The sequence below is a fragment of the Halichoerus grypus genome, chromosome 2, assembly GCF_964656455.1.
Source record: "Halichoerus grypus chromosome 2, mHalGry1.hap1.1, whole genome shotgun sequence".
NCBI lineage: Eukaryota > Metazoa > Chordata > Mammalia > Carnivora > Phocidae > Halichoerus > Halichoerus grypus.
Window position 1 is genome coordinate 95068338 of NC_135713.1, and position 144179 is coordinate 95212516.

At 40.4% G+C, this 144179-nt stretch overlaps 3 protein-coding genes, 1 long non-coding RNA gene and 1 other non-coding gene across 6 annotated transcripts; 2 read left to right on the top strand and 3 right to left on the bottom strand.

Moving 5' to 3' along the window:
- The first annotated feature begins 21968 nt into the window (after positions 1–21968).
- On the top strand, positions 21969–34453 carry ZBED3 (zinc finger BED-type containing 3). Of its 2 annotated transcripts, XM_036090151.2 has the most exons (4): positions 21969–22101; positions 27760–27910; positions 29342–29466; positions 30115–34453. In XM_036090151.2, the coding sequence occupies exon 4, from the start codon at positions 30129–30131 to the stop codon at positions 30834–30836; it is 708 nt and encodes a 235-aa protein (XP_035946044.2). In that variant the 5' UTR covers positions 21969–22101; positions 27760–27910; positions 29342–29466; positions 30115–30128; the 3' UTR covers positions 30837–34453. The 2 variants fall into 2 exon arrangements, with proteins under 2 accessions (XP_035946044.2, XP_035946043.2); XM_036090150.2 differs by lacking the exon at positions 27760–27910.
- AGGF1 (angiogenic factor with G-patch and FHA domains 1) lies at positions 25809–79737 on the bottom strand. The gene is made up of 15 exons (XM_036090144.2): positions 79149–79737; positions 76127–76229; positions 74502–74710; positions 73393–73557; positions 70690–70878; positions 66422–66752; positions 64362–64473; positions 63360–63411; positions 58499–58600; positions 57452–57617; positions 55981–56063; positions 49737–49864; positions 47734–47833; positions 46012–46214; positions 25809–26339 (listed from the first exon to the last, which is right to left on the bottom strand). The coding sequence occupies exons 1-14, from the start codon at positions 79356–79358 to the stop codon at positions 46014–46016; spliced, it is 2151 nt and encodes a 716-aa protein (XP_035946037.1). The 5' UTR covers positions 79359–79737; the 3' UTR covers positions 25809–26339; positions 46012–46013.
- On the top strand, positions 27516–27653 carry LOC118534363 (small nucleolar RNA SNORA47). The gene has a single exon (XR_004916638.1). It is a non-coding gene; the product is annotated as a small nucleolar RNA SNORA47 (small nucleolar RNA).
- An 11208-nt stretch (positions 79738–90945) lies between the features above and the next one.
- Positions 90946–111175, bottom strand: LOC144380971 (uncharacterized). Its single transcript, XR_013445342.1, has 3 exons — positions 111100–111175; positions 94861–95048; positions 90946–91095 (listed from the first exon to the last, which is right to left on the bottom strand). It is a non-coding gene; the product is annotated as an uncharacterized LOC144380971 (long non-coding RNA).
- Positions 111176–130313: 19138 nt separating this feature from the next.
- Positions 130314–142968, bottom strand: CRHBP (corticotropin releasing hormone binding protein). The gene is made up of 7 exons (XM_036090133.2): positions 142540–142968; positions 142090–142183; positions 141700–141857; positions 140114–140324; positions 138347–138495; positions 133966–134083; positions 130314–131094 (listed from the first exon to the last, which is right to left on the bottom strand). Exons 1-7 carry the CDS (start codon positions 142618–142620, stop codon positions 130937–130939), a joined length of 969 nt encoding a protein of 322 aa, XP_035946026.1. The 5' UTR covers positions 142621–142968; the 3' UTR covers positions 130314–130936.
- Between the last annotated feature and the right edge of the window lie 1211 nt (positions 142969–144179).

Here is a 144179-nt window from a genome sequence, read left to right on the forward strand (position 1 = left end):
GTACAGTCCATGTTTTTTTCTGTGCTCCAGACTGTGAAAAACAACAGTGTCTCAGTGTGAAAACAGAAGTAAGATGGGAGGAGATTTGGAAAAACACAATCAAGTCCACATCGCAGAGTTTCATTAGAAAAACACACTAAAAAAATTCAATTTCAAAGCAATTTTTTCTGGTTTCCCTGAACGAAGATGGAAAACAGCGAGCAGCTTGGACCGATTCAAATACAAGAGTCAAACAGTGTAGAAGTAAGGTCAGTGACGCTACACCAACTCATGGACTGTGAGATCCCACAGACAGCACTCTGGTGCCTGTGTGAAGGTCACGGACCGTATCCCACAGTCCAAGAAAAACTAACGATATGCCAACAGGAGGAGGAGAAGAACAGAGCTTAAAAAACAAAACAAGACAAACAATAACTCTGACAAGTATCAGCACCAATTTACAGTGAATTACTGAGAAACAGAAGGACACTGCTCCCTCTGGTGGGCAGCTAGACCCTTCCTCGTCACCGGCCTCGACCCCTCTGGTTAAAAAGAACCTGAACGAATAATTCCACTGGAGGGGAAGAAATCCATTTCCCAGACGGGCAGTGTGATCCCTCACTCGAGCTCTGATGGGGAAAACATTCTTCTCTTGCAGTGGCCACCTTGCCTACTTGCATAAGGTGCCTAGAATTCTAGATTCTTTGGAGTCGTGGTAAAAATCCCCCAAGAGCTGGTTGGTGGGTACATGGGGATTTGTTATTCTATTCTTTCTATTTTATGTATGTTTTAGATTTTTCTAACAAAATGTTTTGAAAAATCCTCAGGCAATTACAACTTTTAAAACATTTGTTTTAAAATGATGACAGTCTAATAATTCAATCTGTCCTCCTTTTCCTCTTACAGAGATATCTTTTTTCCCTTTTTTTTTTGAAGATACTTTTTTTTTAAAGATTTTGTTTTTTATTTGAGAGAGAGAGAGAACATGAGCACAGGGGAGGAGGAGAGGAAGAAGCAGACTCCCTGCTGAGCAGGGAGCCTGATAAGGGGCTCGATCCCAGGACCCTGAGATCAGGGCCTGAGCCAAAGGCAGACGCTTAACCAACTGAGTCACCGAGGCACCCCTTGAAGATAGTTTTTAAGCCAGAAGTTACCTTCATTAATAAACTGGTTGGGAAAATGTTGGTAATTTTTTATGTAGACCTATTAAATCATATACTAGGTTCTATATCTAATAACTAAACACAGAAATAAACTATCAGAAAGAGTTCTGACACTGAAAAGTATGTTCAAAGCCATGTTGTGAATGAAGGCCATCAGGTGAATGTCTGGCTAAAGGCAAGGATGTTAGAGTGAGAATGTTTAGCCTGGTTTGTCCTTTAGTCCACTGAGGAAAGGCTTTGTGATCATATTCCTCAGACTCACACCAAACCTAATACTAGAACCACACAGATAAAAGAGTAGTCAGAAAACTGATTAGGCAAATAGACTTTGACCTACTTCTGCTCAAGTGCATCTAGGAATGGACCTCCATTTTACTTGGGCTCAAGTAAATGCTCAGAATGGGCTGACAATGTTTTATATATGGACACTCAGAAGCAGAGCGTCCAATGTCCCGGAACTCTTGAGTACCATTTCTCATCCTGGCCCTGCCATTTACTCCAGTCGCTGCTGCCGCTAATCAGTTCCACATAGGCTTGGACTAGCTCCACACAGGAGCTGCACCTGAATCTTGCCTTGCAAGGTGATGCTTGTCTCATCAAGACCCTAACTCACCTCTACTCACTATCTCCAGGATAACTGGAGCCAAGTTTTGGCTCAAATAGGCAGGAAAATATAGCCTTGCTCCCATAGGAAGTAGTTTACTGAAGAAACTGAAGGCCCTGGCCATTGCATACAGCCAGGAACCTCGAGATGCTAACAAGAGTGGATCTTGAGGATGCTGGACCACGGTTGGTGAGCAGAGAGCAGACAAGTTACTGACAGTGGAGCACTCTTCCTTGATGTAAGCTGACCTGGCAAAAACACCTGGAGCAATTCACTGCAAGGATGGTTTCTTGAGGCTCGGGCAAAATAATGGCCTACAATAAATAAATTGCTGGAATTTGCCTGGCAAAGCTCTGAGGAAGAAATTACAAAGCTCAGGTGAATGGCAATATTAGACTTACTTTTTTTGATTATTCACTTAGGACAGATTACAAAAAGTGTTGATTAGCAATTAATAGAGGCAACATGTAATTTCAATTTCTACAAGCACTTATGTTTTCAAAAGTTTGCAGGAAACACACAGAGATGCCACTTTACGTAACTGAATTCCATCAAACTCTTTGATCTCCGTCATCATAATCAAATGACCGATACTGGCAAATAAGGCATAGCTTATTCTTGAACAGTGGTGAGTAACTTAAAAAAATGTATTGTGGTAAAATATACATATATAAAACTTACCATTTTTACTATTTTTAAGTGCCCTATTCAGTGGCATTAAGTACATTCACATGGTTGTGCCACCATTAGCACCATGATCTCCAGAAAATTTTCATCCCAAACTGAAACTCTGAACACATTAAACAATAACTCCACATTCTCCCTCCCTCCAGCCCCTAATAACCTTTACTCTACTTTCTGTCCCCAAGAACATACCTATTTTGAGTACCTCATTAATATGATTTGTGGACCCATACAGTATTTTCTTCTTTCACTTAGCATAATGTTTTCAAGGTTCATCCATATTTTAGCATGTTTCAAAATTTCATTTCTTTAAAAAGATGAATAATACTCCATTTTACATATATACTACATGTCGGTTACCCATTCATCTACTGATTGACATTTGGGTTGTTTCTACCTTTTGGCTTTTGTGAATAATGCTTCTAGGAACATTGGTATACAAGTATCTGTTTGAGTCCCTGCATTCAATTTTTTGGAGAATATAACTAAAAGTGGAATTGCTACATCATGTGATAATTCTGTTTAACTTTTTGAGGAATCACCAAACTGTTTTCCATAGCAGCTGCACCATTTTACATTTCCACCAGCAAAGCACAAGGGTTCCAATTTTTCCACATCCTCACCAATGCCTATTTTCCTTTTGAAAAAAAAAAAAATAATGGCATCCTAATAGGAGTGAAAAATTAGACATTTTTTACTTTTACCTCTTCAAATATTATTTGATCCCTTCCCTCTCTCCTTTCCTTCTGATACTTCAAATGCACAGATGGTAGACCACTAAATATTATTCCATAGCTCAGTGACGCTTTGTTTTTCCAATCTTCTCTCACTGTGCTTCAATGTGGATAGTTTCTTTTTCTGTGTCATTATGTTCACTGCTCTTTTCTTCTGTAGTGTCTAATTTGTTATTATATCCAACCAGTGTCTTAATTTTGGATATTTTATTTTTATCTCTAGAAGCTTGAATTGAGTCCTTCTTAAATCTTCCATTTCTCATCACATCATTTTCATGTTCTTTCTTAATCTTTGAGTATACTGAGCATAATTCTAATAGATGCATTAACATTCTTGTCTGCTAATTCCATAGTCTCTGTCATTTCTGAATCTGGATCTTGTGACTAATTTTTCTCTTGATTATCATTCATATTTTCCAATATGTCTATTCATTTATGTTGCATTCTAGATATTGTAAATTGTACATCGTTGGGTGCTGGACTTTGTTGTATATCTTTAAATAGTATTGGACTTTTTCTTTCGGACTTTTAATTTAAGATTAGTCTGATCCTTTTGAGGTATGTCTTAGGCTCTTCTAATGTGGTTTAGAATAGCATTTACTTGAGATACAACTCAGTCCCACTTCAAAGTGTTGCCTTTCTGGGATTTCTACTGAATTTCACGTGTATTCAGTAAGGTCTCTTTACTCTGGCTGGAGGGGATTCAAATGGTTTCCAGCCCTGTATAAACTCTGGCTATTGTTTGTCTCACAGCTGACACATAACTGGTCTTTCCTTGGAAGATGTTCTTGCCCAGACTTCTGGAATTTCACTGTATTCCTGAGTAGACTGATATTCAGACAAAGACTAAAGGGGATTCCTACAAAGATTGCTTGAGCACTTTTTTGCATAGTCACTCCTCTCAGGTATTCTGCCTTGGTCTTCTTATAGTTACTATAAATTATCTTGTTCTTCTTGAACTACAGTCTTTTATCTACTTAACTCTGTATGGTTTCCCCTTTCTCAAACACAGTCTTGGAGCTACCTGCAAGCAGCCCTGGCTTTATATACTAGATATGATATCATGGGAGACCATGAGGCAGAACCACCCAGCTAAGTTAATCCTGAATTCCTTACCAACAGAAACTGTGGCTGATAATTGTTTGTTGTAAGATACTAAGTTTTGGGGTAATCCACTATGCAGCACTAGGTAACTAACACAGTGCTTCTTCTGCAGCATGTTATATCCTCTTACCTGACTCTGAACTCCCGCCATTGCTGCACATGACAAGTTCTGCACCAGCTTTGACCAGCCGCACCCAGATTTAATCTGAAGCATCCCACCTTAGCCCATGCTGTGCACCTACAATGGGAATTCCACAAGGGGTTGGCAAGAGGCCTTCCAGTAGTCACACGATGGATAAATGCTTTCCCTTTCATCACCCGCAAGCTAGGTTCTGAGTAGATTTCCTCAGAAGATTCCAATGGGCTTGAACACCACTTGCTCAGCCGTGTCTAACTTGACCTTGTATTTTTCTTTTTACTGTACTCTTTATTATGAAAATTTTCAAACATAAAGAGAAGTTGGAAGAATTTTATGGCCAAACCCATGTATCCATTACCTAGACTGCACAATTAACATTTTACTCTCTCTTCATTATATGTCTGTTCATTTATCTACCCCTCCATCTATCAATTAATCTTATTTTTAATGCATTTCAAAGTAATTTGCAGGCAACAGTACAATTCACCTCTAAATACTTCAGCATGAATATCACTGACTAGAATTCAATATCTCTTTGGGATTTTTTTTTCTTTTAAGGCAAAATTTACATTCAATGAAATGCAACAATCTTAAGTGCACCACTAAATAATTTTTGAAAAATAAATTTGCCTGTGTAACCCAAACCCTCTGAAGATATAGATCACTCCCTCATGCCCATCTTCTGTCCATCCCCATTTAAACACACACATACCACTGTTTTGATTTTTCTTCATTGTAGATTGCCTGTTCTAGAACTTCATACAAATGGAAACATATAGTACTCTTTTGTGTAAATGGAAACATATAGTACTTCTTTCACCCAGCATATTTTAATATTTATCCATATGTTGTAGCAATAGTCTTCCTTTTTATTGCTGAGCAGTACTCCCTGGCGTGAACATAGCAGTTTGCTTATCCATTCTGTAAGTATGCTGTTTCTAGTCTTTTACTATTGTAAATAATGCTTCTATGAACGTTATTATACAAGGTTGTTTGTATCTGCATATTTGATATTTGCACTGAGTAAATATCTAGGAAAGGAATTGCTGGGCCACAGAGATGTGTGTTTCATTTTATAACAAACTGCCAGACCTCGCTAAAGCCGGTGCACCCTTTTACACTTCTACCAACAATTTATGAGAGCTCCAACTGTTCCACAGACTCGCCAACATCTGTCGCAACCAGTCTTATAATTCAGCCATTCTAGCAGACATTCAGCAGGTATCTCATTTGATTTTAATCTTAATTCCCCCAATGACTAGTGATATTGGGTGCTTTCTCATGTGCTTATCGGTCATCTGTGTATTGAGAGTGCAATCTTGTACTGGTTTTTCCATCTTCCCTGTTTCACTCCCCCATTCCTCATTCCTGGTGTCTAATATCCTTTCTCAAATAAAGTACCTGTTTATGATCCTTTGTCTCGACTTTACTTTAGGGATATCCAGGCTAAGGTATCAGAAAAAGCTGACGAGCTAAGAGGATACAGCTCCATTGTATTCCCATTCCTATGAAAATAGCAAAGGGGATGCTTCTTCATTCTGGTGAAACTTCACCGCTCATATGTTACTAGGTGGGCTTCCATGTGATGTGTGGGGGGGTATCCAGAAGAATGCACCTATGACTGGAAGTATTCTGTATTGACCAAATGCAGATAGGTTTCTATAGCTTTCACAATTAAAGAAAACTTCTGTCTTCTAACTTTCTGTTTTCATAGTTAGAATCACTAAGATGGTCATTCACACTAAGTTCAAACACAAGGGACACTGGTCTGAGAAACAGGCAAAGAAATGGCTTAGAAAACTAAATTCTTCTTCTATTCATCACTTGGGCTTTACAGGAGACCCAGGTTGGCCTTCACATGGTGGACACCACCTTTCCTCTGCACCCAGAGTACCCTGAAGTACCCCATGACTCTCCAGTATCCAGGCCCAAGAGAACAAGGCTGAGAGAGAAGACCCCCTCCACTTATTTTCTCCTTCAGCCTGCCTTATACTTACATTCTGCCCCAATAATAGAAAAAAAAAATACTAAAGTTTAACTGAGATTTCTAGACTTAAATACAGAACTATCATCCAAAAGAGTGTCTTGTACACATGCATTCAGTAACTGTTGGTTGAAAAATAATGAATGTATACGTGAACAGATGCATATTTAAATAATAGGACAAAATGGTATACGCTAAATACGCCCATATCACATAGAATGACACAAAGAGCAAGTTCCATAGACAGGTCCAAATATGGAAGAGGAAAACACATGCTCCTCCTACCCCTCAACTGGTCTGGGGGGCAATCAAACCTGCAGCCCCCCTACTCCCAACCATGCCCGAAAGACCCGCATCAGTACCAGAGGTTCTGAGGAAGCCAGACATACAGGTGACGGCAGACGCAGGTGGTGGCAGCTTGGGGACCAGTGCACTCCTACCACCCCAGCCCCCAGAGGACAGGGTGCACCTTTGGACTCTGCAGGCTGTGACCACACTGCCCAGTTCTGAGTCCATGGGGGTCATGGTCACAAAGCCACCAAAACAGAGCAGGAAGAGGCTTCACCCCTTACAGGGGACCTGGAAGCAGCCTCGGCTTGGGTGGCAATTAACAGCAGCTTGAAAAATGACTCTCAGAGTGGACAGCTGCAAGGCTCTGCCACGCAGAAGGCTCTAGAAATATGTGGCTCAGAGGGGTGGGGGTGTCAGGTGATGGTGGGGGTGAAAGGCATGGAAGTGACAACTGGAAAGTGTACCATCTTCTTGGTCCCCGAAGAAGAGGAGGCAATGGAAGAGGAAGAAGCCAGTAGGTAAAGAAATGGATATGTCCAAACTGAAATGTGCTGTAGGTGTAAAGTGTACACTGGACTTCAAACACTTAGTACAGAAAAAAAAAGAATGTAAATTATCTCAGTTTTTATATTGATTACATGTTAAAATGCTATTTTTGATATATAGTGTTAAATAAAATATGATTTAAAAATTTTTTAATGGAAGAAATCAGTAGGCAGGAATGGACATAAAAGATTTATGAAAGATGAACAATCAATCTGAACTGAGCCTTGAAGGGTAAGTAGGATTGAGCTGGGTGGGAGAAAAGGGAAGCAACCTCCGAGAGAAGACCCAGCCTGTACAGACCTGAATTCTTTCTGATGACCCTCTTCCTGGATGAAGTGAACTTTCATTGTAGCACTGAAAAGGTCAGGGACACTACAATCAAAGATTTAAGTTTAAAACCCCCTTTCACCATTGATTAGTGCTGGACAAATCAATAAATCTGAGGGGACGCCTGGGTGGCTTAGGCAGTTAAGCATCTGCCTTCGGCTCGGGTCATGATCCCAGGTCATTCTATCCCTGACTTTTGCTCAGCAGGGAGCCTGCTGCTCCCTCTGTCTGCCTCTCCCCCTGCTTGTGAGCTCGCTCTCTCTCTCTCTCTGACAAATAAATAAATAAAATCTTAAAAAAAAAAAGAAAAATTCTATCTCACATGGCTGTGAGATATGTAAATTAGATAGTATGTTAAAGAGCTTTATTATGAAGCATCTTGAAATAGATCATTCTCGCTTCTTCTCCGGTATTTCAGAATCGGCACATCTTCCCAACAATGTATTTCATAAGACCTGTGTTTCTCCTTCAATGTCCACGTGTAGTCGGAGGCCTGTGTATTTCAATATATTTTCATATGCTTGAAAATACCTCACTCCCCTTCTGAATACATATGTCTTCCACAGATAGCACACTCTTCTAGTTGACTTTGAGGAGCCATTGTAGAGAGGGTAGGGTCTCTGCAGAAGAAAATGGACATTTCCCATCCTCCTGACTTTCCTGATCAATGAGTTGCAGCACCATCCATCCAGGTGAGCGAGCTAATACCTAGGAGTTCCCCTTGTACCGCTCCCTCAATCCCCACATCCAATCTGTGAATGAGCGCTACTTATTCTGCCTGTCAAACGTCTCTCACTTCTCTGGCAGCCACCCAAGTCTAAGCTTTCAGCTTTGCCTGACCTATTGCAATAATCTCCTATCCCTGACTTGGCATTCTATCCCTGACTTTTGGCATTCTATCCCTGACTTTTGGCATTCTATCCCTGACTTTTGCCCACCTCTCTACAATCCATTCTGCATTCCACAGACAAAGTGATTTTCTCAGTATTAAGGAAAAAGCATTCAGTCGTGCACCATTCAGTCTGCTGTTAACTGTAAGGTTTTTGTAGATGCCCTTTGTTAGGTTAAGGGAGTTCTCTTTTGTTCCAAGATGGTGAAGTCATGAATGGATGTCAAATCCTGTCAAATGCTCTTGATATGGTAAATTACAGGAACTTTGTCTGTTGCCTAAGTACTGAAGGGAATTAGCTAAATGGGAGATAGAGTTGGAAGGACGGAGCAGGATGGTATTCTCTGAAATAACTGGATGTATTATGGCCTGGTAAAAGGGAAATAACAAGAGGCCATCTGGCAGTCTCTGCTGCCTCCATGATTCAAAGGCAACTGGGTACATAGCATGTATCTGAAACGACTGATTCCATCTCAGTCTGTGGTGGACAACTGGGATCCATTCTCCAACTCTCAGAGCACCATCTTGGAATGCCCCTAGAAAGTTTTGGTTAGTATTCATTCCATCTGCCTTGCTATCCTTCAACAAACAGCAATTATGACATCTCCAACATGAAATTGGGGATGCAGATTACTTATTATTTACAGGCAGTCCTTGTAATTAGCTATTAAGTGTCAAGTGCCAAACCCCAATGCAAATCTACTCATCAGAAGACAATTAATTAAACTTGACTTTCTCATTAAAACTTATAGTTTTCCTAAACTTGCATTCAGATCATGGATTCCATGTGATGAATGTCATCCTAAAATTTGTCTTATCAGTCAGAGCACTCTATTTTATCCCACAAAATGGGACAAAATATTTGCAATACATACATCTGACAGAGAACTTGTATGCAGAATACATAATGAACTAATACAATTCAACTATGAAGACAGAAATCAATTAAATATAGGCAAAATATTTGAAACAGACTTCACAAAACAAGACATATTAATGACCAATAAACACATGGGAAGACTTCAACATCAATAGCCATTAGGGAAATGCCAATTAGGGATACCTGGGTGGCTCAGTCAGTTAAGCATCTGCCTTCAGCTCAGGTCATGATCCCGGGGTCCTGGGATCGAGTCCCACATCGGGCTCTTTGCTCAGCAGGGAGCCTGCTTCTCCCTCAGCCTGCTGCTCCCCCTGCTTGTGCTCTCTCTCTCTCTTTGACAAATAAATAAATAAAATCTTAAAAAAAAAGGAAAGAAAAAAGAAAAAGAAAATGCAAATTAAAACCAAAATGGAAAAAAAAAAATGAGGTACTACTTCACACCCACTAGAATGACCAAAATGAAAGAGACAGACAATATTAAGTGTCAGTGAGGATGTGGATCCCTGGAACTCTCACACATTGCTGGAAGGAGTGTAAAACATTACTGCTACTTCCGAAAACATGTGGTAGTTTCTCACAAATTTAAACATATACTCACCATATTACTCAGTAATTCTACTTCAGGTATTTATCCAAAAGAAATTAAAATATATATCTACACAGGGATGTCTGGCTGGCTCAGTTGGAAGAGCATGTGACTCTTGACCTTGGTGTTGTGAGTTCAAGCCCCACATTGGGTGTAGAGCTCACTTAAAATAAATAAATAAATAATGTTAAAAATATATATACATATATATATATGCATATATATCCACACAAAGACTTGTACACATATGTTCATAACAGCTTTTTCAAAATATATACAATAGCCCCAAACCAGAAACAACCCAAATGACCATCAACAGGGGAACAGATAAACAAATTGTGGTATATATAACTCAGCAATAAAAAAAAAAAAAAAAAGAATCCACTGATATATGCCACATAGGTGAATCTCAAAAGCATTATGAAAAATGAAAGAAGCTTTCACATTCCATTTATATGAAATTCTAGAAAATGTAAACTCTTCTATAGTAACAAAAAACAGATCAGTGATTGCCTGGGAGTGGGAAGAAGGGAACATTTACTGAACAGGATATAAGAGAATTTGGGGGAGTTATGGAAATATTCTGTATCTGGATTTAGGTGGTGCTGACATGTTTGTATACATTTTTCAAAACCCATCAAACTACATTTAAAATGGGAGCATTTAATTGTATATAAATTGTACTGTCAAATTCATTTTAAAAAACAATAAAACACAAGCTCCTAAATGCTCAACTAGCTGCCCATTGTCACCTAATACATAGGGTTGCAAAGGGGGCATCTACTACCCTGAGGCCCCTGCAGACAAACATGTCCCTGGCTCCCAGGCCATCATATAGTCTCTTACCACGGTGGATAGGACTAGCCCCACGTGAACCCCAACACGGGGACTGGACCAAAGGTTTGAGGGCCCTCTGTGCTCCCCTCACCCTCAGATCCCACTTAGCTTTCTCAGGGGAATGAAGGGTACTTCTTCCAAGCAGGGAGCTCAGCTGGTCTCAGGAGGAAGGGGAGGAATGGTATAAGGAATAGAAGATATCCTTGTCCTGTTTACAACTCATTCAGGGACGACCATCATGGTTTATTGATGACTCACGCCAGGCTGAACATCGGGGTGAGAGTTTTCCACATGCTATCATATTCAATTCTTGTCCTAACCCTAAGCATGACTCCTTCTGTTAGGCCAGTTTAGAAAGGCAAAAGCAAAGGAAGCAGAGAAGCTAAGAAACCATTCCAAGCTTTCAGAGCTAGTATATGGCAGAGCTGAACCCAAGCAGCATGATGTCAAAGCCTGTGTTCTTAACCACCACACTGCCTTTGCTTGTGAGCTAGCTCTGCTTCCGACTGCTCGTGCCCATCCTTCCCCTCAACACCCTGCCTAAAGTGCACACAGCTAGGGGCAGGCCCAGAGGACAGGGTTCTGAACAAACAGGACCCAGGCCCAGAACATGGAGTCCTGTTCTCCTCCCTGCTGCAGCTACATCAAGAGTGCCCAAAGTTCAGAATCATATTAAGTCATTTTCTCTATAATTCAAGTACAGAAGTACTTTTGAGAGTCATACAGCATTCCAGCTATTCCTGTGTACTATAAATATGTAATTTATGGGGATAATGGAAACTCTGTGTCACATTCAAACTGAGAACTATCTGAAAGAAAGGAGAAAAATATCCCATCCTATTGAGTCATGGGGAAAAATACAGTATATCATAAGAGTAAATAAGAATGTAAAAACAGCTTCTGTTTGGAAGTGCAAATCAAATGTTAATGTGGCCTTGAGTTTATTTCAAGTATTTTTGATGAAGCATTTTCATTTTCACAACTCGTTAAGTCCCCCATATTAAACCAAAGTCAAATGATTTTAGATGCCTACTTGAAAACCCTTAAGATCAATGTATTCAACTCCCTTTGAAAAGAAGAAACAAACTGCAACTGTTCTTTGAAAACAGATTATCACGGCATATAGATCATTAGTCACTAAAGAACAAGATCCTTGAGGGTGGAGCCCCGGGTTGATTTTTCTTTGCCTGGCACAAAGCTCGGTGTGGGGTGGACACCTCATTTTTCTTGGCCCAACGCCCCTTTTTCTCAGAAGACGGAAGTCCTCTTTACTGGGAAAACTCCCTCCCCCACTGAGTCAAGTAAGAGTGGCCAAACCCATCCCCCTGACCACACAGGGGAGAAAGCCAGCCCAGCTGGGTCTCAACGTGTCCTGTCCCAAGATTCTTCATACTTCCACTAAAGAAAGAGACTGAACAGGGACCCAAGATCCCAAGAGTTGCTGGTGCTGTGTTTCTGGCTGAGAGGGGAAAGTTGGTCTGAGAGAAAGAGCTCTCAGGCCTTTCTTCTCTGAGTGGGGATGCCCCCCAGCCACCAACTGGGTACCTTCCAGGGATTTGGTTACATGTGGGATCACCCATCACAGACAAGGCACTGTGGGTCTAGAAGGTACCTGGGGTCTATTTCATTCTTCTCAGATCCAAGCTAAAATCACAAAATCAAAGCATTCTTAGCGGCCATTTATAAAAAGTAGCCATAGTTTTCAGCTTCTATTCTGCCTCAAGTACCCTGGGAGACATTTCAGGCCATTCCTATCATGTAATCCTCCCAACAAATCTACAGGGGAAGGAAGCTACTATTATCATCCCCCTTTTACAGAGACACAAACCAAACAAAACTGGATGCTGAATATTTTGAGATCTTTAGTAACTTGCCCACATTCACACCATCACTACTAGCCTTTTGCCCTTACTCTGAGGGCAGCTGTAACACTGTGTGGTCTAGACTTGAACTCCTCCTAACCATTCTTGTGTAGGCATGAATTATAAAAATAAATCTAAACTAAAAGCCTGGTACGAATGTTCTCATTTAAAAAAAAAAACAACATGGAGCTAGTAAGTGGGCAGCTGAACCCAGTGTCTAGAGCTGACCCAGCAAGCCCATCAAACTGGAAATTTCATTCACACACAGTATTGATCCTATACATGGGCACCAGGGAGGGCAGCTCAGGGCAGAACTAAGGAAGAGCCTTAGATTTTTACAGAATGTGCCTTTTTGAAAATACTTTTTTCCACTGTGGTGAATGTACATATAACTTACCATTTAAGCCTTTTATTTGTTTATTTATAGACTTTATTTATTTTAGAGAGAGAGAGAGAGCACGAGAAGGGAAGGGAGGGACGGAGAGAGAGGGAGAAGCAGACTCCCCGCTGAGCAGGGAGCCCCACGCGGGTCTCCATCCCAGGACCCTGGGATCATGACCTGAACCGAAGGCAGATGCTTAACTGACTGAGCCATCCAGGCACCCCAAGAAGAGAGATTCTTAAGCAGGCTCCCGGCTCAGGGTGGAGCGTGACATGGGGCTCCATCTCACGATCCTGAGATAATGACCTGAGCCAAAATCAAGAGTTGGTTGCTTAACCGACTGAGCCACCCAGGCGCTCCTCCATTTTAACCCTTTTAAAGTGTACGCTTCAGTGGCATTAATACACTCACATTGCTCTGCAACCGTCCCCACCATCCATCCCCAGAACCTTTTCATCTTCCTAAACTGAAACTCTATGCCCATTAAACATAACTGTCGTTTCCATCCCACCCCCACTCCAGCCCCTGGCAGCCATCCTTTTACTTTGTCTTTATGAACTTGACTACTCTGAGTACCTCATGTAAGTGGTATAGTATATGCTTTGAATTTTCAACTCCTCCAAGTACTTACTGAAACCGACTACTTGTCCAGCACTGTGCTAGGCCTTATGAAGGAATATATAAAACATGAGATCCAATTCCTGCCACGGAGATCATTATGCAGCCGACTCTTGTACAACACAGTTTGTACTGTGCAGGTCCATTTATATGTGGATTTTTTTTTTTTATCAATACAGTACTGTAAATGCACTTCTCTTCCTTGTGATTTTCTTAATATTTTTTCTCTAGCTTACTTTATTGAAAGAATATAATATATAATACACCTAACATACAAAATATGTGTCTGTTGACTGTTTATGTTATTGGTGAGGCTTCCGGTTTGCAGCAAGCTATTAGTAGTTAAGTTTTGGGGAAGTCAGAGTTATATGCAGATTCTTGACTCCGAGGGGGATGGTCAATGCCCCACCCCCTGTGCTGTTCAAGGGTGAGCTGTAGTTGAGCTGTGAAGGCAAGCCTAGATTCTAAGAAATGATGTGAATGTTCACATGCTTGATACCGACTGGAAGACAGGACCAATGTAGGGGAGAGAGATCCTTATAAGCTGGTATAGTCTAAGAAAGCTTCATAGGAGTGATGACTTGAGGAATGAGAATGAAGTTTGGTTCGGCAGAGAGGAAGATTCTGGATTAATGAAATCATTCACAAATCCAGGCAGGCTGAATCTTCCCAAGAAGTCAGAGCCAAAGCCAATGGGCCACAGCATTCTGATCCAGTGTCTCTGAGGAAAGGATGGTAAACACTAGGTCTGTGAATCAGACTTCTGGTTGTATCCCCAAGATACACATGCAATGGTTTCCTTTTCTCCTACTGCAAAAGAGACACAAAAGAAAATCAAACATTCCTTGTTGTTGTTATTCTTTATAATTATCTCAGAAAATAGCCAAACCAGCTCTTTTGTGTAAGTTTGTCTTTTTCTGTTGGCAAAAGGAGCTGGTAGGGACTTCTGAAACTTGCGTGGAGTGTCTAATAGCAGGGTCAGGTCCCGTCAACTCTGACCACCGATGGGGACACGGCCCCCTGGAGTTGTGGTGAGATAAGCCTCCAGATGCTCACTCTAGCCAGTCCCACAGGCCGTTTAAACAAGCGGTCCACAACACCACCCCAGCCCTGCCAGCACTTTGAGCAACTGGCCGAAGGAGCATCACCCGACAGATCACTTTCTGAGCATAACCCTCACTAGGGACTCTGTGTAAGAACAGGAAGGCCTGCATCGCTGCATCATATCCCTTCGTTTTTTCTTGTCTGTTCTTTCTCCCCTTTAAGATGTGGTCGTAAAGGGGCGCCTGGGTGGCTCAGTCGTTAAGCGTCTGCCTTCGGCTCAGGTCATGATCCCAGGGTCCTGGGATCGAGCCCTGCATCGGGCTCCCTGCTCGCTTCTTCTCCCTCTCCCACTCCCCCTGCTTGTCTTCCCTCTCTCGCTGTGTCTCTCTCTGTCAAATAAATAAATAAAAATCTTTAAAAAAAAAAAAAAGATGTGGTTGTAAAAAAAAAAGTAGTCCTTATTTTAGACATAAACATTCCTTACTGTGTCTCACAGCATATAGTTTTGATTCTGACTGTCCATTCAACTGTATGTAGGTTAACAGAAATTGCAAATGTGGGGCCAAATGAAGCAGCCAGAAAATGTACCATGGGCCTTTATGAGGAACTTGGCAACTCTAAGAGAAGAAAAATGTAAAATGGTAGCATGTGGGTCCTGCAAGCCTCCCACAGTCATAGGCATGGAGTAGTCCATGGTGAATGGATGCACATAAACCACAACAGAATACAGGATGGGGAACTAATGGATTCTGAAAAGGTATTGAAATTCTGAGATGAATCCTAGTACAATTCCTTCCTAATAGTTCTGAGAACTAGAAATCATTGTCTCATGCCTCCCTGAGTGTTCCCATAGGAGGGGCTGCTACCCGTGCTTTCCTCTCGTTCCAGTGACCTGGAAAAGGTCACCGTAGGGAGCACTACTTTCTAGAGGTGAGTACATGGGGGTGTTGCTGTCTGAGCAGCAGCTCAGTCTCCTCAGGTACACCAAGGCAGGTAACAGATGTCAGGGAGATAGGAGAACTACAAACCATGTTGGAGCTACTTATTACTAACCCATCGTCCATTCTCTTGTTTATTACTTTCTGCTACATATTGAACAGGTTGAATCTCAAGAAGATCTCAGTTCTGACCCACAATATTGCAATATTCTAATTGGCCTACTGGTCTCTAGTATGTTTTCTTCAAACACATTTCCCCTACTTCCCCAAAGCGGTATACTTAAAATACAAATCTCACTATTAACGCTGTTGCTTAAAACTTCCTCCAGGATAACTTCAAGCTTAGTTCACTATGTTTCAAGCAAAAAGAAATGTGTACCTATACGTAATTACAGTGAAAATGTAGAGTTTCAAAGATATTTTTAAATAATTACAGAAGTCTTCAAGCAAAAAGCCATCCAATGAAATAAGCATAAAGTCTATGTTAACATGTTTTCTAACACTGGATGATAGAAAATGATAAAGATAAAAAAATGAGGAAGTTGGGTTTGAAAAAGCCAAGAGGTAAGGATTGAAAATAGTCCACTATGTAGGAATAACTTTTGTTACAATTGTAATTACAAATATAAAATGAAGACATTATATGAAAGACACACATTCATAGTTAACAAATTAAGCCTCTTCATTTTGGCAAGCATTTCTTTCTTACTCTCCCTGCTGCCCCAGGCCTGCTTCCTGTGATCACCTCTCAGACCACCCGCATTTAGCTCTTGTCTCAGTCATTGCATTTGGGGGAGCCCCAGCTAAGAAAGTAGGTACCAGAGTGGCTCCAGAAAGTAGAAGCTCAAAAATTCTGAACCTCCAAACCTCAGGATGGGATTTTGGAACTGGATTATTTAGCCCTCTGATGGTAACAAGGACCCCACTTCTATGGGTAAGGGCGTGATGATACGCTTGGTGTGCTGTAACTGAAGGATAAAAGTTCTCAACTGTAATGGATTAAGATGAGGAACAGATGAAAGAGGAAATGCTGGTTTATTCAGTAGCTTTGGCTGATCCTATAAAATATATACATCTAGAAGCAGCTAGCCTGATACACCATTAGAACAGTCTATTAAACGTCAGCTAAGGTGTCAGTTGGGGAATGATGTCCCATGAGGTTAGGGCACTGGCCTCTAGGATAAATTGTATACATTAAATCAATGATATATGGGTCTGTGTCCCCAATAACTAGAATACATGGATTCTGAACACTATATAAGCTTCCAAGCACCACAAAACCTGGATCCAAAATTGTCTATTAATATGGGTATTGTAAGTAGCTAGGTCAAATGAAATCTTGCCACTTGCAACAACGTGGATGGAGATAGAGTATACTGCTAAATGAAATAAGTCAGAGAAAGACAAATACCATGTGATTTCACTCATACGTGGAATTTAAGAAACAAAACAAATGAACAAAGAAAAAAGAGACAAACCAAAAATAGAGTCTTAACTATAGAAAACAAACTGATGGTTACCAGAGGGGAGGTGGGTGTGGGGATGGGAGAAATAGGTGATGGGGATAAAGAGTACCGTTATCATGATGAGCACTGAGTAATGTATAGAATTGTTGAATCACTATATTGTACACGTGAAACTAATATAACACTATATGTTAACTATACAGGAATTAAGTAAGAAAATAAATAAATAATTTCTTAAATGTTGCTAGATCATACCCTTCTCCCAATCCTCAGCTCTTCAAACTACGTCCCACTTTTCTCTAGGTCGGCTAAGCTGTAGGCAGCTGCTAACCACTTCTCCCACTCCCCCACCCCCACACACACGAGTAATTCTGAGAACACTTTTCCAGCCAATCTTCCCCATCCCATTGCCCATTCCTGCAACTCTGTTCCCCAAGTTCCAGGTCTGATTTTTCTTGGCAAACTTTTCTTCCTCCCTCACTTCCTCTCCTGTCTTCCTTCCTGCCTGCCCTCTTCCCTTCAGATTCTGCCAAGAGGCATACAATTAAGAAAAAACTAAGTAATCCAGGGAATCAGGACAAAAGGAAAATAAAAGATTAGCACAAAGAAAGTTGACCATATGGAACTGGTAGGTAAGTGTTACAAGTTGAATTGTGTACCCCTCCCTGCAAAAAAAGGTGTTGACATCCTAACCCCAGGTACCTGTGAATGTGGCCTTATTTGGAAATAGGATGTTTGCAAAGGTAATCAAATTAAGAGAAGGTCATTAGGGTGGGGTTTAATCCAATATGACTGGTGCCTTTATTTTTTTTTTTTAAGATTTTATTTATTTATTTGAGAGAGAGAGAGTGCACTCGCGCCTATGAGCGGGGAGAGAGCAGGGGTGGGGGGGAGGGGCAGAGGGAGAGGGAGAAGCAGACTCTCCGCTGAGCATGGAGCCCGACATGGGCTTGATCCCAGGACCCTAGGATCATGACCTGAGCCAAAGGCAGACACTTAACCAACTGAGCCACCCAGCCGCCCCTATTTTTTATTTTATTTTTTTAAGATTTTAAGTAATCTCTACACCCAATGTGGGGCTCGAACCCACGACCCCGAGATCAAGAGTCACATGCTCCACCAACTGAGCCAGCCAGTCTCCCCCAACATGACTGGTGTCTTTACAAGAAGAGGGAAACTTAGACACAGATACACAAGGAGAAGGGCATGTGACAACAAAGGTAGAGACTGGAGTGATACAGCTGGAAACCAAGGATGGCTGGCCACCACCAGAAGCTAGGAATAGGCAAGGAAGGATTTTCCCTACAGGTTTTAGACAGACTATGGCCCTGCTGACACCTTGATTTTGGACTTACAACCTTCAGAACTGTGAGAGAATAAATTCCTATTGTTTAAGCCACTTAGTTTGTGGTAATTTGTTACAGGAGCACTAGAAAACTAATAGAGTAGGCATCCCATATATTTGACTCTTAGTCTCTTCCTAGCAGCTGAAGCAGGAAACTGTTACATGATCCACAGGGCCCACAGGATTAAAAGATCCTTATTTGTTCAGGGGATACAGAGCTTTTCATGACACTGAGAGTTCAGAGAATGGTCTCCACTGGGTCCTACAGAAAAAAACTTCGGGAATCAATTCACGACTATAGTTGATGACATCATGACACTTGCCCCAATAATAAATTTTATGCAGCTATTTCCTACAAGGTGCACATCCAGGAATCAGAAATGAAGAAGAGACATTATTACCAACTTTACAGAAATAAAAAGGACTATAAAGGAATACTAGGTACAACTGTATACCAACACATTAGATAACTTGGATGAAATGGACAAATTCCTAGAAAGATACAAACTACCAAAACTGACTCAAGAAGAAAGAGATGATCTGAGTAGACCTAAAAAATGAAAAGACTGAATTAGTAACCAAAAAACTATTCATAAAGCCCAGGCCCAGATGGCTTCACTGTGGAATTCTACCACTTATTTTTTTTTTAAGATTTTTTAAATTTAGTTTATTTGAGAGAGACACACAGAGAGAGAGAGAGCAAGCGAGCACAAGGCGGGGAGGGGCAGAGGGAGAAGCAGACTCCCCACTGAGCAGGGAGTCCAACACAGGGCTGGATCCCAGGACCCTGAAATCATGACCTGAGCCGAAGGCAGACGCTTAACCAACTGAGCCACCCAGGCGCCCCTCTATCAAACATTTAAAAAAGAATACCAATTCTTCACAAACTCTTCCCGAAAAGAGAAGAGGAAGGAATACTTTTCAACTCATTTTATAAGGCCAGTATTACTCTGACACCAAAACCAGACAAAAACGTCACAAGGAAACTACAGACCAAATGCACATATAGAACGTACCAAAAGAGTATGTTCCAAGTACACAGCTCTATAATTTTATGTCTTTGAGGTAATCTCCATAAACAGTCTTCTCATGATGGGTTTTTGGTAAGGTCAGACAGCAGATTTCAAGGCTATAATCTTTGGGAAGCATCTGGGGGGTAAATGTTCTGTGTTACCAATGAAATGCAGGTCTTTATGCTTTGCCAACTTCTAGAGCAGGGGATAGAAATGAGGTCTTCTGATGAAAACGAAATGTTATTTATTTATTGTTAAATGGTTGACGAAAGTTAGGGGAACTGCCACTACCAAAGAAAGAACTAAAGAGCATTTTTCATGCTGAAACTTGAAGAAAGAATGTGGGACAAAGAAGAGTTATTAGATATTTGAGATATATTTTATAATTTATTTAAAATTTCATTTAAGGGGCGCCTGGGAGGCTCAGTCCTTAAGCATCTGCCTTTGGCTCAGGTCATGATCTCAGGGTCCTGGGATCGAGCCCCACGTCGGGCTCCCTGCTCAGCGGGAAGCCTACTTCTCCCTCTCCCCCTGCTTGTGTTCCCTCTCTCCCTGTGTCTCTCTCTGTCAAATACATAAATAAAATCTTAAAAATAAATAAACAAATAAAATAAAATAAAATTTAATTTAAAACTACAAGAAAGAGATTTTAGCTTATAAGGAAGTTTAAGCATTGACTCAAACACAGAAAAGACAGGCTCCATTTCTCTGGACTTCAAAAATAAATCCAAAACACATCTTGCTAGGATAACAAACATGTAATTCCAGGAGTCCAAATCCTACACTTTTTCAAGTCTTGCTCAAATGTTGCCAGTTTAAAAAAAAATGTAGCTGTTTTCAAATTAGTGTGGCACTTGAAAGTTTCCTTTTACATCATTTTCCATTTTCTTCTTTGAGTTGCATTTATCTTACTATCTTACTGAACAATCTCTAGAATCTCCAGACTCCTACTCAGGTTTAGAATAGTGCTTTGCTCATAACCAGCACTTACTAAAAACTGTTCCATGAACTAATGAAAATACCATGTATCTCATTACATGGTCAGTTTAAAGCCAAACGGATTTTTAAAGTATTCAAAGTAATAAAGCCTCCTGTTAAAAGAATTGCCAGATACAATAATCTTTAAAAATCTGTTTTTGAATTAAGCAACAAATAAGAGATGACTTAACCAGATTCATTTATACTAGTTACTGTTCAATTGATGTCCACAGCAGTAAGTGTCCTTTTGAGAAGAAAAATGTGAACCTGGGGCTCCTGGGTGGCTCAGTCGTTAAGCGTCTGCCTTCGGCTCAGGTCATGATCCCAGGGTCCTGGGATCGAGCCCCGCATCAGGCTCCCTGCTCGGCAGGAAGCCTGCTTCTCCCTCTCCCACTCCCCCTGCTTGTGTTCCCTCTCTATGTCTCTCGCTGTCAAATAAAAAAATCTTTAAAAAAAAAAAAAAGAAAAAAAAAAGAAAAATGTGAACCTAATAGTTTACTTTCACTTTGCAAAATTATCCCTTTTAAGATACCCAACCGGTTTCTTCTGAAACCATTCTTGGAATGGTAGGGAGAAACTCCATTAATGGACTTTGACACTTAGACATTTTTCTAATTTATAGAAAAAATGAGGTTGAAAATAAATTACTTGAACCGAAGCATGTAAAGTGGATTATAATATTGTAATCACTAATTCCCTGTCCTCCTTTTAAAAGGATTATATAATCTCTGCCCATTGTTATACGACTTGCAAGGTTTCTTTTTTTTTTTTTTTGAGAGTACACTTTCTGGCCCCATTGACAGCAAGCTTTGCCATATGACTTGCTTTGGCCAATAAAATGTGAACAGAATTGGGGTGCTCAGAATGTGAGCTGTTTTGTTTTAAGAGCAGCATGTGCAGGTGGTGTATAAGAGCTGATCGTAACATTTCCAGAAATTTGGCAAGTCACTTGTTAAACTTGTTAAAAGTAGCTTGAAATCAGCCACGGTGGGAGTATTTACATCATGGAAATAACAAACACTACAAATCAGGACTCTTCTTCCCTAAAGTTGGTTCCAGCCCACGGTGAAGTGAGTGTATCCCCCCAAAAAAGTTGATCTTTCAACCTGGAGCCTGGAGTAAAGGAAACTAGTGGAATAGATGTAGCAGATGTAATTTGCTTGAGAAATGAATCTTTCTTATTGTAAATCACCGAGTTGTAGGCGTTGTTACCTCAACATAATCCATCGAAAGCTGATACACTAGCGTTATTAAGTTCTAGAACACCAACGAGCCCTGTCCAGACCTTGGTTCGGCGGGTTTCTTTTAACAACTTGAACCATCAGATACCTTGAACCTGAAAGGATGCAAACTGCACTCAGACTCAAGACAGGAATCCAGGTCTTGGAAGGTTAATGTATAAGTATAAAATAAAAATTACATTTTTAAAAAGCACTAAACAACTACATCATTTTTAAACCTTGGCAAACGAGGTCTGTCACTCGTGGACCTGGATGGCTAAGGAGTGACTCTCCAGCCCTTTCCCCTATAGGTCACATGTTACCCTCCCCCTTTCACCCCCAGATGCGTGAATTGAGCGCTGTGTCTTTAAGGGAGACGCGCGGAGGTTTCTGCACAGAACAAAATGTCTGCGAGGATCCTGGAGGGGACCCGCGATCCCAGACTTCTAGCCCGCCTCTTGCTCCTGCCGCGCTTTGGGGGTGATGGGGTGAGTGTGCGCCGCCACGCAGGCGGCCGCGCTCCCGGAGGCCTGGGCGGGTCGCGGCCCACCAGGGGCTGGGGGAGAAGTGGGGCGGCGAAGGGAACGGGGACCAGTCCCGGGCCTCGGGGGCCGCAGGTGAGCCAGCAACCTGCACACGCCACTGTGCGCTATTATCACAGGCTGGCTTGCGCACGGGCTGCCGGACGTGCCCTTCCTTCTCTGTGCTCAGGTTGTCCCTAGTATAAAAGATGCATGTGGCCCCGGATTCTGCCTAAAGGCACTGTTCAGCTTCTTTCAGCACCTCGTTTTTGCTCCCAGTCTCCTTTCAAAAAAGTTATTTGAGAATATCGAAAATCATCTGCTCTCCTAAGTAAAATTGCCTTTTTGCAGTCAGACTTTTAACAGTGGCAAATGGTTGCATGCCCTGTAGTGTGCTCTTTCTCTGAGACTTTCTTAATGTTTCTCATTTTGGAGAGGAGAAGCCAAATACGAGCCAAATGCTCAAACAGGAATCCCTGCCCCCATCTCCATGGTGCTCAAACAAAAGAATTTTCTGATCCTCTCTGAGTATAGAGAAGCAGTTTGCTGTAACTACTGACAGTAGCCAAATGCCGGAAGCTTACCAAACAAAATTATTTTTCCTTTCTTGAAAGAAAAAAATAACTACTATCCAAACTTCAAATTAGCCCAGACTACATGAATATGGTGTTAAACAGAAGCTATTGTAAAAAAAGCTTAATAAATTGACATAATTAGGGTAATTATTTTATGCACTTTGCGTTCATGTATTATTTGTACACTCTTTTTGGCCAAAACTGGCTTGAGGCAAAGGACAATAAAAAGTATGCAACAATGTGTAAAATGGCCAAGAGCCAAAACAAGGTAATTCTCAATTAAAAATTCTTTGTATTACAAAGGACTTCAAAGTAGGGCAGCTTTAAATTCCTGTAATTCATATTAAAGTATGCGTTTTACAAGACAAAATGAATCAACACCCTTCTTTTGAGGAACATATGTATTAAAGTCATGTAGACCTAAAATAAAGGTCCAGTTTAGGGTAGAAGCTTTTCATTTTTAAAAATGCATTAACAGAATACATCTGGCCTTTTAGCTAATGGTAGAGGTATTTAAGAGTTTGGCTTAACACATTCAGAGAACATCTCTGACTCATCATACAATTAGCTGTGGGTCCAGTACATTTTTTACAGTCCATGTGTAACATTTATCTAAATATTTTCACACTTACCCCTGTATTGCCTGAGCTAAGTATCCACACTTCACAGTTTGGAGGCATTTTTTTGCTTTTTCACTTCATCTAAGTCTTCAGCCTCGTGATTCCAGACTAATTTTTCTGATTGGCTGGATCTGTTTATAAATAGATGAATCTATGGTAGTAAACTAATATTTCAAAGAGATGGACAAGTAACAGGTGAATGAATTGTGGTTTCCTTGATATTTCAATTGTCAAGGCTAATTATTTATTATATTCTGCTTTAAGTTACTGGTGGGTGAAGTAAATGAGACTTTCTTAATGTTTCTCATTTTGGAGAGGAGAAGCCAAATAGGAGCCAAATGCTCAAACAGGAATCCCTGCCCCCATTCTCCATGGTGCTTTTAGTGTTTCCACCCAAGTCTGTGTGGATTTCACATTAGTGTGAATTTCTTACCTAAGACCCAGGCTCAAAGTCAGGTATTTGTTTACAACTCTGCCAGATTAATCCATCTGAAGTGATTAGCCTTGGCTGTGGAAGGACAAACAGAGCTATAGTTCATTTGCTATTCCCTTTTGAGAACATTGCCTCGTTCTTTGGCCTTTAGCCTGCCTAATATTTTGTATGTGTTCAAGCATAAGTATAAAATAATAAAATTAACTTCCGTGGGTATTTTATAGGATGATTCTTAATGTTACAGTCATATATGTATGTACACCCATATTTACACAAATTATTCATCTGGGTTTTGATCTCCCTTACTCTCTATATTGGTATTCAGGGAAATGATACTGAAGAGTCTGGGTTTTAATCTGATAGATTATTAGAAGACTATGACTTTGGAGAACTGCAAATAAAACTTCAAATGCAGTTTGAAATAATTAATGTGAATTTATTATCTTCCACAGACTTAAACTTACCATTCCTTCCAGATAATGGATACTCAAATGAAATTCACTATGGGAGAGTTTAGAGGTGTGGTACCAACAATACTACTCTCCCCTCTTCCATGAAATAACTAAAATCTACTCTTCTCTCAGCTTTTTCCCCTTCCCCGAAATTGGACTAAAACATTTCCACTATTAAATTAATTTCATGCTAGCTACTTTCATTTAGCATCAGGAAATATTTTTTTAAAATAGGAGCTTGGAAGCCTAGTTATAAGACTAAAGAATTGGAACTTTATGAGAGTCAGCACTAGTGGCAATGTGTTTTTTGTGAATTTGGGGCCCTGAAGGAGGTCAGGAAGGGAAGAGATGCTGAAGCAGGAGTGTCTGCTTGAACATTTGTGTTAGGGCCCCCAAGACCCACCCTTTCCTCAGTATGGACATCGCGTGATGGAATTCACCCTCATGAGTGAACAGTGCTCTGACCTTTAGCATATGTATCAGAATTATTGCTGGAAGCGTCTCTCCCCACCAGACCGTGAGCTTCTGGAGGGGATGGAATATGTGGTTCTCTTGTTGGCATCCTGGGCAGGCAGCAAGCCCTTGTCTGATCTCAGATGAGCAGGTGCACAATGAGCAATTTGAATGAGAGTGGATGGAGTGAATGGATTGTAAGCAAAATAATCACATTCACTGGCACCTTTCTGGTAATTTAAAAACTGTTTAAGAAAAAATTAAGGGAGCTCTTATTTTTCATTTTCTTCATGTTAGCTAACCATGTAGTTAATAGGTGTGCGTTTTTCTTGGTTACTTGGTAAGGAAGTAATACATATCGCAGGGCTCCAGGTAACCAGACCTCCCCATTATTTTCTACCTGAGACAGGAGCGACCTATTTTGCATGAAAGTCAATTTACGAAATGAAAATAAATTTGGTTGGGGAGGGAAGGTGGATCTGTGATTCTTTTTTGCTTTTTATATTAAAAAATCCTCAAGAGAATTTTTCCAACTTAAACTGTCTACTCTACCGAATAACAATGTCAAAGAGAGAAATAACACTGCCTTTAGCCACTAAGATCTTAATGTGGGTGTGTCTGAGCAGTAAATACTGGTAGCTTCTTTTTGTTCATGCCCTGAAGTTATATAGCACTGGAGAATCCAAAAGCGAAATCATTTGCATTATTTGATTTCAGCCACAGGTTTAGAGGCAGATAATCTTATCATTTTCCTTGACAGATGGAGAGATTGGGATTTAGTGAGCTGGGTCTAAGAAAAGTAGTCAAGTTCATTGCATTGAAGGCAGCATCCCTTGAGTGCCTGCCTGTGCCAGGGAGATGGGGCAGGTGGGCATTCCTCCCAGGTACCTCCATCTCTTATGTATACAGAATCTCCTTCTGTTCAAGCAGGGCCAGCAAACCTCCTGACGCCGAGCAACCTCACACACTGGGGTCCCTCCAGGGCCAGATGGCAGCGCTATGCCTCACGGGACTGTCCTCTCCAGTCTCCGTAGTTCAGGCTGCCTGGCCCAACATGGACTCACGGGCCTGAGGATTGTTTTAGAAAATTACTTTGTATTTACATTGTTGGGGAGCTACTCTATGAAGGCGTATACACAGATTGTGTCTTTCCATAATGTCAGCTTTATTGAATCATAAAGCAAGGTTAACATAATTGTAAAAGCAGGTTCAGAATTCCAAACTCAATGACATTTCACTGCGCGTTTACCTTGGCTTCATATACAACACACAAACCAAAGTACAATATAAAAGTCACATAACAAACAAGATAAAATAGGGTAAGTTAATGAACCCAATGCAAAGTCAGTCTACAAGCACACAGCTGAGATGAGGTCTCGACCGGTGTGGGTCCACTCAGTGCTTCCTGCTTAGTATGTTCAAGCAGGGGAGGATCTCTATTATGTTCAGAGATCAATTGGGCAGGACCTTCGGTGGCAGTTGCCTTTCTGATGCGGTCAGACGTGGAAGGGTCAGTGTCTGGAGAATATGACAGTTTGCTGCAAAAATCTTCCCTTTTTAAAGGAGTTTGATCAGTCTAGCCCTTCCAGACTTCGGATTCTACCGATCATCAGTTCTCGGTTCATCCAGGCTCTCTTGGCTTTGCTGGTCATCACTTCTGGGTGCCAACAGGCTGTGAAGAGTTTTAGTGATATTTATTCTCAGCTCATCACCCTTGTCTGCTTTCCTCATTCATGACATCACTGCTTGACGTGAGTGACTCCATCTCGCTCTCCACATTATGTGTAGATCCTGCCATATACATAGTCTACCTAAATGTATCCACAAATGTGCATGCTTTCTTAGGACCTTTTTACTCTTCCTTCTGTGTTTACCTCTTCCCTTTCTCTTTTCACACTAGCTGCCACTCATCAACCGACAGTGTATCTTCCTCATTTTTCTTCATATATATATATATATAATCTTTATATATCCTACGCAGATCTGTATATTATTTAAGAATAATGACATCATATTATACATATTTTTCTGCATTTGGCTTTTCTCCCTGAAGAGTTCCTTCAGAAATCCCTCTAGGTCTTCTAGCAGAGCTCCAATCCGTCCTTTTTAATGGCTGCACAATATTCCCAGATGTGAACACACATCATTTACCCAGCCATTCTCCAGCTGACAGGCATTCCCGTGTTTCCAGTTTTTTGCCATTTCAGATAATACTGTAATAAACATCCTAATACATATTACTTTATGTATTAGTACTTTTAGTTCTACAGAATAGATTCCCAAGAAGGGGATCCCCGATTGTATCTATTTTTAATTAACAGAAATTGCCAGACTGCTTTCCTAAAAGCTTCCACATCTCCACTAGTAATGCATGAACATACCCTTTTCTTTGCCTCCCTTCTAGCTTTGGCTGACAGACCTCTTCGTTTTTGTTAGTGTGATGGATCTAAAATGAGACCTTACTGTTACTTTAATAGCACTTCCCTGAATGTAAGTGATGTGAATCTTTCACAAATTTCTTGGCCATCTGATTTTGTTCTTAGGTCATTTGCCTACTCGTATTTCTTGCCCATTTTTTTTATTGGGTTGTTTGTCTTTTTCTTGTCAGTTTGTAAGAGCTCTTTGTGTATTAGGGTTGTGGCTGAAGTTGCTGAGGCCTCTCTCCCAAGCCAAAATAGCTGACTAGGAGGCTTCTCTCCCTCTGTACTGTAGGGATAGTTGAAACAAGCCCAGGGGTTGTTCAGCAGAACTAGGAAGGCTATGATGACCTATGGCCACAGACTGCTGGTCACTGTTTAGATACTTAGTCTGAACAGAAGACTGTATTGAGCCAGGATGTAGCTGTGTGCGGAGGACTGAGAAGGTGAGGCAGTTCAGTACTGTGCTGCCTTCCACCGGTTAAGACCTCCGAGAGTGAAGGCCTGCCAAGGCAGAGGATGTCCCTCTGCCGCCCTTGGAGGGGCAGCGCTGTGCTGGCCGACATTTACGGTGCTGCGTCCCTGGCTCAGATGAGGCAGTCCACTAAATTTAAAGGATTAACACATCAAAATCAGTGCTTCTCACTCTTGTTTCCACCCTCGCTCTTATGACAGATGGCATTCATGTATGTGGCACTCCTCTGGGCATCCCAGATTTTGAAGAAACCCAGAGACATCTTGCAGGGAGGTAAAGCATGACAGTAATTGGTCACCCTGGCACTTTTAGGGGCACATCAGTAATGATCACTCTCAGACTCTGGCACAGGTAAGACAGTCTGCAGCTTATATATAGTTTTCAACCCCCAGCTCAAGAAAGCATTATCAGAATGCAAAGCAATAGTCTTGATATTATAGAAAACCTTTAAATCTCTTTTAATTTATAAAAATACAAGAATTCATAATCCTATTCTCTCCCCTTTGTGTCTATCTAGTAATAAAAAAAGGAACTCTGTAAAGAGAGGATTCTAATATAGAAGAAATGAAATTCTAAAAAAAAAAAAAAGAAAAAATTTTAGGTAAATTTAGGTTACCAAAAACAGTTTCTAATACTAAAATCTGGTCTGTTTACTAACCATAATGTTACATAACCATAATGTTTACTAAGCATAAAAAAAAAAAATTATCCTTGAAAATTGTAACTCCCCTCCTCATCCTATTACTCCCCCTTTGGGGACTTTGGGGATTTAGTAAATCTCTTGCAGGAAATGTAGCCTTTTAATTTCCAAAGACTTTTTATACTAATTGGCTTTCATGAGAAACTATATTCAAATCAGTGCCCGTTGTATCACAAGATATGTAAATAGCTAATTCTTTTGTTAGAAGAGGACTGGTACTTGTCTTTTTTGATGATTCTGGTAAGTTTGTGACCTTTTGAAAAATATAAGTGATATGTTTAACGTGATGCCTGATCCTGACTAGAACAGCTTGGTGGGGAGAAAAATGAGATTTAGAAAACTGTAACGTATCTGTAACAAGACTCTTAGCAACTGAAATAAAAGCTTACACTAAACACTACTACTATTATAGCAACTTATTTTTCCTGTTCCCAACTGTGTCTTCTGTCATTCCCAGTTATGTTAAAAAAAAAGAGATTCTGGAACTTTATCATCTCCACAGCTGTTGGTTCAAAACCTGACAGTACGAGTGGACACTGGCTATCTCACTATGTATCTTGGCCTTGATTTTCCCCCTGAAATAAATTCTCAGAAGACCTCCAAGTCTGCCACGTGCTCTCTTATTATTTTTAAATTTTCAAAACAAATTTGTTTAGAATTACACATTTGGTCCTTTGTGAAGTTACGTCCCGAAGAATAAACTTCACCTTTTCTATCCCTTTTTGTTTGATAGGTTATTTCTGTGATAAACTGTTTTAATAGGAAAGACTTTGCAATGATAGTCACTGGGTTGTGTGTGGATCCTTTCAACCACAGATATTTGCTGGACAGAGAAGAAGCTATTACTTTTATCTCCTTCCTTAATTAAAAGCATTGACAAAGCTTTTTATCTTTTAAATATATAGAGGGGATGAGCAATACAGAAAACTTCTTTTTGTTTTATAACTGGAGCAACTATGACAGGGCGAGAAAAAAAAAGAACACTAGAATAACATGGTGCTAGCCAGTATTCTGGTATCTGTTTAGGGGGCTGTTGACTGAATTTCTTTAACTCACTGCCTGTCCTCTGAATTTACTCCTAGCACTGCTGATGGTTCTTTAGAACTCAGGATTCATGCTACCTGACAACTGACATTGGCTGGAAACTCTGAGGCAATGACAGGGACCCCCAAGGCCCACAGGACATGGCCTACCAACTAATTTAAAGGTAAAAATTCAGAAAACTGCTTTGTATATTTGTTTTCCTAAGTATGTATATTTTTAAAACATTTTAGTGTTTTTTTAGTACTGCCATTTTCCTCATAAGCACATTGTTTTTAAAGTCACAAAACAGAGACTTGTATTTTGAAAAAAAATTTCCTCACTGAAAGGTCTTTAAAAGGCTGTTTACCACGGGCACTTACACCCCTCAAGTTTAAGAAACAAATCGCTCGTTCCCAAGGCTTTCCTTTTGGCTCGTTCCAACAGTTCCCTAACACTGACAGCAGCAAACAAAATGAAGCTCTTACTCTGAGAAGAGTAACCTTTCTAAAAGAGAGCGAAGGAGACTAGTTAAAACTCACACATACAGCACTTACTTAGCTGGTGCTTCCCATTTCCTTAGTATCAGTACCTGTGAGCTGGGGACCCGTCTGATCTTGAAGAGCGCTCCTAGTTAAGGGCAGAAGGGCTGGACAGGGCTAACATTTCCTGAGGACTGAACCGTTAATAGTAGGAAAAGAAACCCAGGTACCCGCAAACGAACCGTCGGATTTTTATGTGTAACAAAAAGGCCGCCACCTCTGGCCGCCGAAGTTGTGCATGCGAGTGTGTGTCTAGTCGGGTGGCTGTCCTTACCTTCTCCCTCGGAACGCAGGCGCGGCGGAGAGAATGCGGAGTGACGAGCTCACGGCGCCCATGGACGACACCGGCGGGCCGGACGACGCGGCGGCGCGGGGTGGCCCGTGCCCCGGCCTGGCCCCGGCCCCTCCCGGCCGCCTGGGGGCGCCATACTGCGAGGCCTGGGGCTACTTTCATCTGGCCCCCGCGCGCCCGGGCCACGCCGCGGGCCAGTGGGCCACCTGCCGGCTGTGCGGGGAACAGGTGAGCCGCGGCCCGGGCTTCCACGCGGGCACCCCGGCGCTGTGGAGGCACCTCAAGAGCGCGCACCGGCGGGAGCTGGAGAAGAGCTCCGCCCGCCGCTCGCCGCCCGCCACCCCCTGCCCGGCGCAGCCGCCGCCGCCGCCCGGGCCCGCCGTGGCCGCCGAGGGCGACTGGGCGCGCCTGCTGGAGCAGATGCGCGCGCTGGCCGTGCGCTGCAGCCTGCGTGAGCGCGAGCTGGCGCGGCGCGAGGCGGCCGTGGAGCAGGGCGAGCGCGCCCTGGAGCGGAGGCGCAGGGCCCTGCAGGAGGAGGAGCGCGCGGCGGCCCAGGCGCGGCGGGAGCTGCAGGCCGAGAGGGAGGCGCTGCAGGCGCGGCTGCGGGAAGTGAGCCGCCGCGAAGGCGCCTTGGCCGCCGCCTCTGCCCCGCTGCAGACTCCGCTCAAAGAAGAGCCCGAGGGGGAGAGGGACGGCTTCATAATCACCAAGGTCCTCCTGTAGGCTGTGGCCGCTTTGCGACCCCAGTCCCTCCCATGCCAGCGCTACTCCAAGTGTGGTCCGCGGACCGGCCTCACCTGGGACCTGAATCTCAGGCCCGCCGACATCTCCAAATGTGGAGCCTTCAGAAGCGCTTCGGAGGCCTAACCAAAAATCACTAACGCTCCGTGGCCCCCCCAGGATGCCTGGGAGCACAAGCTCCAGTGGCCTCCTTTGCTGTTGGCCTTTAGGAGCAGGTTTTCTTCCCACCGCCTTTGGAATGACAGCTCGAGCAACTTCGTGAGACTAGGTCACCCGGAGTCTCGTACCGCGGTGACTTTGAAAGGACAGAAACTTCCTTGTGTACCAAAGACTATCACACTACGTGTCTGTACACCAGCCAGGGCAACCCAGGGTGGAGGGGGCTTGGAAATGAGGATAAAGCGTTTTATCCAAGAAGAGTTTTACTCCTTTCCCAATGAATAAATCTTTGGTAATTGGTTTGCCCAGCACGAAGTTCTGAAAAGGGGGCCACTTAGCTTCCACAACGGCTCTTTACCCTGTCCTCTCTAGTGCCTCATTGGCGCAGTCTGAGCGAACCCCTGTGTACTCCCCTCCCAGCTTGCAAACCATACCAAGTGCACCCTGTCCCACCCCAGCTGTTTTCTTTCCGTTTCACACCCAGTGTCAGCTGTAGTGAGTTTCCCCACTTTCCCACCTCACACTCCCTTACTAGCAAAACATGACCTACTCCCTCGTTAGGAAGGGAACTTGGTTTCCCACATCTCCACAATCCTCGCTTCTGGGCCACAGTAGAAGGAAGGCATCCCTCCCATCTGAGGCCACCTCTGTCTCTTTTTCTGTTCCCATCCATTCCTCTTCCACCGTTACTGGACCTTTGCTCCATTATTGTTTCTCCTTTCTTCTGACTTATTCCCTCCCTTCCCCAGACTACTCTTCCTCAGCAACAGGCTGCCCCCACTGAACACTATCCAAGGGGGGGCCAGTTATCCCTGCTGCCTATACTTCCTCCCATACGTCAATTCTTCACTAGTGGTCAGCTTCCCATCCTACCCTGGACCCTTAAGAGCTGAATATGATGATTTATTTTCAGCCTTTGTCTTGCTAGTACAATGAACACCCACATACACCCTCCACCTAGACTGAGCAATTGTTAATATTCTGCCTTAATTTTTTGGCCCTCTGCCCCAAACATGCATCGCATTTCATCCAGAAGTATTTCACCATATATATCTCCTAATAGCCTCTAAAATAATTCTTAATCAAAATTCCCCAATTGTCTCAGAAATGTCTTATCTTTTCTAAAACAAAACAAACCAGGGTCCAATCAAGGTTCATTCATTACTTTTTGATTATAACTTTGTCTCTTTTAGTCTAGAACAGCTCCCTTGTTATTTTTTTTTCCATGACATTTTTGAGAGTCCCAGCCATCTGTCTTATAGAATGTCCTTTATTCTGGGTTTGTCTGATTGTTTGCTTAAGCCAATTTATGCACTCATTCTTGGCTCATCTACCTCTGTGCCAGTGACTCCTGGCTAACTCCAGCCTTGAGTGTTCTTCCCAGTTCAGTCCCTCATGTCCAACCCCCTGCTGCGTGTCTCCCCCTCTACTTGTATATCCTGCCACTGCTGAGGAAAGGGCAAATCTGTTCAGTTCCACATTCCCACCCCTTACCCAAGAACTAACATTTACTGGGCTCTTAAAATGTACAGGTACATAACTGCACACTGCATGCATTACGTCACTTCATTCTCATAGCAGCTCCCTGAGGAGGTATTAATACTATGCCCATTTACAGCTAAGGAAACAGATACAGAGGCGTTAAGTAGCTTCTACAAGATCACAGCTGGTAAGTAGCGTTGAGATCCAAATCCAGTCTCTACCTCCAGGTGCGCTGTTCCTGGCTGCTGTACTGTCTCCCTTGCTAGTCACTGAGCTGACACCAAGTTTCCTCCCTCTCATTCCAGGTAATATGTCAGTGACATTAACATGCACTGAGCATTCACCATGTGCCAGAGCTGTGCTGAGCTTACAAGAATAACTGCTTACCATGCAGTAACCCCATGACATATGCCCATTTTGCAGAGGAAGAGAGAGGCTCAGGGAGCTAAGTAATGTTGAGGCAGAGTGGGATTTGAACTCATGTCACTGAATCCTAAGTTCCTGTTTCTACAAAGTGCCACATTTGTCTTCCTTCTGATGCCACCTGTCAACCTCAGGCCTCATTTATCATTCATCTAGGGTTCATCTTCCCATCCTTGTCTTCCCCAACTGTCCCCTTCCTAACACTCAACTTGACCAAAGGAACTGTTCTAAGCCAACACTGATTATATCACAATTCCTGCTCAAAGGCACCCCAAGATCACCCATCATCAATAAGCTTCGATTTTGTAGCCTGACATTCAAGTGCCCCCACCCTGCTGCCAGTCTTATCTGTCCCCTCTCCTACCTATACTATATGCTCCAGCCCAACCAGACTCCTTGTTCCTCCTGACATGTCCTCATCTTGGCTCCTCCATGCCTGTTTGCCTTCCCTCCACTTAAAAGGCCCCTTCAATCTCTGAGTATGAAGAATTCCACCCATTTTCAAAGACCAAGCTCAAATTCAACTGCTTGCATGAAGTTTTCCTTGATTACTCCTTATTTAGAGATGATTTTTTACTTCTCTGGACTCCTTGGCATTTTATAATCTCATAACACTTCGAACAGGCCATCTGGCATATGACTCTATGGGTTCTTGTCTTCCCTCTCCTGCCAGACCTGAGCCCTTGGGTTAGCCTTCTATTCCCACAGTACTTTGTATATAATAGCTGCCCAATAAATAAATTTGAGGCATTGAACTCAGTGTTTTGAAGGTTTTACAAGTTAGTTTTCCCACAGTTACTAATATAATTATTCATTTATCTTTAATTCTGAATAGAATTCATAGCAGAAAAAAATAGCTTAGAAGGAAATAGCAGTAATAATTTAAGCTGTTTAGTCAATAAAGATTTAGTAAGTATCCATTATTGCGCTGTTTGGTTTGAATCCAAATTAGTATATCACTACTAGTATGTCATTATCAGGAATGTTTTTCTTAAAATGTTTTTCATTACACAAGTAACACAAATGCAATGCCCCAATCTAGGAAGAAATCAGAACATCCCCCAAACTCCTGTCACCAATAAAACTGCTACAAACATTTTAATGTATTTTATTCTTCTGTCTTTCACAATCTTTACATTATCCTAAAAATAGTATGTTATTTCTGTAAGTACTGAAATATAACTACTTCATGTGAATGTGTAACTTGGGCTATAAGAGGAATTTGAACTTTTTAGAAGAAATCTGCAAATGTTACTCTTCTATTTCACCAACTGTTAGAACTATTAATATCAGCAAAGACTGACTTTTAGAATCGCAATTGCTTCCTCAAGAAAGATAAATAATGGGAGCACCAATAGCCTGTTTAGGGGACGGGGGAATAGTCAGCCTGACTAGTAACTTAGTGCTGGCTGTGGGAGTTAAGCAAAGAGATTTTACTTTCTGCTTTATATACTTCTGTACTGTTGTACTTTTTTTATACCAAGCATGAATTACTTTTATAATCAAAAATAAAATTTACATTCCTCAAATGAGAACTCCTGACCATGAGCATTCCACTTTCTTAGGTAAAATAAACAAAACCCAACACAAGGACTGTTGTAATCCCTACTTTCAGAGAAGCCTAGAGAGAAATGCAGCCCTTGTCCAGTCTAACACTATCATTTGACAGAAGAGAAAAATGAGCCCCAGAGTGGCTTGCCCACTATCAGGAGATAGTGGCTATGGTGGTCACCTGACTCCAACCTCAACAGATATTGTGCCTCTTTGGCCTTAAAGACTTCTGCTGGCTCATCTGTCAAAGCCCAAGGGCTGTCAGGACCAATAAGCCAAGCTGGCCTCCAGAGGACGTAGAGATGGGTTATGGGGACTGCACTGGTCTCTCTGCCTGTGACCCAGTCGACTCAGAGAGAGCTGTCATTGCTGATGGGTGACAGTGACACACCTTGCCTAGATCAGCAGGGCTTCTCTGACTTCTGTGACTGGCTTACTAATAGCGCCACCCACGTGCTGCCTTTGAGAGCAAGCACACAGTGGGAGGTGGATGGCTGGAATGGGGATGCAGAATGCCCTGAACCCAACTCCTGAACTCCTGCCATGATGTAAAGTGATCAGTCACTTCTTTAAGTTTAAATTTGGCAGAGAGGAGGGGGAAGCAAAGCAGGGCACTGACAACCAAAGTTGAAACAGCTAGAGCCCTTTATACACCTAAGCTGTCATCCATGGAGCTGGAGAGGGAAGAACTGGTTTGGGTTTTCTATTTTAAATAGCTGTCCATGTCTTTAACATCTTAGAAGGGATTCATAAAGACTGGACTTTTGTTTTGCTGCCACTCAATAGGGAATTCTAGTTCTAAAGGTTTGAACTTCTTACCTTTCTACAACCTAAATCTGCTTGTCTGCAAAATGGATGAGGTGATCATTAAGATCCTCTTTGGCTCCAACATGGTATGATTACATGAAATACAGTTTAACATCAACTGCCTTTGAGTCAATGAGTTGTTTGGTTTAATTGATTTTCTTGGGTCACTGCAAATTTAGAAGTAAATGTTGACAGTGACATGCTTATTCTCAAAAATAATAGGAGTGTATCAAAGTTCTTCCATAGTAGTGAAGTACTAACTCTATCATTCACTCCCTAGAACAGAAGATGTGTGCAGCAATTATGAGTATGCTCTGTTGTACCCACTCTTTTGTCCTCATGACACCCTGCAGGCAGGGCAAGTATAATTTTCCATATTTTACAAATGAGGCCATACACTTCAACAAGGTGAAGTGACCTGCTGAAAGACAACAGCAGATTGGAGGCTGGAACTCAATCCATGGATCCCGGTCATACCTGGGGCCAAAAAGTTGCACTTCCTCCCAAGCCTCCCTTCTGGTCCACCTCTTGACCAGTGCTATCCTGGCTGGAGTGCCTACTGACACTTGGGTTGATGTTGGCTGCTTTCCACCCACAAGCTCTGGTGTTGGGGGTAAGCCAGACTTTTAAGGAAGTGAGGTTGGCCATTGTATTAGTTTGCTATTGCATATGTAACAAATTACCACAAACCCAGTCCTAAAAACAACACAAGTTTATTATCTTACAATTCTGCAGGTCAGAAGTCTGAAATTGAACTCAGTGTCAGCAGAGCTATGTTCCTTTCTAGAGGCTCTAGATTTTTTTTTTTTTTTGCCTTTTCCAGCTTCTAGAGGCTGCCCACATTCCTTGGCTTGTGGCCCCTTCTGTCAAGGTCAGCAAGGGCCATTCTTTCTCACATTGCATCACTCTGCTACCCTCATCCACATTAAATGGACCCTTCTTATTTTATGGTCAGTTGGTTAGCAACCTAATTCTATCTGCAACTTTAATTCTTCCCTCCCAGGTAACATATTGGTAGTTTCCAGGGATTAGGATATAGACATTTGCTGGGGGGGCAAGGGTGGGGGATCTATTATCTGCTTACCACACAGCAGTATCCTGCCTGGCTTAGGTTTGGAGGTATGTGAGAAAGGCAAAGTGCTTGATGGGGAGCCCCTATTCCCCAGAAATCAATACTTTAATGGGGGTCCTAATCTCCCCCACCCCTCCTTATAAATCTGCCTAGTGCAGGGAGTGCTCACAGACTTTTCTGAGACAGATCCCTGCAAGGTGGGTGTGAAGGATGCCTCTGGGGGAAAATCAGAGGCCTCCACAGTGTAGAGAACTAAACATTTAAATATCTGTGCACTAACTAGGATCTGATTGACTAGGAAGGTGGTGATGTTTGAGTTGTCAAGCCTTTGGAGTCAGATATGAATTAAAATTTAATCTTCCCCCCAAAAAGACAATACTCAAATACTACGATTAATAAACATGTTGAAATATTTTTTTAAAAATCTAAGCTTCCAAACATGTATGTTACATGTCACCTTGGCAACCACCTTAACCTCTCTGAAACCCAGTTTCCTCATCAGTAAAATGGGGATAATATATACCTTACAGGGTTGTTACAATGATTAAGATATTTGGGTAAATTCTGACATATAGTTTAAACTCAGTAACTATGACTTCTTTCTTTCTCTCTTACTTATCTGAATAGAAGCTCAAAATCAAGCCAAAGGATCTCAGAAAGAGCAAGTTCCCTGGGATGAATGCTGAGAGCAGGTGCTCACAAGCCACATAGGTTTGCCAAGTCATTTTCCTTCATGATAGATACCTGAGTTCTCAAATGAGCCAATCCAGTCAGAACTCGTTATGACTTGTGACTATAAAGTAGTTTGACCAAAATTACAAGTAAATATATCAAACCCTATCCATCTAAGTACTTTTCCCTTCAAGTAGTTACCTTGAAAGACTAGTTATTCCAAAAATGCTTCTATGCTTAGAATGTCTCTGGAACTCCTCTTCCAGAGTAACTCTCAGAGTCTTAAAAACTTCCTTCTTAAAAGCATCCTTAAGTTGGCAAATACTCGTATTTCCAGGAAAATTCTGATTTTTGAAAAGAGCTGCCAGTTATTCAGAGCCCAGACTGGTAAATATGGTAGAACCAGATTAAACATTTCTGGTTAATAAGGTGTGATTATAATAAAGCAATAATTATTTTTGTGTGGCTCATAAATTGGCCTTGATAGTGTTATATATGAAGGTTAAGTAAAGGCAACATGGTCCTAGTAGACATTAAAGTCCACTTTAGTGGGTTTATGATGTGAATTAATTCAGATAGCACTGGGAGTCATTACATACTTAAATAGTATTAAATGTTTCTTTTTATGAAAATTTTAATTATGACATTCTCTGAAATCTGATTTCATAGTATTAAAATAAAGGCTTTAAGGAAAAGCATTAATGCTAATGAAAGCTTTATTATTTCAGTATATATTCTCCTGGGCCTTTGGTCAAGATAAGTAATGATCAGATGAAGGAGCTGGCAACCTTCCTGGCCTCTGCAGTCCACTAGTAACTGAAGGCTAAGTAACACACTCACATGTTTAAATACATTTAACAATATTTTACCAACTTCTCCCTCTCTTGCTTTTTGGACAATGAAATACCATGGCATCTGAACACAGATGAAGAAAATTAGCTTTTTGTTGAAGAATTTCTGAAAAGTCATTCTTACTCAAGCAGGAGGAAGTCATTTGCCTCCATTCACATTAACTTCCTCCAGGGACTTTCTGATTTACATGTTCTCCATCAACTCCAATTTCCAATGACATGATTCATGTTGCTTTTCCTTTCTTTCTTTCTTTTTTTTTTTTTGGTACTTCAGTGATCTGTTGTTCAGACTCAGACCCAAAAAACCCAGGGTTTGAGCTGGCAGAGTCACTACTGTGCCCAGGTAACTAGAGGAGACACATAACTGAATGAGGGGCTGCAGCCTCAGTAAGGTTTTACTCTTGTCTATACATCCAAAACCCGGAAGAAACATTTTCTGAGGGCAGAGTTTATAAGATTCTCCTAAAAATTCTGGTTTAGGGGAAGACTTGAAAACATTTGAAAAACACAAACTGCTCCTTTCCCCTCCACCCCAAGAGCTTTGGCTTTTGCAAAAACTTTGAAATGAACAGAAACTGCTTTGGATTAATACTCTGAACTATCAAGGCCTTCATGTGACTACTTGGCCTTTACATTCTACAAATACTATCTAAAAATACATGTAAGATGACAGGGAGTCTTGTCCCATTTATTACTGTATCCCGAGTGCCTAGCATGGTGCCTGGACTTTAAGTTCCTCAAGGCTATCTGCTGAATGAATGCATGCTGTTCGAAGATTTTACCATCTGAAATCTAGTCCCTTTTGCAGTTCTCCCTATAGTTCTCCTGCTCCTACAGTGTACTGAGAGCCAGGGTGGGCCTGTTGGATGTCCCTATCACCTTCTCCAGATGGCTTCATTCCATGCAGAATCCACCCCTTCTTTGAGTAGGACCTCAAAAGGGTCACCTAACAAGACCCTTCTACCCTTTCTCACTATCATCTACTAGTCTCCTGCTCATTCTGCAGTACTCGTTTAAGTGTACCTCCTATCATCACCTGAAGGAATGAAGATGATGCATCCACTTACTCACCCCACCCTTCACCTTTCCTCTGACTTCAATAATCACCATACCCACTCCAGGATGCTCCTCCTACAACTGTGCCCTTGCTATTGGTAGCATGGCATAATAACACTAATAACTGCTAATATTTGAAGGCTTATTATGCACCGGACACTGTTCAGTACCACATAGGCCTTATCTCATTTAAAATTCCCAATAGGGGCGCCTGGGTGGCTCAGTCGTTAAGCGTCTGCCTTCGGCTCGGGTCATGATCCCAGAGTGCTGGGATCGAGTCCGGCGTTGGGCTCCCTGCTCTGCGGGAGGCCTGCTTCTCCCTCTCCCTCTGCTGCTCCCCTTGCTTGTGTTCCCGCTCTCGCTGTGTCTCTCTCTCTCAAATAAATAAAATCTTAAACAAAACAAAACAAAACTTCCCAATAGCTGCATGAAGACAGTAAAGTACGAAGGTTTAAATAAATTTTTAAACATCGCTCAGCTCAGGAGGCAAATCCAAATCAGCCAGACTCCTTAGCCTGTGCTCTGTGCACTGGGATGAAAAGAATCAAGATTTAAACCCCAGCCCTGCCACTGTGCCACAGAGACTTTTTGATTTTGAGCAAAAGAAAAACCTCTCCAAACCTCAATTTTCTAATTCATAAAATACCGGCAGGAATAAAGAAGATAATGTATGTTAAGTGCTTAGCAGAGTGTCTGATATGCCACAAATGTGTGTTCCATCCATCCAACCAACACATGCTCCTAAACATTGAGCGCTGTGACAGGTACTGAAGATACAACAGTGAGTAAGACCAAAAAGATCCCTGCCTTCACAGGTCTGCACAGCTCCTGATGGGTGCTCAGTAAGTATTTGATAGATGGAAAAAGCCCTCCAGGAGGTCTGTTAGCCTCCACTCTGCCCCTCTTCAATCAGCCAGTTATTTTGCTATAAAGCAATCTACTGAGAACACTTCGCTGCTTAAAATCCTTCAGGAATTCCTCACTGTGGAAGAGAGAAAAATCCAAATTTCTTTTTTTATTATTATTTTTCTAAAGTAGGCTCCACACCCAATGTAGGGCTTGAACTCACAACCCCGAGACCAAGAGTTATATGCTCTACAGACTGAGCCAACCAGGAGCCCCAGTCCAAATTTCTGAACACAGTATTATAGCTAGGTACGTGGTTCAGTTCCCCTCCCCACCAGCTCCTCTCTAAGCAGTGAAACTCTTTCTATGACACCTATCTGGAAGCCAAATTAATGTAGACCAATTCTGGTAATAGCGTGAGAACTGGAGTCACGTTTGGCATCCTAACCCCTGCCCAGCCTCATCACTCATTCACTCATTCACACACACACACACACACACACACACACACACACACGCACACACGCTGCAGCTCCTCTAAGGCAAAGCCATAGGTTCTGTCAAACCATTTGAAAACCAAGCTTTAAGTCTGGGTGTTTCTAATTGTAGGACACAACCCATCAGTGGATTATGAAATCAATTTAGTGGTTGGAATCAGTGATTTGGAAAAAAATAAAGAGTACATTATGTGAACTAACAGCTAAGTATTGGTATATAAAACCTGTTACAGGGGTGCTCAGTCCATTAAGCGACTGACTCTTGGTTTCGGCTCAGGTCATGATCTCAGGGTCCTGGGACTGAACCCCACGTTGGGCTCCATGCTGAGCGTGGAGTCTCTTGTCCCCCTCCCTCTGCTCCTCCTCCCACTCTCTAATAATAAATAAAATCTTAAAAAAAATAAAACCTGTTATAAATGTACACACAACCCACTTATGTTCTGAGCCATGATATAAACTGTATTTCTTAACACGGATCATGGTCAAAATGGTTTGAAAGCCATTGCTTCACACCCTCTGTGTAGCCTCAGTTCCTTCCACGTTTCCTCAGTCACACAAAACCCCATCTGTATCAAGCCACTTGCAATTCCCCAAACCCACCTTGCTATTCCACTGCTTGCCTGTAAGCTATAAGCCAGTCACGGTGCTCGGCACTGGGAGTACAGTTGAGAGAAAAACCAAGGTCTTGCCCACATGGCACTTAAGAATCTAGACAGACAAATGCTACACTAATCACATTAATATCTGTGACCCAAAGTAAATAATCTAAATGGAACAAATATGGATTTCCAAGAACACTTATCAAAGGCAATCAGTCTGTCTAGGGGACAAGGGACACATCCCTGAAGAGAATCAATTAGCAGAGATCTAAATGTCAGAGTTACCTAGGTAAAAGGGTACAGGAAGAGCAATGCAGACTTAACAGAAGATCAGTGGCCCTAGAGTAAGAGAGGGTGTGGTATGTTTGAGGAACTGAAAAAAAGGCCAGCCTGGCAGCAAGCGGGGATGATGTAACACAGGACGGCAAAAGCTGGCAGTGGCTAGACCAGGTAGGGTGTTATGGGCCAGGAGTTTGTTTTCTGTCCTCAGAGTAATGGGAAGCTGTGCACAAGAGGATTTAAACAGGAGATGCTGAAAGAGGAGCTGTGAAGACACTGTGTCTGCAGTGTGGAGGATGCACGGGAGGGAGGACAGGGTGACTGCAGGGAGACCAGCTGGGAAGTTAGTAGCACAGTCCAGGTGGGTGTTGACAGAGAACTGATTTACTATATGGGAAACTGGTGGAGGGGACGGAGGGTGAGTGTATGAAATAGAGGCTGACTCCTTGATTCTAGCTTACACAACTGGATAGGTGGTGCTCCCAGCCGAGAGAACAAACTGGAAAAGACCAGGTGTGGAGAAGACTATGGATTCAGTCTTAAACATTGCATTTAAGGTGACTGAGTTGGAGATGTATCCTAGCTAAGACAACCTGAAGTCATGGGTATATAAATGGTAAATGAAATGTGGCACACAAGAGTGAGGAAAATGCCTGGGGTTGAGCCCTGAAGGCCTCTCCACTTCCAAGTGTTGTATTCTTACCTATTATAAATGTGTATGAGTACCCATAGGTAAGTGCACAATTATACCTGCTTAAAGGTCACATACAGATGGGGCGCCTGGGTGGCTCAGTTGTTAAGCGTCTGCCTTTGGCTCAGGTCATGATCCCAAGTTTCTGGGATCGAGCCCCACATCGGGCTCCCTGCTCGGCGGGAAGCCTGCTTCTCCCTCTCCTCACTCCCCCTGCTTGTGTTCCCTCTCTCGCTGTGTCTCTGTCAAATAAATAAATAAAATCTTTAAAAAAAAAAAAAAGTCACATACAGAAATAATAAAATGTGAAAGTCTGCTCACTTCTTTGGCAATTAGTATTAACAATTTGACGTGTACCCTTATATTTTTTTAAAAATGAGATCAGGCTATACATACCTTTCTACAATCTGCTTTTTCAAGTCAGTAATGTAGTGAGAATATTCTTTATCAGGGTATAGATAATTCTAACTTACGCATTTGAATGGCTTCAAAGTATTACATAGTAGGACTGCAAAACAATTTAACCAACCCCACAGAATTCCCACTGATGGATAGTTGGGTTATCTGGCACCCTGTTACCTGTCCATTCAATAAACCTTATAACTGAACTCTGATTTTGTTTCAACAGCAACATGTTCAGCCCCAGGTGATGGTTCATGATTGGCTTAAGCCAAAGTGAGACCATCCTGTTGCCCACCTTTTCAACTTCCCTTGCAACTATGGGTAGTCATGTTATCAGATTCTGGTTAATGACCCTAAGGAGAAGTTTGCTCTGAGAGCTTGTGAGTAAACTTTTATCTTCCTGGTAAAACAGAACACAAATACTGCTCTCTTTTCCCTTTCTTCCTGTTTTGGACATGAATATGACAGAGGAGTTCTAAGTCATCTGCAACTATAAGGCCATAACCCAACGCCAAAATTAGTAAAACAGAAAGGCAGAGAGCAAGCCTGGGCTCCGATACACATAGACACACACATAAACACTAACTCATTTTAAAGAACCCAAATGTACATATTTTCATTTTAAAGTCTGAAAAAGTAAAATAAAGTGTTTCAGATTAAAGATTCAGAGCAGAGATGTAAGTGATGCTCTGCAAAAATAAGAAGCATGCTTAACACAAGATGATGGGGAAACACTGCGAACACCTTTAGGTCTTGAGTCCAGAAACGCCTTACTGGCTCCCTGCCAAGCACATCCCTCTGTCCTGCAACTTGACGGGATGGCCTTTCTACACAATCTCTGACACCTCTTGCTTTCCCTTATTTGAGATTTCTATCTTCTTTTGCGTGTTCTTGGAAAATGTGCCAAATTAAGACATAATCTTTTACACAAGAAGTTGGAAGGTATCTGATTTGGGTGAGCCATTAAATTTCATAAGAATAAAAATGAAACATCAGAAATAAAAACTTTTAAAAGCTGGGGGGGTGGGGGGGCTGGGTGGTTCAGTCGATTGGGCATCTGACTTTGGCCTGGGTCATGATCTTTGGGTCCTGGGGTAGACCCCGTGTCGGGCTTCAGGCTCAGCAGGGAGTCTGCTTCTCCCTCCTCCTTTCCCTCTGCCCCTCACCCCACTTGTGCTTTCTCTCAAATCAATAAATAAAAGCTTTAAAAAAAAGTAAAAATAAAAATAAAAGCAGGGGGAAAAATCCTTTTTGAAAAATGTGCTACCTCGCTGTTTAATTCTAGAAAATAATTTGTTAGTTTACTCTAACATTTATGGTTTCTTCCATTCTCAAATTTTGTCAGCTTCTCATGTTCTGGCAAAAATGAAAGATGTTAGATTTCTCAAAATTCAGCAACCTGTAGCTCCACTTAAAATAAACCCTAGGGGCTTCTCCCTCTCCCTCATCACCACCCCCTCCCCCCCGCGCTCATGCTCTGTCTCTATTTCAAATAAATAAATAAAATCTTTAAAAAAAGGCGGGGGGGCGCCTGGGTGGCTCAGTCGGTTAAGCGTCTGCCTTCAGCTCAGGTCATGATCTCAGGATCCTGGGATCAAGCCCCACATCGGGCTCCCTGCTCAGCAGGGATTCTGCTTCTCCCTCTCCCTCCTCCACCTTGCTCATGCTCTGTCTCTCTCTCTCTCTCAAATAAATAAATAAAATCTTTAAAAAATAAAAAAATAAACCCTTAAAGACTACTACAATAAATTTATACTGTGTGAATAAATAATTTAAAATATGAGACACAAAACAATTTTATATGTAATCCAAATTGTACATAATTCACATCTTTGCTTCTAAACAAATAGAAGCTCACATCTCCGTACTACTTTTACAGTTTACAAAGTACTTTTATATACATTTTCTCATTTTCTATTCAAAAGACATGAAAGATAAATATTATTATTTCACAAATGGAAATAGACCCAGACATTATTCAGTCCTTTAACCACCAATAGTATAGCCCTGAGACTTTAGATCTGCAAAGGGTTTTAATAACGCAAATATCACACATATTTCAATTTTTATCACCATTTTCAAGTCTCCATTTTCTTAACAAAAGAAAGCAATGAAAAAAGTCTTCCACAATCTAATAATAAAAATGGGAAATATTATATACACAGTTGTATACTTTACTCAGTGAGTGAAATCTACCACAATTCTAATTTGGGCCACCTATATACAGGGAACCAGTACCAGAACCACATTTAAATGAGTAATTTTTTTCTATTTTAGAAAAAAGAATGCAGAACACTCCTGTTGCCTTCAAGTTTAATGTACATATGTAAGTGTCAGGGCGTGTAGGTGGCTATGAAGGATACAGAAAATTACTTTTTGCAGATTTGGAGTTACAGGACCTCTGATAGTCCCAGCTTAGACCTAGAGGGTCTTGACAATTTGTTTGGTCATATGTCTCATCTTTAGTAATTTATTTATTTTTCTTTCCCCACCACCCCCTTTTCTTCTTAAGTACTCTGTTCCATTCAGAGCAGAAATTCCATCAAGTAGCCTTTCTTTCTGAATTATCTTCCCCATTGTATAATTTTTTTCAGAATTTTCTTTTCCCATTTCTAAATCTTGAAGACATTTCTTTATAGTAGATGAGGGAGCTATAGCTTACATTCACTGCCAGAAAATAGCTAGTTCCAGCATAATTTCCCAGCAAAAAGCTGAGAGAAAAGTTGAACAGAAAGGAAAAGAACAGTGATAGCCGGCAGAGCAGTGACATCTGCACTCGGAAAGCTGCACTGCAGTTCTCTCCGATACTTCAAGTTATCCTGTTGTTCCTGCTCTGCCAATTTAAAGAGGAAAATTCTGGCTGGTCCTGAGTTCAAAGCAGACCTATCTGTTTAAAACATTGGTTCAAGGAATCACTCTTTTTGATGTTATAATGTTTTTATTGCATTTGAAGACATTTTCAATAAATATCTTGTGTTTGAGGCCTTGGCTAGGCAATCCTTTTGCAGTAGAAATCAGATTTCTCTGGCACAACTCCATTGCCAGCAATGGGATTTATCAAAACTATAAATACCAGCACATGGAATATTTCAATACTGTACTCAATTGCTCATATCTAAATATTTCAGCTATAAAACAAACCAAATGTAAATGCTTAATATATAGTACAAATCAACAAATTCTTCACAGAAGAAAACAATGAAAGACTAGTTTTCTATAACATATCACCTGTTCCTTAGTTCTTCAATACTATTACTTAGAATATTTTAAGAATAAAATTTATGCACCACTATCCCTGTGTTCTCAACATTTTTTATCTAAGTTCTAAAGGACATAAACAAGGATGCATATAATCAGACTTGTTTTTATAAACTTTTGATGTTTTTCTTGTTGTATATCTTATAATAATGAATATATGAAGACAAGGACAAACGTACATTTAAATCATTACTGGTTATATGAATTTTGCATAAATGGGTCTTATAAATGACAAGATAAAATAACAAAGTTTGATAAGCTCAGCCGTGCCCTGTGAACTTTAGTCTGCTCACAGCATAACCTAATTCAATTACTATTTATTAGTTTTTAAAAAAATGTTTTTTTTAAAAGCTGCAAACCACAGTTTATTACACATTTCTGAATCATGAGGGGGTAAATTGTGATACAGTTCCCTCATGCCATGGACTCTTTTGGAAGGAAAAGTTCTGCAATAAAATAAGAGTTTCCAAACTCTTTTTTAAAAAAAGCGCAAATTGTGTTCTATGACTAACCTTCACTCTATGGTCCCTTTGACCCAAGGGACGGTTCCTGGCACATCTTTTTGAGATTTAGTTTCTGGGAAGTTTTCAGCAAACCTCTCTCGTGCTTTCTCCCAGTTCTTTTTGCTCTTGTTTTGGAGAAGGTGAACATCTTCAATCGAGGATGGTTTGCCTGTCCCCAAGCCTGCATGTGTTCGCCGAAGCTGAAGCTGGATCTGTTACCAAAAGTTAAGCAGAGGACTTACTATGGAGTCTAAATACATTGAAATTTGCTGTACCCAACTTGGTATTTTAACTCTTTGATTTACAAAGATTGATGCAAAAGAAAACCTGTCAAATCTATCAAATACATGCAGGAATGCACACGATTATACATAGAACTTAAAGTCATTCTTCTACGTTGTCTTCCTTATCAGTAACTATAGCTGACTCCGTATAGAAAACAGAGTGCTCCTTAAAGAGTGGCCACCAAATTTCACCGAGATGCTGCAAAGGCTGCTGTCCCACTCTAAGCAGAAGAAAAGGCAATGGACATACTTAAACCTACTGCTACTCTAGCCTTGCCTAAGAAAGTGAAAGAGTAGATTAAACACTAAGAGTCATAAAGAGAGGGGCGCCTGGGTAGCTCAGTTGGTTTAGCAACCCACTCTTGGTTTTGGCTCAGGTCATGACCTCAGGGTTGTGGGATCGAGCCTGGCATCAGGCTCCGCGCTCACGCTCTCTCTAAAATCAATCAATCAAATCTTAAAAAAAAAAAAAAAGCCATGAAGAGAACTTGATTGTTTATTTTCATAAAATGAGGGGGAGGACTTCTGATTATTTTGAAAACTATTAAAAGCTACCAGTTACTGAGTGCCTACTGTATGTTGGGCACAATACTAGGGGCCTTATCTTCATGATACCCCTTAGAAAACAGTTCTTGTAATACCCATTTTTACATATGAAAACTGAAGTCCAAACCTGCCCTAAGTCACACAACTAGTAAGTGATAGAGCACCTATTCTAACAAAATAATTCTATTTTATAGGTTTGACTATAAAACCCATGTTCTTCTCATTGTACCTCATAAGTAAGAAAATTCACATTAAACCTCACACTCATCCATCATTTCCTTAAGTACCAGGTAATTATCAAAAAAGTTCTCTAATCATGTTACTTTGTAAGGTTTTTGTAAAAGATAATCTAAACCTCTGATGAACCATGGGGACTGCAGAATTAACCACTGCACTGTCTTCCAGACATTATTCCCTCTACTGCTTGTTACATGACCTGATTCTTAAATCTAAAACAGATATAGGATCTGCCTGTTTGTAAAGTAACACTGTGGGGGCACCTGGATGGCTCAGTCGGTTAAGCATCTGACTCTTGATTTCAGCTCAGGTTGTGACCTCAGGGTCGTGAGATCGAGCCCCCATATGGGGCTCTGCACTCGGGGAGTCTGCTTGAGATTCTCTCTCTTCCTCTCCCTCTGTCCCTCTCCCTGCTTGTGCTCTCTCTCTTAAATAAATGAATAAATCTTAAAAAAAAAAAACAACACACAAAACAATGCATATATATATATATATATATATATATATATATATATATATATATTTGGTAATTGCGAATGCCACAAAGACAGTAATCATGTCTATTTGTGCTTCATACTACACTCCTGGCACTAAGGTACACAGTAGGTACACAGTAAATACATCTGCTATAAGAATAAAGAATGAAAGAAAACACATGTCTTACCGGAATTTTCATTCCTCCACCATCCTTCCCTAGGCCCTCTCCTTTTTTCCAACCCATCTTCTCCAGCATCTTCCGACCTTTGTTGCTATCAGTAATTTCACTTTAAAGGAAATTAAGATAGTTGATTTCGAAAAGGCCATGTAGATCACATTTTAATAAACTAATAAATTAAAAGTAACTGGTACAAATACTATAGAAAACTGTTTGACCTACCTAATACAGTTAAGATACATAAATTGTCCCATATATGCTACTTAACAGAAAAGCACATACATGGTGCACACACAAAAAAATGGAGAAGAATGTTTCTGCAGCAAATTTAATAATAACTACAAATTGGAAATAATCCAGAGATCTATCAATGGTAAAATATATAAATTGTGGCATAATCATGTAAGAGATTATACAGCACTGAAAATAAAATATACCTAACAAAATAATGTTGGACAAAAAAAATATAGACACAAAATAAATACTAAATTATTCCATTTATTTAAAATTCAAAAACAAGTGAAATTAATCTGTTCCTACTGGAAGTCAGGAAAGTGGTTGCCTTTAGGGAGAAAACAGGAATAGTGATCAAGAGGGGGCACTAGGAGAGGGTAGGTTTCTGGGAGTTACTGATCATTTTCTATTTCTTGACCAAGAAATGCATACTCTATAATGTGTTAATCTTACGATATACTATTGATAGCAATACTTATATTTGTGTACTTTTCTGTATGTAAGTGTACATCAATAGAAAAATAAAAGTAAAATGAAACAAAAACTCTCATTCACTATTTGCATTTTATTCTATGATTTTATGTTCTGCTAGTTTAAGGGTATTTTGATTTTATGTTCCATCACACTGTACTTTCAGTTCTACAAAATATGTTAAATTACCTCCTCAATAACAATAAACCAAGCAATGGCAGACCAATGTATTTCATTTTTTATTTCTGCCTTCTAATTTAACTCTAATGCAATCTTCATATTTTCCAGCTATTACATCAAAAATTAAACTTTAAAAAAACTTGTCATGTTGCTTAGTATATCTAATTCATAATGCTGTATTTCATCAAAGCTGATGGATGCAAGATGCACTGTTGTTTTATGTACCATTGAGAAAACACTGCTGTCATATGTAACTAAAACTCTATCCAAGTAGTGTATCTTAGAATTAATAAAATACATTTAATCAAAGTTTATGGTTAGTTGTCAGTCTTACACAAAAGATTTAAATTCTAACTAAACTCTGAATTTATATTCTGAGAAAAAAAATGTAGTTAATATATGATTAAATGCAGAAATATGGTCATATCATATGGGCCACAAAATTACATTTTTCTTGTTATCAGTGCTACTTTACCAAAAGAAAAAAACTGAAAGAAAAATAAGTAAGAAAAATAGTATTCCAGAGTCAACAAGAACAAACGTAGGTGAGTACTGAAATAATTATAAAAAATACCAGCCCCCCCCCCCCCCAAAAAACCCAGTCCATACTAATTTCTTACTAGCCCAAACTTTTAGGTATCTAGTATATAAAAATATGTTCACTCAAGGGCTCCTGGGTGGCCCAGTTGATTAAGTGTCCGGCTCTTGATTTCAGCTCAAGTCATGATCTCAGGGTTGTGAGATCGAGCCCCGCATTGGGCTCTGCGCTGAGCATGGAGCCTGCTTGAGATTCTCTACCTCCCTTGCCCTCTGCCCCTCCCTCCCCCAACTCACATGTGCTCTCTAAAAAAAAAAAAAAAAAAGTTCACTCAAGTGGGTGGCTAGAATGTTAGCTATGTACATGTATGTCTGTATATGTATTTGTACTTTCATATATGCTAAGTAATCTTCTAGGGAATGGAATTCTATTATTGAAAGAAAATGTAAATAGAGACAATATTTCCATCTTGTTAGAACCATTCCTTTAAAGACCAATTACCAGTATACATAGTCCTATAAGTCATATTACTCTACGAATGTGATTACAATACAAAGAATGTTTCGAGCAATTAAAACTTAGTACTCACGAATGAACAGATGCAGGAGCATCATCTCTTTGGAAAGTCCCTTCACTTCCAATCTGCTCCCTCCGTTTTCCAGCTCTATCTTTGTACTTTGGATTCTTCAATGCCTTTTCATCTTCATAGTCTGTATTCTTTATAAACATGAAATATTCATTGAAAAAAACAAAACTGATACATAAAAATGTACTGTCTGTATATTTGCTTTACTTGGCAAACACGGTTCAATGTAGTCTCTATTAAAACAACAAATTAAAAGAGGCCATGATATAAATTAAGACAATCATGTAGAGTATGCTATTTTCATTCTATCTCCTTTAAAATGTTTATATTATTTCAAGTTGTAGAACATAAACTGCATATAGAAGATAATCTAAATCATATATGAATTGTAATATGCAATCGTAAGAGAATAGAGTGAAAATATAGTACATTTTGACTTAATACTGTGTACTCATATTCTCATGAACTGCCAGTATTCAAAGAAATATGTAGAACCCCTGGGTTTGGCAAAAAATCGACTTCTCCTTTTCTCTAAGGGACTGAAAGTTCCAACAGACCTAAAATAGTTTGGTGTTATTCCGTAGGAGGGAAAAATGTAGAAAGTGTTTAAAAAATGGAAAAGAGCAGGTACTCTTTTGCCGTGGCAATTATAATAGCTTTTTGCTTCAATATAGCTCCATTTATATTATTAGTCAGCCACTCAAGAAATATTTACTGAATAAAAAGTGTGGTATGCAAAGAAACTTGTAATCCCAGAAGGCAGACACATCTGATCTTCAGCATGCCACTGTCTGACTGATTCAACAATAAAAGTATGCACAAGAGGGGCCCCTGGGTGGCTCAGTCATTAAGCGTCTGCCTTCGGCTCAGGTCATGATCCCAGGGTCCTGGGATCAAGCCCCGCTTCGGGCTCCCTGCTCCGCGGGAAGCCTGCTTCTCCCTCTCCCACTCCCTCCCTGCTTGTGTTCCCTCTCTCGCTGTGTCTGTCAAATAAATAAAAAAAATCTTTAAAAAAAAAATTTTTAAAAAAGTATGCACAAGACACAGCAGTGGCACAAAAGAGGTAGTCAATTTAGCTTCAGAGAAGGCTTTTCTTTCCCTTTGTTACAACTTGTTGATCTTTATATAAATTACGATGTTCCCTGAAAGATGCTAGGAAATGCTAATACAATTCAAGGAAAGTACCACAGAAATTTTTACTTAATTCTGATTTTAAACAGAGGAGAAAAATAGAGAACCATCAACCCTAATGGGTTTTCCCCCAGAAGACAAGAGAGTTAAAACTTTTGAGAAAACATTTTATTCTTTCCTTATTATCTTCTATTTTCCTCCCAAATTAGCCCGACATTTTTTCTATTACAATTTCTTGTAGTATGAAAGTAACAACAAAAAACACAATTTTGCAGAAAAATATGTTATTCTGGCAGCATTTTTTCCCACATCCTCATGAAGTTTAAAAACCACTGGACAAATCCACTTAAGCCCTAGATTCCAGGGTCATCTGGCTGGCTCAGTCAGAGAAGCATGCAACTCTTGATCCCGGGGTCATGAGGTCAAGCTTCACATTTAGTATAGAGAGAACTTAATAAATAAATATTAAAAAAAAAAAGACCTAGATTCCATATCTAATTCTGTCATTTAACAGCTGAGTGACCCTTAGCTTAGGTTCTCAAATGTAAACGAATACTAATTACCTTCCTGGTCTACTGATAGGATTAAATGGTAATGCTTTTTTAAAATGTTATTGTGATGGGGCGCCTGGGTGGCTCAGTCGTTAGGCGTCTGCCTTCGGCTCGGGTCATGATCCCAGGGTCCTGGGATTGAGCCCCGCATCGGGCTCCTTGCTTGGCGGAAAGCCTGCTTCTCCCTCTCCCACTCCCCCTGCTTGTGTTCCCTCTCTCGCTGTGACTCTCTCTGTCAAATAAATAAATAAAAAATCTTTAAAAAAATAAAAAAATAAAATGTTATTGTGATAATTAACTATAATTAACATACAATAAATTACACATAAAGTATACAATTAGATACTTTTGCGATTTGTATACACCTATGAAACCATCACCACAATCAAGATAATAAATATATCCATCTCCCACAAAAAAGTATCCTTATCCTTTGTAATCCATCCCTACAGAGCCTCCCTCACCTCCTTTCTCTCTTATAGCCAGGCAACCACTAATCTTTCTGTCATGATATGTTAGTTTGCGCTCCTAGAATTTTATGATGTACGTATACAGTACATACGCTTGTTGTCTGGCTTCTTTCTCTCAGCATAACTGAGATTCATCCATATAGCAGCCTGTGTCAACAGCTCATGTTTTTTTATTGCTGAAGAGTATTTGACCATATAGATATACCATAATTTGTTTATCCATTCATGATAGATACATGAGTCTTTTCCCATTTCTGGTTACTAGAAGAAAAGCTGCTAATACCACAATGAAATACCACTTCACACAGATAAGAATGGGTAGTATGCAAAAGACAAGAAATAATAAGTGTTGGTGAGAATGTGGAGAAAAGGGAATCCTCGTGCACTGTTGGTTGGAACGTAAATTAATGCAACTACTGTGGAAAACAGGATGGAGGTTCCTCAAAAAATTAAAAATGGAAATACCACAGGATCCAGAAATTCCACTACTGTGTATTTGCCCAAAGAAAATGAAAACACTAATTTGAAAAGATATAAGCACCCCTACATTTACTGCAGCATTATTTACAATAGCTGTGATATGGAAGCAGCCCGTGTCCATCAAGAGATGAATGGATAAAGATGTGGCGTACACACACACACACACCCCCCCCACAAAATGGAATATTACTCAGCCATAAAAAATGAGATCATGTCCTTTGTGACAACATGGATGGACCTAGAAGTTAGTATGCTAAGTGAAATTAAGTCAAGAGAATGACAAATGCAACATAATTTCACTTATATATAGAATCTAAAAGACAAAACAAACAAAAACCAGCAACAGACTCATGAATACACAGAACAAGCTGGTGGTTGCTAAAGGGGTGGGGAAGGGGAGGATGGGCATAATAGGTGAAGGGGTTTAAGAGGTACAAATTTCCAGTCATAAGTTAAGTCCCGGAGGTGAAAAGTACAGCATAGGGAATATAGTTAATAATATTTTAATAACATTATATGGTGACAGATGGTAACTCCACTTATTGTGGTATCATGTAACAGATATAACTGTCAAATCACTATGCTTCCCATGTGAAAGTGATATAACATTGTATGTCAACTATACTTTGGTAATAAAAAATAAAAATTTTTAAAAAGGGTTTTCAAAAGAAAGAAAAAAAAATCATGAACATTTGTTTATAAGTCTTTGTATGAACACATACTTTCATTTCTCTTGGGTAAATACCTTGGAGTAGAACGTTGAATCACATGGTAGGCATACATTTAACTTTTAAGGAAACTACTATTTTCCAAAGCAATCGCACCACTTTATATTCTCACCAGCAGTATATGAGAACTCCAGCTTCTCCACATGCCTACCAACACTTGGTGTGGATAGTCTTTTTACCTGGTTTTAATTTGCAACTTCCCAGTAATAGTAGACAACTTTTCATGTGTTTAGCTGCCGCCTGTACACCTGCATTGGTCAAGTGTCTATTCAAATCTTTTGCTCATTTTTATTAATTTATTTTTTTAAGATTTTATTTATTGGGGCACCTGGATGCTTCAGTTGGTAAGTGTCTGCCTTGGGCTCAGGTCATGATCCCAGGACTCATGATCCCAGGGTCCTGGGATCGAGCCTTGCATTGGGCTCCCTGCTCAGCAGGGAGTCTGCTTCTCTCTCTCTCCCTCTGCCCCTTCTCCTTGCTCATTCTCTCTCTCTCTCAAAATCTCTTTAAGATTTTATATATTTCAGAGAGAGGAAGAGAGCGAGCAAGCACAAGCAGGTGGAGGGGCAGAGGAGAAATAGGCTCACTGCTGAGCAGGGAGCCTGATGTGGGATTCAATCCCAGGACCCTGGGATCATGACCTGAGCTGAAGGCAGACGCTTAACCGACTCAGCCACCCAGGTGCCCCTTTTTTGCTCATCTTTTTTAATTTAAAGATTTTATTTATTTACTTGAGAGAGAGAGAGAAAGCACAAGCAGGGGAGAGGGGCAGATGGAGAGGAAGAAGCAGGCTCCCCCCCAAGCAGGGAGCCCAAGGTGGGGCTCAATCCCAGGACCTTGGGATCATGACCTGAGCAGAAGGCAGACGCTTAACCAACTGAGCCACCCAGGTGCCCCTCTTTTGCTCATTTGTAAATTATTTTCTTATTAATGGGCAGAAGACATGAATAGACATGTTTTCCAAAGAAAACATCCAGATGGCTAACACACATGAAAAGATGCAACATCACTCAATATCAGGCAAATACAAATCAAAACAACAAGATACCACCTCACACCTGTCAGAATGGCTAAAATTAACACAGGAAACAACAGATGTCAGCGAGGATGTGGAGAAAGGGGAACCCCCTTACACTGTTAGTGCAAACTGGTGCAGCCACTCTGGAAAACAGTATGGAGATTCCTCAAAAAGTTAAAAATAGAACTACCTGATGATCCAGCAATTGCACTACTAGGTATTTACCCAAAGGATACAAAAATACAGATTCAAAGGGGCACATGCACTCCAATGTTTATAGCAGCATCATCAACAATAGCCAAACTATGGAAAGAGCCCAAATATCCATCAATTGGTGAATGGATAAAGAAGAGGTGCTACACACACACACACACACACACACACACACACACACACACACACACACACACACACAAAATGGAATATTACTCAGCCATCAAAAAGAATGAAATCTTGTCATTTGCAATGACGTGGATGGAATGAGAGTATTATGCTAAGCGAAATCAGTCAGCGAAATATAAGTATCATGATTTCAATCATATGTGGAATTTAAGAAGCAAAACAGATGACTATATGGGAAGGAAAAAAAGAGACGGGAAGCAAACCATATGAGACTCCTAACGATACAGAACAAAGGGAGGGTTGATGGAAGGATGGGGATGGGCTAAATAAGTGATGGGTATTAAGGAGGGCACTTGTTATGATGATCACTGGGTGTTATACATAAGTGATTAATCACTAAATTCTATTCCTGAAACTAATATTACACTGTATGTTAACTAGAATTTAAATAAAAATTTGAAAAATAAAAAATGAATAAATAAATAAAAATAAATTTTCTTATTGAGTTTTGGGATTTTGTTATATATTCCAGATACAAGATCTATGGTTTTTATCAGATAAAGGATTTGTAAATATTTTTCCGAGTCTGTGGCTTATCTTTTCATTCTCTCTCTTTTTTTTTAAGTAGACTCCATGCCCAATGTGGAGCCCAAAGAGGGGCTTGAACTCACCACCCTGAGATCAAGACCTCAGCTGAGGTCAAGAGTCAGATGCTCAACCAACTGAGCCACCCAGATGCCACATATCTTTTCATTCTTTTAATAGTGTCCTTGGAAGAACAGAAGTTTTGGAGGAAGTGCAATTTATTAATTTGCTCTTTTACAGATTGTGCTTTGGGTGTTAGGTAACTTAAAAAACCTTTCCCTAACTTTTTTTTAAAAAGGTTTGTTTCTAGAAACTTCATAGTTTAAAAAGTTTTAAATTTATATTTATGACCCATTCTGAGTTCATTTTTACACATGTTACAAGGTGTAGATCAAAGTTCTTTTGTTTGCTTTTGCATATGGCTATCCAAGTGTTTCAGCACATTTGTTGAAAAAGACCATCCTTTCTGCACCAAACTGCCTTCACACCTTTGTTGAAAATCATACACACACACACCCCCACACACACACACCCCCACATACATCTATGTATCTATCTGTGAATCTATTTCTTAATTCATTATTCTGTTCCCCTCACCTATTCATCTTCATGCCAATACTATACTGTCTTAATTACCGTGGCTTATAGGAAGTCTTAAAATCAGGCAGTACCAGTATCCCAACAATGTTCTTCAATGGTACCATCTTAATCCAAGTTTTTTAAAAACCAGAAATGGCTATTTGAATGTTGGGTATCATTATCATTTTTCTACTCCAGCCTCAGTAGTTGTTGAAGTAAACAGTAACCAAATTACATAAACCTCAAAATCATTCTAAATAACTGTATCTTTATATATAAAATGGACTATGCATATCTAAAGACATTTTTACTCAAATCCAGACGCATAAATATAATAAACGTAACAATATTTAACATCCTTACCTGCAAACCATATTTTACTCGTATTTTCTTTAATTCTTTTCTCCTTTCCAACTCTTTTTCCTCCTTACTTAGCGTTGGACCAACTAAAAGGAAAAAGTTGAGTTTGGTTTAAAAAAAAAATACTAAGTCTGACAGACTTTACACAAAATTAATATTGTTACTTAATAATAAAAAATTAATACTATTCCATCTGCATATTAACTAAAAGCTCAACTAAACATTAATATAAAGGAATCTTGGGTTGTGGTGATGTCCTTTCAGCATTTTGGTAAATAAATCTACTTGGAAAGTAAACCAAATCCCAAAGACTACAGGAATGCTACACTATAGATAACAAAAGAACACTGACCATCTTAATTTTTTGATATGATTATAACAGAATTTCAAATGCAGAAATACTGTTAATTTTCCAAAGTATTATAGGCATGTAAAAATCACTGAATCCAAGATTCACATTGCTGTGTAATGTACCATACTCATTTTCATAATCTAGTATCAGAAAACAAAAAATAAACAATGAACACATATAGTTGGTATTTGGGGGAAAAACTTGATGTAAAAAAAATTACTTCTTACTGGTTCAAAGTATCTATTTAAAATTTGAAAGCCTCTGATGAGTGGATTTAAATAAGATAGCAACCTCTTACAGTGTTATTATAGAAAATAATGGTGTATATATACAGATGATATAGCAACAGAAGCTCTAAGTAGGAAAGCAAGCATATTGGGGTGCCTGGGTGGCTCAGTTAGAATCTGCCTTCGGCTCAGGTCATGATTCCCAAGTCCTGGGATCAAGACCTACATTGGGCTCCCTGCTCAGCTGGGAGTCTGCCTCTCCCTCTCCCTCTGCCCCTCCCCCTGCTCAAGCTCGCTCTCTCTCAAATACGTAAAATCATTAAAAAAAAGAAAGAAAGCAAACATGTCAACGAATAACTTTTATTACCCCAGCCTATCATTTTATATATTATTATATGACTGAGTTTAACCATGGATGACTTTTTCATATCCATAAACAGAAGTCAAAAGGAAACCAATCTTTACTATAATTATGTCACAATTACCCTTTTGAAGGACATTTAGCTATCACTGCTGTGCCGCTTCCAAAGTCTACTAAACTCTATTAGCAAAAATAGCTAATGATTACCTTATGGGTCAGAAAGCAACCTAATGCTATAATAGCACAACTAAATTGTTGCACAGAAAAATCAACTAAAATCATAATCTACTAGCTTAAAAAAAATGAACTAAAATCATAAGCGACTAGCCTAGGTTTCAAATTTCAAATACATGTCATTTCTTAGTCTCACGTGATAATATTTATCTCACATAATATTCACTAAAATATAAATGTATCTCAATACAGTTTTATATCAATTAAATACGAAGCTGGTAGCTGATACTTTTTTAGAACACTCCAGTGAATTAAATGGAAAAGTTATCATGCCTACATATAACAATATGTTTCACATACCAAAAGATTCATCTTTCTTATCAAGACGAAGGTGAGCTCGAACCTGTCCTGGTTCACAGCCGTCACAGGTATCACTGCCAGGGTGGATGTGAAAAGACAGTACAGTCTCTCCAATTTTCACTTCATCACCATGCTCAAGTACATAAGGGTCACATTTAGTTTTAGGCTAAAGAAAAAAATTACAAAACAGAAACCCAAGAGAGTTATGTAAGATTATTTTATATCTACTGTAAGTAATGTCTGATTAAAACAAAAAAATATTTAGGATGGTTCTCAATGAGATAGACACACATATGCACACACAGCACACATTTCCACAACTTGAGGATGATACAATGTTCAACTAGTGGAGAAGATACCTGCACTGAGCAACTTCTTTTATATTATCAAAACCCGCTAATCTCATCTCCGTGCGTAATCCTAGAGAAATACCCAACCCAAACATCAAACAATCTATTACCAAAATGAATAACCATCACAGTCAAAAAGATAAAGTGTTAAGGGGCTAAGTGCATATTTCCCCTTTTTCCTCTTCTTTTCTGATAATTCAGTTTTATTTCATTTTTTATTCTTACAGACTAAAAATAAGGCCTCCCCCACTCCCTTCCATTTACTTTCTTCCATATGTTATGTGCCAAGCACCTTGCCAAATGTTGGTGATAAAAGAGTTAACTGGATAGACATAGGCCCTGTCTTCAAGGAGTATCCACTTTAGCAAAATTTCCATTAAAACAATTTTTAAAAAAACACAAAAAAAGGAGTGCCTTTTAAGTTACTGTAAGAACCTTTACTTTGAATAGCTTTAAAATGCATTTACTTCTAAAATAAAGCATAGATACATAATTAGAAGATAACACTCAAGAGTTAAGTATCCACTTATTCTATACTTTTTTCAGTCCTTTCTGTGAATCCCCTTCCATGTAATACATTTGGGCTTGAATAGTAATCTGAAACAAATTATATGTATAATAACTACAGCCTTCAGAATAAAAATTTCAGTTCATTTTTTAAAACTTATGTGCAAGTAATTAATATATATATACTCACCTGAAGAATCTGTTTTCCATTAACAATTGTACCATTTTGACTACCTTGATCCACAAGGACATAACTTTGTAAGTCATGGTCAAAATAAATTTCTGCATGAAACTTAAAAAAAAAAAATAAAGAACGAGGTAATTATAAAGAATAATATTTTTTTAAACCACAGATAATTTCTATCATAGGATGCGAGACTTAAGTCTATAATAATTTAATTTTTATTATTTTATCTTTTTTTTTTTTTTTTTAAGTAAGCTCTACTCCTAATGTGGGGCTCAAACTCATGACCCCGAGATCAGGAGCTGCACGTTCTACTGACTAAGCCAGCCAAGTGCCCCAAATTTTACTATTTTTAATACCTTTTTTCCTGAATACAAAAGTGTAACAATGCCTCTGGTAGAAATGTGAAGGCTACAGAAGAAAAAGTCACCTATAATTCCACCTACTACTGCCGTTAATAATTCAGTGTGTCTTACATTTTCTACTTTACAATATAGCTGAGATTATACTATTTAAAACATTTGAAATTATTTTTTCACCTATTAAAAGTATTGGTCTTTATCATTAAAAATCCTTAATACAAAAGGTGACTTCAAACATTCAAGATGAACTTTTCCTTTTAAAGATTCTATTTTTTTAAAATAATCTCTATACCCAACATGGGGTTCAAACTTACAACCCCCAAGATCAAGAGTCGCATGCTCTACTGACTGAGCCAGCCAGGCGCCCCCGAAGGTGAACTTCTCAGAGAAGTTTTCCAGATTTTCAATACTCAGGACTAATCATTCCCTCCTTGTACTTTGTTTACATAACAATTACACTACACAAAGTTACTGCATATGTGATAGTTGCCATATGGCTCACAATTACTGCTTGGTTGACATTTTTGCTTATCACTCAGTACATATAACAGAGAGCCTCACATATAATGGCATATACCCAGTACATGTCTATTTAATTGGATAAAGAACTGCAGACATTTAATTTATAATTTCATAAGTAATACACTGCTGGTGGGAATGTAAAACTGTGTACCTGCTTTAGAAGGGTATGGCAGTTCCTCAAAAGGTTAAACAGAGTTACCACAGGACCAGCAATTCTATATTTAGGTATATATCAAGAGTAATAAAAACATACATTCAAATACAAACTTGTACATGAATGTTCACAACAGCATTATTCTTAGTAGCCAAAAAGTGGAAACAATTCAAATGACAACCAACTGATAAACAAAATGTAGTATATCCATACACTGGCATTATTATTTGGCAATAAAAAGAAATGAAGTACTGATATATGCTACAACATGAATGAATCTTGAAGACATACTAAGTGAAAAAGCTAGGTAAAAACAACTACATGTTATAGGATTCAATTTACAGAACATGTACAGAACAGGCAAATCCACAGAAGATAAAAGTAGACTGTGGTTGCCTAGGCCTGTGGGAGTTAAAAGGAAATGAGGAGTGACTATTATGTTTCTTCTAATGGTGATGAAAATGTTCTGAAACTGTGCACCCAAGTGGCTCAGTCGGTTAAGCGTCTGCCTTCGGCTCAGGTCATGATCTCATGGTCCTGGGATCGAACCCTAAATTGGGCTCCCTGCTCAGCTGGGACCCTGTTTCTTCCCTCTCCCTCTGCCCCTCCCGCTCGTGCTCTCTCTCTCTCAAATAAATAAATAAAATCTTAAAAAAAAAAAAAAAAGGAAAATGTTCTGAAATTGACTGTGGTGATGGCTACACAACTCTATACAAAAAACCTTTGAATTACACACTTTCAATGCATAAATTGTATACAGGATATGGACTGTATCCCAATGAAGTTGTTCTTAAAAATTTTCAAAAACTGGGTGCCTGGGTGACTCAGTCACTTAAGCATCTGCCTTTGGCTCAGGTCATGATCCCAGGGTCATGGGACTGAGCCCCAACTGGACTCCCTCCTCAGCAAGGAGCCTGCTTCTCCCCCTATTTGTGCTCTGTCAAATAAATAAATAAAACCTTTGAAAAAAAGAAGAAAAAAAATTTCTCATAAACTAATTATAAAGTGTTCCAAACACACAAAAGAATACACTGAACTGGTCTACCCATGACCCAGCTTTAATAAATTTTGCCATATTTGACCCAGGTATTTATTTTTTAGATTTTAGTTTATTTCAGAGAGAGAGGGTGTGAGTGGGGGAAGGGGCAGAGGGAGAGGAGAGAGAGAATCCCCAGCAGATTCCATGCTGAGCATGGAGCCCAACACGGGGCTCGATCTCCAGACCCTGAGAACATGACCTAAGCTAAAATCAAGAGTCGGGCACTTAACGGACTGAGCCACTCAGGCCCCCTTGCCTCAGATTATTTAAAAGAAAAATTATTATTCATGGATGTGTAACTCATTCTGTCCATCCCACACCCTTTCTTTTCAACGGTTCAATATTTAATCATGATGCCTCTATTACTTTCACCCCGTATGTATGCATCCATAAACAATTCATAGTTATTTTGCTTTAAACTTGACATAATGGGAATTACACTGTATGAATATTTTCTTGAGATGTAATTCATATACAGAAAATTCACAGGTCTTACATTTACAGTTTGATAAGTTCTGACAAACATATGCTACCGTATGTATTTCTTCTATTTTGCTTCTTTGGCTTAATATTATATTGTGAGGTACATCCAGTTGTGTACAGTTTTGCCATTTTGCTGAATGGTAAAACTCACTGTACGGATTCTTCAACATATTCTGATGATGAACATCCAGTTTTTTCCCCCAAGGTTTTACTATTTTTTAAGATGTTTCTATCAACATTCTTATACATGCAACATTCCTGTAGACAATGCAAGGGTTTTTCAGGAGTATATTCTTAAGAATGAAAGTGCTAAGTCACAGTATGTGCAAATCTTAAACTTTATTAGATACTGCCATATTGTTTTCCAAAGTGGTTGTACCAATTTATATTCCCAAAAGCAAACTATAAGAATTCTTGTTGCCAAGAATATAGTCTTAACCAATATTTGGTATTGTCGGAATCTTCAGTTTTTGCAAGTATAAAAGGTATGAAATTAAATCTCATTATCGTGATTTTAATTTGCATTTCCTCAATTACTATGAAGACTGAAACCTTATATTTTTTAGCCACATGGATTTCCTCTTCTGTATATTTTCTCTTCATGTCCTTCATACATTTTTTTTCAACTGGGTTCTTTAGAATACTAACAACTATACCAAAGCATTTAAATAGTTTCAAGTCTTTTGACTTGAAACCTTATTCCAAAGAGCTGTTCTAAATTATGCTCCCAACAGGAGTGAAATTTAATAAATATGACAAATGAAAACTGACATTTTGACTTCATTTGTATTTCTTAAAATTTTTAGAAAGACTGAATGGTTTTTACATAGTAATGATATCCCCTGCATTGTGAATTGTTTATTTATAGCCTTTGCTCACTTATCTATTAGAGTCACAGTGGGGTTTGAAAAAAATGAATTTATATGAGATTTTAAAACATAAAAGATATATATTTTGTCATATTTGTCTTACTGTCCTAGTCTGCCTTTTTTTATTATTATTAAGTAAACCCTACCTCCAACATGGAACTCAAACTCACAACCTTGAGATCAAGAGTTTCATATTCTTCCGACTCAGCCAGCTAGGTGCCCCACGTAATCTGCCTTTTAAATTTGTTTAACATGACAAGAACTTCAAACTTAAAATTACTCAAAATTATGTCTTCTCTGATTTTTTCTCATTTTTTTTAAACTTAGGAGGTCTTCCCCTATCCAGTGACAGATTCCATTTTCCCCAAATATTAATATGAAGTGTCCAGGGTTTTTTATTTAAATTTTTTCATCTATCTGGATATGTGTAATATATATTGTCAAAATGATTTCATACAGTAACAAACCATTTACCCCACCAGTGAATATCTTAGTTTTAAGGAAAGAAAGAGCAGAAATGCCACTACAAAACTACCTATATTTTAGATTGAATTGCTATTTAAATCACAGAGTGGGTTTTCTTTGGAGGCAGAAGGGTCATAGTAAAGTAAAAAAGCAAGATAATTTGGTCAGAGTTAAGATTATGAAAATTTCCTCCCTTCTGAATGAGTTGAAACAAAGTAAAAATAAGTGGACTTTCAAACTATAATGGAAAACAAATTTCATCCTCAAAAGACAAAAATCACATAAAATGTATACTTTAGATCCATATTATAATCTATTAAATAGAAACAAAATGGGGATGATGAAAGGTCAGAAAAAGATAACCAGCATGGAAGAGAGGGAAAAACTACAGAAAATACAGTAAAGAAAAGGAAAAATAGCAAATATAAAGAGTATCAGTAGCAAAACCTTTTGTTTTTCTACTTGTAACTAAAGTTGCACCGCTGCTTTGTTTGTTTTAAAAACCCAAGTATTCTTTTTCCTGAAACCATCAGAGGAGCAACTAGGAAAAGCTATAAAAGCCTTGAGGGGTAGAGGACAAATAGTTCTTGAGTTGTAATATACTCTGGACTCAACAGTAACCATCTAATAAAATAGCCTGAATCCAGGTCTGATTCATTTTTGAACCACCATATCAAGAACATTTATTTCACTCAATAAATATTTGTTAAATGGGTATTACTTTAATACTTAATCTACATTTCTATTCCTGCTCCAGACTGTTAAAAATTAAACATCATTTAGTTTACTCTAATTATGATAAAGAATTATTCTCGCAAGCAGTGGAATAAACAAATCTGAATTGCTTTCATTTCCATTAATACCTGGACTATTAAACTTTCTACTAAATAAAAAAGCCCCTAAGCTTCCTGTCATAATGAGGGTTTATAAAATCATATCTAGGGCGCTATATTTGAAAAATCAAAGAACTTACCTTACTAACACCAACTTCAGGGATTCGGAGAGTATGCTCCATATCTTTTTCTCTGCAGGGTTAAGTAAAGTGTCTTTAATAATTTTTGAACCATATATAGATTAAACACAGTTAACACAGAAACGGTATTTTTTAAGATTTTTGTCGTCGTTGTTTTAAAAGAAAATGTTAAAATGCAAGTCCCTCTATCACACTTAAGTCATTTCCTTAATCCTACTCTAAATTTCCTATTTGAAAGAAGTTCCAGGATTACTTTTATTTTTTGATACATCTACCCCAGGTTAATAATAGACATCTAGGGGTGCCTGGGTGGCTCAGTCAGTTAAGAGTCCAACTCTTGGTTTCCGCTGATCATGAGATCGAGCCCCAAGTCAGGCTCTGTGCTCAGTGCAGAGTCTGCTTGAGATTCTCTCCCTCTGCCCCATACTCACATGCTGTCTCTCCCTCTCTAAATAAATAAAAATCTTTATAAAAAAAATAATAAACGTCCAGAACAGCATATCCTTTGTACTAACATCAATCATTCGAGATCTGTTGACTACATTCCAGCTTCTATTACTATATGTAAAAGGACCATACTATTCTTCAAGAATTTAAAACTAAGATTTTGTACAGAATATGAATTAAGGATGGATTTTCTTTCCCACTGGGAAGTAATGAAATTATCCTACTCATGATTAAAACCTACCTCTCTACCAAGCTGGTTATGAATTACAAAGGGGTAAAAGAAACAGAGGAAGGGGATTAAATACTGGACAAACACTGGATTTAATGAAGGAATTTAAACCAGAAACGGCAGTACAAAAAGGATGAAAATGACAAAATTTCTGTGACAGAGATAAGGGTCAACAATATTTTCTGAGTGGGAGAGGGAGGAACATGGATGTCATTCAGTGTTTGCCTATTCAACAAGTACCATGCACATTTTATAACTGGTTGAGGAATATACAATCCATTGGAGTAAGATAAATACACAAACATAGTAACATTAAACATTTTTACCTTCCAATTGTAGCAGGGTTTACAGCTGTAATGATAAAAAGTGATCCTGTCTGCAATACTGGTGATCTAATAACAATTACTCTAATACATGGGGGCCAAATTTTTTCTTCATCTGTTAAAGAAAGAAATGTGTAAGTATTAATTCAAATGCTATGGAAAAAATTTCTAGGCAGGAATAGGAAGCATCCATAAAGTAAAACGTATTGAGGGGTGCCTGGGTGGCTCAATCAGTTTAGCATCCGACTCTTGATTTTGGCTCAGGTTGTGATGTCAGGGTCATAAGATTGAGCCCCGTGTAGGACTCCACATTCAGCATGGAGTCTGCTTGTCCCTCTCCCTCTGCTCCTCCCCATACCCCCGCTCGTGTGCTTCTCTCTTGCTCAAATAAAAATCTTTAAAATAAAAAAAAAAGTACTGATCAAAAATCTTAATTATTTGAAACAACCTTCTTAAATTCTGCTATATGACATACTTGATAAGGCTTTAACACTTACCAATTTAAAGTGATCAACCTAAAGATATTCAGGGTCTATCACAATTACAATATAAACAATTCTCTTTTTTAAGGTGTTGGAATTTGAAAATATCCTAAACAGGAATTTTTATATTAACTTAGAAAAACTGAGTCCTGCTTTAAAAATAAAAGTGAGAGAAACTGCATCGAGAACAAAATAAGCTCATATAACCTAATATAAAATCCTGGGCTTTAAAAGTATGTCTTTATAACCTCAAGTTTAAAAAATATAAGATTTGGGGTGCCTGGGTGGCATAGTCAGTTGAGCACCCGACTCTTGTTTCAGCCCAGGTCGTGATCTCAGAGTTGGGAGATCAAGCCCTGCATCAGGCTCCACACTCAGTGTGGAATCTGCTCCAGATTCTCTCTCTCCCTTCTGCCCCTCTCCCTGCTCTTTCTCTAAAATAAATATATATATATATTTTTAACTTTTTTTTATTGTTTTTTATTTTTCTTTTTTATTGTTATGTTAATCCCCATACATTACATCATTAGTTTTAGATGTAGTGTTCCATGATTCATTGTTTGTGCATAACACCCAGTGCTCCATGCAGAACGTGCCCTCCTCAATACCCATCACCAGGCTAACCCATCCTCCCACCCCCCTCCCCTCTAGAACCCTCAGTTTGTTTTTCAGAGTCCATTGTCTCTCATGGTTCGTCTACCCCTCCGATTTCCCCCCCTTCATTCTTCCCCACCTGCTATCTTCTTAAATATATATTTTTTAAATATAAGATTTACCATAATACCTACGTAGCTGAATTCATGGACTACACTTTTTTTTTTTCTTAGATTTTATCTATTTATTTGACAGAGAGAGAGAGAGAGAGTACAAGCAGGGGGAGCAGCAGAGGGAAAGGGAGAAGCAAGCTCCCCACTGAGCAGGGAGCCCGCTTAACCGACTGAGCCACTCAGGCACCCCTGGACTACACTTTTTAAAGGCAACTTATTGTTTCCCCTCCTACAAAAGTAGACTACAAATATCTAACCCACCAAAATAGCCTTAGTATATACTTTAGAACATATGTAACTTGGTTTTGTTCTACTGACTAGGCCATTCAATGCAATAAAATTTTAAGGTCCAATTATTAGTCATTTATTCAAATCCTTCCCTCTAAAAATAACCATAATGGTATTGGAGACCACTTTGTTGGCAGCTCACATAATTTTCAAGAATGTCATTAAAATAATCAGTTTAGGGGCGCTTGGGTGGCTCAGTCGTTAAGCATCTGCCTTCAGCTCAGGTCACGATCCCAGGGTCCTGGGATCAAGCCCCGCATCGGGCTCCCTGCTCAGTGGGAAGCCTGCTTCTCCCTCTCCCCATTTGTGTTCCCTTTCTCGCTATGTCTCTCTCTGTCAAATAAATAAAATATAAAATATATATATATATATATATATATACACACATATAAAAAATAATCAGTTTAAAACAGTCCGTTTATTTTTTGGCAAATACAAGAGTTACTAACATTTTTAACTCTGTTGCTCTTTTACAATGACTAGACTGGGTTATTTACAGAAAATCAAACAATAGTTATTTACTTACCTTCGTCCTCACTATCTTCTGCAGTTACATTGTCTTCACTGGTAATGTCTTCATCGTAACTGTCCTCTGTCTGAGAGTCTGTAATTTCACCTTCCTCTGGCTCACTATCAGTCTCCATGACTTTCTCATCTTTAAATGACGTCGAATTATAAATGTTTTCATTAAGAGAAGATTCTGTAGTCTTTCCGCTAACTGGAACAGTAAATTTGGGGGGACTATTTTTGTAATGAATGTCTATTTTGGCCTTCTTTTTCATATTTGCAAAATCTTCTCCCTCACTGCAGCTTTTATGTTCAACACTGGATGTTTTTTGATCTTCTGAATTCAAATCCTGGAAAGACATAGGTGGGGAGGTGGGAACAAGGGGAAAATACCTTAAACATGACCATCTTCTAACGTTTAATGCTAAATGTTTCAAAGAATTAGTGAAGATATATGTACAACATTATATATGAAATACCAATAGCTATTACCTATAACCCCCTCTTCCTCTCATGTTCTCTTTCTTAATAACATTACCCATCCTCTTATCACCCAAATCAACAATCTTATAGTTATCTTTGACATCCCCTTAACTACCACATGGAATCCATTTCCAAGTGCTACAGACTGTTTACACCTTATCCCAATTCTCCTCATCTATTCCCTAACTGTCCCAGTCCAGGCCCTTATCACATATTGCTTGAACCATGCGACAGCCTAGACCACTTCTGTCCATGTCCAACAAAAATACAATGCAAGCCATATACATCTATCTATATATATATATATATATATATATATATACTTTAAAATGTCCTAGTAACCACATTAAAAAGGTAAAAGCAGGTGAAATTCCTTTTATCTATCCAGTATTTACAAAATATTATCTTTTATTATATATAAATAACATGTAATCACTATAACACTATTAATGAAATATTTTACATGGATTTTCTGTACTTCAAGACTTTCAGTCTTCAAAACTGAGTATACTGTAGTTCATACTTAACAAAACACCATAATTAGGACGAGCCTCATTTCAAGTGCTCAACAGCCATATGAGGCTAGTGGCTGGCTACTTTATTGGACAGTGCAAGCCTAGAGAATATATTTACCCTAAATTTTCTTTTTGAACTTCTAACCAATAATCAAGTCAAAACACATAAAGTACAGAATCAGCTTTAATTACAACAGTGATTTAAAGATCCAGATGTAGGACGCCTAGTGGGTCAGTCGGTTAAGCATCCAACTCTTGGTTTTGGCTCAGGTCATGATCTCATTGACTGTGGGATCGAGCCCCAAGTTGGGCTCCACACCCAGCCTCTCTCCCTTTGCCTCTCCCCTGACTTAGGCACACACACATGCGTGCTCTCTCTCTCAAATAAATAAATCTTTAAAAAAAATTTTAAAAAGATCCAGATGTACCTAATGTAGCAGAGCTACAGTTTCACTAACATTTAGTACTTTCATATAGTTGGTCTGATTATACAAAACAGTTTAAAGTATAGATGAATCTGTTACATCTCTTTTATTCTAAAATTCCAAATTAGCAGGCATAAACCTTTTATTATTTATTATACATGTATAGTGGGCATACCTTATGACAAATAAACAAATCTATTATTTTAAACTTAAAAGAATCAGTTATTTTCCTTTGGTTTGTACCATACTCTGAATTTCCTTTCTACCTAAAGCAACATGATGGAAGTGAATTCATATGGTCTTCTGTTATTTTATAAAATATGAGAGCATCTTAAACACGTATTTTTAACAGTAACATAAATTCAGTTTGGAGACCAGCTAAACACTCACAATATGATAAACTATATACACTCCCAGCAATACAAACTCATCAAAGGCAAGAACAAGGACAACAAGCTGAAAAACTATGAGAAGCTTTAAAGGCCACTGTGAATTATAGCCAAAAATTTCCCTATCTATATATACTTAAAAAAAAAAAAAAAGTTTCCAATCCTGTATATTTTATTATTATTACTGCTTATAGGAAAACATATGTGGAGTGGGAATGAGTGAAAATGTCAGAGGTGCTATTCTTAAAAACCATCTACCAGTCCAGAATGTTAGATAAATATTCATTAAGAGATAAGAATGGAGGCCTACATGTGGACATTGAGGCATATATGCATATTTCTAGTTATTTATGCCAATTTCTTTCCACCATACCCCCACTCACAAAGAGTGAGGCTCAAGAGTATCTTAATAAAAAAAAAAAAAAAAGATAAGGATGTCTTAAATGGTCTCCCATGCTTCACAGCTACCTTTAAGAATCTTCGGGGAATTCTCAAAATCCTATCAGGATTGTTTTTAAATTCCTATCCTAGAGTTCACACATTTTTGAAGAAGGATGGTAAAGAAGAGCAGTTATGGGAGCTAAAATCTCACAAAACACTTTCAAATTTCATTCTCTAGTTTGTCAGGAAAAGTCATTTAAGGACCCTCTATGTTCTTATCTATTGTTAGAAAGAAGTACTTTCAAAACCTATCCTTTCAAATAGTTCAACTACTAGCAACAGGTAGAAATCATTAAAACAGAGGTCTTGAAAGCAAACAGAAAAATCATTTTTACTATTTAGTCACATTCTCTTTTATTCCTAGGTACGTCAGTGAAAATAAGAGAAATACAAACAAATGAAATAGAGAAAGTAAATCCAAAGGAAACCTAATTCCATATGTGAACTTTAGTATTATACATGAAAAACTTTTCTCTTTGGTTAAGAGAAAAACATTAGATAAAATTTTAAGAGTGAAGTATCTAGTAGTTGCCACAATTCACAAAATGCCAATATAACAAATAAGCCTCCTTTCCTGCATATAAACCACCAACCTTATCTGTCTGGGGAATACACATAAGAGCACTGGTAACGTTTTTTATATTTTCCTTCTTTAAATTTAACCTTGTATCAGAAGCATTTTTTAAATTCCCCCATCTTTATGAATTATCATTTTAAGGCCTAAAGAATGTTTTCAATTAAACATACTATCATTTTCTTAACCAATATCTTGCAGGCCATTTGAACTCTTAATTTTTTTCTGTTCTTAAAAATATTGCTATATAACTACACAAAGGCATTTTTCTTTCTTTGGATTTTTTAAAAAGATTTTATTTATTTATTTGAGAGACGGAGACAGAGCACACACATGCACAAACATGAGCAAGGAAAGGGGCAGGAGACAGAGAATCCCAAGCTGACTCTATGCTGAGCACAGAGCCCAATATGGGGCTAGATCTCACAACCCCAAGATCATGACCTAAGCTGAAATCAAGAGTCGGACGCTCAACTGACTGAGCCACCAGACACCCCTCTTTGGATTTTTAAAAATATTACCTGAAATGAGATTTTCCACTTAAAGAATATTAACATTTTTACGGTTATTGATACAAATGGCCAATCTATTTTCCCAAAAGACACCAAGGGCACCTGGGTGTCTGAGTCGGTTGAGCCACCGACTCTTGGTTTTGGCTCAGGTCATGATCTCAGTGTTGTGGGATCAAGATCTGCATCAGGTCCCCATAATGTGGGAAGTCTGCTTGAGGATTCCCTCTTCTCCCTCTGCCTCTCCCCCTGCTCTCTCGCTCTCTCTAAAATAAATAAATCCTTAAAAAAAAAAAGACACCAATTTCCACTTCTAATAAATACATACATATCCTATATTTGCTAGCAACTGATTTAATGTTTGCTAACATAATAGGTAAGAAATTGCTTAACATGACTAAGAAGCAGAACTTTTATCTATGTCTACTTACAATCTGTGCTTTTATTGTGAATTGTGCAATAACAACTTATTTTTTTTTAGATTTTATTTATTTATTTGAGAGAGCAAGTGAGGGACAGAGAGCACAGAGGGAGAAGGAGAAGTAGACTCCCCGATGAGCAGAGAGCCTCACGCAGGGCTTGATCCCAGGACCCCAAAATCATGACCCGAGCCAAAGGCAGACCCTTAACTGACTGAGCCACCAGGCGCCCCAACATCAACTTATTGGTTGAGGGTCTGACTGTTCTTCTTCCAAATTATGTAACACATGAGTATTTTATCCACCCTAAATCTACCTCCTTCAAACTTTAAGAAATTCCTTTTATTTCTAATGACTAAAAATTTGTGAAAAAGTCCATCTGCGCCCCTTGTGAATGCTCCTTGGTTGATAGATTCTGATATCTTAATGGATATGTCTGAAATACAGTTACTAAATGATGATTTTCAGTTTCATCAAAAACTCTGACATAATTATACCATCAAGTAAATTTTTAAAATTATGAAGACATTACCTTTTCCTCATTTGTTACAGAAGAATCTGGATCCTTTCTTTTCTTCTTCAATTTTTTATCCTTACTTTGTTTTGTGCCACATGTTTGATAAGGCTGCAAATCAACTCGAGAATGAAATTGATATCGACCACTTTCCACATCACAGTAGTAATAAATCCCAGTGGAAGGATCATAATATAGTTGATTTTCCTTTCAAAGTCAAGAAAACGGTAAGTTCTAGTCAGGTACGATGAAATAAAATAAAAAAATAAACTTAATAGCAATGCCAAATATATTCAAAAATGTCAATGTTTCTTTAAGAACTCTACTATTTTCTGAAGATAATGAGTAAAGATGACAGAATGAAAAATGCTCCTAAGTTTCCAAAATACTTTACCATTCAATATTTACTCTAATTTTCCTAGTACAAAAAATGAATAATTTAAATATTAAATTGAATCTCAAGAAACTGCCAATATTTAATCATTTTCATACTTAGAGAAGCAGCAATTTCATATGGTTCAACTTAATACATTAATGAAAATGATAACAAAAAACCTTTCAGAAGTCATGAAAACTAAGGCATGCATCAGAAAAAGCTGACCACAGAAGAAGTAATTCCAGACTCATTATCCTTATGATTACACAATAATGGTTTGGTATAAACTCCCCCAACCCTCCTTTCAGTGTCATAAAACCAATACTTGCTTTTTAGTGTTCATGACTAAAAGCCCTGAAGAAAAATTCAAAAATAAAATTAAGCTCAGAGATACATTTTATATAAAGAAACTGATAAACAACTGTCTTCATTAATTAGTTCTACTGTAAGTAATTAAATAAGTAAAAGAACCATGCAAAAAATGAATTTTGGCAAATTATGGATAAAAACTGGAAAGATAAAAAATTATGTAATCATCTGTATTTATTAGATACTGGCCCATACTCTATAAACAAGATTCAATTCAACAGTGTATATTTTATTTACATTATAAATCGATGCACATCAGATATGGAAATGTCTTATGATATACTAAGGTTAAACAACTAAAACTGCCTGGAAAAGAATATTTTTCTGTGGTATTATTGCAATTTATTGTCTTTAGTTCACTTTACAGATCTCTTACAAAAATATTTAGAATTCAGGGGCTCCTGGGTGGCTCAGTCGTTAAGCGTCTGCCTTTGGCTCAGCTCATGATCCCAGGGTCCTGGGATCGAGCCCCGCATCGGGCTCCCTGCTCGGCCGGGAAGCCTGCTTCTCCCTCTCCCACTCCCCCTGCTTGTGTTCCCTCTCTCACTGTGTCTCTGTCAAATAAATAAATAAAAATCTTAAAAAAAAAAAAATTTAGAATTCAATCTTTTCCATAATTAAAAAACTGAATGGAAGCTTTCTAATCTTTATTACCAGTGATAATAAAACTTTCATAACTCAAACTTGTTTTATCTCTCATGTCTTTCAGTCTAAAACACATTTTCAAAAATTTAAGAAAAACTATTTAATTACACTAAAATGAAAACTAGTACAATAAAAAGGGCAAAACAATGAAGTCCCTACTTTACTGAAACATATAACCAACAGAATATAGCTAACCATTTACAGAAGAGATGTTAGGAGGAAAGATACAGAAAGGAAGGTAGAAGAATGATGAAGACTAACATCATATACTTGTGAACTCTGTATTTTCCTCAAAACCAAACAAGTAATAGCTAGTCTCTTTGGTAATAAGAGTTTAAACATTAAGTTCCTGGGTACTGATTAGCATGGTCAATTAGCATATTCCTGTGAAAGAAAATTCTCTCTTTATAAGGGATTTATAAAGTATACCAAGTACAAACCAACAAGCTAATGAAATCCTTTTCTAACTAAGATATTTAGTATTATCATTATATTCCCTAGATTAGTTAACAATAGTTCCAGTGACTGGAATGGTGAAAATCTGCTTCACTTTTGGGTACCACATTCTATAATTTCTGAGGACCAGATCACATTCCTAGACCACTAAGGCTGAGGTATACAGGTATGTAAGTTCCATCGTCATTGTCATCAAATCCTGAATGAAATACAATTAAGTACCAGATGTCAACAGCCATAACACTGAATTATAAATCAAGAACTTTATTTTTAGGTTCTGTCCTAGTTAGTGGTCCATTACATGTCTGATTCCACACAAATTCCCTAGTTCTCAGTCCTAACATTGATTTTTTTAAAAGTGAAATGCTTAAAAGCCACAGAACTTTTAAGCTAATAATAAACATGCTATTGAGAATTCAAAAAAAAGATTTCCTCTAGAGCTCGAATGGATTCATAAGTACTTGAAACAATTTTTAAAAACTTCACACCAAGCCTAGAATTAACAATGTCACTTCCTTAAAATTCTATGAAAAAATGTTCATTTAAATTCTTAAACACTTTACAACAATGTAGTTAACTATCTGCTTTTATTAATAAATGCTCTAACATTTTTGTGTGTTACTTTACATATAAAACATTAGGTCTTTCTTAAGTATAAGAAATACTTATACAATCACAATTAACTTATTTTATTAAAAACAGAAATGTAGCATCATAAGCTATTTTATAACTCTTTACTCATGTCAAATAGCTTTGAATCAAATAAAATTTTTCAATGCAGTTTCTTGCTTTTCTTAATTCAGCTTAGGGTTTAATACTTGGTATCAAGCAGCAAGTATACAACCATACAACATTAAACAGTCCAAGATACTTACAGAATCATAATAGAAACCAGTGCTGTGATCAAAATACAGTCCAGTGTTCTCATCATAACTAAATCCAGTCTGAGACACAGCAGCTTCTGCTGCAGCTCTCAAACTTTCAGCTAAGGAAGAACCTTCTAAGGATGTATCTTCTGCTGCTAATACAGATGCTGGCTCCTAGGTAAGATACATTCATGTCAAATAAGACAAAAACTTCCTTTTATCACTTTGAAAGTTAGCCGAATTAGAATAAATAGACAAAACAATTTTAAACAATAAGGCTTCAATTTCTGTAATGGAAAGAGATGGCTATCAATTGCAGTTTGGTTCACCTCAAAAAACAGTTACTAGTGTTTAGTTAATTCAATTTTAACCTAGTTTTGAAGACATTAAAAGTGAGTGTGTGACCATTACTCAAAAACAGATGCCTGATACCATAAGATAGTTATCTACAAAATACAGACTCTGAAATACTCTTTAAGAATAATTACAGGTTCAAAGGGAAAAAAATTTGAAAAAGAGATGGAGGAAAAAGCTATAGATAATGTGAGATATCACACACCAAGAAGTTATACTGGATCTTGGGATCCTGGAATTACTGGGATCCTGCTTCAAACAAATTAAAGAAAAAAAATTTATATGACACTCAGGCAACAGTGGCAAGATATCTGACATAAAGCAAGCATTAAAAATATTTTAATGTGGGGGCACCAGGCTGGCTTAGTCAGTGGAGCATGAGACTCTTAATCTTGGGGTTGTGAGTTTGAGCCCCATGTTGGATGGAGAGATTACTAAAAAAATAAAATCTTTAAAAAAAAAATTAGTATGAATATGATATTGTGGCTGTTGCCCAAATTTTTTGATTGAGTGAAAATACAGTGACAAATTTTCTTTTAGTTTATGTACATCATTAATTTTTAGAACAGAGTAGAAAAACAATTACACATATTAATAAATTCTAATTTTTGTTTCTTAAAAACTGTAATATTCACTATATCATTACACATAGAATGTTTATAAACCTTGTATACATTGTAATGGACTAAAGAAGTCTCTTTTTCTATATAACAACAAATGATACATTTTGGGCATCAAGAGTTTCATGTTAAGCATCTCATTACCTGTGAATCTGAATTTGAGGCAAAATGGTCCTCTTCTGCACATTTAACATGTTCTGTTATAGCAGTACCAGTGTAAGCATCATTTTCTATTTGTGACTGGTCTTCAGAATTAAAAGTAGAAGCTTCGATATCCTGATCTTGCTGAACTGAGAGTTCAGCCACTTTATTTGGAAGACTAACATCCTTATAGTATGTCTGATAATAATAATCTGTAGCAAAAGCAAATTAGGTGATATCATATTAGAAAAATGTATATAAGGAGAAGTTAATTCCAAACCACCAGCACTGAACATAAAACAGCACAGAATGCTAACATATATTTTTACAGCAGTATACAATTTAACGATTAAATGGATGGTGCAGATAAATTGACAGAAGTATATATCTTTGATTCTAATGTCATCTTCAGTACCCTCGCTATCAAAATAAAAGTTAAAAAAAGGCAGATTTGGATTTTCCATAGCAAGAATAAAAAAAGAAAACAGGTAAATAGGTTTTGTTCTGTCAAAAAAAAAAAAAAGCAGCTCTCAATCACATACTACCTGAATACTGTTGCATTATCAAATGACAATGGAAATAAAGATCAAGAGTTGTGGGGCGCCTGGGTGGCTCAGTCGTTAAGCGTCTGCCTTTGGCTCAGCTCATAATCCCAGGGTCCTGGGATTGAGCCCCGCATCAGGCTCCCTGCTCCGCGGGAAGCCTGCTTCTCCCTCTCCCACTCCCCCTGCTTGCATTCCCTCTCTCGCTGTGTCTCTCTCTGTCAAATAAATAAATAAAATCTTTAAAAAAAAAAGTCCAAGGGTTGTTTGTATTGTCATATTTCTCTCATAATGATGACTTAAAAAAAAATATATCATAGAGGGCTCAGTCGTTAAGTGTTTGCCTTCGGCTCAGGTCATGATCCCAGAGTCCTGGGATCAAGCCCCACATTGGGCTCCCTGCTCACCGGGAAGCCTGCTTCCCTGCTTCTCCCTCTCCCCCACCTCCCCGCCCCCCCCCCCACCGGCTTGTGTTCCCTCTCTCACTGTCTCTCTGTCAAATAAATGAATAAAATCTTTAAATAAATAAATAAATAAATAAAATATATCATACAAATATGTAATGTTAATACCGATGCTGTGTTTAACAATTTAGTTAAATTACATACTGAATAAAACAAGGCAAAACTTAATGGAAAGATCGTCTCTTCTGATCCCTATTTATTAAAACTCAGTTCCTCAGTTATTTTGCCTTACAATGTCACTCATGAGGTCATGGCTGTGAGTTCATCACTCCCATAAGGGCCTAAGACACTGACACTGAACACAATGCTAAATGGAATGCATCAACAAGAAAATACATGTGCCTGGTCTCAAGGAAAGCCAGACACGAGTAAATGGTTCACAGCACAGCAAACATTAATGTGCCACCAAAAACACATTAGCATTATTATATATTTATAGAATGACATTTCTATTTTCCCACCAGAAGAACATAGAAATCATCTGAAAATACCAAATCATATGAGAAGTCAACATAACAGTTCTCAGATCTAGATGTATGTCTATTTTAAATTAAAAAAAAACTCCAACTTAGCATGATGTGAATGTAACAGCACTAAGATATCTTCACTACAAGCCGAATACCTGAGACTGCCCAAGCGGGGTGGTTCTCTGTTTGAACTTCTACATCAGACTTCTTATTGTCTTCATTTCTCCCACAATGGAGTATTTTACTGAGTTCTTCTACCTAAAAGAAAACACAGCTTTAGGAAATTAAATCATTTAGCAATCTAATAATATACACACCATTCTCCTGAAATTACAATAATTATTTTTCTTGGTTGAAGTTTTAGTACCAAAGCAGCTAGTTTCCTTTTCAGAAAAATTAAAAATACTATAATTAACTTTCTTTCACCTTTCATATTTGTAGAGGGAAATGTTTTTACTCTTATACTCTCTTGCTAAACCTCAAAATATTCCCTCCAAAATGAATTTACATGAACTAAATAGGACTTTGTAAAGACGATCACTTATTTCTAACAGTAAGAATGTTTTTATACTAAAAGTTTTAATCAGTTAGCAGTTCTTCCGAAAGAATTATTTAAAAGGGCGCCTGGGTGGCTCAGTCGTTAAGCATCTGCCTTCGGCTCAGGTCATAATCCCAGGGTCCTGGGATCGAGCCCCGCATCGGGCTCCCTGCTCCGCGGGAAGCCTGCTTCTCTTTCTCCCACTCCCCCTGCTTGTGTTCCCTCTCTCGCTGTGTCTCCTGTCAAATAAATAAAATCTTAAAAAAAAAAAAAGAATTAGTTTAAAAAACCATTAATTCCCATTCATCAAATTAAATTATCTACTATCATTCAGGGTCCTCCACCTGGAATTACCTATTCACTTAAATATATTAATACTCACTTGTATGCTTTAATGCACTTTTTTTTCTTTAAACAGAAGATGGTAGTCTTAGGATTACACAACTGCAGCAGAAGGGAAGAGAGGTGACTGCCTCAGAAGGGCCTCTGTCTTCCCTGTGCCTCACTGAATGCCAGGGCCAGAGCAAAAGTGTGGAAATACCCATAAGCAGAGGAGGAGCAACACCATAAATACACTTCATTCAGAAAGGATCTGTGTGAGACAATATCTACTATAGGCATGAAACTAACTAAAAAACCATGCTTTTAAATACTTAATGACACATAAAGCTTAAAAGAAGAAAGGTGGTATAAGACTGACTACATACAGATTATCTAGGCACTTCATTAGTTATCAGCTCCTATTAGCACCAGTGCTAGAACTAGAGTGAAGCAAACAAGGCACCTAGAGCACAACATTTAAGGGAGCACTCATTCTTAGCTTCTCACAAGTACAGGGTCTGTACCAGACAATGAGTACTCCTTAAATTTTTTGCCCTGGGTTACTGATCGCCTTGCCCCAGTCCTGGCTCTAGTTACTGCCACTATTACTATAAACTTGATAATTTATTTAGTATCTGCTACATGCTAGGCACTAAACTTAGTACTCTGGATAACCTCTCATAAATTCTTCCAAACTTCTTACAGAATAGTGGCCCTAATCACCATTTTACATGAGAAACCTGAAGAGACAAAGTAATTTGCCCAAGGTTCTTCAGAGTCCAAAACCTGTTTTTCTATCAGCTCACCCTCAATTCTCAAGCCAACTTTTTACCACTCCAGGTAAAACATTATTTAGTGATTTGCAATGACAGTTAACCAACCTCTACCCACCACCAAGGGAGGCTCACTAAGAAGAGGGTAAAGAGGAGTTATTACTATCACCGGTAGGGTCAAGGCTTTTTATGCATTTCAATTTTCGTATTAGACCACTACCAAATTCACACTAATAACAAAATGCTGGCTCTTCAAAGGCTAGCAAAAAATGTTCTCTTTTAGATCTTTAGATTAAAAATTTAGAGGGGTGCCTGGGTGGATCAGTTGGTTAAGTGTCTGCCTCCGCTCAGGTCATGATGCCAGGGTCCTGGGATCGAGCCCCGCATCGGGCTCCCTGCTCAGCGGGGAGTCTGTTTCTCCCTCTGCTGCTCCCCCTGCTTGTGCTCTCTCGCTCTCTGTCAAATAAATAAATAAGATCTTTTAAAAAAAAATAAAAATTTAGAATTATAAAAGGGTTTTTTAAAAGGAATTTTAAGGGAATATTTTGCTCCCCTTTCCTCATGATAGTTTAACCATATGTGTAGTCTCCTAGCACAGTCCTTATGCATTCATTTTAAGTGTTCAAGAACTAGTTATTACACAAACACTATTTTCTATAACATCATATTAACAACCTATACAACAGACACAATGCACTACATCTCAGCAGTTATTTTCATAGATCATTTGATAACAAAGCATAACAAAGTTTGCTGATTTTTCAGTGTACAGCCTTTATGTGTAATTTTAGGAAATATACCAATATATTACAAAGGACTACACAACAGTTTACATTAATAATTACAGGGAAATAACTTGTTGGGAGAGTGTAACTGCCCAACAAATCAAGCTGGAAAAAAAATATTATGCTCCTTTTTTAAAATTACCAAAAAAAAGTGACAAATACTTATCTTTACCCCATTTTATGAACATGTAGTGTCTCTAACAAAGACAGTTTGAGCCCCCCTGCTTACACCAGAAAACTCAAGCTGGTAAATGCCCAGAAAAACAACCTGACATATGCATAGTGTTCAACATTTTGTGAAATTCTAAAACTGTTTGTTCATGCTTAATCTGATTTAACCTTCACTTGTGTGGTACTAACACTCATTTTATGGACAACTGAGCTCAGCATCAGTTCACACACCAAGTGAGTGATAAATGTCATTCTGCTTCAAGTCCAGAGCTTTAACTCAAAAGTGATGCAGAGAAAATAATATAAACGTTCCTAATGCCAAGGGAACGTCACAAGTGAGAATGAAAAGTAAGGTAATGAAGTTCACTTCCCACCAGCAGCTCGCGCACTTATCTAAATCCAGGAACCCGAACTCTTAGGCTAGCTTCAAATGTACTTGGAATTATAATACAAGTGAATTTTTATTTCTTTCAGATACTCTATAGAGCAGTTCTGGGCCCCTGCCAGGGAGCCCTTCCGAGGCTATCAGAGGCTTCGGAAGCCTCCCCTTGGGCTGGACGGGGCGCGGGGCTGGAGGCGGACCGCGCACCTGGGTGCGGAGCTCCTGGTTGTTGGTCTCTGCGCTCTGGTACAGCCGCTCCGTGTGATGCAGCAGCTTCTCGATCTCCCGCACCTGCCGCTTGCAGCTCCGCAGCTCGCGTTCCAACTTCTCCACCTTCCGCCTCAGCTGGGCCAGCTCAGGCTCAGGGGAGGGAGGTGACGACGGCGACAACGAAGGCGACGGAGCCTCGGAGGCCATGGGGTCCAGCGCAAGGCAGCCCGTGGGCGCGGAGGGACTGCGCTCACGCTGAGGCGGACGCCGGGGGGGCCAAAAGCCGTGAGAGCGCGCGGGCAACGAAAGCTGGCCTCAGACCGGCCGGGCCGGACCGGCCCCTGGCCATGACGCCTTGAAACTCCTTGCCTGTAGCCCAAAAGACTGCGGGCAGTGAGCAAGGGGACAGAGGATGCGCCCGGCCCAATCTGCTAGACTTTGAAACGGGGAAACTTTATTGGCAACTACCTTTCCCAGCCACCGAAAGACCTGGAAAAACGTTGAAGAAATGGTCGGCCCAGGGAAGCGGATGCCAGATACACTCGAAAGCTTCCTGGGCTGAACCGGAAACGAGGGCTCTGGTAGTGGGCGGGACCAAAACCTAAAGGGAAGCTACGGGTACTGGGAAGGGCCTTACGGCACATGCGCAGTCTCTCTACCTTAGCGCTAGGGTACCTGTGCGCTTGAAGAGTTGGTTTGAAAGCCTAGCCCTGGCGATAGTTTGAAGGTCGCTGCCTGTGGCCTTGGGTTTTTGCACTTGCCTGTGTCGGGGAGCAAGAATTCCTGTCTCCTCAAAGGTCCTTCTAGCTGCACGAAGAATCAAATTCACATGAGACAGATTAACAAGAGAAAAATCAAATTTAATAGGCACAGGTATAAGGAACTCCACATAGACATGGAAATTCCCAAAATAGGCACAATGAGGTATATATGTCATTCTGAACTAAAAAGGAGATAGGATGGGACGCCTGGGTGGCTCAGTCGTTAAGCATCTGCCTTCGGCTCAGGTCATGATCCCAGGGTCCTGGGATCGAGCCCCACATCGGGCTCCCTGCTCGGCGGGGAGCCTGCTTCTCCCTCCCCCACTCTCCCTGCTTGTGTTCCTTCTCTCACTGTGTCTCTCTCTGTCAAATAAATAAATAAAAATCTTAAAATAAATAAATAAATAAATAAAATAAAAAGGAGATAGGAGTCTGGGACTTCAGATGAAAGGAATGCACTTTCATAGAGCGATAAGATGGTAATTAGATGTTTGCCCTACCATTCAGATGGCTCACTCATAAAAATTTACCTGTTAATAACCCTTACTCTGGAAAAGACCCCAATTTAGATTCTTCTGTGTGGTTAAGGGAGGACAAAAGTTTCTCTTGAGCTCTCAGGGTCTAAAGTGACTTAAGCTCCAGATAATCCACAAGCCAAAGTGGCACATGGGTGCTGGGGGGGGGGGGGTCCTGTCTTGTGCCCCTTCACCTACTAGCAAAAAGTTTTCACACTTTTTGCACAGAGTTCACTTTACAGCTCTTCATTTTACAACACTTTGCAGATGAGAACACTGAAAAATAATTTGTCAAGGTTTATAGAGAGAATTCTAGACGAGGGCTAGAACATCGTTTTCTGATGCTCTGCTTTTATTTACCATTTCTGCTGATTTCGTGAGTTTAGGCCCCCAGGAAATGAAAGCAGATTCATTAGGTCTGAGTTGCAGAGAAGAGCATCCCTGGTGGGAAAATAAGCAGCTAGATTCTGTTAAAGTAGGAGAGAAAAATGCTCTGGTTCAGCGGCTTTCTTTGGTGTAACACCTGTCTGGAACTGGCATTTAAACTGATGAGGGCCTCCTGAAACATCTTTCCTTCACCAAGGTCGATTAGAATTATAGCCTGAGCTCAAAATGCTGTGCCTGAGACCTATGGAGGTCAGCGCCTATGTCTTGCCAGTCCTTTCCCAGGGTCCAGCACTGTGCCTGTCACAGAGCAGGTATCCTTAAATGTTTGCTGAACACAGCCAAACAAAAGAATCATGTTTGGTGTCCCAGTTCAGTGTGCTTTTTGTCACTTGCCCACATCTTCAGTCACAGGCAGTGAGTCCTGCAGTGGGGAATCTCCCTTTTCTCAGTCCTGCACACATACTTTAGCCCCTAAGAGTCCTTCTACAAGGCACCCGATGTCAAGGCAACAGTGATCTAGCCATGAAAGGATGTTTAGTGAGAAGACACAGCATGTCCTCCCTGATGTAAAACAGAGATGTGCTGAAAAAAAAAATTCGGATTTGCCTTAATGCATTATGGCTCTAGTCAAGAATTTATCAAAACCGTTTAAAATAAAAACTATATTTTCCACTTTCTCCACCTTTGGGGGATAAGAAATCCCATGAATACCACCTATAAGGTAACTTTAAGATAGAGTGTACTTCCTAGGTCCTGTTTTTACAGATGAGAAATTTCAAGTTTTAACCTTTAATTAGCAAATGAATAAATACTTACTAGCTACTACTTGAAGCAGTGTTTCTTTGGCTTGTCTTAAAGGTAATCCATTTAAGCCTAAATTCTGGCCTCATCATGCTATTAGTCTTTAACCTCTGTTAGTCTGGAAGAAAAGAGTGACTTTTTTTTTTTTTTTTTTTAAGAGAAAAGAGAAAGCCTTGTGTATCAGGAATTGCATTAAGGTTAGAAACAGCAGTTAGTCTACAGTGGCTTATTAAACAAATTAGGAGGTTATTCTATTAAAGAAGTCCAGAAACAAGCTTCCAGAGCTGGTTTAGTGGCTTCACCAGGTCTTCAGGACACAGGCTCCATCTGTCTCTGCTCTGCTAGCCTCAGAGCATTAGTTCCAGCCTTCAGGTCAATTCACTGTACAAGATAGCATCGGACAAGAAGACTTTCCCATGGCTGGCTCAGGAGAGCATATGACTCTTGATATTGGGGTTGCAAGTTTAAGCCCCATGTTGGGTTTAGAGAATAATTAAAAATAAAATCTTAAAAAAAGAAAAAGACTTTTCCAAAGCCCCATTTAATAAGTCTGTTTATATCTCAATACCCACCCTTGCTACAAGTGTGGCTAGGAATTGTGTGTGTGTGTGTGTGTGTGTGTGTGTGTGTGTCTTTCTAAGCTGGACACATTATTCCCAATAATAAGGGGTTCTATAAATATGGAAGAGAGGGGGAAGTGCATGGGGTGAGTAGGTGAACAGCAGTTTTTACCAGAGGTAGTTTTCAGATCAAAAGTGACTTACTGTAGTGGGCAGGGCCAGTGCCCTACAGATGCAAACTAGCTGACACTCTTCACAATTTGATTTTGATTCTGTAATATTTTTTTCTTAGTTATTACTTTGTACCTCAGATTGTAGTCACAGTTCTTAGTTCACAACATATTATCAACATTGGCCCATGAATGGCTCCTCTATCTTTTTGTTTTGGTTTGGTTTTAGTGTCACTCTATATCCCCAGTCCCCAGTCTCATTACCTCCTTTCTGCCAATGGGCACCCACTCTTACATGTCTGCTATACGTCTGTAAATATAAATTTATCCTTACATGTTTTGTATCTGTATTCATTTTACATAAATAGTATTTGGGTTTTTTAAAGATTTTATTTTATTTGACAGAGAGAGAAAGAGCGAGCACAAGCAGGGGGAGCAATAGGCAGAGGGAGAAGTACAAGCAGGCTTGCCACAGAGCAGGGAGCCCGATGTGGGACTCGATCCCAGGACCCTGGGATCATGACCCGAGCCACAGGCAGATGCTTAACCAACTGAGCCACCCAGGTGCCCTTAGTATTTGGTTTTAAATCTTAAACTGTTTCTTATTTTTTCCATGGTAAAAAGATGTTTTTAAAATTCGTATGTATTGCCATATATACATCTAAGTGCTGTATAGTATTCCAAAGTGTAAGTATACCACATTTAATTTATCCATTAGTTGTCAACATCTAAGTTATCTCCAACTGAGATATAAATTATTCTCCATTGATACCACAATGAAAACCCTTATTCATTCCACTTTATTGGCCTGTGCATTCATTTCTTTGGAATATGTAGCAAGGCATGTGATCTCTGGTTCCTAGAGCAAACATTTAATTTCACTCTATTCCACTAGGCTGCTTTCCAGAATGGCTGTATGTTCCCTTCACTAAAGAGGCAAAATCTCCCCTCCACCTTTGAATCTGGGTTTGGCCATGTGATTTGCTTTGGCCAGTTGAATGAGGTGATTTCCAGAACAGTGGACCAGTTCTAATCCTACATCCCAAGAGGCCCCAGTATTTCTGCTTGCTTTCTTGGATTTCTTCTATTGCCAGAAGAACATGCTCAGGTGTGTCTGTTGGTCTTAAATGGGGGATAAATGACACATGGAACAGATCTGTTCCAGCTGAGATAATCCAGCTAAGCCAGCCTACAGTAGAGGTCCCAGGAAACCCTCAGACTGTTGGCAATCCCAGTGGAGATCAGCCGGCTACCAACTCACCCCAGGCTTGGGAGAAATAATAAATGATGTTTATTGGAAGTTTGGGGGTATTTTGTATGTAGCAATAACTGATACTCAACCTGATCTAGAGCCACTCCAGGATCCTGTGAGTTTCAGCAGGCCAAGTACCAGGGATATTCCCATATTCTGCAACAGAGGAATATTGTCAATTAAATAAAACCTGATTTATATTCAATTTCTTTTAGAATGTCTTCAATTCTATATTTAATGAACATTCACCTGTCATAATTTATGTTGGATTCAATGGGTAGCCAACACTCTCCTATCTGACCCTACTGTTTGATGTCACACAAGAATATCTGGGGAGCCATAGCATTTCAATAGTTCTGATTTATTCCTCCATATTACTTTTTTTTTATTTTTTAAAAAAAAATTATTGTTATGCTAATCACCATACGTTACATCATTAGTTTTTGATGTAGTGTTCCATGATTCATTGTTTGTGCATAACACCCAGTGCTCCATGCAGAAGTGCCCTCTTTAATACCCATCACCAGGCTAACCCATCCTCCCACCTCCCTCCCCTCTAGAACCCTCAGTTTGTTTTTCAGAGCCCATCGTCTCTCATGGTTCGTCTCCCCCTCCAATTTCCCCCCTTCATTCTTACCCTCCTGCTATCTTCTTCTTTTTTTTTTTCTTAACATATATTGCATTATTTGTTTCAGAGGTACAGATCTGTGATTCAACAGTCTTGCACAATTCACAGCGCTCACCATAGCACATACCCTCCCCAGTGTCTATCACCCAGCCACCCCATCCCTCCCACCCCCACCACTCCAGCAACCCTCAGTTTGTCTCCTGAGATTAAGAATTCCTCATATCAGTGAGGTCAGATGATACACGTCTTTCTCTGATTGACTTATTTTGCTCAGCATAACACCCTCCAGTTCCATCCACATCGTTGCAAATGGCAAGATCTCATTCCTTTTGATGGCTGCATAATATTCCATTGAACATATATACCACATCTTCTTTATCCATTCATCTGTCGATGGACATCTTGGCTCTTTTCATAGTTTGGCTATTGTGGACATTGCTGCTATAAACATCAGGGTTCACGTACCCCTTCGGATCCCTACATTTGTATCTTTGGGGTAAATACCCAGTAGTGCAATTGCTGGGTCATAGGGTAGATCTATTTTCAGCTTTTTGAGGAACCTCCACACTGTTTTCAGAGTGGCTGCACCAGCTTGCATTTCCACCAACAGTGTAGGAGGGTTCCCCTTTCTCCACATCCCCGCCAACATCTGTTGTTTCCTGACTTGTTAATTTTAGCCATTCTGACAGGTGTGAGGTGGTATCTCATTGAGGTTTTGATTTGGATTTCCCTGATGCCAAGCAATGTTGAGCACTTTTTCATGTGTCTGTTGGCAGTTTGGATGTCTTCTTTGGAAGATGTCTTATTTGGAAAATGTCTGTTCATGTCTTCTGCCCATTTCTTGATTGGATTCTTTGTTCTTTGGGTATTGAGTTTGATAAGTTCTTTATAGATTTTGGATACTAGCCCCTTATCTGATATGTCATTTGCAAATATCTTCTCCCATTCTGTCGGTTGTCTTTTGGTTTTGTTGACTGTTTCCTTTGCTGTGCAAAAGCTTTTTATCTTGATGAAGTCCCAATAGTTCATTTTTGCCCTTGCTTCCCTTGCCTTTGGGGATGTTTCTAGGAAGAAGTTGCTGCGGCTAAGGTCGAAGAGGTTGCTGACTGTGTTCTCCTTTAGGATTTGGATGGACTCCTGTCTCACATTTAGGTCTTTCAACCATTTGGAGTCTATTTTTGTGTGTGGTATAAGGAAATGGTCCAGTTTCATTCTTCTGCATGTGGCTGTCCAATTTTCCCAACACCATTTGTTGAAGAGACTGTCTTTTTTCCATTGGACATTCTTTCCTGCTTTGTCGAAGGTTAGTTGACCATAGAGTTGAGGGTCCATTTCTGGGCTTTCTATTCTGTTCCATTGATCTATGTGTCTGTTTTTATGCCAGTACCATACTGTCTTGATGATTACAGCTTTGTAAGAGAGCTTGAAGTCCAGAATTGTGATGCCGCCAGCTTTGCTTTTCTTTTTCAACATTCCTCTGGCTATTCGGGGTCTTTTCTGGTTCCATACAAATTTTAGGATTATTTGTTCCATTTCTTTGAAAAAAGTGGATGGTATTTATAGGGATTGCATTGAATGTGTAGATTGCTCTAGGTAGCATTGACATCTTCACAATATTTGTTCTTCCAGTCCATGAGCATGGAACGTTTTTCCATTTCTTGGTGTCTTCCTCAATTTCTTTCATGAGTATTTTATAGTTTTCTGAGTACAGATCCTTTGCCTCTTTGGTTAGATTTATTCCTATGTATCTTATGGTTTTGGGTGCAACTGTAAATGGGATCGACTCCTTCATTTCTCTTTCTTCTGTCTTGTTGGTGTATAGGAATGCCACTGATTTCTGTGCATTGATTTTATATCCTGCCACTTGACTGAATTCCTGTATGAGCTCTAGCAGTTTTGGGGTGGAGTCTTTTGGGTTTTCCACATAAAGTATCATATCATCTGCAAAGAGTGAGAGTTTGACTTCTTCTTTGCCAATTTGGATGCCTTTTATTTCTTTTTGTTGTCTGATTGCTGTGGCTAGGACTTCTAATACTATGTTGAATAGCAGTGGTGATAGTGGACATCCCTGCCGCGTTCCTTAGGGGGAAAGCTCTCAGTTTTTCCCCATTGAGAATGATATTCGCTGTGGGTTTTTCATAGATGGCTTTTATGATATTGAGGTATGTACCCTCTATCGCTATACTCTGAAGAGTTTTGATCAAGAAAGGATGCTGTACTTTGTCAAATGCTTTTTCAGCATCTATTGAAAGGATCATATGATTCTTGTTCTTTCTTTTGTTAATGTATTGTATCACGTTGATTGATTTGCAGATGTTGAACCAACCTTGCAGCCCAGGGATAAATCCCACTTGGTCATGGTGAATAATCCTTTTAATGTACTGTTGGATCCTATTGACTAGTATTTTGGTGAGAATTTTTGCATCCATGTTCATCAGGGATATTGGTCTGTAATTCTCCTTTTTGATAGGGTCTTTGTCTGGTTTTGGGATCAAGGTAATGGTGGCTTCATAAAATGAGTTTGGAAGTTTTCCTTCCATTTCTATTTTTTGGAACAGTTTCAGAAGAATAGGTATTAATTCTTTAAATATTTGGTAGAATTCCCCTGGGAAGCCATCTGGCCCTGGGCTTTTGTTTTTTGGGAGATTTTTGATGACTGCTTCAATTTTCTTAGTGGTTATAGGTCTGTTCAGGTTTTCTATTTCTTCCTGGTTCAGTTTTGGCAGTTGATACGTCTCTAGGAATGCATCCATTTCTTCCAGGTTATCTAATTTGCTGGCATAGAGTTGCTCATAATATGTTCTTATAATTGTTTGTATTTCTTTGGTGTTGGTTGTGATCTCTCCTCTTTCATTCATGATTTTGTTGATTTGGGTCATTTCTCTTTTCTTTTTGATAAGTCTGGCCAGGGGTTTATCAATCTTGTTAATCCTTTCAAAGAATCAGCTCCTAGTTTCGTTGATCTGTTCTACTGTTCTTTTGGTTTCTATTTCATTGATTTCTGCTCTGATCTTTATTATTTCTCTTCTCCTACTGGGTTTAGGCTTTATTTGCTGTTCTTTCTCCAGCTCCTTTAGGTGTAGGGTTAGGTTGTGTACTTGAGACCTTTCTTGTTTCTTGAGAAAGGCTTGTATTGCTATATACTTTCCTCTTAGGACTGCCTTTGCTGCATCCCAAAGATTTTGAACAGTTGTGTTTTCATTTTCATTGGTTTCCATGAATTTTTAAAATTCTTCTTTAATTTCCTGGTTGACCCATTCATTCTTTAGTAGGATGCTCTTTAGCCTCCATGTATTTGAGTTCTTTCCGACTTTCTTCTTGTGATTGAGTTCTAGTTTCAAAGCATTGTGGTCTGAAAATAGGCAGGGAATGATCCCAATCTTTTGGTACTGGTTGAGACCTGATTTATGACCTAGGATGTGATCTATTCTGGAGAATGTTCCATGGGCACTAGAGAAGAATGTGTATTCTGTTGCTTTGGGATGGAATGTTCTGAATATGTCTGTGAAGTCCATTTGGTCCAGTGTGTCATTTAAAGTCTTTATTTCCTTGTTGATCTTTTGCTTAGATGATCTGTCCATTTCAGTGAGGGGGGTGTTAAAGTGCCCCACTATTGTTGTATTGTTGTCAATGTGTTTCTTTGCTTTTGTTATTAATTGCCTTACATAATTGGCTGCTCCCATGTTAGGGGCATAGATATTTACAATTGTTAGATCTTCTTGTTGGATAGACCCTTTAAGTAGGATATAGTGTCCTTCATCATCTCTTATTACAGTCTTTGGTTTAAAATCTAATTTATCTAATATAAGGATTGCCACCCCAGCTTTCTTTTGGTGTCCATTAGCATGGTAAATGGTTTTCCACCCCCTCACTTTCAAGCTGGGGGTGTCTTTGGGTCTAAAATGAGTCTCTTGCAGACAGCATATCAATGGGTCTTGTTTTAAAATCCAATCTGATAGCCTGTGTCTTTTGATTGGGGCATTTAACCCATTTACATTCAGAGTAACTATTGAAAGATATGAATTTAGTGCCATTGTATTGCCTGTAAGGTGACTGTTACTGTATATTGTCTGTGTTCCTTCCTGGTCTATGTTGCTTTTAGGCTCTCTCTTTGCTTAGAGGACCCCTTTCAATATTTGTTGTAGGGCTGGTTTCGTGTTTGCAAATTCCTTTAGTTTTTGTTTGTCCTGGAAGCTTTTTATCTCTCCTTCCATTTTCAATGACAGCCTAGCTGGATATAGTATTCTTGGCTGCATATTTTTCTCATTTAGTGCTCTGAATATATCATGCCAGTCCTTTCTGGCCTGCCAGGTCTCTGTGGATAGGTCTGTTGCCATTCTAATGTTTCTACCATTATAGGTTACAGATCTCTTCTCCCGAGCTGCTTTCAGGATTTTCTCTTTGTCTCTGAGACTCGTAAGTTTTACTATTAAATGTTGGGGTGTTGACCTATTTTTATTGATTTTGAGAGGGGTTCTCTGTGCTTCCTGGATTTTGATGCCTGTTTCCTTCACCAAATTAGGGAAGTTCTCTGCTACAATTTGCTCCAATATACCTTCTGCCCCTCTCTCTCTTTCTTCTTCTTCTGGGATCTCAATTATTCTAATGTTGTTTCATCTTATGGTATCGCTTATCTCTTGAATTCTGCCCTCGTGATCCAGTAGTTGTTTATCTCTCTTTTTCTCAGCTTCTTTATTTTCCATCATTTAGTCTTCTATATCACTGATTCTCTCTTCTGCCTCATTTATCCTAGCAGTTAGTACCCCCTTTTTTGATTGCACTTCATTAATAGCCTTTTTGATTTCAACTTGGTTAGATTTTAGTTCTTTTATTTCTCCAGAAAGGGTTTCTCTAATAATGTCCATGCTTTTTTCAAGCCCAGCTAGTATCTTTAAAGTGATGATTCTGAACTCTAGATCCGACATCATACTAATGTTCATATTGAGTAGGTCCCTGGCAGTCGGTACTACCTCTTGTTCTTTTTGTTGAGGTGATTTTTTCCATCTTGTCATTTTGTCCAGAGGAGAATAGATTAATGAGAGAACAAAATGCTAACAGAGTAACAATGTCCCCAGAAAATATACTCTAAACAAATCAGAAAAGACCTGAAGCCAGGGGAAAAGAAAGGGAAAGAAAGAAAAAAGAAAAAGAAAAAGATAAAAACAAACAAAAACAGAACAAAACAAAAAAAACCAGAATATGATCAAATATGATCAGGCTGGTGCATAGATCAGTGCCACACACTAGATTTTGGGTGTATTTTGGTCTGTTAGAAGAAAGTGCCTCCCAAAATTTTAAAGAAAGAAAAACTTATATATGTACAAAAATAAGGGTTGATATGATGAAGGGATGGAATATGACTGTAAAGATGAAAATTATAAAAAATTTTATAAAAGGAATTGATAAGAAGTTGTTTGAAAAAAGAAAGAAGGGGATTTAAAAAAAAAAGAAAAAAAAAGGGAGAGAATGTGATCAGGCAGGAGAGTAGAACAAAACCATACACTAGAGATTTAGGGTTTATTTTGATTTGTTAGAAGAGACTATCTCAAAATCTTAAAGAGAGAACAACTTATATATATGTGCCAAAAATAAGGGCAACTACTATGAAGGGATAGAATATGACTCTAAAAATGAAAAATAAAAATGTTTTTTTAAAAAGAGATTGATAAGATGTTGGTTGAAAAAGGGAAAAAGAAAAATTCAAAAAAAAAAAAAAGACAGTTAAAAAAAAATTAACTTTGAAAGACTAAAGAATCATGGTAAAAAAAGCCATGAATTCTATGTGCAGTATTCCCCTAGTGCTGGAGTTCTGCCATTCTCATTGATGGGTAAACTTGGTCTTGGCTGGCTGTTCTCGCTGATCTTCTGGGGGAGGGCCTGTTGCCGTGGTTCCCAAATGTCTTTGCCGGAGGCGGAATTGCCCCACCCTTGCTGGTCCGGGCTAAGTAATCTGCTCGGGTTTGCTCTCAGGAGCTTTTGTTCCCTGCAAGCTTTCCCTACAGCTTTGGAGGCCGAGAGTGAAAATGGCGGCCTCCCAATCTCCGTCCGAAGGAGCTGAGAACACGGGGCCCCACTCCTCAGTGCGCCCCAGAGAAAAGCAGTCAGTCACTCCCGTCTCCCCGGTCTCCGGCCGCACTCAGTGCTCACCCGGCCTGTGACCGAGCATTTCTATCTCTGTCACCCGACCCCGTGTGGAGTCTCCAAACCCAGCAGATCCCTGCGGTGCGCTCCCGCGCTGCTCCTTCTGGGGGAGGAAGGGGAGTCTCCCGGATCTGCCACTTGTTGGGTCCCTGCTGGAGGAGCAGTGGCCCGACTGCCCCGGATCACAGTTTATGGCAACCCCGAGCTGAGAGCCCGTGCCTCGGCTCGTCTCTGCAGCCGGCTTCCCTGCTCCGATACCTGGGAGCTCTGCCGCACTCAGGCAGCCCCGGTCTTTCTGTGACCCCGAGGATCCCGAGACCACACTGTCTGATGAGGGTTCCACCCCCCACTTAGCCACTGGAGCGACGTCCCTCAGCGGAGCCAACTTCTAAAAGTTCCGATTTTGTGCTCCGCTGCTCTATCACTTGCCAGAAGCGGCCCACGGAGGCCCCCTCCCCCGCCGTCTATCCTCCCGAATATCGCCTTGGATTCACTTCTCCGCACGTCCTACCTTCCAGAAAGTGGTCGCTTTTCTGTTCAGAGAGTTGTTGCTCTTCTTTTCTTCGATCTCCTGTTGAGTTTGTAGGTGTTCAGAATGGTTTGATCCCTATCCAGCTGAATTTCTGAGACCAGACGAAATCCAGGTCTCCTACTCCTCCGCCATCTTGCTCCGCTGCTCCATATTACTTTTGGTCAATTGACCATTACCTGTTTCCCTCCCCTGGAGACCTATGGAAAGAATGGGTGGGTGTAACACTAAAACAATGGAGTGGTGGTAAAGGAAGGAAGCCAAAGGAAACGAGGCAAGCCCCTCTTCACCCCCAGTTGAAATACTTACATTTTGCACTTTCATTTTATGACTGTATAATGAATTTTAAAATTACTATATTGTAAATTTTCCCATGCTACCCCTCCCCCCCCGCCTCCCTACACACATCCCCGATATTGAGAATGCTGCTCTCTGAGGAGAATCCATCTTCACTGGACTGATTCTAGGCCTTCAAGAGGCAAAATCAATGCTTTAGACTAGAACAGTGCTTTCTCAAATTCTATGTTGAAGGACAATTAAAAAAAAGTTCCACCTCATTGTGGATTGATACTTTTGTAAAATACAACAAAATCTATGAGTGAATAGGAGAAAATAAGGGATGCAAGAGGTGTCACTGGGCAGTATGAAATGATTCCCCTTGAATATTTAGTTCTCAAGAGATGCAAGTTAAAGATTGAGTATTTTGTTACTTGGCTACTTGAGCAGTGCTTCTTTGAATGCTACTGGTCATCAGGTCAGGAATTCATTAGTATTAAAATTGGATAAAAAATGTGAAAGCTAGCAACCACGCATCATTGCTAAATTCTTTTGAGGCTGTTCATCACTTGGTGGTGCCTTTTAGGCATCCTACAGCATAAGTGGGAAGACCCTGGCTTTCTATTGTCTAATTGTCCAAAGCTGGGAACATAGATAATATCTTTGTCCTGAGACTGAGCCTGTAAGAAACTTTTATTCAAAATGTTAACTTCATTCATTTTCTCACTACCTCCAAAGATCCTGGGACTTAAACCCTTTCTGGATTTAATTTTAAAATGTGTTTTGTGGCAGATTCTGCTAGTTGTTAACCCAATAGCCATTCTCTTTCCTTCTTACAAGAGAACCTGAATTTTGTTCAGGGTAACAACACACCTAAGCTGGGTGATCATGTGACAGAGTTATAGCCAATGAGGTGTAATTAGAAGTCGAGAGGCAAGGTTCCTGGCAAAGCTATTACTTTCCCATAAAAAAGGACAGATTCAGCCTTTTGCCTTTGCCCTTTTCTTTCTTTTTATTCTTTCTACCTGGAAAGTGGATATTATGCTGGAGGTAGAGCAGCCTCATTGTGACCATGAGGCAATCATGAATATGAACACCACATCTTAAGGAAAGCAAACCAGAAGGACAGAAGGATCCTCAGATATTGATGATACTGTGAACTGCCTGTCTCTAGACTTCCTCTTAGGTAAGAAAAATAAATCCCTTTTAATTAAGTCACCATGGTTGGATTTCTAGTGCATTCAGCCAAATATAAGGCCTAAATGACATAGTCCTTTTTATGTAGAGTAGTTCATCTACTTGTTAGATGTCTTCATAATTTTTAATAACCTTATTTTTAAATGAGTAAAGCATTTACTACACTGGTCTCTAGGCACACTTTATAAAAGTTTCACTCAAGCAATGACTGCTGATAAAATGACACTAAGTTTTAGAACTTCTGACTTCCTGGTGTTGTTTTGATTAGCAATGGAAGATTTGAGACTACGCAGGCTTTTTCTTTTGACCATCTTTTGTTTTTCCTCCATGTGACAGGTCTAGGAAAATTTCCAATTAAGAAACATCTCTGTTGGCTCAGACATGAAAGTTTTATACCTTCCAAACTTTTCTCCAGGAGTCAAATATTAATTAACTGACAAGTCCCCAACAATTAATATCTTAAAACTTACTAGGAGTTTGCAAAGAAATTTTTGTGGATTTTTTCCACCTGATGTGATATAAAAGTGTTCCTGGTGTGTTTTGACGTTTTTGGCTTTTATTCTTCCCCTTTGCTAAATATTAATCAAGAAATGAGTATTGATGTTGTAACCAGGGTGGAAAGAGGAGGCTGGCTGACTGTGTGTGTGTGTGTGTGTGTGTGCGTGTGCACATTTGTATATGTTACATGGGTTCAAAGTACAAATTGCACTTTGTTACATCTGCAAATAACTGTTTGATTCAAGCTTTTACAAATGAGTAGTAAATTTGCTGTGAAGCCAAATTGCTCTTAAAAATAAATTCCGTTTAAAAAATAAGTAGCAAACGGTATCCCTGTGTCCTGAGCACCACCAGCACACAGTCAAGATAGCAAGTGTTCAGTATATGCTTGCTGAATTGAGGTAAAGCATGTAAAGTGCACAGGAGGACCCGAGTTATGTATTAAACAGATGGCTGGAGTGGTAAAGAACTGCTGAAGTCAGAGTTTACAAGCTGAAAAAAGATATGTGAAACATTGGAGATGTGTAATTATTCCATGGTCTCACTGCTTCTCAGCATGACAAGTGATCCACATACATGTCGCAAGGATGCAGCCACTCTGCACTTGGCTCTTTCCATTGAGCCCAGGCTTGACTTCATAATCCTCGACTCTTCTCTTTCTTCTTATTCTCCCTGTCCTTCATAATCCTCAACACGACTACCTAGATGGCCATAACCCATCAATGACATGATTGTGTGTGATAAAGCCTTAAATCATCTGTGTAAGAACTAGAGAGTTGGGAACACAGAATAAGACATAGGCCTTTAATATGGTTCTGCTAATATTCTTCTTCATCTTTATTTCTAAAATATGCATGAAATCTTCAAGATGGGCTTTAAAGGCCAACTTGGGTAATATCTATTTGTTCAACAAATATTTATGGAACACCAGCTATGTTCCAGGCATGGTGCTGGGCTCTGGGGGTACAATGGTGAATGAAAATAGACTCAGTTCATTGTCATTTACAGTCTAGTGGGGGAGAGAAACATTATTCAAGAAATCACACAAAAGTATAATTATAAAACGAGATTACTATACCACTAGAACCGTATCATCCATTGAATGCAATTTGTTTCATAGAACCACAAGTCTAAAAATGTAGTGGAAGATATGCTTAAAGGACAAAAGTACTAAAAATTATCACAGAAAACAGAGTAAGGGAAATATCCTTAGAGAAGGTAAGGAGCTTGAAAAAAAAGGACAGGTTTAGGGGCTGGATTGGGAGCAAGGAAACATTGCTCAAGAAGGGAGAGCATGCATTGCCCTGGAAGAGCTAGGCAGGTGGGTCAGAGGAAGGACCACCATGAAGGCTATTGATGCAGGGCCCAAGAACTGCTTGGAAACTGAGCCATCATCACTTGCAGTTTGTCCTGCTTTCATTCAGGGGAATGTTTCTACCGCCTACACCAGGGGACTCTGATGACTGCCTTCCCTTGGGATCCATGAGGACTCCATTCCTGCTGCATCCTCCCCCATGGATTGCCTAGGAGGACTCGAAGACCACACCCTCTCCCCATTTGGCATTTCCCCAATGCACACAATACCTCAAGACACCGGGGAACATATAGGATAGGGAGAGGACTGATGGGATCCTATACTGGACCCCCCAGTGGAGTTAGGAGAGAGAAGCATCGCACACTTGTACTTGAGGTGGGGGTTGCTGACTGAATGTATCTAGATGCTGGAAGAGCCTTCTTCCCTCCCTGCTCTTTTCTCCATAGGATAGAGTAGTAGCTATTAACAACTCCCTAGTAATAATTAAAACTATTTAAGAGTATAAAATAGAAAATTGAGATTAACCAAAGGAAGTGCCAAGAATACAGATTTACCTTCTTGATGTTTTGAGGTAGGGCCTGGATGCAACCCTATCATTTACTGAAATACATGTACTTCTTGCTTCACTTGAGTTCATGAGAATTAAATGTGAGCTCACAATGACGGATTATTTACTCACCAAAGTCATAGCATTCATTTGTTGAAACAGTCTCGTAAAGAAAAAAGGCAGATTGTGGGCCTAACCACTTCTTTATTATCCTTGTATGTTGATGAGATGTAGTCATGGTATTCCATTTGGCATTAAATGTATCTTCATATGACAGAGTCATAAATAAATTAAGGTTCATCTGAATACATGCCAAAACCCTAAAAAAGAAACAGGAAATTGGGTGTTTATGCAGCTCATTGGGGTTACAGAGGACATAATTGTGTAGAATTAACTTGATAAATTAGTGAAGTGGTATAAAGCAACAGGGACATGTGTGGGTTAGTAAAGTAACTTTTTAAAAGATTTTATTTATTTATTTGAAAGAGAGAGAGCACACAGAAGTAGGGGGTGGGGGTGGGGAGAGGGAGAACCTCACCCTGCTGAGTGCTGAGCCTGATGTGGTCCGACTCGGGCCAGCTGTGGAGCCCTGAGATCATGACGTCAGACGCTTGACCTACTGAGCCACCCAGGAGCCCTGTAAAGTAACTTTTAGATAGAGGCATGTTAACTGAATTTTGGCTCTGCTACATACTAATTGTGTGACTTTGGGCCAGTTACTTAAGCACACTGTGCTTCAGTTTCCCCATAAGCAAAACAGAGATTAAGTAATACCCTTCACGGAGGATGGTGGGAGGATGAAAAGCAATAATGCAGGTAAAGTGCTAAACGTAGAACCTGGCACATGGTAATATTAATTATTATGATGATTGTTTTCTTTAACAAATGTTTATATAGTACTTGCTGTATACCAGGTGTTGTCTAATTATTTTACAAAAATAATTCATTTACATACTATTATGTGGTAGGTACGCTTTAATCACCAGGTAGGTATTAACTCTTTTCTCATCACAATCCTGTAGAATAAGTACTATTATTATCATTATCCCACAATCTGTGGGATAGGTACCTCCATTTCCAGATGAAGAAATTGCAGCCCAGAGATTAGAGAACTTCGTTAAAATAACCCAGCCAGTAAGAGTCAGAGCTGGCATTTAAAATTCAGACAATCTGATTTCAGGGGGCAATGCTCTTAGCAATATGCCATCAGTTCTCTGCACCTTAGCATCATTGTCATCATCCTCATCAGCACCATTGTCTTGAGCCATAAACTGAATATGATGCACAAGGCATTAATGTATATATGTTTATTGATTAGTAAAGCTTTTTTCTACACAATAGATGTTTTCATAAAATGTGTATGTCACTTTTGAAAACAAAATTATATTTTAAGTGCAGAAGTAGGCTTACTAATGAAAAAAAGCATGTATGGAATCATTCTAGAAAACTTAAAAAAATTAATAGGACAGGAGCAAGTGGCTGGCTTAGTCAGTAGAACATGCGACTCGATCTCAGGGTTAAGTTTGAGCCCCATGTTGGGTGTAGAGATTACTTAAAAATAAAAAAAAATCTTAAAAAAAAAATGATTAGCCAAAGGAATGTTGAAAAAGAAAACCAAATCTGGTGGCATCACAATTCCGGACTTCAAGCTGTATTACAAAGCTGTCATCATCAAGACGGTACGTACTGGTCCAAAAACAGACACATAGATCAATGGAACAGAGTGGGGGGCCCAGAAATGGACCCTCCACTCTATGGTCAACTAATCTCCAACAAAGCAGGAAAGAATAACCAATGGAAAAAAAGACAGTCTTTTCAACACATGGTGTTGGGAAAATTGGACAGCCACATTCAGAAGGATGAAACTGGACCATTTACTTACACCACACATAAAAATAGACTCAAAATGGATGAAAGACCTAAATGCGAGGCAGGAATCCATCAAAATCCTTGAGGAGAACACAGGCAGCAACCTCTTTGACCTCAGCTGCAGCAACTTCTTGCTAGACACGTCTTCAAAGGCAAGGGAAACAAAAATGAAAATGAACTATTGGTACTTCATCAAAATTAAAAGCTTTTACACAGCGAAGGAAATAGTCGATAAAACTAAAAGACAGCCTACAGAATGGGAGAAGATATTTGCAAATGTCTAATCAGATAAGGGGCTAGTATCCAAAATCTATAAGGAACTTATCAAACTCAACACCCAAAGAACAAAAAATGCAGTCAAGAAATGGGCAGAAGACATGAACAGACATTTTTCCAAAGAAGATGTACAAATGGCCAATAGACACATGAAAAAAATGCTCAACATCACTCGGCATCAGGGAAATACAGATCAAAACCACAATGAGATATCACCTCACACCTGTCAGAGTGGCTAAAATTAATAAGTCAGAAAACAACAGATGTTGGCAAGGATGCGGAGAAAGGGGAACCCTCCTACACTGTTGGTGGGAATGCAAGCTGATGCAGCCACTCTGGAAAACAGTATGGAGGTTCCTCAAAAAGCTGAAAATAGAGCTACCCTATGACCCAGCAATTGCACTACTGCGTATTTACCCCAAAGATACAAATGTAGTGATCCGAAGGGGCACATGCACCCCAATGTTTATAGCAGCAATGTCCACAATGGCGAAGCTATGGAAAGAGCCCAGATGTCCATCCACAGATGAATGGATAAAGAAGATATGGTATATATATTCAATGGAATATTATGCAGCCATCAAAAGGAATGAAATCTTGCCATTTGCAACAACGTGGATGGAACTGGAGGGTATTATGCTGAGCAAAATAAGTCAATCAGAGAAAGACATGGATCATATGATCTCACTGATATGAGGAAACACACACACACACACACACACACACACACACACACACACAGGAATATTACTCGGCCATGAAAAAGAATGAAATCTTGCCATTTGCAACAATGTGGTTGGAACTAGAGGGTATTATGTTAAAAGGAATAAGTCAGTCAGGGGAAGAGAAATATCATATGATTTCACTCATATGTGGAATTGAAGAAACAAAACAGATGAACATAGAGGAAAGGAAGGAAAAATAAAATAAGACGAAAAGAGAAAGGGAGACAAACCATAAGAGACTCTTAACTCTAGGAAACAGACTGAGGGTTGCTGGAGGGGAGGTGGGTAGGGGATGGGGTAACGGAGTGATTAAGTGAGGGTGTGTGATGTAATGAGCACTGGGTGTTATATGCAACTGATGAATCACTAAATTCTACCTCTGAAACTAATAATACACTATATGTTAATTAATTGATTTAAATTAATAAAAAAAAGATTAGTAGGACAAAACATCTGTGAGGAAGTTTAAGGGCTCCTTAATGATTCCCTGTGTTTTTTAAGGGACTGCTATAAAATTATTTTCTTGGGGCACCTGGGTAGCTCAGTTGGTTGAGCATCTGACTCTTGATTTCGGCTCAGGTCATAATCTCAGGGTCATGAGGTCAAGCCCCATGTCGGGCTCTGTGCTGAGCATGGAGCCTGCTTAAGATTCTCTCCCTCTCCCTCAGTGCCCCCCACCCTCTTTCTAAAAATAAATAAATAAATAAAATCATTTTATTAATCATCCCTACTTGCCTCTCATATTAATAGAATGACCAAATGTGAAAATATCTTATAAACTATTTTTTAAAAACCTGTAGAAATATAGGTTACAATGATCTGGTTTTGGGACCCTCACAGATTCAGAATAGTATTCATTTGTGTGTGATATAAATAGACATATACATGCATGCCCATCCTTGGAAAGTTTCTCAAGAGTGATATACTTTTCTATCCATGTCGGTTGCTACTGGCGATGTAGGATTGCTGACCTGAAGGGGACTTTTCTCAAATCCTTTTTACCAAGACCAAAAAAACGAAATGAAGAAATACGACAAAACACATTTTGACCAGAAGGTGGCAGTAAAGCATTGGTATTTCCCAAAGATTCCAGGCACAAGAATTAACTTCTGGTAGGTGTGGCATATCCAAGAGACAAAATATTGCCTGGAGGTTCTGATCATCCAGATCCTGTGGGCACTTCCCTATCCCCACCTGCCTAGTCCCTGCCCTAGAGGAGCCAAGCCTCAGACAACAGATTATGGGGACGCACTGTGACCAGCACTGCCATCAGAAAAACACAGGGGCTCTGGGAGCAAGGTCATTTATCTGAAAAGTATATCCCCATCTTGGAATCCTCATTTAAGTTAACTTTATTGCATAAATGGAATGACTACTGGGATATTGTGATCATCTTATTTTAACTCTTGGATGAAGTTTTTCTATGTACCCATTTTTCTGTATCTAAAAATATGATTTCTCTTTGCTCTTCATATAAGGAATGGCAAAGAACTACTGGGAGAAATGGTATACCCTTTAATTGTCCCCCTCACCATTCACCCCAGGCAATCAAGAAGACCCCTAGAAGGCTCCCTTAATGCTAGGAAATGCACATTGGTGTTGTCTAGTCTAGACTGGGCCTGGAGTTCATAAAGGAAAAAGGTTTTCTGCCACTTGTAAGGAAGAATTTATTCAGGACTGTTGCCATAGGTGTAGATGTCAAGACTAGGGCAATAGGAGAAAGATATTTGACTCAACTCCAAAGACCATGAGAAGTGGAAATTTATAGCCAAGGAGCAGGGGTGGAGTTTGGGGGGTGGGGGATAACTTCAGGAGTCTGATGAAAGGAGACATATGGGGGTGTAGTTTGCATATCAAAGGCAATTCCGCAGGCAACTGGTTTGCTATCTCTAGGAAGTAGCTAACCCTGGGAGGGGCAGCCACTCCTTTTGTGTGTCTACAAGGCCCCAGGATGTCGAAGCACCATAAAATAGAGAAAAAAAGTTGAAACATGATTAATATAAAGTGCTTTGCTTCTAGCTTCCAAAACACTCTTTCTGTCAACCAACCAACTCACGAAATTAGGAAGCACTGAATAAGCAAGACCATCTGATTTCACCTAACTAATAATCATGATACGTAACATTTACTTAGTTCCTTCTATATGCTACCTCTTGTGTATGCACTTTAAATGCTTAGTTGTATTTAATCCACATATTTGTATCTTGATTGTAGTGATGTATATATATGGTGCCTGACTGGCTCAGTTGGTAGAACATGTCACTCCTAATCTTGGAGTTGTGAGTGCCAGCCCCAGATTGGGCAGAGAGCTTACTTAAGAAAAGAAAACAAAAACAGAACAATACAAAAATGAGTGTATGAAAAACTGGTGAAATCTGAGTAAAAACTATAGTCTAGTTAATTAGATTTGCCAATTAATTTCCTGGTTTTGATCATGCACTAGAATTAAATTAGATTCCCCCACTGGGGTAAGCTAGGTGATGGATACATGGGACCTCACTGTACTATTCTTGCAACTTCTTGTGAATCTACAATTATTTAAAAAAAAAAAAAGTTAAAAGTCCTTCAAGGCCAATACTATTATTATCCCCATTTTACATTGGAGGAAACTAGGCTTGGGGAGGTTAAGTAACCTAACCTAAGGATCATTGAGCAAGCAAGTGACAGAATGTGTGTGATTCCAACCCAGAGCTAATATACCAACAACTTCCCTCCAACACAGATAATCTTCAAATAAAATAATGATTCCTGCTACTCACAGAATGTTTCTAGGTTCCAGTAAGTTTTGAAAAATATGTAAATAAATTCAATTACCCTACACTGCTTGAAAGTTAATCTGCACACACTTAGTATAGGAATCAGGACGGGTCCTTAGCAAAAAACGATGAAATGACAACATTGCATTTTATGGGCTTCCTTCAGCAACAAATTATAGAATATCAACACTTTCTTTTTTCTTTGCTATTATAAAACACCAGATATCAGATTAATAGTTATATAAAGATTGTATTCATTTACCAAGAAAAATCTTAGACCTGAGTCATAAATAACAATGCATTTTGTACAATTCAGTCCTCTCTAATGGCAAAGAAATTGGCAACGTATTTCCAGAATTCTAATTCCATTGTAGGTAGATAAATCATAGCATTTTCTATGACACACTTGTTAGAAGCCTTTTAATTTCACTTAGTCTTAATTACAGTGGCAGGATATAGCGCTGGATTGACTGAGTATTCACATCTGATCTCAAGGTCTGTAAAATGTCAGAGACACATGGTATTCAGAGACCCAGTACCTTTTCTTTAATACATTATGCACCTATAGAATTTAATTCATAAGGTATGAGTCAAAGAGCTCTACAGGTTTATTAACTACTTTGTGTCATTTCCCAAATATTCTCAATTACTTTTATCTTTGGTTATTTCTTTTATTTGGTTTAGTGTGACATGGGGCTGTACTCTGACTAGGTTAATGGACAGAAAGAGACTGTGATGTGTCTTTCTCAGCTCATCATTGCCATAGTCCCCAGTTCCTCACCCTAAACTGTCTCTATTGAGCAGGCTTTCCTATAATAGGGAGGGTGTGACCCATTGCAGGGAAGGACTGGCCAATAACTATCACCAACTTCACCCTGGCCTGCCTGCCTACCTGCAGTGAGAAAAACCAGCAGAGTTTTTTGTTTTTAAAAATTTATTTAAGTAACCTCTACCCCAATATGGGGCTCCAGCTCATGACCCTGAGATCAACAGGCACATGCTCTTTCGACTGAGCCAGCCAGACAACCCCCCAGCAGAGTTTGTTTTAATCAGCCAATGACTTAAAAAAAAGTTTTTAGTGTGGGGTTTAAGTTTATTTATGTAAAATACTATACAGATTAACTAATGATCATTTTCAAAGGGGGGGGGAAAAGGAAAGAAACGAGTATGAAACCATTAACATTTTTGAGAATTTTGGGGCACCTTGGTGGCTGAGTCAGTTGGGTGTTGGACTCTTGGTTTTGGCTCCGGTCATGATCAGGGTCATGGGATCCGTCCCACACAATAGGCTCCTCGCTCAGAGGGGAGTCTGCTTGGGATTCTCTCTCTCCCTTTCCCTCTGCCCCTCCCTCACCAAAATAAATAAATAAATCTTTTAAAAAAACATTTGAGTATTTGAATGAATTCCCACATTCATTTTTTGTCTTATTCATTGTGACTGATTTCAGTTTCTTCAGTGTTTCTTTACAACTGACCCAGAGTTTGAAGTTACTGAGAGACTTCTATAGACAAGGAATCCCATTCAGATACTAAGTGTCATAGGATGTGAATGATTATTTGTTTTAAAGATTCTACTTATTTATCTTTATTAGAGAAAGAGAGAGAGAGTGGGGAGGGGGCAGAGAGAGGGGGAGAGAATCTCAAGCAGACTTCACACTGAGCATGGAGCCTGACTGGGGCTCGATCTCACAACCCTGAGATCATGACCTGAACCAAAACCAAGAATCAGATGCTTAAATGACTGAGCCACCCAGGCACCACAGTGAATGGTCATTTTTAAGTCTCAAATATCCCCAGATACATTTTCCTTATGAAAAGAATGAAGTAGATTTAATGGATTAATACAGTTTTCTTTACTGTATTCCATACAATTTGGTTAAGGATACAAAAAAGATCTTATGCAACCAACTACCAGGTAACTCTTCTGGGTCATGATGGATTTAAGGGTTGCTGTAACCACAAAGGACATTGTAGATCTCTTTGATGAGTGGACCTCAAGCTAACAAGATAGCTGAGGCCAAAAAACAAGATCTTAGCTGGCTTTGAAAGACAAAAATTAGAAAGGAATATAAATGTAGAACTATAAAGTACATCCGTACAATGAAACGCTCTGCAGTTGTCAAGATAGTAATATATGGATATATTGATTATGTATATTTAAAATGTTTTTTCTTAAGTGGGCTCCACACCCAATGTGAGGCTCAAACTCATGACCCTGAGATTAAGAGTCACACACTCCACTGACTAAGCCAGTCAGGCACCCCTTGATTATATTTAAATGCATACAGATTGCATATTTTTAGTGTGAAAAATCAGATTGCAAAACACTGTATCTCATTTCTACATATGTGCACACATGGATAGAAAATAGCCTAGATAGATAAACACCATAATGTATATCAGTGTTAAATATGGTTATATTCTAGCTTATTGAGAGATAATGGGTAATTTCCCTTTTGGGGGAGTGGGGAGAGTTCCCAGGTTCTAAAATTAACTTATATTAATAAAACTTTAGGGGCACCTGGGTGGCTCAGTCGTTGAGCGTCTGCCTTTGACTCAGGTCAGGGTCCCGGGGTGCTGGGATCGAGCCTCGCATCGGGCTCCTTGCTGGGCGGGAAGCCTGCTTCTCCCTCTCCCACTCCCCCTGCTGGTGTTTCCTCTCTCGCTGTGTCTCTCTCTGTCAAATAAATAAATAAAATCTTTAAAAAAATAAAAATAAAATAAAACTTTAAAGAATAAATGAAAGAAAAAAGGGAGAACCTATAGTAGCAGAACTTATAGAAATCTGAAAAGTTAACACTTAATTCAGTTAACATTATTCACTCAAAAGATACTCAGCAAATGTTTATTATCTACTACGTACACAGACCTTTGCTATGTCCTTTTTTTTTTTTTTTAAGATTTTACTTATTTATTTGAAAGAGAGAGTGTGAATGAGAGAAAGCATGAGTGGGGGAATGGGCAGAGGGAAAGGGACAAGCAGACTCCCCGCTGAGCAGGGAGCCCGACGCAGGGCTCGATCCCAGGACCCTGGGATCATGACCTGAGCCGAAGGCAGCCACTTAACCAACTGAGCCACCAAGGCGCCCCTGCTATGTCCTTTTTTTTTTCCTTTGTTTTTTTAAGTAAACTCTTTGCCCAACATGGGATTTGAACTTACAAACCCGAGATCAAGAGTTTCACACTCTATCAACAGAGCCAGCCAAGCACCCCTGATCTTTGCTATGTCCTGAGGGAGATTTAAATGTGCGTTAACAACTTTTCTACTGTCAAGGACTTAATTAGTAGAGGTGGAGGCATCCATATAAACAATGAAAATTAATCCAGAGGCAGAATGAAAGACACAGGAAAAGAACAGACAAGGGGCTGTGGGAAGACAGAGGAAGGGGTCAGTGACTGCTGATGAGACACTTGACAAACACAAAACACAAAACAGACTGAGAAGGTGACCATTCACCTGTGAGGACATGCTTTGGGGTGCGGCTTCAGTGCTACACCCAAACCAAGCTGGGGGGTCTCTGACGGCAGAGCTAAGTCCAGTCTTCTACTTAAATAAAATACCAACTTTATGCTCAGGCTCCTGAACTGTTTTAGCTATAAACTTATCAAAACAAGCAAGAGCTCTTGCTAAAGTCTGGTATTAGGCTTTCATTGGAAACTATCTGGATGTGTTGTCATTTAATGGATAAGATGTATTTCTTATCACTTGAGCCAATATGCCCAGCAATATGCCCAGTGTATCATGAACAGTAGGCTGATGGCTAGCAGACAGCTGCAAAGATGCATGGAAGACTTACCTAGGGACACCTAAATAAGTAGCCTGGCTATCGATCATTTGGCATCAGGGAAATACAGATCAAAACCACAATGAGATATCACCTCACACCAGTCAGAATGGCTAAAATTAACAAGTCAGGAAACAACAGATGTTGGCAAGGATGTGGAGAAAGGGGAACCCTCTTACAATGTTGGTGGAAATGCAAGCTGGTGCAGCCACTCTGAAAACAGTATGGAGGTTCCTCAAAAAGTTGAAAATAGAGCTACCATACGATCCAGCAAATGCACTACTGGGTATTTACCCCAAAGATACAAATGTAGTGATCCGAAGGGGTATGTGCACCCCGATGTTTATAGCAGCAATGTCCACAATAGCCAAACTATGGAAAGAGCCAAGATGTCCATCGACAGACGAATGGATAAAGAAGATATGGTATACACACACACACACACACACACACACACACACACACACACACACACTGGAATATTATGCAGCCATCAAAAGGAATGAAATCTTGCCATTTGCAACGACGTGGATGGAACTGGAGGGTATTATGCTGAGTGAAATAAGTCAGTCAGAGAAAGACAGTTATCATATGATCTCACTGATATGTGGAATTTAAGAAACAAGGCAGAGGATCATAGGGGAAGAGAGGAAAAAATGAAACAAGACAAAACCAGAGAGGGAGACAAACCATTGGAGACCCTTATTCTCAGGAAATAAATTGAGGGTTCCTGGAGGGGAGCGGGTGGGGGGATGGGGTGGGTGGGTGATGGACACTGGGGAGGGTATGTTGTGGTGAGCACTGTGTGCTGTGTAAGACTGATGAATCACAAACCTGTACCCCTGAAATGATACATTATATCTTAATAATAAAATAAAATCTGGGGGGAAAGCAGGAAGGTGAATTTTTCCTTTCTGGGGACTCCATCCAAATTGAACTGTTTAGTTGCCCACTAGACGAAGAGAAAAAGGCAGTGGAATGAGAGAGCTGTGGCTGTTGAAAAGGGATCGACTGACTCACCAGATCACACCAGTGACCTTCCATCAGGGGACTGACTCACTGTTGCTTAGTAGCATGCACTCTGCATTCTCTCCCTTGCTTATCCAAGTGTTGCACATGGAGATAAAGCTCTTCTGCTCAATTTCAGACCCTGCTGCAAATTATCCTCTGTCCTTGGAGCTCAATCACATGGTTAAAAAGAACATGCAAATGGAATTGATAATTATCAAAATCATCAGAATCCAAAAGATTCTCTTGTCCTCTTATGTATAAACTGGTACAAGGATTAGCAAATGAGTGCATCAGGCTATCAACAATATTATAAGAACATCAGATAATCTCACACCTTGTCTCACCTTCCTTCATGACTCACCTTGCTCTCCTCAATTATGAGGCTCAAGAACCCTCTTGATCATTTGGCTGATACTAAAGGTACACATACTTTGTGGCAAAACTTCAGGTCTGGGATCATTTTCTGATATGCATAATACTGAGTAGGATGTCAACTGCAGCAACTTATTAAAGGTTGAATTTTCCTGTTCCAAGAAAACAAAATTAAATTGAATGAAGGTGTGAACAAAGGACTGGCTAAGAATTGTGAGTGCAGCACACCTAGAGTTTATCCTACATTGTCAAGTGCTTTTCTATCGCTAACAATACACCTGTCCATTCTACTCCGCAGGGCAGGCTGATCTCTTTCCCAAGCTGGTAGGAGAGTATTATGTTGCTATTCATGTGTAGTTAAGTATATATAAATCATTTGCAACTGGAGATAGCTCATCCATCTCTCTTACAGCTTAACTTGCCACTTCGCTATAAAACATGCACAGATAGGCCTTTCTTTATGCAATGGGTATACTCTTGGCAAAAGCTACTTGACAGTTGGATTGTTTCCTCACTGAATTGCATTATAATTTAGAATTCAATGATTCTTTTTTGATTGACAATAATTTGCTTTAAAAATTTTTAACTTTAAAAATTTTCTAACAGAGGCACCTGGGTGGTACAGTCACTTGAGTGTCCGACTCATGGTTTTGGCTCTGGTTGTGATCTTGGGGTGGTGAGATCAAGCCCCACCCATGTGGGGGCTCCCCACTGAGTGTGGAGTCTGCTTAAGATTCTCTCTTCCTCTCTCTCGTTCTCCCCACCTCTGTCTCTCTCTCTCAAATAAATAAATCTTTTTTTTTTTTTAATTTTTTAAATTGTTTTAAAGATTTTATTTATTTGACAGAGAAAGAGACAGCGAGAGAGGGAACACAAGCAGGGGGAGTGGGAGAGGGAGAAGCAGGCCTCCCACTGAGCAGGGACCCTGATGCAGGGCTCGATCCCAGGACCCTGAGATCGTGACCTGAGCTAAAGGCAGATGCTTAACTGACTGAGCCACCCAGGCGCCCCTAAAATAAATAAATCTTTTTAAACAATTTTCTAACAAACTATTCATTATGGTCTGATCACATATGTATATGTAGTTTTCTCAGGAAAGGACACAAAAAATGTAAAATATGGTCCCAGTCCTCCAATAGCCTAAAATCTAATTATGGGAAGCAAGACATTAGAGACTTTAAACAGTTGAAAAACAAGGTAGGAAAGTAATGGTTAAGTGCAGACAGTACTTCGGAAAGAAGGGATTAGAGTAATCTGAAAGAAATAGGTCTCCAGCTGAACCTGAATGGCAGAGAATATTTAAATTAAAGGGAATGGAGGGGTGCCTGGCTGGCTTAGTCAATACAGCATGTGACTCTTGATCTCGGAGTTGTGAGTTTGAGCCCCATGTTGGGTGTAAAGATTACTTAAAAATAAAAAATCGTAAATAAATAAAAGGGAATGGAGAGGGCATTTTAGGCAGTGGGTTAAGCTGGGAACACATCTGAAGTCACTACTTAACCTGATTTATATGGAGGATGGAGGACTTTTTGGCAAAGAGAAATACCTTATAATGTATGCAGTCATTTACCCCATATATTAGTTTTCTATTGCCGCTAAAACAAATTACCACAAACTTAACGGCCTAAAACAACACAAATGGTATCTTCTCACTTATATGTGGAATCTAAAAACCACCACAACAACAACCCAAGCTCATAAATACAGAGAACAGATTGGTGGTTGCCAGAGATGGGGGTGGGGAGTGGGTGAAATGGGTAAAGGGGTCAAAGGATATAAACTTCCAGTTATAAAATAAGTAAGTCATGGGGCACCTGGGTGGCTCAGTCAGTTGGCTCAGGTCGTGATCCTGGGGGTCCTGTGCTCAGTGGGGAGTCTGCTTCTTTCTCTTCTGCTGCCCCTCCCTCTGGCTCATGCTCTCTTGCACCCACGTTCTCTCTCTCTCTCAAATGAATGAATAAAATCTTAAAATAAAGTAAAATGAAATAAGTCATGGGAATGGTGAAATTCATATTTGAAAGTTGCTAAGAGAGTAAATCTTAGAAGTTCTTATCACAAAAAAAAAAAGTCTGTAACTATGTATGGTGACAGATGTTAACTAGACTTATTGTGGTAATCATTTCACAACATATACAAATATCAAATCATTATATTGTACAATTGAAACTAACATAATGTTGTACATCAATTATACCTCATTTTAGAAAATGTACTATCTTATAGTTCTGTAGGTTAGAAGTCCAACATGTGTCTCACCGACTAAAGGTGTCAACAGGGCTGTGTTCCTTTCTGGAGACTCAAGGAAACAATCTATTTCCTTGCCTTTCTCAGCTTCTAGAGGCCTGCCCCATCCCTTGGCTTGTGGCCCTCTTCCTCCATCTGGAAAGCCAGCAACATCGCAAGATTGCATTCTTCCATAGTTACATCTCCCTCTCTCCACAACCAGGAAAACATCTCCATTTTTAAGGACTCATTGATTACACTGGGCTCATCTGGACAAACCGGGATACTCTGTCATCCCAAGGTCCTTAACCTTAACTACATCTGCAAATTTCTTTTGCCATGCAAAGTACCCAATTTTCTCTAACCCCTTTCTTTCCATTCTCATTCCCATGGTTTTAGTCAGGGTCATATACCCTCACTTGGGATTATAGCAAAACCTGCTAATTGCTCTCCTCTACTTCAATCCATCCTTATGCATCAGTTTCAGACAAATCATCTTGAAGCACTACTAAAAAACAAAATTCATCTAAGTCAATTTTAAAGAGCTTGTTGGCTTTATTCAGTGATTCATGAATTGGGCAGCACACAATCTAGCAGACAGAAAGGAGCTCCTAGGAGCTATACAAAATGAAAGAATTTATAGGCAGAAGGGAGGGGGGACAAGCAAGAAAGTGAATTGATTATTTCAAGGGTCCTTTCCTTTAGGGGATAGGAGGGAGTCTACCAGGCAGATATGACTAGTACTGATCAAGTGATTCCTAACTGACTGGTTTAAGATTCCATTTTTGGAAAAGCCAAAACTAATTTTTGCAGCTATTCATATATATTCCGGATACACATAAAACATTTCTGAAAGGATACCCAAAAAACTGTCATTGGACTGAGAAATGGAACACAGTAGTGGCAGAGGAGGGCGGTATAAAATGTTCTAGAAGGATATACTAGAAACTAATAAAAGTGATTAGCTATAGGGACGAAGGGTAAGAATTCAGTCAAAAGGGGGATGAGAATCAGAAACATATCATTAAAAAAAAACATACTGTATATGTCTTTATATATTCAAACTTTTTGAACTATATGAATATATTCCCTATTAAAAAATAAACGAGGGGCACCTGGGTGGCTCAGTCAGTTAGGCATCTGCCTTCAGTTTGGGTCATGATCCCGGGGTCCTGGGATCGAGCCCTGTGTCAGACTCCCTGCTCGGCGGGAAGCCTCCTTCTCCCTCTGCCTCTGCTGCTCCCCCTGCCTGTGCTCTCTCACTCTCTCCGTCAAATAAATAAATAAAATCTTTATAAAAAATAATAAATAAATAAATAAATAAATGAAAAATTTAAAGAAAACAGGGAGCTGGATTAATGTTTATGCCAGTTGGCGCTATGGTGCAATGTTAGAGGTTTTGTTTTTGTCAGTTTTTGACATGACTTTCTTTTTTTTTTTCCTTTTTATTATTATTATTTTTAAAGTAGCCTCCATGCCCAACATGGGACTTGAACTCATGATCCTGAGAGATCAAGCGTCTCGGGCTCTACTGACTGAGCCTTCCAGGCGCCCCAAGATGAATTTATTTCAAGAGTTCATTCAAATTCAAGATTCAAATGGTAAAAAAGAGCACATGGAAAAACACTTCCTTCCCACCTTAGCTACAGAGTTCCCCTTCCAATGTTTAAAAGATTCCTGAACATAAAGTTTTTAGACATTTAGGGTTTTAAAATGTATGTGCGGCTGTGCCTTCGAGGGGGATTATGCTCTAGTGGTTTTGGCAAGTCAGGACTTTCGTATTAAAAGCTATCTTTTATTAAACCGTCTTTTCTTATATTGCAGGTGAGAGGCCGACCGCTGCGGACACCACCAACGTGATGATGTCGGTAACAGGCCAGGAGTGACCCCTCTGGCGGCCGGAGGAACACAGGCAGAAGAGGCTCAGATGCGGGCCACCGTCCGGCTCCAGGAAGCTGGGGCCACCTTCGCCGGCTTCAGACTCCTTGTGGGGGGCGGCTGCACGGAGGGCCCACGAAAGCCAGCGGGGGCTGCGGGCGGGCGTTCTCACGCCGCAGGACGACTCCCGAGCTCCGCGCTCCGCGCGCGTCCAGCCACCGCCCAGGCCTAGCGGGGCTGTCAAAGGGATGCCGAGGCAAAGGACTGGCACAGGGCAACTGTTAAGTCAGTGCTTCTCACAGTGTGTGGTCCCTACCACCGGAGAACGTGCTAGAAATGCGAGCACTCGGCCCCGCCCAGACCGACAAAATCGGGAACTCTAGGGGGAAGGGGCGTTTTAACCAGCCCTTCAGGTCGTTGTGAAGCGGGGAAGTTTGAGAATCACCGGTTTAAATCTACATTTTCTCCACTTCCCTAATGATAACAATCACCTGGAGCGGGGAAAGAGGAGGTAGGAAGCTTGTGAAAAATGTACCCCCGGGGCCTACCTCGGACTTGCTAGATCAAAAGGGTCTGTAGAGGAACCTCAGAATGTACCTCTAGGGACCACTGAGCAACTAGTTTAAATGATTCCGAGTACCAGATGCACGATGTTAGCAAAACAAACTCGGCTTATGGCTCCCTGAACATGTCAGATGTTTCTTTTTCTCCAAGTAAACATCCAGGCTGGCCTTACAGCTCAAACCCGACTCTTTCAGACTACCTAATAAGGAACAGCCTCTTCTGGGACATGCTTGTCATTTCCGACCCACAGCTGCGCTGTGCTCTACATCTTGGAATCCTAATTCGCCAGTCGTCCAAATAAGGAAACAGATCCTTTGGCTGTTTTGCTGACACCACTCCCATAATAAATGCACGGGTGAGCCACCTAAGACCCACTCCCCACTGTCATCACAGCGAGGTCAGGAGACCTGAGAGGATGAACTTAAGGAGAGGTAAAGGTGGGATTTGGGAAGCCGGTGCCGCTTACTGCCCTGCGTGATGGCACACAGCTCCAAGGAGAGAAGCATGGGAAGGAAATGCTACACTCCCCTCCACTGAGTCATATCCTGTAGGCGGTGGACAGGCTGCATCACTCCTTAGTTCTAAAAGTAAGAGAACATTCCCATGCGCAGCCCTCCATTCCAAACCCCCTCATCCCCTGCCCTGGGGTGGGGAGTAGGCAAGTGGAAGAGGAGCTGGGTGCATGATGTGCCCGTCTTAGGACTGGGTGAGCCCCACACTTTGAAAGCACCCTGAGAAGCTCCTTCCCAGAGCCTGGCTAGGAACCCAGGGGGAGAGAGCAATGAGGCCCGCAAGGGTCCAACTCCCACGGGCAGTGGCTGCAGGAGATGGCTCGCAGACGGTACCTTCAGGAAAATGAAGGACAGCCATAACTTAAAGAATAACTCCATACTTCCCGTTCATAATACATACTGTGAGATCATCAGTGTCTCCAGCTGTTTTCTCCCAAGCTCAGCTACGCTTCACAAGTCAGGCCGCAGCTCACTGGTCCGGAGTATGGGAGCGGAGGTCACAGGTTCCAGGGACAAGACTTCCGTCTGTGAGCATCACGGTAGCAGGTGAAGAATCCACAACTGTTAAACACAGCCAGTGTTTCGGAATGGCCATTGCCACGGAGTGTTTCCTGTCCACCGCACCGCTGAGCACCACTCCGCAGCTGGAAGGCCGGCGGCCTGTTTATTCTCTGCACATTCTGTCACACCTAGTTCTACGAGCACAGAGAAAAGGGACATGATGAGAAGGGCGGCACAGGGCAAGAGCGCAATTGGAGAGGTAGCCAGGGTAAGGTGACTTCGGGAGGGATACCAAGAGGACTCTCAGCCTCCACCTGCTGAGGTGAGCTGCTGTTCTGCTTTTGTTTTTCAACCTGGACTTAAGGTATCTTAGGCCATTTTTTTTAAGTAGGCTCCAAGTCCAGCGTGGGGCCAACACGGGGGCCGAACTCACGACCCCGAGATCAAGACCCGAGCTGAGATCAAGAGCTAGGCACTTAACTGAATGAACCACCCAGGTGCCCCTTATGCCATTTTTTAAAAAAAAATCCACATTCGTCGGCCATTTTGTCCCAGGAAGAAGAAAGCTCCCAAGCTGAATCTACAGCAGTACAATGCAGACAGCCCGGGAGACGCCTGGGAGATGCTCCCATTGGCACAAGAGATGCCTCACCTCATGGTCGTCCCACCGCAGATATCTCGGGCGCCATTCCTGGTCAGGGAATCAGGGCCATTTGTGCTGTAATGCCTTTGTTGCCTCATTTTATGCAACTTGCTGCATTTTACCCACTAAGAGGACCCAAAATACAAAGAGGCATCTGAACAAAAAGAACAAATAGTGGCTCCATCTAAAATGAATATGAACTCCATGAGAACAAGGATCTTTTTCACTTTTGTTTACACTATTGACTAAATGTTTGTGTCCCCCTACATTCATGTGTTGAAATCCTAACCCCCAAGGTGATGGTAGTGGGAGGTGGGGGAATTAGGTCATGAGGACAGAGCCCTCATGTTTGGCATTAGTGCCCTTATGAAAGAGACCCCAGGGAGCTAGCCCACCCCTTCCACCATGTGAGGTTATAATGAAAAGAAAGTCATCTATGAACCAGGAAGAGGACCTCATCAGACATGGAATCAGCCAGTGCTTGATCTTAAACTTTCCAGCGTCTACAACAGTGAGAAATAAATTTCTGTTGCTTCTAAGCTATTTGGTTTATGGCATTTTTCTTCTCCAAATTCCCTGTTATATAGACAGGGACACTCAGACCAGGAGAGAGAAACCATTGGAGCATCCCACTCGTTCAGCAACATTGTGGCCCACTAATATCACGGTGATTTATCATGATTTCTTTGGATTTCCAGAGTCCTTGCTAAACAAAGTGTGCTATTTGGGGAAAGCTAATTGCTACTGGAGTCCCTTAAACTGTTGGCTTCCCATGCTCATTTCAGGGTGCAGGTTTTTAATGATGGGCTTTATGAATAAGCTTATCCAGTGAACTAGGAAGGGGACAAATTAATTCTAAAAGGGTGTGGAAAAGGTCTTAATTCATTGTACAAGAAAAAAGAAACTTTAACAATCATTTTGTAGAGGCAGTGTACCATAGAGAGTAACGAGGCTGGAGCCAGACAGCCTGAGTTCAAATCCCAGCCTTGCCACTCACGAGCTTTGGAAAGTTACTCACTTGGTCTTGGTCTCAGTTCCTCCATCTGTCCTTATCTGTAAATAGGAGGCAGTAATAGTGGAGTTTGTTTTTATAAAGAATTTAGTATAGCACCTGATACTTATAAGTTCTCAATATATGGAGGCCATTGCTTTTTCTTTCCAGATCTCTTCAGGTAAAACTTTGCTTACATTTGTCACTCATTTCTGGAATAAAGCACATCCAGATCTGTGGTGCATGACCCACCTGCCATGTCCAAATTGTTGTCCTTCTACTTTAACCAAGGGTACAAGGAAGAAAGCTCCAGGGAGGAAGTGGTGCTAGAGGGCCATGGATGGTATTTGCTCTAAGGGCTGACTTCATAGAAGTTAAACTTACAGTTTTATAACACCCCCATTTTAATCTATTTGAGGATAGTCTTAAGAGTCTGGATTGAGTTTAGTGTTTATCGTTATTACTTTAGGTTTTGAGGGGTCTACATCTAAAGAATGTAAACATGGGGTCTCACATTACAGTTGAGTAATTCAATTAAACAACTATTTGTGGAACTCATATCAAATACAAGACAGTGTCATGTACAAAATCCTGAGGGATGTGAAGGCAACTAAAAAACAGATCTCAATCTCGGGTTTAAACAATATAGTCTATTGAAAAAGATAGTTGGATGCATCTAATGACATTCCCATATAAAAATAGTCAAGGACAGAATCATTTATAAAAGATTATCACATCGTCACGAATTCCTTCCAAATGCCGCTTATCTACCTCGCCTCTAACGTCATAACATTATCCTAAACATCCATCTCTGAAGTTCACTTCGCTACAATTATCCTCTGGTGAACTGAGAAGTAAATTATATGATCAGAGATTATTCTGGGTGTCATCAAAAAGGAATGAAGGTTTATTTTCTGAGGCAAAAAATAAAGTGACAGTTCCACAGCACAGAATATGTTCTCTTCCCAGCTCATAAGGATATAGAGCTATAAAAGGCAGAGCAATTTCATGTTAGTTTTCTCATGAATACCCAGGACAATTTTATTTTAAATTTATTTCGTGAAATCCTTACAGGTCTGTATTGTCAATATTCATTTTGGGGTTTTACTGTAGGCTTTAATTAGTTACTTGAAACCAAATGTATTAGCATAGAAAACTAGGGGAAATGCCTTTAAATGAAATGTTTTATTACCTATATTATAATTCTTTCATGTTCATGCTGCAGAAGTTTGAACTTCATTAGCATTATACACTGCTGAGCTCTAAATACAAGACTTCAATGACAGGTGGTTAGACAGTAGTCTTTCTAGAAACTTGGGAGTTTTGAGTGCAAATTCTGGTTTGGCATTAATTCACTGTCAATTTTTCAATCTCGTGTTTGCCTACGTCTTTTTTTTTTTTTTTTAAGATTTGCTTATTTATTTGAGAAAGAGAGAGCACAAACAGAGGGAAGAGGCAGAGGGAGAGGGAGAAGCAGGCTCCCTGAGCAGGCTCCCCGCCGAGCAGGAAGCCTGATGGAGGCTTGATCCTGGGGCCCCGGGATCATGACCTGAGCCGAAGGCAGATATTTAAACGACTGAGCCACCCAGGTGCCCCTCATGTTTGCCTATGTCTTAAGTGAAGACACCCATGTTCTCCTGGTTCACAGAGTTGAGTCCTTGCACACTGTAGGGAATAAATAAAGATACACAAACGTCCCTTATGAAGCATTAAAAAAACCACAACTAGTAGTAATAAGTCAGTCCACCTGTTAGAGCACCGCTGTGCCAGGCAACCCGAGTCGTCCTAACACGGCATATATAAATACCGTGCTGCATTGAGCAAAACATATCCACAGGATGATCCTGCCTGTCATAGTGGCACCCAAAGAAAGCCTTGCTGATACGTATTATATGACTCATATTATGTACCATGTTTAACTTCCTTTAATAAGCAAATCCATTCATTCAACATATATAACTGTAGGTCTGATAGCATAGCACTGGACAAGATACACAAGGTCCCCGCCCTATGTAGTTTACATCCTACTGGACAATTCCCTGTGGATTTGCCTTCCTCAAGCTTTCATGTGCATATGAATCATCTGGGAATTTGATTTAAATGCAGACTCTGATTCATTAGGTCTAGGTTTGAACCTGGGGGTCTGCAGGTCAAGAACACCACTTTGAGTAGCAAGGAACTAGGTAACCAATGCGTTAAACTCTCAAGCAACAGGACACCTTAAGAGAAGAATCCTTAAGGACTGACAATGATATTGAGAATTTCAGGCAGCTGGTGACAGAAGAGGAAGAGGAGACGCATAGGAGCAAATGGACTCTCTGTAACCTATCAATAAAACGGCTACTCAGGGAGCGCCTGGGTGGTGCAGTCGGCTGGGCTTCCGACTCTTGGTTTCAGTTCAGGTCATGGTCTTGGGGTCGTGGAATCAAGCCCCGAGTTGGGCTCTGCTCTCAGCGGGGAGTCTGTTTGGGATTCTCCCTCGCTCTCCCTCTGCCCCCTCACCCCATTCAAGCTCACTCGTGTTCTCTCTCTCTTTCTTTCTCAAATACATAAATAAACCTTAAAAAAAAAAAAAAGTTGCTCAGAAGAACCCAGAAGGATAAGACCCAAGTGCAATGACCAGCCCCAAGTTTTCTGAAGGGAAACTTGACCCACAAGTAGCCAGCTCTGATTAAGAGGATTGATTTATATATAGCAAGGACTTTGAACCCTGGCCGCACATTAGCATCTCGAGACCAGTCTTTTGTGGGCCTAGCACCCAGACATCAGTACTTTTGAAAGTTCCCAAAATGCTTCTTATGTGCAGCCAGAATTGAGAACCATTATCTAATAGGTATGGATCTTTAGGAAGAGTTATTTCAGGAATTTTTACTATTTTCTTTAAAGGCAAATTATTAAATTATAACTGGAATTTATTTTTATAGATTTTTATAATTCTTTCTATATATATACATTTGTAAATCAGGTAAACATCCTTTCATATAGCATTTATCCTAGTTTTTAGCTTGGGGAAAATATGACAACTAATGGGAGAATAATATGCACAATATAAATGGCAAGCAGTGTCATTACCATATAAAGTCTTCTTAAAAACCTTCAAAAAGACAATCACCACAATTAGAAAATGGGCAAAAGAAGTGAAAAGGTAATTCAAAAAGGAAAAAGGTGAATGTGACCCATAAGCAGCTTTAAAAGGTTTAACTCATAGTTAATGAAATAGAACCAAATTAAAATAATGACACTTATGAAAGAGAGCAAACAAAAAATTTTGGAGGAAACAAACTATGGGAGGAGATGAAAACTAAAAAGGAAAAAATATTATTAATATTTTTGGAGAAGGAAGAGAAGACATATTCTCGGAACAAAAATAAGCTAAGTCGTTAAAGGTGTTGCCTTATTCACTGGGCTCCTTGCTGTTAAAGCCTTCAGTCCATATGAATGGCTCACTGCTAAAGGGCCACAATGCACTGAGGTGGTGCATGCAGAGAGACCATATGGAGAGGCCCTGGGACTACAGGTAAAGAGAGAGATGCCTGGCTAGCCCCCAGCTGCTCCATTCCCCTGCTGTTCCAGCTCTGGCCATCATCTGATGCAACCACATGAAGACTCTGAGCCAGAGCCTGGCAGTCAAGTCCTTCCCAAATCCCTCATATACAGAAACTATGAGAGATAATAAAATGATTATTGTTGTTTGTGGATGATTTTTAAGCCAGTAATAGATACCAGAAGAAGATTTGGTACCTGGAAATTGAATGCTGCCATAACAAAACCCTAAAACAAGTGGCATCTGCCATTGGCATTGGCAGACAGAAATGGAAGGGCCTTGAGAAAACCATTAGCAGAAGTCTAAAAGCAGGGACCAAGACAGAGCTACCACACTAAGAACTTACCAAATACCCAACCCACAGTAATCATGAGATTTAATAAAATATTAGTTTTAAGTCAATAAGTGTTGGGATGTTTTGTTACACAGCTATAGATAACCAGGAGACCCCACATCTGGTACCAAATTCTGGATTGGTTACTGTTCAATAGGAGAAACAGAACGACCATGAGTTATACATAGGAACTAGACATTATACAGTTGTGGGAGCTGGTTAAGGCTGCAGCATCTGCTTCTGCTTCTGCTTCTGCTTCTGCTTCTGCTTCTGGGGCTGGGCTTGAAATTGGCAAACCAATCCCTAGTGGTTGTGTGGGAGATTTCCCAAGAGGTGGGTAGAGATCTGAACTGTGGAGGTTTGAAGAAGATGCTCCCATGGGAAGTCCTGACTTGAACCTTGCACAAGGTGAGGAAATGGAGCTCTATGAAGGGCTTCTCAGAGACTTTTTCTTTAGATTGTAAGAGAAGTCACATTTTCCACACAGCTTTAAATTCTTTCCAGCGTACCTTTTAATGCCTTTAATTTCCCTCACTCATGGTATCCTTTCCCATGGGCGCCGTGACAAAGTACCATAAACTGGGTGGCTTCGAACAACAGAAATTTATTCTTTCATGGTTCTGGAGGCTAGAATTCTGAAATCAAGCACTCCCTCTAAAGGCTCAGGGGAGAATCCTTCCTTGTCTTTTCCTCACTTCTGATGGTTGCTGGCACTCTTCGGAATTCCTTGGCTTGCATCCAATCTCTGCCTCCACTGTCACATGGCCCTCTCCTCTGAGTATGTGTGTGTCCTTTCCTCTTATAAGGACCCCAGTTATTGGATTTGGGGCTCATCCTAACCGACTGTGACCTCGTCTTTACCAATTACATCTACAAAGACTCTATTTCCAGGCAAGATTCCATTCTGAGGTTCCTGGTAGAAATTAATTTAAGGGGACACTATTCAACCCAGGACACTCATTAATGAAAATATCAACGCGGTGTGGTGATGTTATGGAGGGAAGTAAAACAGAGAACCAAGAGGGGAAGTGAGAGCCGCATTGCCCTCCTAACCCATGTCTATAAGGTGTCAGATGCGACAGCAATCCACGAGTCCTGTGGGCCACAACCAAAAGTGAAGTGAGTACGGTGGTGAGGAGTGGGCGAGTGGCAGGGGGCCAAGGTCAGGAGATGTCTCAGAGAGGGCTGGAGACAATCCTCTTTCCTTTCCCCAAACTGAGGCTTCATCCGCAAGCATAAAAGAAGTTGCTAGAAGGGAAGTTGTGTGCCCTTCTTATTTCTCCATCTATAGTCAAAAGTCACTGAGGCATAACAACGAGGAGTTTCAAACAATTCAGACTAGCTGCATGTAGAAGCTTTGGCGTGTGCTGTGGGTTGGGACTGCTGATAAGGAGCGATAACTGAGAAGGTAGTTCTCCTTCTCAGGCAAAGTGTATCAGATGTTTGGTAATAAATGGTCAGGGAGTATACTTAACAAGACAGGGGTATCGATCAGGAAATAACTGTTTGCTGGGAAAGGGGCAGTCTTTTCCATGGGTAATTAAGATGGTGTCACTTGATACCTACTCCAGAGAGAATCACTCTTCCAGCGCTGTGTCTTTAACCTGGCGTCATGGCAACAAGCTGGTCGTGAGTTCTCCCCCTGGAGCTTTCTTTTATTAATATGTCTGCTATTCACAAGTTACAGCTTGCCCTTTCGTTGTGTTGCTCCAAACACAAGTGATAAGGTGGAAAGAAAGTGAGGTAGCTTTTATTATTTAGCACCAGCCTTCAAGAAAAGAAAAAACAAATAAACCAACCATGGGCTAGCTACATTGAAAGGTAATCTCCCAGGGCGCCTGGGTGGCTCAGTCTATTGAGCAACCGACTCCTGATTTCCGCCCAGGTCATGATCTCAGGGTCGTGATAGCCCTGTGTCCAGCTCCACACTGGGCGTGAAGCCTGCTTAAGATGCTCTCTCCCTCTCCCCCTGCCCCTTCCCCCTCCGTGCTCTCTCATGCATGTGCGGGGTCTCTCTCTCTCTCTCTCAAACAAAACAAATCAAAACAACTGAACAAAGAAAGGTAATCTCCTTTCTCCATACATTTCTCCATAGGGGCTCATGGACCAGTAGCATCAGCCTCACCTGGGAGCTGTTAGAAATGCAAAATCTCAGACCCCACCCCTGAATCAGAATCTGATCTTTGATAACATCTGCAGGAGATTCACATTCACATTAAAGTTTAATATAGACTTTCCTTTAGATAATAACATCACCTGCAGTGGCCTCAGGAGAGACACCCCTTTTTTTTCACTAGCCTTGGTGGCCTGATAAGGTTTTTTTTAAAGTGGAAAATAGTCACTGTTTTCCGCAGTAATAGGAATTCTTGGTAATTTAGGCTAAGTTTATCATGAAAATAAGTTTCTAAGCGGTGCCAGGTATTTGGTCCCCAGACTTTTCTTGTGCCCTGTCTAGTTTTAGGAGATACGTCCCTTGGACTCTGGGCTCACGCAGTCAGCTGGGAGACTCCCGTCAGAGAATCAGGCACCATATTTCTGCAGCACCAAATGGAGGAGGCTTTTGTTCTAGAAATACTGCCCAGAAACTTTGCCAAAGAAACGCTCAAAAGCAAGTTTTATGTCTTTTAGCCAGGATAGATGGTCACGCTGTTGCTTCTTATTCATCACAGTGATGATTTCTGGTCTAAGCCTTAACCTAAGGATCATTATGAAAATGTTTTGATAGTCAAAACACCCAGTTTGAAGGACTTTCCTTCATTCCTAGCAGACATATGAAATACCACAAACCAGGTCTTAAAATGAAATGAAAAATGAGGGAAATGACCCAGATCTTTCCATTAAGAAGCAAATAATAAAATCAAACCCATTCAACTATCTAGATATTTTTTTTTTTACCAGACTTTGTGCTTTTTTAATTTGGGAGAAGGGAGGATGGACAGGATGGATTGTAATGGAAGAGGAAAGCTGAGGCTGTAAAACAGGTTGTACAAAAGAATGATTGATAATTGATAATTAGGAATAAAATGAATCATTGTTGTCATGAATTAACCTTGACAAAGGAATGTGAATTGTTTTCCATTATGAATGGGTAGCTGTATGACCTTGGGTAAATGTCTAAACCTTTTTCTTCCTCAGTTTCTTTTTTTTTTTTTTAAAGATTTTATTTATTTATTTGACAGAGAGAGACAGAGGGAGAGAGGGAACACAAGCAGTGGGAGTGGGAGAGGGAGAAGCAGGCTTCCCGCTGAGCAGGGAGCCTGATGCAGGGCTCGATCCCAGGACCCCGGGACCACGACCCGAGCCGAAGGCAGACGCCCAACGGCTGAGCCACCCAGGTGCCCCCTTCCTCAGTTTCTTAATTGGTAAAATGAGGATAATAATACTACCTCCTCTGTGGATTGTTTTAAGATGAAATAATACGGTAACGCAAACCACTTTACAAGGGTTAGTACATAATAAACACTGAATAAATGTTAGATTTATTATTATACAGAGAAGAAGTAAATTCTGAGACTAAGAGAATGTGGGGCACCTGGGTGGCTCAGTTGGTTAAGCGTCTGCCCTTGGCTCAGGGCTCAGATCATGATCTCTGGGTCCTGGGTTCAAGCCCCCATCAGGTTTCCTGCTCAGTAGGGGAGTCTGCCTCTCTCTCTCTCTCTCTCCCTCTGCCCCTCCCCACCACTCATTCTCTATCTCTCTCTCTCTCAAATAAATAAATAAAATCTTTAAAAAAATAAACAAATAAAAGAATGTGCTAGAGCAAAAATTGGGGTATCATTTAAATTAAAATCTACATACATGAAGAAGTGAAATGAAGAATTGAGATACTTTGCAAAAATGACTTCAAGGGGAATTAGCAGATGGATCAGGTTTGGAAGAGTTAGTCTGTTTGGGCTGCTACAACAAAAATACCATAAACTGGGTGGCTTATAAGCAATTAACATTTATATCTCACAGCACTGGAGCCTGGGAAACCCAAAATCATGGCACCAACAGATTCAGTTTTTGGTGAGAGTCATCTTTTCCCTATAAACTCATGTGGCAAGAGGGGCAGGGGAGCTTTTTCAAGCATCTTTTATAAGTGCACGAATCCCAATCACCTCCCAAAGGCCCCACCTCAAACTACCACCACACTGGGAATGAGGATTCAACATATGAATTCTGGGGGGGCCACAAACCCCTCCATAGCAGAGAGGTTACCCTGAATTATCAGTTTTGCTCACCTACATTCATTTAATTAATAGAAATAATCAGTTCCTCACAGCATCTTTATGGACATCACTTTTTGAGATAGTAAATTTCAAGAGAACTATTTTTAAAAATCTGCAAAGTATCTGAGAATATTAATCTTTTAGAACAAGGAGAAACAAAATGCCTACTATGCAGTGGCCCCTCCCAGATGTATGTCAGAGCATCCTGTTCTACCCTCCATACCTCCTAACCTCTTCCAGAACTGGTGTTCTCAGCTTGTCCGAGCTACTATCAAACCCATCCACTGACCTTTATATTTTACTACCTTTTCTTCATTTCTTAAATTTATTACATTTTTAAAAAATGAATCTTCAGGAGTGCCTGGGTGGCTCAGTCTTGATTTCGGCTCAGGTCATGGTCTCAGGGTCGCGACATTTAGCCCGATGTCAGGCTCCATGTGAAGCCTGCTTAAGATTCTCTCCCCCTCTCTCTCTGTCCCCCTGCCACCCCCCCCACGCACGCATGTTCTCTTTCTAAAAAAAAAAAAAAATCAAATTAAATTGAAGAAATGAATCTTCTGAGTTTCTTCCTCCCATAATGTTCTCCTCTTGTCTTATTATATTCACCCCAGATGTTTCTGCAATCCTGGATAGAGCACATTTCATTAGTGGCCTGAGGAAACACATTGTTCATTCATGCATGAGGGAGTCCTTTCCAATTAAAGACATTGCTTTGAAAGAGTCTTCCAAATTGGTTTCAGTGGTAAGAAATGAAGGAAGCTAAAAGCTTTTCACTTAAGATTTGACAACAGCCAGAAAACTTTTGTTAATCACGAATGTTAAGTGATAACATTTAATTAGCATGGGTTATAATCAGAATATTGCCTGGAATTTACATAGGCATAATCTTAAGCATCTGTGTGACTGTTGGCTGCTCTTCTACAGTTCCTCCTAAATATGGGACAATGACACCTCACACCATTTTTATTTTGGACTTCCTTTTTAGAGATAGTTTATTTGGGTGAGAACTGGGTTTTACTTTGGCCCTTGCCATCTTCAACACCTGCCTCTCAGGTAAGTGGACAGAGGTGATGTGGGGAAGGTGCTAATAAATCTGTTGGCATCCATTCCTTTGCTCTTTTGTGCTCCTGTACGTGAAAGTCAGTGTGATTGTGACTGGAAAGTCACTTGGGACTATGTGGAGAAAGAAAAGACAAAATCACCTCAGATCCTTCATTGGTAAATAGCGATGTAACAACAGCTTTGCTTACAGCACACTATGGCTTCAGTACAAGGGAAAGATTTTAAGAGAAAAAAAATTAGTAGTATTTAGTGTGCTCTCTAGAAAAATAGAACCGATAGGTTTCCTTTTCCTCAGGGGATCTCCATCTTTTTTCTCTTAGGACCTTCAACTGATTAGATGAGGCCCCCATCCAGGTTAGAGAGAGTAATCTGCTTTACTCAAAGTCTATGGATTAAAATGTTCATCTCATATGAAAAATACTTTCACAGCTACATCCTGACAAGTGTTTGACCAAATATCAGGGTATCCTGACCTAGCGAAGTTAACACAAAATATTAGCTGTCACATTTGGCCACTCTGAGAACTGAAACTGGGACTGATTTGTTATAATATCCTCAGACAAATGTCCTAAAATCACTGTGAATGGTGTGCTCTGATAAAGGAATAAGGACCAGAAAGCTTTCAACGTCACTGATACGCGGGCAGAAACCCTCCGTGAAAGCACTGTCTCATATTTTGGTCTAATAACAGTCTCTAGCAGGGTGGTGCAGTAAAATGGTGGTCAAGCTTTGATGTCAGATCACAGGAGTCTGCGTCCTGGTTCTACCACTTTCTGTGTGATTTGAGGCAATTTACTTTCATTTCTCTCTGCTTCATTTTCTCCATCTATAAAATGGAGATAGGTTTAAATGTTCTAACTCATTGGAAGTCTGTAGAACAGTGCAAAGTACATCTTAAGTATTCAATAAATATTAGCTTTTATTATTCCCTTAAATTAATAACAAAGCCAAACATTTTCTTTTTTTTTTTTTTTAATATTTTATTTATTTATTTGACAGAGAGAGACACAGCGAGGGAGGGAACACAAGCAGGGGGAGTGGGAGAGGGAGAAGCAGGCTTCCCGCGGAGCAGGGAGCCCGATGTGGGGCTCGATCCCAGGACCCTGGGATCATGACCTGAGCCAAAGGCAGACACTTAACGACTGAGCCACCCAGGTGCCCCAAAGCCAAACATTTTCTTAATGCATGTCCATCTGAGAGAGGTTTTTGGTTTCTTTGTTTTGTTTCTAAGCCTGTGGCTTAATAGAAAGTGGTACCTGTATGAACCCTTCCTACCTTTACCCTGGGGTTGACATTTCAGGGTCCCTTAAGGGGCACTCAATGTAAGCAAGTTGTTCTTCACTAGGAAGGCCAGGAGAGGGAAGAATTGGAGAGGTTCCTGTTAATAAGTAAGGACAGGATGGGTGGAAGATTGGCTTTCACTGAGCAGATGGCAACCTTTATGAACCTTGCAAATGAAAAACCCCATTTTTTAAATTTATTTAAGTAATCTCTACACCCAACATGGGGCTCAAACTCACAACCCTGAGATCAAGAGTTGCATGCTTTTCCAACTGAGCTAGCCAGGCACTCCTGAACCACCCCATTTTAATAAATTGATGAATACATACTGTAGCAGGAAGGTCATTCTAAGAAAAAATATATATAACAATTTGATATTACAAAAACAATCAGCTATTTTCCTTTTACCAAATAAATACTCATCACTTAAAAGAGCCACCTCTTGGGGCACCTGAGCCTTCCCTGTGGTCATTCAGGGATCCAGGATCTGCATCCTATAGCTCTGCCTTCTTATATGGTCTTGGATTCCTCTTTTTTTTTTTTTTAAAGATTTTATTTATTTATTTGAGAGAGAGAATGAGAGAGAGAGAGAGCATGAGGGTCAGCGGGAGAAGCAGCTCTGTCGAGGGAGCCCGATGTGGGACTCGATCCCAGGACTCCAGGATCATGACCTGAGCAGAAGGCAGTTGCTTAACCAACTGAGCCACCCAGGCGCCCCTTGGATTCCTCTTTTAAAACCTTGGTATCTTGCTAGTAGGTAAGGGAGGAGAGAGAGGGCATGGAGGATCCCCTGAAGATTGGACATCATTTTACCTACATTCCTTCAGGCAAAAGTCAGTCACATTACCAAACCTAACTATAAGGGAGGCTGGAAATTGTAGTCTAGCTGTATATTTAGGGGGGTAGAAGAAAGGACTTTTGGTGAACACAAGACACTTGGGGCGCCTTGACTGATAAACAACCTTTCTAGGAAAGATAGACTCATAATGTCTGCCATGTGTCTAGAATGGTACTTGACACTTACAGAAGCTATCTAATTAAAGTGGGTGCTCCCAGGGGCACCTGGGTGGCTCAGTCATTAAGCATCTGCCTTCAGCTCAGGTCATGATCCCAGGGTCCTGGGATTGAGCCCCGCGTCGGGCTCCCTGCTCAGTGGAGAGCCTGCTTCTCCCTCTCCCACTCCCCCTGCTTGTGTTCCCTCTCTTGCTGTCTCTCTGTCAAATAAATAAATAAAATCTTAAAAAAAAAAAAAAGTGAGTGCCCCTGTTTATACTTTACATGTGAGGTAAAATGACTTGCTTGAGGGCACATGGGTGATTAGTGGTTGAACTAGAACTCAGCCTCAGGTCTGGTTCTGAAGTCTGGCTTCCTCCCCACCACCCCCCATTACAATGCCTGCTCTCATAGGACTAGATCTTGTTTCTAAAGCTGCACCTCTGGTCCATCTATTCTACATAGGCAAGATTGTACTCCAAGCTGGTCCTAGGCAAAAGTAAGGAAGTATACTAAATTTGTCTCTGACAACACCCCCAACTCCACAGCAAGCTTTCTTTGGCTTCCCCCTACAGACTCTCAGCCAGCTAGTGGTTTCATCAGTTCCTTTCTGGTTTTCCCAAGAGCCTTAATGGGGCATTCATGTAAGTCTGTCTCCTTCTCTCAGTATCTCCCATTCTTAATTCCACACACCACACTCTCCTTTATTCAAAGCCTACCAGCCAATTCTATGTCACGTTATAATGCTTAGCAATATCTTACATGGTTCAAATTAATTACTGATTTGTAAGTTATTTCATTAACTAATTACCTCTAAATGGTTTGAATCTTTTAAAGCAATAAAGAACTTATGAATTACTTGCTTAATTAAAAATATACTAGGGGTGCCGGGGTGGCTCAGTCAGTTAAGTGACCAACTCTTGATTTCAGCTCATGTCATGATGTCAGGGTCTTGAGATTGAGCCCCATATCAGGCTCTGAGCTGAGCATGGAGCCTGCTTGAGATTCTCTCTCTCCTTGTGCCCCTCCCCACCCCCAGCCCCCCCCCCCCGCTCGAGTGTACTCTGTCTCTCTAAAAAAACAAAAAACAAAACCCACAAACAAACATCCTAAAGAACAAAAGGAGAAGGATTTTAAGGGTACAAATTTTGGTGATATTCTCAGTCAAGTGGGTCTTTTGCTGTCCCTCAAATCATAACACATAGATAACCATCATATGGGCTTATGCTTTGGCTGGCTTGATTACATCAAAACCATTTATAACATAGGACACATTTTCTTACACTTTACAAACCTGGAGAGGGGAGGAAAGTCGGCAGAGAGGAGTCCACCTTCTTACTAGGGAACCCCTGTATCTCATAACCCACTAGTCACAAAGATGGCGGTTCTCTCTAGCCCGTCCAGCTGTTTGTTCTAGTATTGGCATTAAATCTTCCCCTTAAAGCACAAAACACTTCTCATTTTCAATTTTTCAGCTGCAGAGGGATTGACTACACTGTTGCTACCAAGAGCAAAGCCCAGAGTCCAATTTTGAGACCTTGATTTTCATTATGTTTTCAAACGCTTAAATCAAGCCTTCTTTCTCTTACCCGGATTTCCTCTTTCGCCTCTCTGCTTCTCTCTTTGCATAGTTTGTCTTAACACCTGAAGAAAAAACATTTAAATGCAAAGAGATAAATGGATGGTAATCATTACAAATGACCCATTAGAACTGGAGCTGTTCAATCTGCTTATTTGAACGTACAAAGGCGGTTCTCTCTTCTGAAATACTACACTGAACAGGTAAGAGTGTATTCAGATATAATTTCATGTGATTACTCTATAATAGGAGCTCCTAGCCACAATTCTCTATCAGGTGTTGTTAAGCACACGAACTGCCTACCAATAAATCCTGTCCATCAAATTTTATTTTTCTTTCACAAAGATTCTACTTTGCAGGCAAACTCTGGGAACGTTGCCTACCTATTAAAATGGCAAGAAAAGAAAATCTGAAATTGAGAGAGAAGAATCTGGAACAATCTTTGTCACAAAAATTTGTCCTGTGTCAAAAGTATTTCCTCCCTTAGGAAAAATTACCTAACAAGGCAGAAAGAGTAGTAGTGAAAGGCAAAATTAAATAATTAAATACAAAAGCAGAAACACTAAGTTGCTATTATGGACTCATTTTGCAGCTGAATTAACCAATGAATGTTTTTAACTAATACTGAAGAGAGGGCAGCCCAGTTTGAGAAGACTGGTTTAAAAACGACTTTTATAGGGTGCCTGGGTGGCTCAGTTGGTTAAGCAGCTGCCTTCAGCTCAGGTCATGATCCCAGGGTCCTGGGATCGAGTCCCGCATCATGCTCCTTGCTCAGCGGGGAGCCTGCTTCTCTCTCTGCCTGCCACTCTCCCAGCTTGTGCTCTCTCTCTCTCTCTGTCAAATAAATAAATAAAATCTTAAAAAAAAATAAAAACTTAAAAAAAATTACTTTTAGGGGTGCCTGGGTGGCTCAGTCATTAAGCGTCTGCCTTTGGCTCAGGTCATGATGCCAGGGTCCTGGGATCGAGCCCGCATCGGGCTCCCTGCTGGGCGGGAAGCCTGCTTCTCCTCTCCCACTCCCCCTGCTTGTGTTCCCTCTCTCACTGTGTCTCTCTGTCAAATAAATAAATAAAATCTTTTAAAAAAATTACTTTTAAATTACTTTTATCCATTATTTACTCCTGAAGCAGGGATTCTTATCCTGAAACCTTGGATGGGCTTCAGGGTCCTGTGAATGCTCAGAAATTTGGGGGTGTTCTTAAGTATATTGGGTTCTTTTTCCCCCCCTGGGAAATGATCTGTAGTTTCTGTCAAATTTTCAAAGGGGTCTAGTCTAAGAATCAGTGTTCTTAGAAGATTCTTTAAGGCATATGGAAAAGTTGGATACAATGATTTCAGTTAAACCTTGGTGTTTGTGAGATCAAAGATGTGCATTTGAGGTATCTTTCTCTGGAAGACAAAGATCAGGCCTGTCTGGACAGTTGCAACAAAACCCAACAGGAAAATTAGAGAATAGCTGAGAACTGGATTGAGGCAAGCCCCTTGTATGAACTATGGTAACACTCAATGCTGTACCCAAATCATCATCATCATCCTCATCTCAGTAACTTAAGGTAATAAAAATTTACTTCTCATTCACACAAAGTCCAATTCTTGGTCAATAGGCAGCCTTTCATGTGGTCATTCAGGGATCCAGGATCTGCATCCTATGGCTCTTCTTTTTTTTTTTTTTTAAGATTTTATCTATTTATTTGACAGGGAGAGAGACAGTGAGAGCAGGAACACAAGCAGGGGGAGTGGGAGAGGGAGAAGCAGGCTTCCTGCTGAGCAGGGAGCCCGATGCAGGACTCAATCCCAGGACCCTGGGATCATGACCTGAGCTGAAGGCAGACGCTTAATGACTGAGCCACCCAGGCGCTCTGGCTCTGTCTTCTTGTATGGTCTTGGATTCCTCTGTTAAAAAACCTTGGTATCTTGCCATAGGTAAGGGAGGAGAGAGAGGCATGGAGGATCACATAAGGATTGGACATCATTTTATTCACATTCCTTCAGGTAAAATTCAGTCACATAACCAAACCTAACTATAAGGAAGGCTGGAAATTGTAGTCTAGCTGTATATTAAGTGGGGGTAGAAGAAATGACTTTTGGTGAACACGATAGCATTTCTGCCCTATCCTCTTAAATGAAGCCACAGTACCACGACCAGAAAGAAGTTGGCGGTGAAGACATGCTGCCTTAGATACTGGGAGAAAGTCCACTGTCATAGGCAGACCAACATACTCCCCCAACAGTAAGCACTAGAGGCAGGAGGTCGAAAAGTGTCCAGAGGATAGGACAGACACAGTGGCATAAAATTTAGGAGCAAAAATGCTCAGAAAGTCAGGCATGGAGGCAAGAGGCATTTGGGAATTCAGTGATCCATAGCAGAGTCCAAGTCACCTAATTAGTATTCAGGAAGACCTAGGGCGAGGAGTGGAGGATAAGAGTCCGGCCAGGCATCTCTACCTAGAGTGAGATAACCCAGAGCAGGAAGGTTACATTACAGAGATGAGGGCTGCACACAAAGGTAAAGAGCACAGATTATTTGTGAGGTGACTCCATCATGAACAGAATGCTGAACAAGAGCTATCTAAATTCCTCCTGTCCAAGGTCAGGAATGGTCCTAGAGATGTGCGGAGCCTATAGACAGGGGTCAACTATCAGGAGAAGCTCATGGGAACCTGTTCAGGCCTGATATGATCCACCCTCAAATGTTACCAGTAACTTCATACTCTGTTTCCCACTCACAGACAACAACCCTAACGAACCCCAGCTTCCTCACAAACATCCTGGGATGAAAAAGGGCAATGAATCAGTACAAACCCTTCAGGGAACAGAGCAAATGCTTCACTAACAGTATGGGGTGGCATACTTGCTTATAAGTAATAAATAATAATTAAAAGTAACAGTTGACATGTGTAAGACATAGTTCTTGGGCTTTCATATATATTTGCCCACTTAATCTTGACAAAAGTGTTTATTTGAAGGAGGTACCTCTATTACCTCAATTTTACAGATTAAAAGCTGAGCAATGAGGCTTATATGTAACTTGCTCAAGTGAGTGGCAGAGGTCTGACTCCAGAGTCAATGACCTTCCCCACTGTGCATACTGCTTTTCTCAGAAAGTCAAATTTGGCCAGAATTTCAGATAACATTTTACTCCCTTGGTGAAGGTGCCTTCACTCCCTTGGTGAAGGACACACCATGTAACGCTCCCCAGAGATCTCATCCACCATTTTGTTTCCAGAGCACTGCCCCATCCTTTTGGAATGAAGACTAAGACATGGATATCCAAAGAATGTCTTGGACAGTTCACTGGAGTAGCTATCCTCTTAAAGAATGTGTGCTCTGCTGCAGTAATGAGCTTTAAGGTAAAATAATGTCACAAATGAATGCAGACTGTCAGCGTTGGAAGGGCCACCAGTCCTCCCCATTTTAGTGCAGTGAGGTTGAGTGGCTTGCATAATGTCCCCTAGGAATAAAAGCAGGTTGTCCTAAGGTCCATGGTAAAATACTCGCCTCCTTACCTCAGATCATTTTCTGTACTCAGCATACAGGATCATGAGGGTTAAGAGCCAGAAACTGCTGACAGTGATGTGACTGCATTCATTTTTAGGTTGCTAAAGGGACTGTGAAAAAGAAAAGGGTTCAACTTCACAGAATTTACTTTCTATGAAATGAAAATCCAATGTCTGATATAACTCACCAGGAAGTCTATCCATCCAGGCATTTATTCATTCCTCCCAGCCTTTATCCTACCATTTATTCATCTGTCCGCCCATTCATCCATTCAGGCATTAATTCATTCATTCCAAAATATCTACTCTGCCAAAATTTGTGCTAAATCCTGGGTATTTTTAGCACCCTCAACCAGTAGTTTTCTTTCTGCCTGGTTTTCAAATTGTGTTAACAAGCCCAGTGTATTGGATTCCAGTACATTTCATTATAAAATGACCTTTATATTAAATATGTTTCAGGAATCATAATCAGGCCATTAATTGTGGCAGAGTTTACAGCTTCTACCCATTAATCCAAAGAAAAGAGTTCAGTATGGAGTATTTCCTTTTTTGCTCAGGACCTCATTTTTGGCCCCAAGCTGTCTTTTATAGACCATAGTCTCCAGCGAGACGTGGACAAGTCTTAGTCAACAGTAAATTGCCCTCAGTACCAAAGAAGTCCTCCAATATCTGCAAATGTCCATGAGAGCTGTAAGACCCCTGCTGTCCTTGCTGAGAAGTACATCCCACAGGGATAAAACTATGTATTCTCAGTTCTCTCGGAGGACAGTAGAAAGAGGATTTCGGCATCCTGCTGCCCGCACCAGTTAGTGCAATTCTGCCTTGTGCTCTAAATAATTCTACTCCCCTGGCCCAGAGTTCTACTGGCTGTAAGAAGTCTAAAATGATTTAGCTCAGCATTTGCTTCTGCATCACATGAGAACATTATTTTCTGATGGTAGTAAAGGAGGGGACTACTCAGGAAAACAAAGCACAATGTCAGGTGCCAACATTCTGATATATTTATTCATGTTTGTATTTGTGGATGGAAACTTCTTCCATGCTACAAAGTTCTGTTAGAAACAAGATGCTATAAATCAATAAAGAATAGCTATAGTTATTGCCTATTAGAATAACAAACAGAAAACAAACAGATACAACTAATTTGGTATACACAGACATTCAATTGTTTTCTGCTCTAAAACTGATATGAACACCACCATTTTAATTCCTTTATGGCATTTTCTCTGGAGATACAATTTTTTTTTTTTTGAGATACAATTTCTTATTGCCCATTGCTTTGTGCTTCTCTTACCAGTTCAGGTTTGTAGCATACCAAAGAATTACAGAAAACTGTTTTTCTACCAAAGAGGGGCTATTTGCCACCATGTGGTCATTCATATATTACAATGAAAAAGAAGCAAGGTACAAAAATTAATGTATGCTTGTGCACACATGGGTGTGTGTGTGTGTGTGTGTGTTTTGTGTATGTGTCTAATGTGTGCTGAAGCCTGGGAATACTGAGTATGAAAGGCTTTTAACTAGCTGGTCATCAAAATCATATATAATAGCTATTAAAAACTCACTTAGCTAGCAGCTTGTAAATCACTGGGGTTGGTTACTCAACGACTAGACAAACAGATTTCTTGGATACTGTTTCCACTTGGGTTTTCCAGTTCATATGGCTCCAGCTGGCGGTACTCAAAAGTCACACGATTTATGTGCTTTCCGCTGGACACCATGCGCACCACCGTGTTGTCACAGCCAATTTTCATTTGGGCTATAATTCATGAAAAAAGTAAAAGGTTCCCTGCAGGTTAGAAACCACACAAACCATTTCCATCGATAAGATCATTTAAACACAAAGAAAGCGAGGGGATGTAGCTCCTCTCACATACTCAAACCATGCTCCTGCCATCAGGTGAAAAGTTCTGTTTTCATTTTTATTATAATATATAATTAATTGTAGAATACTGAAAGTGAACTCAGTTTTCCTCATGTGCAAAAACACTGTTAGCCAAATAAAACTGGCTGGAGGGGCACCTGGGTGGCTCAGTTATTAAGCGTCTGCCTTTGGCTCAGGTCATGATCCCAGGGTCCTGGGATCGAGCCCCGCATCAGGCTCCCTGCTTGGTGGGGAGTCTGCTTCTCCTTCTCCCACTCCCCCTGCTTGTGTTCCCTCCCTTACTGTCTCTCTCTCTCTGTCAAATAAATAAATAAAATCTTAAAAAAAAAAAAAAACTGGCTGGAAAGAGGAGTTAAAAAGAAAATCACAGGGGGAAAAAAAGAAAGAAAGAAAATCACAGGCCCAAAATGGTGCCCTTTAGGCCAAGGTATGAAACTGGGGCTTAATACCTAATCTAATTGTAATTTCAACCTCCCCCAGAAAGGTAGCCTTAACCAGTCAGGAATTTTTCTATCAGTGTCAGTGAGTCGGCTACAGGGGCCCTCTCCATCCCCCAAAAGGAGGATGAGGCAATCTGCATGACAAGACACCTTGCTTTTCCCCCTAAGGGAAAGTGCCCTTGTCTGGAACAATCTTTTTCTTTTGCCAAATTTCTTGCCCCACCCTCCTTCTATAAAAACCTTCCATTTGGTACAATGCCTTGGAGACCCCTCTACCTGCTAGATGGAATGTTGCCCCATTCATGAATTGTTTACTAAAGCCAATGAGATCTTTAAAATCTATTCAGTGGAATTTTTATTTAACAGAGGCAATAAGATGTCTCTGCACTTCTCGTGTTCTCCTATCTGCAAGGCTTCCGTAGTGCAGGCAAGCTGTCTACCCACCCCTGCACCTCTGCTCTAGCTCAGTGTTGGCAGCAGGAGCAGTACCGCCCTCTAGGGACAGGTTGGAAATTTGCAGGGGCAGTTTTTGGTTGTCATTATCTGAGGATGCCAAGTGGCATTTAGTGGACAGGGCTAGAGGATGGAGTGTACTGCGGGATTTTATGCCGACTAAAAAAAAAAAATCACCCGTTTATTATTTTCTGAGCCTAGATAATAACTCTGTTTACATAAAAGCAAAAAATAATTTGCATAGTTTAGATATACACTAATATACTTGTTTTTGTTCTATTGTCCACCTGTACCTTTTGACTCATTTTTTCTGTGCTTCTTATATGGAATGGCTTTTGATATCCTTACTTCTCTTAAATCCAATCTTATTCATTATTTGTTTTTTTTAAATTGTATTATTTGTGTAAGCATCTGGCAATGTTTATGTATATCTTCTAGTGCAGCTGTGACCGAACACTTGTATGTTAAAACTCATAGCAGTTTTATCGAAAATTTCTTTTATTTCTCCCTTGTCAAGCTGGGTCCTGAGGCAAGATTTATCTGCCTGACAATAATTTTTTCTGTTGTTTTAATTTTGTCTGTCTCCTCCCGACCCCTTGTCTCTGTCAGGCCTACATCCTGAGAAACACTAACATTATTATTGCATGACAAATGAAGTAAAACAGCCAGATACTTAATTGAGATAAAAGTCAATTTAGAGACATAACAAATATAAACCCTATAATTATTTTTATATAAGCACCTGGGAGTCTTGGTTAAGCTTCTATGAGGAGATCCAAATTTAATTTTCTTTACATGATTTGGAAGGTTATTCTTTTTCTGACCTTACTCTAAACTTTAATATATATATCAGGATCCATTTCCTTTGTTATGTGCACCTGATTTACTTATTATTTGACATAAATGCACCAAAATTACTCTAGTTTCAGTAACCTAAATTTTAAGGCACGAGTATTCCTTAGACCTTAATCTACTCTTCTTACCCAGAGCAAATGCATCTCCTCACAGGTGCCCTCCTGCATGGAAGGATCCAGTGCTTCAGAGAACACAGTAAGAGGCGAGAAAAGCCACATGGACTGACTGTTTAAACCAGCAATTCCCAGCCACCCTCACCCCGCCTGACCATCATCCAATGGAAAATCGTCACTGATCCCTCACAAGGAATATCTGGTTCTGTTTGGCATGCTGTGTACTAAACTGGTCTTTCATTACCAGTGACCACTTTTAGGTTTCAGGACTTATTTCTGCTTTTGCACTGGTCTTCCAGAGGCTGCTTTTGCCCCTAGAAGTTGGGGACATTCAGCAGGTCTGAGAATTTCTAATAAAGCATATAACTTTTTAATTTATGGTCTATGAGTAATATCCACATACACATTCCATATATATATATGGAAAAGTTATTTAGATATTACTCCATTATTTAAACAAGATATTACTTCTTTATTATACTCTTACTAACTGATGATACATCTATCTGAAGCATAGTTTTCAGTTAGTAAACTCTCTAGTCTTTAGAGGATGAAAGCAGGTAACTTCAAGAAGGTGGAAAGAGCACAGAACATAAAAACTGTCATTTTCATGGTTTTCTTAGGGCCAACCTTAAACACGTACCCTTCTTTCTTCAAAGCTTCCTCTCCCAGGTTCAGATATTTTGGTAATGCCTTGTCAATACCATACATATGCTCAAATGTAAAAATCCTTACATCGGCTCAAGGTGCAAAACCCAAGTTTTTAGGGTGGAAATTGCCTTCCCATGTATAAAAAAATCTGAGGTGTTTTATTTAAGGAAGTATCAAGTTTTATTTAAGGAATCTTGACAGGCTCATAAATAATAATCAAAGAAATGTCTCACCAGGGCCATGAAAGGAATAGCAGAGGCCAGCCAGAGGCATCATCTTGGAAGGGTCCAGCCCAGGTCCTCCCAGCAGCTCCACAAAGTCTCCTATTCCCCCACAACCTGCTGAGGGGTTCTAAGAGAATAAAGCAGCAGAGGAAGATATATTTCAACCAATTACAGAAGTCAGACCATTTGACCAACCGCAAGGTGGTGAATCCCCTCAATCAGCCTTGCCATGTTGGCGGTGCCATTTAATTGAACATCCAGGACTCCGGAAATGAAAAGACATTTATAAGGAAAAAAAAATCGTAAGAACTGCTCTTCTAAATCAGTTGAGTAATCATTTTCTTTAAATGTGTGTGCATTTAAAAAAAAAAAAAAATGTTATAATCTCAAGGACCGGAATGATGAAATGGGAATCTGTAAACTCCACATAAAATGAATGAAAATTGAATCTGAAAATGCTTTGCTTTTTAAATCATCTGGACATACATATGGAATTATTCGAATTTCTTAATGCACGCAGTCAGCATTTATAAACAGGGCTTTCACATCAGTTTTTCCTTCAACTCACCTCTTTTCCTCTTCTTTATTTTTTTTTTTAATTTTTTTATTTTAAAGATTTTATGTATTTATTTGACAGAGACAGAGATAGCGAGAGCAGGAACACAAGCAGCGGGAATGGGAGAGGGAGAAGCAGGCTTCCCCTCGAGGAGGGAGCCCGATGTGGGACTCGATCCCAGGACCCTGGGATCATGACCTGAGCCGAAGGCAGACTCTTAACGACTGAGCCACCCAGGCACCCTTTTCCTCTTCTTTAGAAAGGACTTTGCCTGATCTTGGGACAATCCTTATCATTTCTACTAATGGGCATTCAGATTAGTTCTAAGAATGTTAAAGAAAGAATAGAGCCCTCCTTTGGGGCTCAAGGTAGGTAGAGTTACCAGTGTCTTTCTCCTCCCAACTAAAACAAATTTATTTCAAGCTACTCAAAACTAGAATGTATTCCAGAATGTAATCCACTGTTAACTGTTTTCCACTCCCTTCATCCTTTCCACACTGCCTTGTCCACAGCAATTCCTACACTTTACTTTCCCACAAAAATAAAGCAGCTACTCTCAGTCCCAAAGGTTGCACTTTGGGCCACCCAGCTCCTGTGATCAGGGCTGCTGGCCTCGTCGGCATGGCCCCCTGTGCCCACGGGCCCACACTTACAAGGGCCTTGTGCTTGGCTGAAGGCTCTGCTGTCACCATCCTGAAATTCCTAATAACTCTAAAATAAGGGCCCGCACATTTTCATCTTGCACTGTCCCCCATAACTACACAGCCAGCTTTGCCTGTGATCCTCTCCTTCACTGAGGCACACTATTGCGAGATCTAGTGCAGAGTGGCAGGGTGCTCAGAGGTGAACCAGGTAGACCCTGCCACATAGGGAACAACTTCTAAAATAGAAAATGTTAGTGGCACCTGGGTGGCTCAGTCGGTTAAGCGTCTGTCTTCAGCTCAGGTCATGATCTCGGGGTTCTGGGATCGAGTCCCATGTCGGGCTCCCTGCTCAACAGGGAGTCTGCTTCTCCCTCTCCCTCTGCCCCTGCTCTCTTGCTCTCTCTCTCTCTGTCTCAAATAAATAAATCTTTAAAAAATAAATAAAATAGAAAATGTTAAACACACACATATATAAACACACATTCAAACATCTAGAAGACACTGAAATGCAACTAGAACTAAACAACAACTTAGGAAATAATATATAACACCAACTGTTTGGCTAATACAAGGAAGGAGGTGAGGACATACATTTTTTAAGTGCCTACTCTATCTTGGGTCCAATGCTTAGATGCTCTACACATAATTTCATCCAATAATGAAATAGAGGCTTAATTAGCCCTCCTGTGTACAGGGCTCATGCTCTTGTATCAAGAGTTGAGTGAGAGGTGAAGGAAGAAAATCTTAATTGCCTTTCCCTTCAGGAGAGGATATCCAGGGGGAACATCCCTTAAGACTAAACTTTCCACTTGGTTCTTCAGGTTCTAAATTTCAGCGGGAGGTGGTGAAGGGGAAAAGGCAGGCCCCAGAGAGAGAAATGGGAAGTAAGGAAGTTGGGAAGAAGTAGGAGCTAAAATGAGGGGAACCAAGCAGAAACAAAGAAGTTGGACACACCTGTTCCTTGACGTTCAATGACTTTGCTCTGCTCTTCCCAAACCTCTCAGCTAGTCTTAGGAATGAGAAGTACTACACTACCCTGCTGTGTTCAGCTCCTCGGCAGCAAGCTCCTAGATTTCTCTGTTGAGGTTCTGGCTCTCTGGACTAAGCCACTGCCATCTCTTGCCTAAACTGTGACAATGGCCCTTCCCGTACCACTCTGGTCCCCGCAGCCCCTTCACCAGCCAGAATGGCCTTTAGGTAAGCCTCTCCCTCTCGCCCCCCCCCTCCCCCGCCGTGGACCTTGTTAATTAATTGGGTCACGAGATCAGCAATTCCCAACCACCCTCACCGAACCTGAGCATAATCAAATGGATTATGTCGCTTTCCTGTCTGTACTCCTTCAGTGGTTTCCCAGCGCACTTAGAATAAACTCAAACTCCTTCATATGCCCTGCTGGGCTCTCCACACCCTGGCTCTGCCCTTCTCCCTGATGCTGTCCAGTATTCCGCCCCCCCCCCCCCCACTCTACCTTTCTATTTCTGGAAACCAGCAAGCCCATTCCTCCCTCTGAGTCTCTGCATTATTGTCCCCTGTGTTCCTGGCTCTTCCAGGGGCTGCTGGCTCCTTCCTACCTATCAGTCACATTTTACTTTAAACGTCTCCTTCTCAGAGGTTTTCTTTCCTGACCACCTTACCTCAAGGAGCTCCCCACCCCTCCCTCTACTCCCTTGTCTATCACAGCACTCTGCCTCATTTTCTGTTGGGCACTCATCACTATTTCGAACGCATTACACTTTTGCTTATCTCAACCCACTAGAATGCAGCTTCCATGTGAGCAGGACCTGTGTGGTTCATTGCTATTTCCAGCATCTAGAATAGTGCCTTGCACATAGGAAGAACCCAAAAACTATTTTGTAAAAGAATAGATGTTTAGAACACTGCAGACTTCAACATTTTTTCGAGGGGAAACGCCAAGATGACTCCTCACAGCTCAGAACAACTAACGTGCAGATCTCCCAACCTGGGATGGTGCTTGCCATCCATCTTCTGTGGTAAACATCAGGATTGACCTACAAACAATCTCAGGCAAGAGGGCTACGCCAAAGACATCTGCTTATTCTGGTCTTTATCAAAGGATTATTCTTCTACTAAGGCCCAATCAAAACAAACAAACAAACAAACAAACAAAAACAGGCCCTGGCCCATGAAATTAGGGCTTAATGGAAATTAGATACACACCTTTCTTCAGTGCTGGTCCTATTTATTTGGTTTTCACTGAAACCTGCCTGATTAGGAACAATGTGTGTCTTTGATGTCAGCAAATATATGAGCCATCTTAACCAAGGAATACGAAAAAGTGAAAGGAAATGAGAATGACTCAGAGTGAAGAAGCCAGCAATACCAAAAAAAAAAAAAAAAAGTGGTCAAACTCAGCATTAATTGTGAAGTCCATACAGAAGTTCATGGAAATATAGACTGATAGAGATTCTCAACTAATATTTTCATGCCAAATGTATTGAACTAAATGTAATGTAAAGAAGGGGTGCCTGGGCTCAGTCAGTTAAGCATCTGCCTTTGGCTCAGGTACTGATCCCAGGGTCTTGGGATCGAGCCTCGCATCGGGCTCCTTGCTCAGCAGGCTCCCCACTGCCTGCCACTCCCCCTGCTTGCGCTTACTCTCTTTCTCTGATAAATAAATAAGTAAGTAAGTAAATAAATAAAATCTTTTTTAAGAATGTAATATAAAAAAAATCTTCAAAACTTTACTGTATTTTGTAATATAAAAATCCAATTCTGTATTTTATGCTACACTTAGCATTCCTTCATCACACAGTTCTGTCACTGAGATACTTCTTTCATGTCATAAAAAAATGCCAAAATTCAGAAAAACAGCTGTGTAGATGACTCACACTAGGTTCTGCTAGGAGAGAATTTTTGTAAAAGAGGCAAGTACAAGAGAGTTCAATTGTAATTATATGCCACAACTTTCCCAGTTGAACACATTTCTTACATCACAAGAGAAGTATTCAAGTAATCAGAAGGGGCACCTGAGTACGCAACATGCAGTGTAAGGGAAATAGAAGGGGGCTTTCATCAAAGCAGCGAGGGTAACAGCCCATGTGGGACTGACAGCCAGCAGAAGGACACACTCCCGCAATTCGCTAATGTCCACGTTTACCCTGTATGCTTCCTTCTCCTCTGATAAAGCTGTGGCCTCAGTAAATGATTGGGAAGTAAGAAAGCAACTTACCTTGAACTGCAGACCATTTAAGTGTCCCAGGGTAAGATCCGATATTTTGATCGCCACGGGATAAATTATGGAGAAGCTGCAGTTTTGCCGCAGATGCGGGACCACCAGGGTAAACCTTCCACTGGGGGTCTGGGAAATCACATTGCAGGCTTTGTGGAAAAACAAAATCACATTTTCACTATTTGGTATGCTGGGTTTTCATAGAAATTTACCCTATCCTTATTCTAGGCTCCTATTCAGGGTCTAGGGCCCTTGTGGCCTGGACGAGAATAGGTATCACAAGGGCAATTTGGTCCCGGGAGGCAAGGGGGCTTCTAATCTCAATCTCAAGGAGTTACCTTGTTTACAACAATCGTAAGACATAAAGTAATAATCAAACAACACTAGCTAGTAGAAGTTCTAGAAACACTTCATTAACTAGGGTCCAAATTTGAGCTGTAAATCTGAAAGAATAAAAGCTCAAAGGTGAGGCCAGAACTCAAACCCTGCCTGCCTGAAAGCTTCATTCACTGAACTTGGAACCATAATGATATTTTTAAAATAATGAAGTCAATAAATAAAAAAATAGTTACAAAACAGGCTGAGAAAAACAGAAAGCAGGCTTATGTCTGAATAAATATTTGCTGGGTGTTAAGTGGTAACTTGACTAAAAGGTAAAATATTTTTTAAAGGTAAAATATTAATGTTTAACTTTATCGTAAGACTTTCTGATTTGTTTTGTATCTCAAATCTAGATTTATAATAAATTTATTCTCCTAACTATGAAACTAGAAGTATCAGAGTTTTGCTGATCATGGGCCAAAGATTTCTAATTGATCAGAATAGTCAGAACTACCTCTTTCTCCTTCCTATGTTTAAATTACACTTAATTTCAAAAAGAACTGAAATACCTTGGTGATTCTACAAGATTGCTGATTTCTAACCACACAAAATATAGAAGTGTTGTTTTCTAGTGTTATTCTGCTCCAGTTCTCAAAAATGGACTTTTTGGGGGGCTTCTTTTTTAAAAAATAAAAATTGGAGGGTAAGTCAATACATTATTCTTTGGCAGATTAGACCCCATTCTTCCACCATTTGAAGTGTTAATACCATTGTGTGCAGCTAAAAATGAATGATTTTTTTTCTTTTCCCGATTTAAAAAAAATACATTTTTCTCTTAGTGGAGAAAAATAATAAGTAGTTGGTTCATGAACTCATTTTGATTACAATAACATGTTCTAGGGCTGAGCTGTTCAGCTTTATAGCATCTATGTGTGTATCCAACAGAAATGAAATTAGAGTGGTGGGCTCCAAATTAGAAAGCAATGCTGAGGTCCTTCAGTCCAACCCTCTGCTTAGGACATGAAATCTGTCTATCACATCCCAGATAGAGCCTTTGCCCAAATATCTCTAAGAAGGCAACCTCAGATCTGATTCATCAAGCTAATCCCAGATCAATGGAATGACTCAGAGGGATTAAAGTTTGTCACTGAATCCATTATAGTGCCTCAGAAGATCAGAAAAAGACTAAAGAAAAAAAATAAAATTTTACCCACCAAAAATTAATATCCTACCTAGCCTGGGAAATCAATTAAAAACTGTGAATTGATTTTCGGAGTAAGGACTAGGAAATATCCTTTAAGTCATTTCTAATGACAAAAGAATTTCCATTCAAATCATCCCTCACTTCAAATTTCTTAAGTCTGGTGCAATCACACTACCTTTGAAAAGCAGATCTGACACTCCCTCCAAGTCCTGCCTTCCCACTAAGAGAGGGAGTCCACTTACGAAAGAGGTTGGGATCTGTCTTTATGGTGAAGGTGAATCCATTTCCTGGTTCATGAACCCGGAAGAAGATCATGGCCACATTCTGGGAAGATCTGATGCTCCTTCGGCTAAGACCACTGTCACAGAAATCTATGTACCGCTCAGTTGTGGGGAGAGGATGATCCTGGGAACTGGGGAACTTCTCCCCCTTAAGAATCCAACCATCAAATACCTTCCAACAAAAAAACACACAGATGTAGATGATCATTTCCATCAACTCCTGAAGTCACAGGTGTGTTGGAAAGGGGGGAGTTACCTAGCAATGAGCCTTCAGTCCTAAGTGGGCAACTGACAGCCTGCACTCCCCTGACCACTTGCTTTCCATCTGTATATGTATTTTGACCAATACTTGTTTGCAAGTATTATTATTAATGATTTTTTTCTTCATAAACCTTAAAGTATCCAAAGTAAGTAAACTTTGTTATACTCTATTTTATAATTTCAGCCTCCTTGGTATGAAACTGTAGACAATATACATTTTTATCTTGGTCACATTTTCCACACATCCCATCTTGCGAAGAATTCCACACAAGCATAATTTGGGTTTCAGCTTTCTCTTCCTTCTCCATGTCAACATATTAACAAAACATCTCAAAACTAGCAAAAGCAAAAAACAGGAGCAGCAACTTTACCTACTTGCCAAAGGCTGTAATATGCCCACTTCCCTCATTTTGTAACTCTTATTTCACATTAAACTATCAAGAACTACTTCAACACTCAGACAGCAATGGCTGTTATGCCACTTAGGACCTTTTTTTTCCCTTCACTTTGTTCAAGTTTGTGGTTAGATAAAAGGTCAGGGTCGACGGACAGTACTCCTAAAATCACCACAGGTCTCCAACTGAGTGAGTCCCACCTAGTGCACATTCGCAAAATCACCGGCTGCAGATGACTTCATCACACACACTTAGTCGTCTTCTGAGGACTTGGACAGATTCCAAAATCACTCTACCTGGGAGGTTCTCATCGTGACCATCGCGACCGGCCTGCGTAGCCCCATCAGCCGGCCCCAGCTGAGCGGTCAGACTCACGGGGACGACTAGGAGTGGGCATGTGGTACGGTTGGGGGACTTGTCCTCGCCTCCCAACTGCCCCAGACTATAGACCCCCTCTCAGCGTCCGTCGCAGCCGCCAGAGCCCTGCTGCTTCCAAACCGGCTCACCCGGGCATTGAGGACGGCCTCCGCGAGCCCCGCACAGCTCCACAGAGACGCGGGCCGGCCTTCGAAGCTGGGCGGGCCCTCCAGGTGGCCCCGAGCCGCGGTGCCAGTTAGTTGGTATCATTTTTCATCTAACACAGCGCTTCACGCCACAAGTTCAAGTCTTTGCAAGCGCGGGATCCCGGGAGCGCACGGAGGGGAATTTAAAGCACTGCAACGGGCGAGGCCGCAGGCCCTCGGGCGCGGGGCGAGGTTCGCTCGGTCGGGGAGGCGCTCTGCCCCTCGGGCACTAGCTCCCCACCCCGCAGCCCCCCCGCTGGGCACCGCACCCCGGCCCGGCGCCCCTCAGGGCCCCGCGGCGGGGGCGGGGGCGGGCGGGTCGCCTCACCTTCAGGAAGTCGCCGCCCTGACAGTCGATGGAGACCAGGTCGTAGTGGATGGTGATGAACTCTTCGGGCTCGGCGATGAGGAAGGCGGCGCAGTGCAGCTGCGGCCGGTCGGCGGTGAAGGTGAACTGGCCCGGGAGGCTCAGCATGTCCAGGCACCCTGCGGGAGGGCAGGGGGGCCGGGGGGGGGGCAGAGCTGCGGCCACCGAGGCACCGGCTCCCGGGCAGCCCGTCTCACGTGCCCCGTTCCCGACTCCCCGTCCCCGGCGGGACCCCAAGATGGGAATCGCACCCCCCGCCCCGGCGGTGCCCGGGGCCTCCTGCGCTGGCGCGGAGCCCAAGCTCGCCACCTCCCCGCTGGCCGCGGACGCGCGCCGGCAGCCCGGACTCACGCAGAGCGCGGCGGTACACAGGCGCCCCCGCCAGCTCCCGCTTCAGGCTGGCGCCGAGGAGCAGGAAAGGGTCGTGGTCCGCCGCTTCCCGCAGCTGGCAAGGAGAACGAGTCAGTCGGCAAAGTTCAAGAGGTGGGAAAGGGGACTGGCGGCGGGGCACTCTCCCTGCCCCGCAGCAAAGAGAATAAAGTGACGGGATACATCTCCCGCGTCCAGAGAAGAGAAGGTCTTAGACCCTTTCCACGAGACCCAGGTATCCCCAGGGGCCAAGGGAAGGACGGAGAGGCAGGGAGGAAGACCAGTCCAGGGGAAACCAGGAGAAAGAAGGGGCAAAAGATAGGGAAGAAAGAGCTAACCCCAACAAAGGCTGAGAGCTGAGGCAGCTTATCTATCCCCCAAGGCTGGACACACACACAGAAGATGTGATGGGTCAGTCCGGAGATAGCTCACCTCTAGGTACCGGTTCTCCACTCTTAGAGCCATCAGGAAGATCAGAATGAAGTGATACTGAAGTTTGAAAGAAGGAGACATGCTGGCCTGACTTCTGCAGCTGGTATGCTCCTCCCTGAAGGTCTCAGGCTTTGCTTCCCACACCTTCGCCCAGGCTGAGAGCTAGAAGCTGGTAGGGTCCCTTTGCTGGGTCTCTTTTATAGAGCAGTGAGGAGGGGAGGCTCTCTGCCCCTTAACTGATCTGAGCTCAGTAACCACGGGTTACTCTGTCTCAGTGACAAAGTGCGTGCTGATGACGAGGGTCCCCCTCTCAGCCACAAATTTTCAGAGTGGTCCAGCATTATTCACCAAGAATGATTTCAGGCACTTACAACTTATTGAACTAAACTGTGGGAGAAAGAACGAGGTAAGGCTAGAGAATAAAGGAGGGCATTTTGCTGGATCTGCCAAATGCTGAATTATCTCCTCCTGTGGATATTTAGGGAATTCTCGGTGTTGCAAAGCAAAGTGACAAAGTTACACACGTGCATAAAATACCCAAACACTTATAACCTTATCATGCAGGCTTGTCACAGAACCTTGGATGGAATCATGCTGGAGCCTATCAGAGAATATAGTATTCGTGCAATTGCTCATGTCTCAGGAAAAAACATGAGGTGTTTTTAGTTATGAACAGAAGCTGAAGTCTGATTTTGCAGAAGATGGCTATAATGCAACTCAAGCTTTCTTTCTCTCCCTTCGTCTTTGCTTTATCCTGGTCCAGTTTCTTGTAAGCATTTCCCTAATGGAAAGCTAACTCAGGCATCTATGAACTTCTGGATTTTAGCTGAGCTTTGTCATTCAGCCCAAATGTATACATGGTAGGACACACTCCTGGGCCAGTGAACTGTGACCATGACCTTGGCATCCATCTGAACCAGTGAGAGATGAAGTCATTGTATTTCACACCTTCAAATACTTAGATTATTTTGATATTCTGATAGAAAGAACTGCCCAGAAGCTTTATTATAACTGCTTATCAGCAAATGTACAGGGCTAACAAATGACTTAGAGATCCAGAAGTAAGCATCTTTGCTGATTAGATAGAAGACAGTTGTTTCCCCTTTATGTCAAAATTTGTGGGAAATATGGGGATGCTAAAATTTTGGCTTTCCAGTTTATGTGCTAAGCAAGGCAACTACAAATTCTAAAAACATCATGTTGTTTTACCTCTTTCTGCCTGATTGAAAACATGATACTACCTTTAGCTTTCTTTGTTATTAAAATTAGTACAAAGAATGAGACCATAATACAAGTTTTCACTCAAGGAAATGGTTATATTTTTAGTTTATAAATACTCAAAATTAAGCAGTAATTTACCTAGTGGTGTTGGAACTTGATATTTTCATATTTAAGACTATTTGAGCTCTAGGGGCGCCTGGGTGGCTCAGTCGTTAGGCGTCTGCCTTCGGCTCAGGTCATGATCTCAGGGTCCTGGGATCGAGCCCCGCATCGGGCTCCCTGCTCCGCGGGAAGCCTGCTTCTCCCTCTCCCACTCCCCCTGCTTGCGTTCCCTCTCTCACTGTGTCTCTCTCTGTCAAATAAATAAATAAAATCTTAAAAAAAAAAAAAAAAGACTATTTGAGCTCTAAAGGGGCTGC

Excerpts from the sequence above, each read along its gene's own strand:
- ZBED3 (XM_036090151.2), top strand. The coding sequence starts at position 30,129 with ATGCGGAGTGACGAGCTCACGGCGCCCATGGACGACACCGGCGGGCCG.
- AGGF1 (XM_036090144.2), bottom strand. The coding sequence starts at position 79,358 with ATGGCCTCCGAGGCTCCGTCGCCTTCGTTGTCGCCGTCGTCACCTCCC. Across the intron at positions 74,711-76,126 it reads CCCCGCTTGGGCAGTCTCAG|ATTATTATTATCAGACATAC; the intron begins GTATTCGGCTTG and ends CTTTTGCTACAG. Across the intron at positions 70,879-73,392 it reads CTGGTTTCTATTATGATTCT|GAAAATCAACTATATTATGA; the intron begins GTAAGTATCTTG and ends TGACTTTGAAAG.
- CRHBP (XM_036090133.2), bottom strand. The coding sequence starts at position 142,620 with ATGTCTCCTTCTTTCAAACTTCAGTATCACTTCATTCTGATCTTCCTG. Across the intron at positions 138,496-140,113 it reads GACAGATCCCAACCTCTTTC|CCTGCAATGTGATTTCCCAG; the intron begins GTAAGTGGACTC and ends TTTTCCACAAAG. Across the intron at positions 134,084-138,346 it reads TAAATGGTCTGCAGTTCAAG|AACCCCTCAGCAGGTTGTGG; the intron begins GTAAGTTGCTTT and ends TTATTCTCTTAG.